Source organism: Labeo rohita, chromosome 4 (genome assembly GCF_022985175.1).
Source record: "Labeo rohita strain BAU-BD-2019 chromosome 4, IGBB_LRoh.1.0, whole genome shotgun sequence".
Classification (NCBI taxonomy): domain Eukaryota; kingdom Metazoa; phylum Chordata; class Actinopteri; order Cypriniformes; family Cyprinidae; genus Labeo; species Labeo rohita.
The window spans coordinates 33,581,168-33,725,346 of record NC_066872.1 but is presented as its reverse complement, the minus strand read 5'-3'; the positions used below and the strand labels follow the sequence as shown (position 1 = coordinate 33,725,346).

The 144,179-nt window shown below is 39.0% G+C and overlaps 1 protein-coding gene across 1 annotated transcript; it reads right to left on the bottom strand.

Moving 5' to 3' along the window:
- Nucleotides 1–27,415: 27,415 nt before the first annotated feature.
- LOC127163878 (plexin-A4) lies at nucleotides 27,416–119,024 on the bottom strand. The gene is made up of 29 exons (XM_051107364.1): nucleotides 118,874–119,024; nucleotides 105,429–105,529; nucleotides 85,690–85,813; nucleotides 80,126–80,279; nucleotides 76,606–76,705; nucleotides 76,405–76,519; nucleotides 70,694–70,894; nucleotides 70,190–70,286; nucleotides 67,951–68,141; nucleotides 64,672–64,823; nucleotides 63,859–63,976; nucleotides 62,362–62,498; nucleotides 61,079–61,246; nucleotides 60,785–60,878; nucleotides 59,135–59,374; nucleotides 58,904–59,050; nucleotides 58,259–58,493; nucleotides 57,914–58,056; nucleotides 56,381–56,649; nucleotides 52,582–52,648; nucleotides 51,101–51,247; nucleotides 49,526–49,685; nucleotides 45,445–45,548; nucleotides 42,462–42,561; nucleotides 40,886–41,076; nucleotides 38,797–38,966; nucleotides 33,779–33,991; nucleotides 28,835–28,985; nucleotides 27,416–28,735 (listed from the first exon to the last, which is right to left on the bottom strand). The coding sequence occupies exons 1-29, from the start codon at nucleotides 118,922–118,924 to the stop codon at nucleotides 28,640–28,642; spliced, it is 4,236 nt and encodes a 1,411-aa protein (XP_050963321.1). The 5' UTR covers nucleotides 118,925–119,024; the 3' UTR covers nucleotides 27,416–28,639.
- Nucleotides 119,025–144,179: the final 25,155 nt, after the last annotated feature.

Here is a 144,179-nt window from a genome sequence, read left to right as displayed (position 1 = left end):
TATATCCTGCAATTCTGACTTTATATCACAATATTTTGACTGTATAAAATTGTGAGTTTATATCTCGTAATTCTGAATTTATTTTGCAATTGCACTTTTATATCCCACAGTTCTGGCTTTATAACTGGCCATTGCGAGTTTATATCATTTTGAGAAAAAAAAGGTCAGAATTGAGTTATCTCGCAATTGAGTTTTTATCCCACAATTCTGACTTTATATTTTGCTATTCAAAGTTTATAACTCAAAATGGTTTATATCTCCCAATTCTGACTTTTTCTCACAACTGCATCCTGCAATTCTGACTTTATATCTCGTTATTCTGACTTTATATCTCAAGATTGTGAGTTTGTATCTCCCAATTCTGAATTTATTTTGCTATTGCACATTTATGTCCTGCAATTCTGACTTTATATTTTGCTATTCAGAGTGTATAACTCAAAATTGTTTATATCTTCCAATTCTGACTTTTTCTTGCAATTGCACGTTTATATCCTGCAATTCTGACTTTATAACTCACTATTCAGACTTTATAACTCAAAATCGTGAGTTTATATCTCCCAATTTTGACTTTTTCTCACAATTGCACATTTATATCTTTCAATTCTGACATTATAACTCACAATTAGGAGTTTATATCTCACAAGTCTGAGAAAAAAGTCAGAATTGTGAGATAAAAAGTCGCAATTACCTTTTAAAAAAAAAAAAAAAAAATCAGTGGTGGAAATACGTTTCCATATTAAACTGATCAAATGCTGTTCTTTTAAGCATTATATTTTTCAAATAATCCTGGAAAAAAAAAATTTGAACAGTTATTGTATTGTATTGTATCTTTTTTTTTTTTTTTTTTTTCCCACAGAGAACCAAATGATTAAGCACTGGCCCAATAAAACAAGTGACAGTTCCATCAACTGTCCCAAAAACTGTCAGCTACTGCCATTGCAATAAATGGGAATACTAACAGATAGCTTTCTCAAAATATTACAGACCTTCTTGGTTGTTCATCAAGAGCAGGTTGTATACTGTAGTTTTTTATTAATTTTTTGTCATCACTATTTATTTTTCATCACCGACTAAACTACTTTAAGGAGATGCTAATTTGTCTAGACAAAATTATTCTCTTGAACCTGTGGAGTAAAGTGACGTGGGGGTTGGCGAGGTTCAGTGCATTAGCTCGATGGCCTGCTCATTGCTCATCCATTGAGAATATCACCACGCTCTGACACTGTCAACACTGTCGATTTAGTATCCTCACACACCCCACACCATCACTTGCTTTTCATATCCCTCTGTTTGCTTCTCTCTTGTCCTCCCCTTTCAGTAGTAATTAGTGTTTCCGTCACATTGCCGCGAGCTGATTGGACCTGATGTCACTGCGCTGGCTGCATGAAATGTGGGGTAGAAATAGAGAAAAGCAATAGGTTGCCTCCCATAGCGATCAATGCTCAATCACCAGAGAGCATTTTTCTTCTGTCACGCCATCTTTTTTTCTCTCTCAATGTCTCTGTCATCTTTTCTTTTTCCATGATTCTACACATGATTAAGGCCTTTGGGCAATTATGATTCATCTCAGAGTAGATGGGAAAAGAAGTATCAAGATCAATCTTCTATAAGCTCCCTCATTCAAAGTGTATTGTCAAACCTTTTGTGTAAAAGCAACATTTTTTTCTTTATTATCTGTTAGACGTTGAGCATTGTAACACCCATATATTATATTTTGGTCTAAAGCTTACAGTCTGTTGTTTGATGCGAGCTTTTATTGATTGCCTGATCTGACATTTGTTTTACTGCGAGATCCTGCTCTTTTTTTTTTTTTTTTTTTTAAGATGTGAAGCTGGAAGATAAATCAAACAGTTTGGATGAAGACCAGATATTCATTCTCTGCAAAAACAGGATATTAAAATGCCCCCTGCATGAATCTCAAGAAAGATTGTCTTGTAGGAAAAAAAAGCATTTTCTCTCTTTGCATCTAGAAAATGATACTGTCGGTTTCAAAAACACATTTAAAGGCTTTTGGATCCTGTATATTTTTAATTAAGTTTACATTTGCCATTCTCTTTTAAATTGGTGAAAGTTTATGAGCAACATTTTAGCTTTGTGTTCCTCTAAAATGGTCTCTGTTCCCAGTGAAGACATTCTCATAACAAGCAATAACCCTGATGTTATAGACGCCTCCAATAATGCCCTCTTGTCCCCCATCTACTCTGAGATTCAATTCAGTTTCAGTATACAGTTTATGGATTGTGCACAGGCCTTTGTGTACATGCCCTACATGTGTGTGATGTGGAATGTGTGTGTATATGGGACAATTTGTCAATGTGGCTGTTGTGGGGCACAATAGCTCAGGTCCAAATCGTTTAAGCGAGGCAGGTTTTTGGATCATTAACCTAGCTGGATAATGCTTTAGCGTTCATTACATTGGAATGGGCCTGCATAGACACAGGGCTCATTAAAAAAAAGATAATTGAGAGAGACGTGACAATAAGAAACCATACCATTGTTGTTGAAAAATGTAGGTAATTTTTTTAAAAATAGAAAAAATACTGTATTTCATCTTGTTTCTATTAATTTTGTATATTAAAATATGTTTATGACTTTAAATATATATTTTAAAGCTTCCTAATATTTTATTGTGATTGTTTTTCTTGCTGTGGGACTTTTCCCATTATATTAAAACAATTACTCATTGTAGACGTTTTAAATTAGTCCTTAGTGTCATGCAATCATGCTTGTTTTTTTTGTTTGTTTTTTTTTCTTGTATCGTTTACAAATTGAAAATCTCAGTGAGTAAATGTTTGTGTGCTTCTGATGATGTTAGGTTCAGTGGTCCATGAATAGTTTGCAAATAAATGGGAAATATGATAGCAAGAAAAATAATATTAGCTACGGGGTGTGAGCAAGGGGGACAAGATAAACGATATAATCCCTTTAAAATTGACAATCATACTATATGTTGCTGCAGCAACACATTTACTTTTTATTATATTAAAGCATTTTTTTGGATTTGTATGAAATGTGAAAAAGTGTGAATTGAAAAATGTTCTTAGGTGTCAGATCAGACTTACCACTTAATCGCAAGTTCATCATAATTTGGTCAGGTTACACTTGATCTTTTTTAATTACTGGATTCGGCCAGTAACTATGGAAGCCCATTTCCGCCACTGAATAAAAAATTTAAAAAGCTAATTGTAACATTTTATCTCACAATTCTGACTTTTACCCGCAATTCAAGTTTACATCTCACAGTTCTGACTTTTTTCTCAGAACTGTGAGTTAAAAACACGCAATTAGGAATTATTATAAAGTCAGAATTTTAACTCTGAATTCTGAGAAATTAAGTCAGTATTGAGTGATATTAACTTGTAATTGCAACTTATAAAGTCAGAATTGCGAGATACAAACTCAAAAAATTATTTTGACTTTTTTTCAGAATTGTGAGATATAAAGTCGCAATTCTGACTTATAAAGTCGCAATATAAAGATATAAAGTCGCAATTCTGAGAAATAAGTCGCTATTCTTAGAAATAAACTCACAATTCTCAGTTTATATCTCAATTCTCAATTGTTATAAAGTCAAAATTGTGAGATATAAACTCATGATTCTGAGTTTATATCTTGCAATTGTGACTTTTTTTCTTAGAATTGCGAGTTAATATCTCAAAATCCTGACTTTATAACACGCAATTGCGAGTTAAGTCAGAATTGTGAGATATAAACTCACATTTCTGGTAACATCCGTCTTTTTCCCCTCAAAACTGGACTTTATAACATGCAGTTGTGAGTTTATCTCACAATTTGGAGTAATAAACGTCAGATTTGCAAGTTTTTGTCTCACAATTCTAACTATTGCTTGCAATTTTTAGTTTATATCACGGAATTCTGAAAAAAAGTAAGAATTGCAAGTTTTTATCTCACAATTCTAACTTTATTTCTTGCAATTTTTAGTTTATGTCACGGAATTCTGTGAAAAAAGTCAGATTTGCACGTTTTTATCTCACAATTCTGACTTTATTTCTCGCAATTGTGAGTCTGTATCACGCAATTCTGAGGAAAAAGTCAGAATTGTGAGTTTTTATCTTGCAATTCTGACTTCATTTTTCGCAATTGTGAGTTTATATCACGCAATTCTGAAAAAAAGTAAGAATTGCAAGTTTTTATCACCCATTTCTGAGATAAAAAGTCGCAATAACTTTTTTTGTTTCATTCAATGGTGGAAACGGACTGTCATAAGTAACACACAATGTTTGGGTGAAATATTTTGGACAAAACTGTAAGTAGAAATGAAATAATGTAGTGTTTTAGAACAAAGAATATCTGAGCTTAAAAGACAGAAGAAGATATAAAATGCAATAAATGACAAATAACAAAAACAGAGCGAATAAAGACAGATAGCTGTTATTGTAACATTGTCTTCTCATGTACCAGTCAAGGTCTCCTCCAGTTTCCTTGTTAATCAATTTAGTAGCATGTGATGTCATTGGCCATCCCACTAATTAGGCCAGTGAGTGGTTCGACACTGATCTCAATTGTCAGAATGTAAATATCTCCCGTTTCCATGACGAGAAGTGCCTCAGTCATACAGCAATGCAATTATGCGATGGGCCGCCGAATGTGCTCTGTTAGGAGACCAATTAGCTTATCTCCATGTCCATTCAGTCTTTGTTTTGATACCACATTACAGCATCTCCATTTGCATTGATGAGGGGCTTGTCAGAGGAATGGGAGTTTAATGCGAGATGGATTTTTTTCTTTCTTGGTTGAGTGGAATAGATGTCATTAATTAGAATAAAGGCTGTGACAAGAGGATTTAATTTTATAATTTATTTCTAAAAATAGCAAATCCTGCTTTTAAGGAATGCAGCTATGGTCATGCAATATCTAGACCAGGGTTTTTTCAAAGACTTAGTGGTCCTACCCTCAGCTATTTGTTCTCTAGTGTTATTTTATCAAAATGTTGTATTTTCACTGCTGAATATTTCACAAATAATGATCAACAGCTTTCAATTCAATCTGACAGGCGCAGTTGGCAATATGTCATACATGGGCGAGGGGGAAACAATCCCATTAGACTGAATTGACTTACTGTTCCCACTGTATGACATCTGTCAGTGGTGGGTGAATTGAGAAAATATACCAGCTATAAATATTTCTTATATATTTGTCTCTATGACAACAGAATTACTTTTCTTTGCAAATTTGTGACAAACAAAAGGTCACTGTGCCACTCAAGATGAGCAGGTGAAACTGCAACTCCCGAACATTTTGAATTATATATGAATTAAAGACTTATTTATTTGTAGTTTTTTTTTTTTTTTTGTGGAAGCCTATTTCTGCCTCAGGGTAAAAAAAAGTGAGTATTTATGAGAAAAAGTAAAAAATAAATAAATAATTCACATAATAAAGTCACATTGTGAGAAATACAGTTTCATTTAGGAGATAGGAAGTCACTATCATGAGAAATAAAGTCAAAAATGTACAACATAAAGGTTGTGTGTGTGTTATTTTATAAATATTAATATTATTTTACTATTTATATACCATTGTAGTATTTATTAAAAATGAATGAGTTTTTTTAGTTTTTATAATATTAGTTTTTATTCTTAATTTTATATATCATTTGTTTTTAGCAATTTTAGTTTTTAATAATTATGATTCTGTCATTTTTACAGTTTAATTCTTTAATTTAATTTTAGTACTTCAATTTGAGAAATGGTAAAAACAAAAAAATAATTTTCTAATTTAATTCGTTTTTTATTTTAAATTTTTGTGTTTAGTAATTTTAGTTTTTAGTAATTATGATTGTCATTTTTATAGTTTTTTTTTTATTTCTAAATAACTTTAATTTGAATTTTTATTTATTTATTTTTTTTCCTGTTTTAGTAATTTTAGTACTTCAACTTTTTAACTTGTTTATTTTAGTTAGCTGCAGGCAACATTTTCAATCATTATTTCTAGCTTTTGTTTGTTTTTTATTTTAAATATTCATTTTCAATATTTTACTACTTATTTTATTTCAGCTTTATTTAAATTAAAAGTTTATAATTTTAATTTTAGTTAACAGTAAGAACACTGTTAAAATCACTTGGAAAAAAATAGTCCAACCACCATAGAACTCAACATATGCATATGCAAATCTTTTTTCTCTTAAACTGCGTCATTTCACTTCAATAGAAGGAACTTCACCAACATGTTGACAATAACAATTTTTGTTCCACTGGTGGATGGTTATTTATTTATTTGTGGTTGTGAATGACAGTGTGTGAAGGGTGAGTTTATTCTGTGTTCACTCAGATTCTGCTGTATTATTAGAGGGCTTTTGAGTTTCTCTCACTTTGCATCAGCTGAATGATGTTTTTCAAGGTTGACTTCAGGCTGCTGTGGTCAAGACATAATTTAAATGTACTATCAGCAAGCCTCTGCCCCCAAGCCCCAGCGGCCACAAATACTCGGCTTTAAACGAATTGGACTCCACCATCTCTGGAGTCTGCTGTTATCAAGTCATTTCACAGGCCATTTCCTAATTGCCATCTGAAGCCCATTCAAGCGTGCAGGTGCTCTGAAGAACACTTTAGCATTCAGGGTTTTCAAGTTCTGCTCTCATTTTTCGAAAGCAAAACGGTGGAATGGATTTCCGCCAAATTGGAACACGTTGAATAAACACGTTGCTCTGCAAAGAGGCTTCAGTACAAGTAAATACAGACAGCTATTTAATGAACAGCACATAATCGTTAATTCAAGCTTGGTTTCTGTGCATTAGGGCTGATGTATGTTGTGAATCTTTTGGTTATAGTAGGTTGACCCTTTGAAATCTTACCTGTTGTACCTTTTGTATTACAAGTTGAATGTGTTTTGCAATAGATCTGATTCTGCTAGACAGCAGTGACCTTTTTTCCTCTCAAAGTCAGCTGTCAACTACCCAGAGGTCACAGTCTGTAATCTGAGTGCTGACCGTCACCTCTCTGGTCCAAGGCTTTGGGTTGCAGACATTTTCGTCTCCCACCTTCTGCTCCAAACCCCTAGAAACAACCATATGGGGTCTTGACTCTCGGCCCATGACTCATGACTCGCCAAGCAACAGATGGACACTTCCTAGAATATACAGCAACAGCTTCAACTCACTCTAGTGAACATAACATGTCTTATTCGCCCTGAACCTAGAGTCAGATATGGTACAGTGCATGTCTAGCAATCACCTACACCACAAAAGATTTTACAGTACAAATATCATGTTTTCTACTAAATGTATTAAAATTATTCATTAAAATTAAAACAAGAAAATGTCTTATATACAGATTCAGTGGCTCAGGAGATAAAGTGTGTTTTAAACATGTCCTAAGTTCATATCTTGCTATTGCGTACATTGAGTTTTCATTATATCGAACAAATTGCCCCAGTGCCATCTTTTAGTGTGAACACCACACTGCAGTGGTTTAAACGCATGTTAGTTGTGGACAAGGCTGTGGTAGAATTATGTGTTTAAATCCCACTCTTGCAAATGGTAAATTGTTGACAGTATATCCAACAAAGTGGCCTAAATGCAATCACTTGTTGTGAAAGCTGTGATGGTACAGTGGCTTAAACATACGTTGGTTGTGGACAAGGTTGCGATGGGATTATGGGTTTAAATCCTATTCTTGCATGTTAAATGGTTGTTATTATATTCAGCATGTGTCTCCAAATGCCATTTCTCAGTATAAAATCCATAATGCTGCAGTGTCTACGCATCTGTTAACCGCAGACAAAGTCTATGATGGAGTTATGGGTTCATATCTCACTCGTGCATATATGTAACAAAACCAGTCTTAAGTAGCACCGGTATATTTGTAACAATAGCCAAAAATACATGGTGTGGGTCAAAAATATCGATTTTTTTTTTTTTCTTTTTTTAATGCCAAAAATCATTGTTATTAAGTACAGATCATGTTCCATGAGCATATTTTGTAAATTTCCTACCATAAAAATATAAAAACTTAATGTTAATATGCATTGCTGATAACTTAATTTGGACGCAGTTTTCTCAGTATTTTTACTTTTTTTGCATCCTTAGATTCCAGATTTTCAAATAGTTGTATTTCGGCCAAATATTATCCTATTATTATTTTTTTTTTAAAGATCTATTTTTTGGAATTTTTTTTGCGATAGGACAGATCAGAGCTGACAGGAATTGAAGTGGGAGAGAGCAAGAGGGGGTGGGATTGGAAAAGGTCCTCAAGTCAGGATTCGAACACAGGACACCCAGAGCGCAACGCCACTGTATGTCGGCGCGCTGTCCACAAGGCTATCGGCGCTGACAAATATCCTATTTTAAAAAATCATACATCGATGCTTATTAATTTAGCTTTCAGAGAATGTACAAATCTCAAAGAATTGAACTTTTTTTTTGTCCAGGGTCACATATTAAGTTGTTGTCATTATATTCAGCATGAAAGCCACAGAGGTACAGTGGCTGAGCACTAGGGGTGTGACGATAAATCGACTGAATCGATTCTGAGCTTAGTTTTTAATAGCAGATGGCACTGCGTGCTTAAGAAACAGCTTTAGAAACATACACGCCACTTGAACATTAAATAATCATTCATAAAATTCAAAAAGGTTGAAGCAAATTTAATGATAAAGCATTAAAACCGAGGTGCAAGTACATTTAACCACTTAAATTATTCAGTTGAATGCACAAGCGTTTATCTGAGTGTGCGGTTAAAAACTAGCCTAGAGCGCCATATCTGCTGTTAAAAACTAAGCTCAGACTCGATTCCAGAGAGAATTGCGATGCATTTGGAAAATCACACCCCTAGTTAGCAAAAGTTAGTTGTGGACGAGGCTTCAACAGGATTATGGGTTCATATCCCATTCTTGCATATGTTAAATTGCTGTCATTACATCCAACAAAGTGCCCCAAATGCCATCATTTGGTGTAAAACCCATGATGGTGCAGTGGCTAAACACCAGCTGTAGACAAAGTTATGAGGAAGTCATGGGTTCAATTCCAGATTACATTACATTTTTTTTGTGGGTGCATTTTTCCAATTTTTTTTTTCTCTCCTTTGACAGGGCAGTGGAGATATGACAAGAAGTGAATAGAACAGAGAGAGGGGGGAAGGATCAGGAAAGGTCCAAGAGGCAGGATTTGATCTTGGGACACCTGAGACACAACTGCATCATATGGCAGCGCACTACCCACAAGGCTACCGATGTCGAAGCATGCATTACATTTTTGTTATTATATCCAACAAAGTTCCCCAAATGCAATAATTGTGTAAGCCATAATGGTGCAGTAGCTTAACGCACATCTTTTGCAGACACAGTTATGACAGAGTAATCCCACTATTGTCATTATATCCAACAAAATGCTCCAAATGCCATCACTCAGTGTGAAGTCCATGATGGTACAGTGGCTAAACACACCCCAGTGGTGAGCAAGATTATGATGGGATCATAGGTTCAAATCCCATTCTTGCATACATTAACTAAATGTCATTATATCTAACAAAGTGCCCCAAATGATATCACTCAGCGTAAAAGCCATGATGGTGCAGTGGCTAAGCACACCCCAGTGACAGACAAAGTTATGATGGAGTAGTGGGTTCAGTTCCACACTTTTGCATATATTAAATTGTCATCATATCCAACAAAGTACCCCAAATGCCGCCACCACTCAGCGTGAAAGCCATGATGGTGCAGTGGCTGAACACACGTTAGTCGTGTACATACTTGTGAAGGAGTTGTGGGTTCAAACCTCAGCTCAGTGTTAACTTGTAAAATGTAATTGATTTATTGTAAAATCTCAAGTTACATACAAGTAAATACAGGTAAAAGTTCCTGCACACATTCAAACAAGAGATCTGTGGCTCAGAGGTAAAAGCACTGCCTTGTGGTTTCAGAGGTTGCTGGTTCAAATCCCAGCACAGTGTGTTCAAAATTTACCTGGTTTATTGTAAGAATGACAGGGTGAATAGTGAAATATAAGTTCCAGCACATGTTCACACAAGAGATCTGTGGCTCAGAGATTAGAGCACTGCCTCACAGTTTCAGAGGTTGCTGGTTCGATTCCAGCCAGATCTCTGCGATATGAACGGTCTGGCATGAGCGACAAGGTACGGTGGATCAGGGCGATGTGAGTGTTGTGGGAGTGAAGGGGCAGGAACCTGAATCGGGTTCCTCCTGAGCTCCCGCACGATGTCCAGCAGGGGTTATGCTTCTTTATAGAAGAAAAAATATTGTATTAATAAAAAAAAAAAAAAAAAAAAAAAAAACAAGAAAAAAAAAAAAAGAAAAAAAAAAAAAATACTTACCTAATACTTACCTCTCTGTGAGCAGATGGCCATCATTACAGTCAAGGTCTGTCCACACGTCTCAGAACTCTGGGATGAAAAAAAACACTTCTATTAAAAGAAAACACAACAAAAAATCACAAGTTGTTAAATCTTACCTGTCCACAAGGTGGTGTCCATCATTACAGTCAAGGTCTGTCCACACGTCCCAGAACTCTGGGATGAAAAAAACAATTGTATTAAAAGAAAACACAACAGAAAATCACAAGTTGTTAAGTCTTACCTGTCCACAAGGAGGTGTCCATCATTACAGTCAAGGTCTGTCCACACATCCCAGAACTTCTGGGACTTCTGCTTCTGGTAAAACACATCCCTTATTCTGTAGGGGAAACACAGAAGCAAAGACATTACGTCGTATAATATATCTACAACATCCGAACTTAAAAGTTAGTCTATATAAGTCAAAGATAGCATATATGGGTCATTCTACAGAACTGGTGCAAATTCAGAGTTGAAAACAACTTGCATACGTGCAAATTTTGTACATATGCAAATTGTATTATATACAGTGTACACATTTCTAGTAATTGTGCAGTTAATTCTTATATTGTATTTTCATAAAGATTTTGAATATTTGTCACTACTGAAACACAGTAATATATAATTTAATAAGAAGGGTTATATTGACCTATTAAGATTTTGCTTACATCTTCCATGTGAATATATTTTGATCTATTTTATTAAACAGTTTTCAGAGGTAAATCAATAACAATTACAATTTCAACAATACTCCAAGTGTGATTTGTGAGATGTTGTATTTTGAATCCAGTCCTTCTTTGTAAATGGCAAAAACTTGATCATACTGATTTCAAAGTTAAGGACTCATTAGTTTGAATATACATTGAACAAAACACTATCATAACATCTTAGCTGACAATTCAGTATACTTTATTTTTGACAAAACTTGTCCATTTATTTTTGTCTTGACCATGTTTCGGTCAAGACAACACATTTTCGGTAGTGACAATAATGTTTTGGTAGCGACCACATAACATTACAGAACTGTAACCCACATACTAAAACATACTAAAAAAATGGCATAATTTTACTAAAAGTTTGTTTATTCCCCAAAATAAAGGACTATGTGTTCCCTTTTGTCACTACCAAAACGATGACGTTTCAGTGTTACAGTAGTGACAATTTCATGGGACAACACCCAAAAACACCCAAAAAAAACAAAGTCACTACTGAAACTTCAGCAAATGTTTCGGTCGGGACTGTTTCAGTAGGGACAACTTTAGGTACTTTTGTTTTGACCCTAGCTCAAAGATGCTAATCAGCACATGGTTACCAAACACAGTTCTGGTCTGCGTTTCCCAAAAGCATCATAAGCTTAAGTACATTGTATACTCATTGAAACCAATGGAGCTGCGATCAGCTTAGGCTTACGATGGTTTTGGGAAGAGTAGCAATGAACAGTTGTAGACATATAAAAACTTAAAGTTATGGGATAACATTTAGTTTTTATAAAACACTTAGTTTTCGAAAAAACAAAAACAAAAAACGTTTAATTATAGAAAAATGGTGTTCGGTAGTTACATTCTTTAAAGTTCCGCACAGATTTTTCATACTTTTTAACATTTACCTCAAATTGAGACCCATCTACTCACACATTGTAGCTATGAGAGAGGGGAACAAAGGAATAGTCCCTGTTCATAAATTTATGCGTTTAAAATCGATACAAAAGACTAAAACATACACTGTTTCGGTAGTGGCATAAAAATGCAGCTTGCAGTTTGCACCAATTCTGTAGAAAAGCCTATTTAAGTGATATATTAGGGGTAAGTTATGCATTCCACAGCCGCGACTGTTCAAACGCGGACGGAATTGCGGAAGCCAATTATAAAAACGTTTACTGTTTAACGCGGAATGTCACGGAATTTGTCGGCGTTTGGAAGAATTAAGCAAACGTACATCATTAAATTAAATCAAATCGCGACACTGGCTAGTATCTGTAAATATTTAGCCGCAAAAAGACTATTTGAATCCTTGTGTTCCACGTGTCTCTTTGTTAACGAATGGTGAAGAGGCGCGATTTTGCTAACAACACATACTAAAGCACGCGTGACGATCGCGGTGATTTCAGCGTCTGCCGTCTCAATAAATGATGACATAAATGCACGAACAACATCTCCAGAACTGCTCCGAGAGTCACTAAATTAGCATTTGACCGTTCCATTTGAAAATTTACTGTTTCTGTTTCCGTTTCCGGCCGCAGCTCAATCCATTCTAGCCACAACAAGCGTCAATTACAGGTATTCACGGCAACCCGTCAAAATAAAAGTTCGGTTTAACTTGACTACATACTATGCCAGAAATATATTACTATTATTTAAAATGTACGTAATAATACTACTAATACTACTATTTACCAAAAAAAAAAAAAAACAAACTCAATTTTTTTTAAAGAAATAATCACACAATATTTCTTTCATGTTTTAATTTGAATAGTTATTCACCTTTACTTGGAATAGCAACAATAACTATGGAGGGCGTGTTTTTGCGAAGGGTCAATTAATTCCTAATCCTAACCACAAGCAATGGTATGTTATTTTTTGATGCTGTAATAAAAAAGCCCTAAAACTGCCTTTAACAATCAGTAACAGCCTAATAATTGGCATAACTGCAATATGTTTACATATGAGTTGTTATTAATAATCTAACATCTGCATTTAATTTTTAATAATAATTTGAACTCATAAAATTTACATCAATTAATTTTTTATCCTCAAATTAGATTGTCTAATGTCACTAATTTTAGTCTGTGCATTAGTGGTGAGGATTTTTTCAGTGACTCTATTTACAGTTACGTTATTATGCCAGCAGGTGGCACCAAGTGACTTTATCAGTCTTTACAAGTGAATCATGGAATCATTCAACTGACTCATTCACGAACACTGAGCCTGCGTCCCAGTGTGCTATGTGATACTAGTACATTTCAATACTATTTAGGGCAGATGGGGTGGATAGTGTGCACACTGGGACGCAGGGTGATTAATTCAGGAATGAAACAAGTGAGTGCCTTAAGAGACTCATTGAATCATCGGGTCAACTGGTTTATTCAAAAACACTGATTAATTTAGCAACAAAAGTGACTGGCTTCAAGACTGACTTATTGAACCATTTACTTAATAGATGAATTCAGGAACATTAACGTTCTATTATTAAACATGCACTGACATTCTCAGAGGCAGTGTGTTTACAGTGACAACAAATTTGCTTTCTGAGCTTTTTAATTAATTGAGAACATATGGATCTCTTCTCAACAACAGCTGCAAGGCTGTGTTTTCCAGCCAGAAAAAACAATACAAAAGACTAACCAGAAAGGGTCACTTTGTATAGAGATTTTTGAACCTGTCAGTAATTAGGTTTGTCTGGGCAGAAGGCCATACTGCCTAAAATAATGTGCTGCTAATTTGATCAATTTGCATTCATGACAAACAGCAACCATCATATATTTTCTGATGCATGTAAACATCGCTGTGGATGAATTTGAAGTGCAGTGCTGATTTTTGCATGTGTAAAGCCTAAAATGTGCCCCTGAAATTATTTGTGCTCACTGAGCAAAAAACAGTTATTGCTAAAGGTGTAGACTTTTCTATTTCAATTTAGAGTCGGCATAATGCAATACATTAATGACTTAATGGTACGTTACCTCAAAGCCTACTCTATCATATTTAAGATGCATATTTTACAGGGCATTGTGACACTTATCTCACGAGACGAGATGAGATGAGATTTTTAAACTTTTCTTAAGAAATCCTCAATGATGAAATATATAGGGAAAATAGTCTTTTATTCAACCGAAAAGACAAAATGCCAAAAAATGTAGGTGCATTTTGAACTTTATGAAAACAAACTTCCATTTTAATGAATTATATGCAGTAAAAAAAACAATATTTGAACAAGAGCTTCACAATTCTGGATAAATTGAGAATCTCAGTTGTTTTTAATAAATTGAAGACCATGATTCTCTCACGATTCTGGAGAAAAAAAGATTAGGAAACTAAACAAAAAAACATAATTTACTTAATAATAAAGTCTTTTAAAAACATATTCATTTAAACATTAAAAATCAAAACAAAGTCAGTGTCTCACTTCATTAACCCTGCATCCCAGTGTGCATACTATCCATCCTAAATTCTATGTAACAGTAGTAATTTTCAATACTATTTAGGGCAGATATGGTGGACAGTATGCACATTGGGACGCAGGGTAAGACTAGACTTCTGAAATCTCCTGAATGAATGATTCAATGACACACTTTTTTTTTAAACGGGCAGTTGTCGCCACCTCCTGGCGGAAGAGGATAAGCGTTTTAAGATACTTTCGTTTTGATCGCTACTGTAGACAATATGTTTATACCCAAACTACAAACTTTTATCCCAGTACTTCTGTTATTTAAATGTCTGTAACACAGAAATGATTATAATGTGGTTGAAAAGACTGTTTGTGTTGCTCTTTCTGCATTCTCTGATACATTAACATGGGCAGCTACAAAACGTGTAAATGCCTTATATTTTCAAAACATTTTTGAGGAAACTAGTACATTTTCCAGGTTTACTTGATGAATAGAAAAATCAAATAAACAGCATTTATTTTAAATATAAATATTTTGTAACATTATGCCTTTACTGCCACATTATAAAAGTATTAATTAAAAAAAACTGACGCAAACTGAGTGTTTTTAACTTCACGTTGTCATATGAGCAATCAGGACTTCAGCTAACACGATTTGCACGTTTAACGTGTGTGTGCTTAGGCTAATTCACTAAAAAGATTCATTTGAATCATTTGTTCGGGAATCGGACTCCGTGCTGTGCATGTTTGGATTCACTAATAAGAATCCTACTAATCCTGCTACTCTGTTTGCTTTGTATTTATGTCAGGCGTCAAGCGACTCACCTGTAAGTACGTTTCCAACTAAACCTTATCCACTTGCATGCATTATTAAGCAGTACGGCTGGTTAAAATGTTTATTTTTAAGATAAAATATCATTAAAACGACTGCGTTTTGTCCGTAGCCACTCTCTCAAAATCTGAAGATCGATAGTTTTGTTCTACGGCTGTGTTTCCTGCGCTACTGTCGTCGAGGGCGCCCCTCGCGGCAGGCACACGCCACAACAACTTTGCAGTTCAAATTGCAAGTGATACGACTAAAATACGGCATATTTTGCTAAATAGTGAAGAAAACACGTCTATCTATTGAGTTGTCATTGTTTGTACCACTCTGATTATCTGTTTGCGCGTTTTTATAGACTCTTTCCGCTGTTTATGTCGTCAAGCCAGTAGGAGGCGACAAGTGACTCATTATAAGCGAGACAGTATATGATTCATTTAACCGACTCGTTCACGACACTGAATCATTTAGGAATGGAACAACACTGTGTTGACAAATATTATTATTATTATTTTATAATTAGAATGCAAAATATGAATTCAATTGGAACTTCAAAAAAAAAAAAAAAAAAAAAAAAAAAAATGCTATGCACTTTGTTGACGTTGTGGTGTCATGGTAGTAATAGTATGTATTTACTGTATTGTATTCATGTTTTGATAATACATTCAGGTGGTGTTGTGGGAAGCTCTGATGCTGCTGCTTCATGGTTTTTGCGCTTTTAGCTATGCCATCATTGCTTTCATGCTGAATGTTGTGTTTTTGGCAGCTTAGTTGGATATGATGTTTATGAGTTTAAAAGTTGTTGGATTTGAGCTAGTACTGTTATGTTGGCAAACAATTGTCCTTTGTGTTGTTGTATTGCTGTCTAGTTAATTGAAGTACGTGTGTATTTGGGGAATTTGAACCCACATTTGTGTTTGAGTTAAGGTTGGCAAAGACCTGCTGTTGACCACCACTCCAACTGGTCTTTGACAAATGTGGTGACATTTTTGGGAAGAAACTTCCAGCCTTTTGCTTTGTTTTACATAAAGAAAACATTTGTTTTGTGATTTTGAACCTAGACATTTGTATTAAAAAAAAATCTTTTGTGCCACTGAATTGCTGAGCACAGTTGCTCATGCTTTTAAAAGTGTATGTGCATGAACTTACTTTAGGTAAAAGAAAGAGAAGCGTGGTATGTGAACCCACACTTGTGCTTGGGGTTGGCTTTGTCAAAGACCTGCTGTTAACCACCACACCAGCTGGTCTTTTATGTAAGATGGTGACATTTTTTTGTGTGAAAGCTCTATGCTGTATATAAAGAAAACTTTGTTGTGGGATTTGAACCAAGACGTTTAGGTTGTTGAATAGCGGCATCCACTTATACGAATATATGTAAGTGAACTTAAGCTAGGTTAAATTGAAAAGCTCATGTCTGTGGGATTTGAACCCACACTTGTGTCGTGGGTTTGGTTTGTTAAACACCTGCTATTAACCACCACACCAACAAGTGTTTCATGAATTTTGTTGAGAGTTTTCGGGGGAATATTCAAGCTTTTATGCTTTGCTTTATAATGAAATTCTGAAATTGATGGGCTTTTACTAATGCAGGATTTGAACCCATGATTGTAGTGAGGGTTTGGTTATCAAAGACCTGTTGTTAACCACTACACCAAGAGGCCTTTTGCAAAGTTTGGAGGCAGTTTTAAGAAGGATATTCAAGTTTTTATGCTTTTCTTTATAAAGGAACTTTAAAATCTGAAAAAAGTTTTTGGGAGAAAATTCAAGCTACTTTATAAAGAAACTTTGCAGGATCTGAACCCACACTTGTGTTATGAGTTTGGTTGGCAAAGGCGTGCTGTTAACCACTACACCAACAGGTCTTTCTCTTGTTTGATGACAGTTTATGGGTGACAATTCAAGCTTCTATGCTTTGCGTTCTAACAAAACTTCAAATTCTATGGGACTTTGCAAACAGGATTTGAACCTACGTTTGGATTGAGAATTTGGTTATCAAAGACCTGCCGTTAACCACTACACCAACAGGCCTTATGTGTAACTTGGTGACAATTTTGGGAGAATATTCAAGCTTTTATGATTTGCTTTATAAAGAAACTTCAGAAATGATGGCCTATTACAAACGCAGGATTTGAACCCACACTTGTGTTGAGGGGTTGGCTATCCAAGACCTGCTATTAACCACTACACCAACAGACCTCACACGAAGTGGTGACAGTTTTTGGGGGAATATTCATGCTTTTATGCTTTGCTTTATAAAGAAATTTTGAAATTGATGGGCTTTTATTAACGCAGGATTTGAACCCATGATTGTATTGAGGGTTTGGTTAACAAAAACCTGTTGTTAACCACTACACCAAGAGGCCTTTTGGGGGCAGTTTTAGGAAGAATATTCAAGTTTTTATGCTTTTCTTTATAAAGGAACTTTAAAGTCTGAAAAAAAAAAGTTTTGGGGAGAAAATTCAAGCTACTTTATAAAAAGAACTTTGCAGGATCTGAACCCACACTTGTGTTGTGAGTTTGGTTGTCAAATGCCTGCTGTTAACCACTACACCAACAGGTCTTTCTCTAGTTTGATGACAGTTTATGGGTGACAATTCAATCTTCTATGCTTTGCTTTCTAACAAAACCTCAAGTTCTATGGGACTTTACAAACAGGATTTGAACCTACACTTGGATTGAGAATTTGGTTATCAAAGACCCGCTGTTAACCACTACATCAACAGGCCTTATGTGAAACTTGGTGACAATTTTGGGGGAATATTCAAGCTTTTATGATTTGCTTTATAAAGAAACTTTGGAATTGATGGCCTTTTACTAATGCAGGATTTGAACCCACACTTGTGTTGAGGGGTAGGCTATCAAAGACCTGCTATTAACCACTACACCAACAGGCCCCACACAAAGTGGTGACAGTTTTTGGGGGAATATTCATGCTTTTATGCTTTGCTTTATAAATGAACTTTAAATTCTGAAAAAAAAAGTTTTGGGAGAAAATTCAAGGTGCTTTATAAAGAAACGTTAAATTCTATAAGATTTTGCAACTGCAGGACTTGAACCCAAACTTGAGCTGTGATGGTCAAAGACCTGTTGTTAACCACTACCCCAACAGATCTTTCGCAAAGTTGCTGACAGTGTTTGGGAGAAAATACAAACTGCTTTATAAAGCAGCTTTGAATTTGATGGGATTTTACAAATGCAGGGTTTGAACCCACACTTGTGTTGTGAGCTTGGTTGTCAAGGACCTGTTGTTAACCACTACACCAACAGGTCTTTCTACTTTGACAAGGAGCTTTGGTGACAATTTATGGGTGAAAAGTCAAGCTTCTATGCTTTGCTTTCTAACAAAGCTTCAAATGCTACGAGATTTTGAGAACACTGGATTTGAACCTATGCTTGGATTAAGGGTTTTGTTATCAAACACATACCGTTAACCACTACACCAACAGGCCTTAAGTGAAACTTGGTGACAATTTTGGGGGGAATATTCAAGCTTTTATGATTTGCTTTATAAAGAAACTTTGAAATTGCTGGCTTTTACAAAAGCAGGATTTGAACCCACACTTGAGTTATAAGGTTGGTTGGCAAAGATGTGCCACGAACCACTACACCAAGATGTCTTTAGCACGATTGATGACAGTTTTTGCATGAAAATTCAAGCTTCATAAAGGAACTTTGAAAGCTTTGGGATTTTACAAATGCAGGATTTGTACCCACATTTGCATTGAGGGTTTGGTTAGTAAAGACCTGCTATTAACCACTACACCAACAGTTCTTTTACAGAGCTTGATGACAGCTTTCAGGAGAAAGTTCAAGGTGCTTTATAAAGAAACTTTAAATTCTACTGGATTTTGCAAAAATAGGACTTGAACTTATGCATGTGTTATGGGTTTGGTTGTCAAAGACCTGCGGCTAACCACTACACCAACAGGTCTTTTATAATGCTTGGTGACAATTTTGGGGGGAAAATTCGAGCTGCTTTATAAAGAAACTTCAAATTTGATACGGTTTTACAAACGCAGGACTTGAACCCACACTTGCATTGTGAGCTTAGTTTTCAAAGACCTGCTGTTAACCACTACACCAACAGATCTCTCATGAAACTTGGTGATAGTTTTTGGAAGAAAATTCAAACTGCATATAAAGAAACTTAAAATATTATGGGCTTTTACAAATGCAGGACTTGAACCCACACTTGCATTGTGAGTGCAGTTATCAAAGGCCTGCTGTTAACCACTACACCAACAGGTGACAGCTATTGGGAGAAAATTCAAACAAATGGAAGTCAAACAATTACCCTTTGCATCAGTGAATCAGAGAGTAAGCACTTGTACCTGGTAAAAAAAATAATAAAAAGCTAACTGGCTAGATCTGAATCTATGCTTGCATAGTTATTGTTTGATGAAAACCTGCAGTTAACCACCACACCAACTGTCTCTCATAAAGTGCTATAGGGCAGTTTTGGGGTGTGATTTTTAATATGATGATTAAAATCTTAATGAAAATATTACTTAAGATGAGCTAATCTAAAATTCCCATTCTAGCTGAGTCTGAAGGTGAGATAAACTAAACTTTTCTGTCTGGTCTAAAGGCCATGTTATTCCACACTATACAAGATACAAGTGACAGAACTCTGAAAACAACATTAGAAATAAATTAAAATAAGTGTATTTAAAATAAATCAGTGTTTATTTCCTGACATGTGTTGGCACCTAAGTTTCTATCACGTCTTACTGCCTCTCACAGCACCATATTTTTAACATACAAACACAAAGATGGTGACACAATAACACATTAATTAATGGTTAACATCATGTGACAACACAAAGGCAACAACAACTCCAGTGCAAATAATGCAGTAAATAGTAAAAACATTGAACAATGAGGTAGTAACTTGCATGGATGCATGATTTATTCATACCATAGTGCATTCTGAGAAACAGAGTCCAACATTAGGAAAATGGTGCTGTAAAAAAATCCAACCTACACCTACATGACATCTATGCAAAACATGATTATTCCAGTTGCCTAACTGCAAAATGGTGCATTACTCGATAAGGGGCAACCAAAAACAACGCCATCATGTGTTTAACCTTTGCATTGCCCACTGGAGGAGCTGAGATGAATTTAGAGAATTTATTGGCCACTGTCTAAACAAGGGGTGCCCTAACTTGTCCTTAGCTTCAACCCCAGTTAGACACACCTTCAAACTTCTAAAATCATTTTCAATTTTCAGACAAGACATTGTCAAATTAATTTCAAAGCTGAATGTCTGGTTCGTCTTCAGGCCTTGCTAAAGTTGATAGCTGTAGTGCTTTTTGTTTCCCTTTTTGTATCTCTATTCATCTAAATGACCAAGAAAGAAAGCCCACCATTTTTCCTCAGTATCACACCCTATTTTCCCACGAAAATCGATTGGTTGTCCAGCTATTAATCATTTAAAGTATCATTCAATGACAACTGGAAGGTCCTTGCCTCCCCTGACAGGATTGATTGATGTGTTTTGAAGCCAATAGGAGCTACAATGTCAAACTTTTAACTTGATAGCAAATGTCAGATCAAACATTAGCCTCACGGAAAGCTAATAGTCAGAGATGTGGCGTTTTGTTGTGACACTCATCCTCTCATGAAGATAAATGGAATTTTTTATCTGAGCAGGCGTTTAAGTTATAAAACTCATTATATCAATGGACAAACATTATGGGCAAATTGCTCTCATGAATTGTAATGTCTAGTCGTGAAAAGGTTTTCCGTGTTTGCGTGCTTAGATCTAATGAGATTTCCAAAGGGTTACTGCTAACATCTTCATTCGCATTCTGTCGTTATAGTTTTTATGGTCCTCGAAGTAGTGGTAGCGTACATAAGTGTATATATTATGTTCAGCACTCTACTATAGTAATATTACTATTTCTGCATTGTAGAAATACCCCCCTTTTTTGAGATTAAATTTTTTGCCCTTATTTAGATAGGACAGGAAGCAAAGTGTGACCTCAAGTCAGGATTTGAACATGTAGTTCCAAACTAGCATGACTTTTAGCTTATTTTATTCCATGGATCACAAAAGTAGAACTTTATTGGGAAAACAGTTCTTTTAACTGTAACATAACAGTTTCTCATCCACTTCCTGAACTTCTTACCGTGCTTTGACCTCTCACCCATCACGGTGTGATGGCACCATCAGCAGAACGGATAACATGCAGACAACTTGCCACAATGATGTACTTTTAACGCAGAGGGATGTGAAGAAAGTGCACTTTGCATGAAGGGCACTGCTGTTGATTCGTTTTCATGCCAGGCTTCGCCACAGAATCTGTGTGAACGATGACTTCTCCGTATGGGCGGATAAATTGAAACGAACACCGACAAAATATGGTGCCGCAAACTTTCCTGGATGCACCTATCTGCTTCACAGCGGCCGTGTGCCGACCATCTCTGCATTTTAATCTCATACCCAGTGGGTGGAAGGAAACTTTACAGTGCGGATGAAATATGAACAGTGCAGCTTGTGCAGGGGTTGTAGGGGGTGCGAAGATGGTATCATATTTTATTTTAGTTAGCGGAGGCGCGACAACCCCGTGCACTTTTAACTGGGTTGCGGTGACTTACGGGCAATTTAATCGTCATCCGTAGAAGTTTATTTGCTGGATTACAGGTCACAATTCATCAGACGCACACTAACCTCTATATGCATATGTGAGACTCATTGGCGATGTATTGATTGAACATATGAAATTTGAATAAATGAGTCATAGCATCTGTATGGAGCTTTTGTAGACACCCAAAGCACTTTACATGCAAATGAGACTCACCTCACCACCACTGCCCACATGTGCGCATCGCAAACACATGAATATGGATGAGCGGGCAATTTGAAGATACACAAATCACAGGTAGATGCAGAAATCCATACAGCTATGGCTAAAGTTGTAATCTTGTAGCAGCATGATAACTTTTTGTTGGCTGCAGGGTGAAATCTCACTAGAGGACGTGAACATTTGCAACCACCTGAAATATGTCTGCATTGATATTCAAATGGACATTGTTGTTGCTTTTCATTATAAATTATTACTTGTTCTTCCCAGTGCACTTGTAATATTCCCAAAGGACCGCAACAAAGACGTGACGTTCACGTCTGTCAGCTTTTCTGATATTAATCAATAGCATGAAAATTAATGCACAGGCAGTCGTTGATGTTTGAGATGGGTTTATTCAGGGTGGCCAGACACAGGTGATGGGCATCTTTCCACTGTTTGACTGAAGCGATGAGGAAGGAATTTAATTACAGCAGTGTTCATATTGGAGAAAAAGCCACCAACATTGGTAAAGTAAAGATTGACACAGATTCAGAGGGATTGAAAGCATATTTTTGACACAAAAGTGCAGCCAGTTGTAAGTGAGCCGTCGTGTTTTTAATGTACAGAAATGCTAGTTCTACACTGTTGATTGTTGACGATTTTGCATTTAAAAAATGCAGAAATCTTGGTAATGTGTGGCATACGGGCTTTAAGCTTGACAAACGGGCTCATATGTTATGGAACGTTTGTGGCTAGGCAATATTTTCCAAAGGACATTTTCAATTTACACCAACATCAGTCAATCCCCATAGCGTTTAGGGTTGTTTTACAGTGCTTGGGCATAATATGCCTAAAGCTCCATAATGAGTCTCATAAAACACAGAATATCAACCGGTTTTGCTGCAGGAGCCAGATTTTACTTTGGATATCAAATAGCAATCAACACTTTACCAGAATTGATTATTGCATCAAAATTTATGCATTATATGCATTGTTATGATAAGCTAAAAAAGGCACAGATGTATTTATGCCTTTTTTATTGTCTTTGACATTAACAACAACAAATAAGCATTTTCTCCTTCACAAAGTTGCAATTAAGCAGAAATAGCGACAGATATTTTTTTTTTCTGTACGAGTTTAATAGATTAGCAAAAAAGCAAAATAAAATAAAATGTCATGTCAATGAATGGTCATTGTGTTCAAAAATGAATGCAAGTTTAAAGTCGATGTTAAGAAACTGGCAGACTAAAGGAGAATTCTAGCATACAGTACATCACCAGAGAGAAGTCTGTCGATTTCATCATAAGATTTTGATTAAACATAATGTAAGTTTTGATTGAACATTACAAGGTCAAAAAAAAAAACTAAAAATGAAACACAAGAATTGTTCACAATAAGATCTAAAACATGCATTTACAAATTATTCATGACTATATAACTAAGCAAACCAACAGTTAAAGGATTAGTTCACTCCTGAATTAAAATTTCCTGATAATATACTCACCCCATGTCATCCAAGATGTTAATGTCTTTCTTCTTCAGTCGAAAAGAAATTAAGGTTTTTGAGGAAAACATTCCAGGATTTTTCTCGATATAGTGGACTTCAATGGGGATCAGTGGGTTGAAGGTCCAAATTGCAGTTTCAATGCAGCTTCAAAGGGCTCTACACAATCCCAGCCGACAAATAAGGGTCTCATCTAGCAAAATGATTGGCCATTTGCTAAAAAAAATGAACATTTTAATATACTTTTTAACCACAAATGCTCATCTTGCACTAGCTCTGTCATGCATGTCCGTAGTTAAATGTAAATACATTTTTTTGGAAAATGACCAATCATATCACTAGATAAGACCCTTATTCCTCGGCTGGGATCATGTAGAGCCCTTTGAAGCTGCATTGAAACTGCAGTTTGGACCTTCAACCTGCTGATCCCCATTGAAGTCCACTTCAAGTCCATTGAAGTCCACGCTCTGCTTTGCATGCTGTTTCAATACACATTTTATACTCATCTAGTGAATCCAATAGTCTATTTTTTTCCACATGATAGATGCACTCTTGGTGAGAATACTTGTGTTAGATCTCACCACACAACAAAACGGTAATTAGATTATTAGACAGCCAATTCCGTCAGAGACATGCAAACATAATAATGCAATCAGAACTTAACCATGGTCTGCGCCACAATCAATTTTCCTCATATGAAACATGCATTTGCCAGAGCATTGCGCATTTATTAGAAAATTAAGCATCGCTGCACACAATGAAATCCATTTCGAAAATGAACCTGGGCTGGGTACTGATTCCAAAGCAGAGAGTCAAACTCATGTTTTGGTATTGAAAAAGAACAGATCAATAGTTTAAGAAGGGTTGTGTTTGGTAGAGACAGAAGCAGTGGAGGGCAGTGGTGCTCTATCACTGATACAGGAATTTACACTGTATGGGTAAAAGCTGTGTGCTTTCCCATTTTTCATCTGCGCCTCACGAAATGGTACTTCAGGAAAATGAGCAGCACCACAAGGGATTCAGCATGACTTTAGACATTCTCAGAAATCTAAGTGTTCTTATTCAGCTGTCTGTTTCTTAGCTCTACCTTTCAGGCCATTTCTAGTGAATTTGATAATGATCCCGTCTCCGTTCCTCCAGATGGGCGCAGACAGCATGTTGATATTTTTATCATATTTATTTCTAAGCTGTTCGGTTTTCTGTGTGGGCCGTAGATGGCAGATCTCATCGCTGTCTGCAGCGTCTCCTTTCAACTGAGCTGTTTGGTTTCACTGTTTACTCGACGGGAGCCTTTGCCGGATCTGTTGTCTTTTCACAGATGTTTACTTAGACAGATAGGACAAAGCACAACCAACTAATAATGCTAATTGCTTCCATCTGCTCCCCCGCAGCTGTCAATAGCCATTTTAGTCAATCCCAGGAATTAGTCCACCATCGTTCACCCTGCATTCTTATTAGCCGGCCCGCACTGCGTCTGCAGCTGGAGAGAATCCGTTCCGGAATTAACAGATTCCGAGGAGTTTTGAAAAGAACCGGTCAACGATGACCTTGCCCTCAAGGCTAAAAGGCAAGAAATCACTCAAAAGGGGCAGATGCTTTTAGCACCTGTTGTGAGGTGGCATTTTTGTGAAGAGGTTTTAAAATCACCATCTTGCTCAAACCTTCCTCCGAGAGAGCCCAGAGACAGACGCTGAAAGGTCAGGGGGAACGCACTGGAGTTGTGGTGGGGAACGGTTTCTCGTTAACCGAGAGAAGCGATACAGTGCAATGAGATGAAATGTAATAAAGATGGCAATTGAGCCCTCTGGCACTGCGAGACAGGACGAGGTTAAAGCCTGAGTCTTTGTTTTTCTGCAAGATGACGGTTGTAAAAATGCTCTAGTGTTATTGAAGCAGGAAGAGAAACAGTAAAGGTCTGGTTTAGAGGGGTGGACGTGAAGGTTGAGGCTATATATCAGATTAGAGTATACAAGTGAGATTATATTTTTTCACAGACAGCCAAATAGTTTATTTGGAATAGTTCTGAAAGTTGTGTGAATGGGCTTTGTGGGAGCTCTGCTCAGCTCTTTTGCCGCAATTTCTGTTTCCATGGAAACGCAACTTCTCCGACTTCCCCATTAGGCTAATTCAAAGCATGCTAGAGAGACACAATAAGAGAAGACATGAAACGCCGTCTTTTTCATAATAAAGTTTATTCTATATTACAAATAGTATTTTGTTCTTGACTGCAAAATAGGAATGCATTATATTTACATACACAGGTATACAATTAATTATAACAAAGTTAGAGAAGCTTGCCTTTCCGCTGGTCTCTCTCTTTCTCTCCTCCCATCAGGATAACTCTATCTTGCATCAAATCTGGAAATATTAAAAAGTCTTTTCGAACAGGACTCTGCGACGCCTGTCGTAACACTGAGCTAAAAGGACTTTTTAGGTCTTACAAAATGTTTAAGGTGGAAACTTTATCAGGTCTTTTGGGCGTAAAAGGAAGGGGGGGTCGTCCTGATAAACGCACATGAGAGATGAAACGTGAAACACAGGATCAGTCATGAGGGAATCCAGGAACATATCAGCTTTTCAATCAAATCAAGCTCATTTAAAGACCTCTATAAATGAGTTCCCCGAAGAAATAATGAAACACTTTCCACTGTCAACTCTGAACTCATTTGCAAGATTCCATATTCATTACCAAAGATCAGTTTTGGAAGATTTACTAAAATAATAATAAAAATACCTAACGTGGTGACCGTGGTATTTTATTAGTTTGTCTCATTAGAATCATTAGTTGGGGGCAGCTGTGTACCTGAAATCCTGAAATACCTCAACGCAATCCTCTGTTACTAAGCTACACCATAGAAAATAACTCAAGGGAGCCCAAAGCAATCACACATACAGAGACAATATCCAAAACAACATTAAAAAATAATTTGGTGTAATGCTAATGGAATCCTGAAAACATTAGGTTGCATCAAAAAAAGCAGCAGTGTAATAAACAGACAGGTATGGAGAACAACAAATGAACACATTCAGGGAATCGACTCACATTAAAGACGCACAGTAAAAAACGCAAACGTAAAGTGTTGTGATCGTATGAACGAGAACTCTCAGATGGACGGCCTCGGAAAAGGCGATCCACCTGACAGGAAGATCTGATGAACGTCTAACAAGAGTTTGGTTCGCTTTAGAAATCCCTAGTAGTATTAGATAAATTGATAGCAAGGCAGTTCATTTCATATCATCCAAATAGGTCAGCATGCAAGGGTATATACTATATCTGCTTAAGGTTTCACCTTAGTCTTATTAGCATCTAACACATTCACAAAACATGGTCATGGCAGTTGAATGGAAGGGCAGGATAAAGGTTCCACCTTAACAGAGGTTGCAATTTTGAAGATGACAGCCACTTTTTTTCCCATCTCGTTCCTCCAAGCAAAAGAAAGAAAAGAACACATCCACATCATCAATTGCAAGGCTTATTTTTTTCTGTTTTCCTTTTTTCTTTTTTTTGAAGTTTAAATTGAAATACATGCGCTGAAAAAGCCAATAAAGCACCCAAGGTGGACCTGGGCTGATTCTCCACACATTCACATCACCACATAGGGTACGCTGTCAAGGGGAAAGAGGGGGTCAGAGGACAGAGGAAAGGTGGGCAGCTAAATTGTCTCTTTCCCTTTGTCAAAGTTACATCCAATACTAGTTTGCTTTTGGAGTTGTTAAGCCCAGGCAAGATTCTTCTCTCAAGGCCGCCAGCAACGCTTAAACTACAGCAAGCCCTTAAACTTCAGATCTTCGGGATTCAGAATCCGCCTTCCCACTTGTGCAATAAGCAAACTCGGACACGCAAGGGTAAGTACGGTCTCTGTAATGGACAGAAACAAATATGAGGCTGCAGAAGAAGCGGTAGCTTCGTTCCACAAGTCTGCATGTTCGCTTTCTCAGGGGTAATGTATTCGCTTTGCTCTTTTTTTAAATTGGGTGGGCTCCTTTGGTTTTCTGCTGACCAACTTTGTCCACGTGTGGGTTTTTCTAGAGGCTTCCAGAGTGTTCGTTTCGGGTGGGACCCTGTGGCAGTGAACAGCGCAGGCTGTTCAACTTCACGCCATTTCCCCCCCTTTAATCGTAATTAAAGTCCCCCTACTGGATGTGTGAACTGAGACACCTATCAAATGTGCTTTTTTTTTCGTTGTTAAGATTACTTCGTCCTCTTGCAGCACAGCGTAGGTCCTGGCAACCTCGCCGGAGTACAGAGAGAAGGCGTCGCTCTCTGGAAGAGGTGTGCGTGTGTGCTTGCTTCTAAGGGGATCGAACCTTGGCATCTCCTCCGCTAGACAAGAGAGGATAAATTCAGATGTGCACAAGCCGGATAAATGCCGAAATGAAGGCCGGGGGTAAAGTGACAATAGATCTTGTCTTTCAGTTTCACTGTCAAGTAAGGTCCCGGAAGAGACAAAAGAATTGAAGCACTAACTTGCTGCGTCCCGTTGCTTCAAAGTGAGAATAAGCAGTCGGGATTCTCAAGGCTTGATTGTTCTCTCATCAAAGCGTATAAATGTTCTTGCGTGTCCCATAAATCCAGTGTCCTCGAGGTGTCTTTTGAAATGGCCCGAATGGACTGCATTCTTCAGATGCATGCAGTACCATTTTTTTCGTCTTGCGTTTCAGTGTTTAATAAAGGTACTACAATGAACTGGACTCTATATTAGTGTTGTACACTACCCTAGTCATAAAAGTCAGAACAAATTGACACCAAACATCGTGGTTTCTGCTTATCAGCTAAACTTTGAAGGCAACAGAAATGTTTTTTTTTTAGTTCTTTTCCAGTCAGGGAGAAGGATGGAGGATGCAGTGACGTGGAACTCGTAGGCAGCCACCCCTTCTCTACACAGCAGAGCCGGATGGCCGCCCACTCTACTGCATCATGGGTAATGTAGTCCTTGGCTCCTCCGCCCACCCTCCAGTTCCCATCTCTACTCTTCTAGGAAGCAGAGCTAAAATGATGCAAACGCTTGTTTTTGTGGGAAGATTGCAAACAGAAGAGATGAGATAGATGGACAGGTCTTCACTCAGGCACGGCTCGGTTTCTGATGGATCTCCCAGTGCACTCTGGGAAATGTGGTCCTCAGCTCTCCAGGCTCATGAAGGCGACCACCTGCTCCAGCTTATGGGCCAGTCTCTGTTTCCTGGCACCGTCATCTTGCTCCAGCGCAGACACAATCTGCCAGAATGAGATGACACATCAGTTACACATGCCTCCTTTTCACATTTATTTTGGGTAGAAAATATCTTGGACAAATTAGGGAGTGTTTCTCTATACCTCTTCTGTATATTTGCCCACATAAGAGTAGATCTCGCTGAGGGAGCTCATGGTGTTGAACTCGCTCATGTGCATACGGGACTGTTCTGCCAGATATGCGTTCATATCCTGATCACTGATCGCAGGCATCTTACTAATGTCGGAGTAATATCTGGAAGAAACGGAGAAACAGAAATAGCACCAATTATTTAATGAACATTTAGAAGTTGGACAGGTGACAGGGCTTCATGTAGAATAGGAATAGCAGGTTTCAGGGTCATTTCTGGCTCTGAGTGAGAGCTGTCACGCCCCTTCCAATCAGTTCGGCATTTACTTTCTGTGGCAGTACAGCTGCGGCTTACATCAGCGAGTGACTGTGAGTCTTAATGAGCCGCTGTCCTTGAAAGTTTTCCAGAGATCAGCAGAATCTATAGGATGCTGGAAATATTCAATAAATGTGCCCCCCACGCATACGCTGACACTAAACACACTCTAGCACATCGAAAAACAAAATGTGCACACAAGAGCACAGTTATTATGGATATAGATACAAGCACTCTTCCAAAACCACTGCCTAGGAAGACATTGTGTGATTTGAAAACTTTTTGTGTTTTTGTGAAAACAATTGTGTACACGGTACACACAAACACAAACATTTTTGCCCTTAATTTTGAAGGGATAGTTCACCCCAAAAAATGACAATTACCCCATGATTTACTCACCCTCAAGCTATCCTAGGTGTATATGACTTTCTTCTTTTAGATGAATACAATGAGAGTTATATTAAAAAATGTCCTGGCCCTTCCAAGCTTTATAATGGCAGTGAATGGCTGCTGAGATTTTGAAGTCCAATTAAGTGCATCCGTCCATCATAATAAGTACAACATGGCTTTGGGGGGTTAACCATAAACTCTAGAGAGACTGGTTTTCCATTGCTGCAAAACAAAACTTGGTTCTTGTGAGACTAAAATATTCCCACCGGAGCATATGTTACACCTACGTCATCCGTTGGAACATCACTCTCTTGCAACCATGCGTACGACAGTTAGCAGATGCTAGAGATTACTGTTTGTAAAGTTTTAATTATGGATATTTTTCTTAAATGCATCGATTGACTTCAGAAGTCCCTTGTTAACCTTTGTGGAGTACTTTATATGATGGATAGACACACTTTATTGGACTTCAAAATCACAACAGCCATTCACTACCATTATAAAGCTTGGAAGGACAAGGACATTTTTTAATATAACTCTGATTGAATTTGTCTGAAAGAAAAGTCATAATATATATATCGACGAATGGCTTGAGGGTGAGTAAATCATGGGGTAATTCTAATCCATATTTCTCTCACTTCATTCACCACCTTGGATTTTTCCACTTAACTCATCAATGCATTCTGGGAATGCCTTTTCATGGAGGATACATGTGACGCTACAGGGTATCTCTTATGAGGCAGTATAATTAACATGCCTATCTTTTGGAACAGCCTTCGTGCCTGGTGAGCGCCCACGACGCCTTAAAATGCTGTCTCTGTAGGCAGCTCACTAGATTTTGGAATGGAGCAACACTATCTGTTGTCTTTGGGTGGCTGGTGCGTGTGAGTGAGTGAAAGAGTGTTGGTGGAGGAAAAGCAATCAGTCACTGTCACCTGCAGCTGCAGAGGCTCTGTCGACTCTTTAATTAAGGCAGGTCATTTACATTTTTAATTCCTGCACCATGCCAACTCCTGGACTCCTGACTAACCGGTGGCGTGCGTGTCTGTTTCTGGCTCCCGTGAGCACCTTGAGTGGCAAGTACGTGCTGCAATGCACCATGGGGCATCGGTGGGGGAGAATGGCACGGTGTTGAACGAGAAAGATAGCGAGGGTTTGTAATCTCCAGGTATGGCCTTCCCAAAGGAATCTATTCTCTAGTGACAGGCACGGTTCACACATTTGAGTTTAGCTTCTCTCTTTGCGTCCTCTGCTTCCCAAGGCTAATGACTGGCAGCTCGTCTGGCACTAATTAATACCATGTTTAAATGTCAGCTGTACGTCAGCCAGAACGAGTCCGTGCTTTTTATTCCCTCATATCGTGCATGTATTGCAAATGGCTAAATATGGAGTTGCTACACTTTCCAATAAATGACCATGACTTTTAGAGGAATAATAATGAAGAACTGGAAATGGCATAGAGATTATAATTATAACAGAGACCTGAAATCAAATAATATAACATTATCTGGTATTTTTAGGTTTGGATCTGTATAAACAGTTTCTCAAGGGCATGGTAGGGGCCTCTGACTGTAAATTTAGCTTTCCCCCTGACCAAATGCTGCCTCATTTACCTCTTTCCCCTAAAACAGATCAACCCCTGCATTTATGAAGACATGAAAGGATCAAAGGCAGCACTTCAGCACCTGTCCTTGACTCACTCACTTTTCTTGCCGGGTAATTTTAAGCCTGGTCTTCTTCATGTGCCCTGCAGTCTTGTACGTGTGCGTGAGAGAGTCTCAGCATGGTGCACGTCTCTAATCTGTAACTCTCTCCTCTCAAATCATCTGACAAAAAGATTGTCTCAATTCGCACAGATTTGTCACCTATCAGGATATTACCGAAAACAACCAATTAAGGAGCAACGTGAGAGCTGTGGCTCAGAACAAAGAATGTTGCTTGAGAACATACTTTACCTGGTTTAAACACATACATGTCAGCACCTATAATTAAAGCAGGCTTTTCTCACCTCGGTAGGCACGTTTTAGCATGATCTCGGTTCTTAAAGATGTGTAACACATTAGCTAATGCATGAAAATGAGCTTTCTCCTCATTTCAGCTCTTTCGTAGTGAATGTGAGCTGGCAGCATGATTACGGTCTTATCATTTTCCCCATCACGCTCGTCTGCCAGCTTCCCATCTCCTCCTGCAGCCTCTAATACCTCACGGCAAATAAACACGTTAGTCAGAGGCTGAGGGTCAGTGTGCGTGAGCAGAGACACACGGCGCTGATCAGTTTTATCAGAGCTGTTTACTGTAGGGTGCTGGGCTTGAGTAGACCAGCACTTTGTGCTGAAGCAAGCTGTCGTTGTCTTCAGAAAACAATGGAATCAAGGGTTAGTTCACCCAGAAATGAAAATCCTGTCATTAATTACTCACCCTCATGTTGTTTTAAACCCATAAGACGTTCATCTTTGGAACACAAACACTTTCTGATCCTGCATAGACAGCAATGCAACTACCAGGTTCAAGGTCGTTGCACTTGAGTAATGAAGAGCTCCCGTGAAACTATGCTTGACAAAACAGCTCAAATCCGCACAAGGAGGTTAAAATATCACAGCTGCCTCAACAAATGTTTTTATATATCACTTTTGCATTTGTTAACACTATTGGTTAGGTTTAGGGTTGGGTTTGGTGTAGCGGATATTTCGAACACAATAGAGCATTAACCTTTAGCGACACTACCTGGATATTTGAATTCTGAACAGCCACAATACACACCTCAAGCAGCGTAATAATAATAATAATAATAATACAGCAGTACGTGCCTGTACCAACGTAATATAAATGTGCCATGGTCACATATTGAACGTGTGTTTTAGCTCTACTCTCTGGACATTTCTCATTGAAACTGCCATGAAACGTGCAGGAGGGTACATAACTACAGTGTTGCCAATATAATGATAACACAATATAATAATGAGTCTGGATTGTCCAGAAAGGTAGTAAGGACATCACTAAAATAGTCCATGTGACACCAGTGGTTCAACCCTAATGTTATGAAGCCACAAGAATACTTTTTGTGTGCAAAGAAAACAAAAATAACGACTTTATTCAACAACAACTTCTCTTCTGTGTCAGTCTTCGACGCACATTCACGAGTGTACCACGAGAGTGTCACATGGACTATTTTGACAATTACTAACTTTCAGGGCCTTGAACGTGTCAGTTGTGTTGCTGTCTATGAGGTGTCAGAAAGCTCTTGGATTTAATCAAAAATATCTTAATTTGTGTTCTGAAGATAAATGAATGACTTACAGGTATGGGACAACATGAGGGTGAGTAATTAAATACAGACTTTTCATTTTTAAGTGAACTGTCCCTTTAAGGCTCTTGTTTCATTGTTTCCGAACATGCCAAATTCCATACTACATAGTAGTAAAAAACGCTAGTATGCCAACAGAGTAGTATGTTTGAACTCATAGCTTTAGGTGTGAAGTACCATGAAGCAATGCAACTGATGCTGGTAGGTCACATGACAGTGGTAACATGCCTAAATTTCATACATATTATCTATATTACGGACACAAAGTACAGAAGCTTCCAAATGCAGTATGCAATTTCAAACACAGCACTTGACAGTCATTGATGGAGTTCTTTAGCTCTGTTTACCCATAATTCTCTTTTCTTGGCATTGTTGAACATAGAGTTTCTGACCCAGAGGATTGTGGGAAAAGCAGAAAAGTTTGTCTCTCTCACCAAACAGTGACTAATTGCTCTGGTGCGGTGTTGGGTAGACCCAGAAGATCTACTGAGCTACAATAGAGCTGCAATTCATCATCCTGGAGCCCTACAACACACTTCAGTCTGATTACCAGCAGCTACACACACGCACACACACATACGCGCACACATGCACGCACAATACCTGCAGGACATAATACAATTCTGGGCTTTTATTCACACTAGCACTCACACAAACACTGTATCTTTGCATCTTTTCTGATGAAAAACTTTCACAGGTGCCCATTACATATAGCATCTCATTCTCCCTCACACACATACACATTAAAACAATTTTTTCTACCCGACCACTTCACACAAAGATCTTAGAATCATGCAAACCACAGGAAGTCTATTCTTTCTGATATAGGTTTGTCAGGCTGTGGTGGTCCACCAGATGCTGTGATTGACAGTCTTTGGGTTTGCCTGTTCAATCACTTTGAAAGATCTAAAAAGGGAATCTTATAAACATAGAAATGTTCTTGCTTACCTCTCCACCCAGCTCTTGTAGCTGGGAATGTCCTTGGCATACAGCAGCTTGTTAGAGGGGGAGTCTTTACCCAGGCGGTGCTCTGACGTCGAGCACGAATCCATGAAGGTTTGCGCCACCACAGACAGACAGGCGTCCGTGATGCTGCTCTTATGGATGTCGAACACAAACTGTGGGTTCTTGATCACATTCACCCAGAACCGGAGAGGTAGACTGCGGAGAGCAGAGAATGTTTTAATGGCATGATTGTATTTTGAAAAGCTCTTTTAATGCACAAGAAAGCAGTTTTGGAACAGGAAGCAGTGGCTTTATGAAACCTCAGATTGCTTTTAATGCTTATAAGGTATTTAAATATATTCTGAATAGATACGGGAATGATACTGATAAATTAAATTAGTTTAATTCAGCCAATTTTTCCAGTCTGAAATGGCAGCATGAGTATTTGCGCCATACTCAGAGTGCTTTACTAATACATCTCATATTAGTTTGTTTGTATCCGAGCGCTGGCCTGCAATTGTGCACCTGTCCAAAACAATAAACGTATACAAGGCTACTTTATACCCCAGCCCATTTGTGCTAAAGTGAAATCAACTTAGCCTAGGCCCTAGGAGTGTGTGCGTGCACGTCTCGAGGGTCACAGATGTTGTTTGGTCTGGGACTTTGCGCGCTTGTGTCTGAGTCTGCAGAGTTCTCATTAGTTTTCAAGACAGCTTTGGTTTTGTCTTAGATAACAAAAACTGAAGAGAGGAGACGAGGGAATAAGAAAGGACACTGCAGTGAAATGGATGCAGAGTTACGCATCAAAGAAAAAGAGAGAGAGAGAAAACAGTCAACAAAAGCTTTTTCCATAGCAGCCCCCTCTCTGTTGCCCTCTGAATTCATTCAACAATAACAACTGCACCAAAGAGGATTTAGAGAGCAAACCATGTATTATGACTCCCAAATTAATCAGAGAGAATCAACTGGGATTATCTGCGCTCTATCAAAAGGATATCAATGCTTTAACAACGAGTCGACACCCTTGTAAACCTGCCACAGCTGGCCTCTGTGAAGATCATATTCTCTGTACAGAACAAAAAGCGGGACGTGTCTAAAGCGCCATACTTTAGAGAGCTCTCAGCGGAGAGAGTGAGTGGATCAGGAGATGGGAATGATGTCTGGATGGACTAGATCCCAGCTAAATATAGCACTCAGCTCAGCGCAGCCCTCTCTGGGAAAAGCCTCACATTCTTTTGTCAGTCTTTTGGGTTCCTTCTGCCTGTTTTTTGTGGAAAGGTAGAAATATTCGTAATGTGCAAAATGGTTCCAATGCACTAGGGAACCAGAGTTTTATGTCCAAAAAAGTGCCTAAAATAATGTATTGTGTATCTCAGTGTTCAGACTTATTATATATAAATGCATTTGAACAAGCTCTGGTGAACTTGAAACCAGCCTAATTCTACAGGACTTGGGGTAGTTCACCCAAAAGTGAAAATTCTGTCAATAATTACTCACATTCAAGTCGCTCCAAATCCGTAAGACCTTCGTTCATCTTTGGAACGCAAATTAAGATATGTTTGATGAAATTTGAGTTTTCTGACCCTACATAGCCAGCAACAGTACTACCACATTCAAGGTTCAAAAATCAATAAAATAGTCCATGTGACACCAGTGGTTCGACCATAATGGTATGAGGGTGAGTAATTAATGACAAATGTCTGCTGTGTTGACCAACTTGAACCCGTCGTGAAATCTGCATAGAAAAATCTCCCAGATTGTTTGGAATCCTAATGAAATAACCCACAGAAATTTGCTGAACAATGGTGAATGTCAAATATATACTTTTGCATATTGAAGTTGACCTTAGTCCACAAAACCAGTCATATGGGTCGATTTGTCAAAACTGAGATTTATACATCATCTGAAAGCTGCATAAATGATAATATTTGACTGAGAGACAACCATTTGAAAATCTGGTATCTGAGGGTGCAAAAAATTCAAAATATTAAGAAATCACAAAGTTGTCCAAACGAACTTCTTAGTAATACATGTTACAAATCAGAAATTAAGTTTATAATTTATAATTTTGACCCATACAATGTATTGCTGGTTATTGCTACAAATATACTTGCGCGACTTTTGACTGTTTTTTTTGGTCCAGGGTCATGTTTTACATTTACGTGTTTATTAATGTGTCTGTATGTGTAACAGCATAGCGTATAATGCATTCCTGCTTGACTACAACACATAGTCATCAGGTGAATAGCACATTGCTAGTCACTGTATTGTTTAACTTTGTTGCAACGGCATTGTTTCAAATTTCCAAATCATTGAAAACAAGTGGTTCTGTTGCTACAAATCACTGTCAGAGTGAACGCCCCTTCAAAACTAAAGCAATAGCATTCATTTTGGTCATCTGCATTTTGAGTAGCTCAACTAAGAGAGTTAATTTAACCACGGCAAACAAACTGCTTTGATTATCTGTATCTGCATTGAGAGCTTCTAGTTTGATTGACAGACTGTACCGCCCAGTCACAAGTAAGACAATGGTATGATGGATGATTCACAAGAGCATTGTCCATCAGCAATCCATCTCTGCCTGGCTTTGGTTAAAGATCTGAAGCTTAAGGCTTCCTTTGATGCATTTGAAGAAGAGATTTGTAACAAAACTGGTGAATCCATCATTTAGGTTGTGATTTGTTTGGATGAATCCTTTTGGGATTTGTGTTTATTTGCATTTGCTTAATGCACTATTTTAGCACCAGATTCACCTAATCTATGTGAAACATAACTATACAAATGGGTGGTTAGTGTTAAGTTTTTTTGCTGAAATATTTGATTTGGGTGGTCTAGACTGTTATTCTCGAACCTAATATTAAAGAAGTGTTCAAATAAGAGGATAAGGAAGAGACTTGGACATCTTAAATCACCATCTGGATTGTCTGGAAGTCTCTCATTCGCAAAATCAATCAGAACGAGAAACCCCTCAGAGCATCCTGCACAAATAATTTCTCTTCCCCATCAAGAACACTAATAATTGGTGAAGAGAATTGATGAGCAAACACTACCAGGCTGTAAACAAAATAGTGATTATGCCTGTGCTTTCATGGCCAAAAGCATTTAGCTTTAGAGTGTTAAAATCCCTCTACAGACAGCAAATACGCCCCACCCACGGCTCTGGTCCAATTAACGGCTTGTGTGGTGGCAGCAGCACATCTAGACGCGCAGATAAAGCTGAGGCTGTTGTTTTGTGCACAATATCTGAAAATGGAGCTATTTCATTCTCTGTGAGAGACATTAGTTGTCAGCAAAAAGCTGGGTAGCGGTGCATTAGTCCTGTAGAAGACCCCTCTCACGCGCATTAAAAAATATCACAGACGCCGCAGTGGCATCGGGGCTGTAATGCCCGGCGATGAGTGTGAGATGATTAACGCTATTTAACGTTCCACTCTTTGTGAGAACGATTCCATTAATGTGCAATGCAAGAGTGACCCTCTGTGCTCTCCAAAAACACTTAACGCTCTCAAATGGCCCCGAAACACACCGCGGGGGGAGACGGGGAGAAATTAGGTCTATAAAAAAGAGTAAATAGGGACTGTACCCACCGCCCCCCTACCGTGCCCTCACATCAATATCATCGCTTCATCCCCCATAGCCCTTCGGGGTGGTGCGTGATGGGACGTTGGCAGAGGCTAATGATAGATTACCACTCATTAAATGTAATGCCAAGCTTTCCTTTCCCCTCTCATCCACTCCACCCCCTCTTCCTTTCTCACTCGATCTGCTAGTTGTTTATTTAACCCCCACAACCCCCTTCCACCATGGGGACGTGCCTCTAAATTGGTTGGGTGAAATTAATTTGGAAACGAGCGTTATTAATTTCTCTCAAACTCATTGCCATGGTGATGGCCATGGTTACAGCTGCATTAGTGGCTGTGTCAAGGTATCTGCTTTTATGAGTCTCTTATTGTAGATTTCAATTTAATTTTAATTTTGTATTATATTTGGACCTAATTTTCATATATATGGTTGTGTTATATATGGACCTATTTTTCATATATATGGCCCATTCAACAGAAATGGTGCAGAGTCAGAGTCGGAAACATTGAAAATAATGTGTCTTTTTCCACAAATTTAGTATGTTTGCAAATTGTATAATATCCAAAGTACACATTTCTAGTAATTGTGCAGATAATTCTTATATTGCGTTTTCAGAAAGTTTTGGAATTTTCCACAAATTTGTCACTACCGAAATACTGTAATATATAATTTAATAAGAAGGGTTATACTGACCTATATAAGATTTTGTTTATATTTACCTTGTAAATGTATATTTTATTAAAAAGTTTTCAGAGGTTAATCAATAATAATTACAATTTTAACAATATTTCAAGTGTGATTTATGAGATTTGTATTTTAAATCTAAATTTTCTGTGTAAAAGGCAAAAAGTTGATCATACTGATTTCAAACTTAAGGATTCATTAGTTTGAATATACACTGAACCAAACACTATCATAACATCTTAATTGATTCAATATTCAATATACTTTATTTTTGACAAATCATCCCATGTTTTGGTTGTGACTGCACATTTTTGGTAACGACCACATCACATTACAGAATTTTAACTCACACACTAAAACACTCTTAAAACACAAAAAATTTGCATAAATGTACTCAAATTTTGTTTATTTCCCCCAAATTAAGGTTGTGACTGTTACAAGGTGCCAATTTTAGAACAAAATCAAAAAATATTTTTAAAAACAACAATGGAATAAAATGCAAAAATATTTCATTATTTTCATAAGTTGAAATTTAGGGGTTAGGGTTCGGCACAGCCACCTCCCAATTGAAAGTACCAAATAAATGATGATTTTATATATATTAAGCTTACTGATATAGTAAATATTATTGTGGGTTTCAATAGATAATAGAAGGATCTCAGGTTGTGGGACAGCAGCACCAATTCTGTAGAATGGCCCATATGTATTATTCAAAATTCTATACTAAATATGTTTATGTGTGCGAGGCCTCTTACCAGTTGCTCTTCCATGTGTGTCTGACGTGCGGGTCGTGAATGTTGTGCTTGTCGGCCTGCTCATCCAGGAAGTCAAACATGTACTTGATAGCGAGAGGAAGGGCACTTCCTCTATGTGCTGTGCTGAAGATGGTCTCAAACAGGTCATCCACAAACTTCTGTAGAGTGCCCTGAGGAACCACAAAGACATGGAGTACAGAGTTCATTTTCATCCATTCCATCTCATTCACTAGTGCCATCAGCATTACAAAGGCAGGCCATATTTGAGTCTCCCATGGATCTGATATTTAGCAATGACATGAGCTGCTGTGTTCCTCAGAACAGTTATCTGTGTTTATGAAAGTATTTGTGGGCTACCTGTCAGTAATCCCACCGAAGAAACCAACGTTCCTTTGATAGTGAAAGTGTTACTTTGAAGTTCACCTTTAATATCACGTAACGGAAGCGATTCTGCCTAAGCTGCTTTGTGCGGATGGATTAACGTCCACCCCGCACCATTGACCCTAATTTGATTTAATGGCGGCGAGTCTAAGAAGGAGAGAAGACGACAGAATCTAATCCACTTGTAATGAAAGAACTGATAGGATGCACGGAAGAGAGAGAGAGAGAGAGAGGAAAGTATCAAAAAGCGCCGCCCGTATCTCGCAGCCAGCACCGGCTTCGCATCCGGATGAGGTGTGCACAAGGCACAGCGCACAAAATCCTATTTCCGTTTGAGCAGACGGCAAGAGTCGACAGGGAAGAAGAAAAAAATCCCGTTAGCTGACAATCACGACAATAATTCTACTGTGTCCCAGATCCCTGACAGCTTATCTTTTCCCTATGAAGATGAAAATACATATTTCTCACTCACGCCCCTGTATCAACGCAGCGACAGCTGCAGGAGGCTGGCGACGGTGATGACTGCGAGGGTTCTGACAGGTGTCATCCTGTGTGACGACTGACATCATCATTAGTCGCCCAGAAACCAAAGTGGCTATTTGCAGCCGTTTGAAATGTACCTGGTCATTATAGCGCACTTAAAATCATGCTATCAGACACAGGCAGGCAGTCGGAGAAGCATTAAACTTCAAGTGATCTCGTTCCGGACAGGTGAGGAAGGAACATTTGTGTAATTGCAAAAAAGAAAACAGAAAAGTGCAAGACAGAACGGTGGAGGAAGAAAGATTAAATAAAGCCTGGCATAATGGAGGGAGATGGAAAAAGGTAAAGCTCACCCATCCTCAGAGACACTGATGGACCGAATGCGGGAAGCGTCAGCACCCCAGGCAGATCACTGGTATTTATTGCAGGGGTGAAAGCCAAACAGTCAATTACTGTGCTGTCACACCAATCATTTTTCACCAAGAGAGATGGTGTCTGCGATAAACTGGTTATTCCACAGAAATAATCCATCTAAAAATATGACACACAGTCTGCAAACGGAGTAGGGTAATCACCAGGGCATTTGTGCATGTGTGTGTGTGTGTTCGGAAAAAGTCTTGTGACACTCTCACTTGGTTACGTCAGGAATGTTTCTCCATGATCAGAATCACAGATTTCTGTGCCAGTAAGAAAACGTGAACAGGAATCTTCCCTTTGTGAATCATCCAGTCAATTATAAAAGTAATAGAACAACCGTCATTAAAAAAAAACGCTATGTTTTGAGGTCTACGGTACGTGACGCATTAAGTGCCAAAGTAAAATACTAAGTGTTTTGGATTTTAGCATCACAGTGTGTTGATGCCTAGCTAATCAAACAAGACTTTCGATTTCATTTCTTCAACTTCTGATGTCCTTGAAGCACTGTGCTTTTCTGGTAGTGAGGGATCTGTATTCAAACCAAAACAAGTGTCTGTTTACCAGCTCTGCTGATGCTGACGTCAAGTCAGTCAGCGTGAAACTAATGGAGAACTGCAGTTTGAAGGAAACAGCCTATACTTGAATGACACTGTGGCCAATCACTAACTCCACAATCTTGCCATTTGATCTCATTCTAGAATGTTTGCATGTTTCTGGAATGATTAGTACTGTTGACAACTTCAGTCCTTTTCACGGCCGTTCAATACATTCTAACGGCTGGAATATTAAACATGGCGGCAGAGCTTACCTTGGTGGCCAACAGCCTGGTCAAGTAGATCTCCGAGACCATCTTGCTGCCACGGTCTCCTTCCTTCTGGTCTCCATGCTCGTGGTTCTTCACCAGATGCCACACCTTGACGCCGCTCTCCAGGTCAGGTGTGATCATCGGTGTGCGGGAACGCAGGCTGTCTGGACTGCCTGTGTACTTGATCATGTTTTCTGTTGGAGTGAAAAGACAAAGACCCATCAGATTGGCGGTTCCTCCTCAATCTTCCTCTGCTGACAAATGTCCCATGCAGCTGTTCAAATCTGTTCCTATCTGTACAAACCACATTGCCTTTTGTTGTGGAGTACTCGAGATTGGATATGAATCATTTAGAACGTATGGATGCTTAATTTTTCATCCCTCGCTCTCCTGCGCGCCTTCACTCTGGCGAACGTGCGCGTTCGCTCACTTCAGCGGACACAAAATCGAACAGGTGTCAGGCCAGATGAAATATTCATGCTTCAGCCAATAGGGAGAGATCAGCCATGACATTTAAAAAAACACAGAGCTCAATGAATGTTTACACAGTGTGAAAAAAAATTGATTGGCAAAGGCCTGATTTGGTAAGATAAAAAAACGCTTCACAGTGGCAGATGCAACAGAAATCAATCTCTCCAGGGGAAAGAGGCAGAGAGAGAGAAGAGGAGGAGGAACCTGATATAGAAAGACAAAAACACCTTCAGGAAAAGCAGAACGGACGATGACAAACAAAAAGGGAATGATATTGAGCATGTGTATTTGCATTTCTTTGCATGTTCAAATATTCAAGACTTGACTAAATTTTGAGTTGATATGAAGCAAACTAGGCATCTGTTGCACAAGTTGTTCATCATTACAAGCGCCAACTGTGAGCAAAGGCTGTATTTGGTAGAGATCTGATTAGTAAAATCACTGCAGCCTCACAAAGGTCTCACAAAACGTCTTTCCAGGTGTTTCAAAAGGTGTCTCTTGCTGAACCTGTTAGAAGAACCTCAATGTCGTTTGAAGCTAATTCTGAAAGAGTGAAGTGATGTATGGCATTTTCTTTCGATCTTTCCCATCTGTCACACTCGCTCTCTCTCTTCTTTAAGGCTCATTTAGAGTGCAGAAAAGTATATGGAGATGAGATGATTTTAATGGTCTATTTGATGTGTAGGGGGAGTGCTCGGACGGCCCTGAGCTTTGATCTTGCGCTTTATCAGACCCAATCGTACAGGGGACTGATGGCGGGCGAATGACAGGGACGGATTCAGAGTCTCAGGAGGGAAGTCAAGTGCAAAGAGACTCATTTTCCCTGCTTTTACCTTTGTATGCTTCCAGACTATCTCGGCTCTCTCCACGTAATTCCGTTTGAGCTTCGTTCCTGTTCCCTTTTGTGAGTGGCTGAGATGCTACACATTTAACTTCTCTTACCTCCCTGTGAGATGACAAGACTATTTTTTAAACTTCTTTTCTGTTCTTAGTTCAGCTCAGGTGGAATTTTAAAACTTTAGTCAGTTGATTATAGAGTGTGGTGTGTGTTTTGATGTAGAGATATGGATGCATTTTAGAATTACAAAAGGAGTTGACAAGCACAAACCATATTTGCTAGCAGAGGTTCTGGAGACAGTAGAGTTGTTCACAGAGTTGTATGCGGTGACCTGCTTTGGTACAAGAGCTACCACAGCATTATCAGGCACCTGCGGACAAAGAAACAAAGATTATTGTACACAACATTTAGGACTTCTTTAAGGTAAGGGAACCCTTGGTATTAAGACTCTTATGACTTTATGTAACGTGAATGATGTCTCCTTTAGTGGCTGCGGCGTTTTGACAAGTGTCAGCATGTTTACATCCTGCCAGGATGGCATCTAGCGTTTCTTGTCTCTGCCATTTGTGAGCTCTTTTAGTAGCTATGGTCTACTAAAAGCCTCAAAGGCATAAGGGCTAAAGTGGAGAGACCAAAGACGCGGGTCTTTAGGAAATTTTATTCATTCACAGGAATCTTCCCGTTCTTTTCTCCTCTTTTTATCGCTAGGAAAGCAGTGAAGACTTACATCGCTTGTCTTGTTGCCCTTCAACTGAAAATTACAACCAAATGGCGCACAATGTGGCATCGTATCAGTGTTTTGTGTATTCTGAGTTGTGTTGCGGTATACATAGCAACAGGTAGAACCAGTAGCTCACAGAGTGCAACCATTCTCAGAATCAAAAAAAATGGCACCTATAGTATAAATGTTGTGGATTTTTAAAATAATGTGAGTCTTTCATATGTTTTCTATTACATATTTTAGTAAGAGACATCATTTATGTTATATTAAGCCATACAACTCCCTTTAAAAACAGCTGTTACAATGTTTTCAACACCTTAGTGGTTGCACAGAGTTAGAGTTATTGATCCAGAAAATCTTTTATTTCTCACCCAGGTAAATGTTAAACTGCATGAGTGAGGGACAGGATGGGATAATCTGCTTCCATTTCAATAAGTCTCCTCCGGTGGGATGGGTCAGGCTATTTAACTATATGCCTCAGCAACTGCTAACCACAGTAAGCCATAGCAAGCCAAATTCAATTAACACGTGGGGGCCTCTACTCCCCAACCACACATCCCTCCATCTACATAATTTGCTATTGGATGCCTGCGGCACTTCTAGGGTTAATTGAGGTGGCGGTGTAGATCTAGACGATGTGGGCTCAGAACTGCACGGGGACCCAAACCACAGCAGGAGGGAAAATATGTGCTTCACAGACCATTAGGACATTATTCTTACACCCTTAACCTTTTTTCTCTCTGGACAAACTCGACGTGAATCCGCCCTCCTTTACTGCCGCGGCCCATGAGGACAGCTGTCCAAACTTCAGCAGAATCATACGAATATTTTTTACACCTCAGTCTAGTGTGAAAGGAAACTTCAGACAAGGGCTTTATTTCTCTGAAAAGGGGCTTTTTGGAAAACAGAAGAGATTTTCTCTTTTATCTTTCCTCTGCGGGCAAGTTTACGCTTTAAGAGAGTCTCTGTGCTCCTGATAGCATTCAGACACGTCAGATATCCGAGATGGGGCTTATACAACCCCAACGTGAAGCTTCCTAAGAAGACATCAAAGAATTAACGTCAGAGCCAGATGCATTTGTAGCACCTCAATTTGGAGGAAAGTATCAAAGATGACTTGCGATATACATTAGAAATGCACAGAGGATGCTTTGTGACAGGCATATCAGACTTTAGTGCGACACCATATGACTTTTTTGTCATATACTAGACTAAACAAGGGAATTCGGTGCTATTAGAGAGGAAGGAATGAAAGACGTCTAAGGTGCAAGGACAGAAACGGGGTGCACGGCGGGTCTCTTCCCCCTCTTCAGCAACTCTAACAGGCTTAGGGTGTCTGATAGCTTTTTTGTCAAGGATAGCATGCCCTCCCCGACTGAAAATGAATTAACTTCTGTCTTCATTATCTCATCTCCGATTCCAATCAACGGCTAATCCATCCTGCCGCTTGCAGCCCTGCACCCATGCGCCGCCCCGTGACATTTAATTTAAGTACTGTGCAGACTCCTCTCTCTCAAAAAGCTCATTTGGAGGGCGGCTTACGGAGGAAATTATTTACACCGTAATGAAGCGCCGCCTGTCTCCTCTCCACCCTAAACTGCCCCTCCCAGCCAGACTGATATGTCTGGGGTTCTCACACTTTGAGTGTTTAGGTAATTGCAGATTGACAGATTTTATCAGTCCCCTGCTGAGACAGCGTTGCCATACCTGACCCCTGAAACTCGATGGTCCCTGTCCACCACGTTGTTGGAGATCCGTCAGTCAGAGTAGGTTTTCTAAATGACCTGGAAGTGCCTTGACTGCACCCTATTATAGAGGTCAACGGGGTGTAAGAGTGTTCGATAAGGCTGAGGCTGTGTATGTTTTCCTAAACTGGATCAACTAAGACGCCTGAACCAAAAGCAATTATCATCACAGAGTATGTTTCTCCACTCATCCTTTTTTGTGCTAATCACCTCATAGAGGTTCCTTGTTACATCTGAGATAAACATAAATAGAGCTGAGCTTCATTCATCTCGCATTCAAATCTCTTTGTTCCAGTATTAGTTACTCTGTCAGAATCTGCGCTATTATTGAAAGCCCACGCCAAAACTCGCATCACACAGAGAGCTGTTTATCAAAAGTCATTAGCTAGATCATCTAACCCGGGTGTCAAGCTACAGCTCCACCTGCACCTGCATCCCACTGCTGTCAGATTAAATGTACTGGGACATCTGGAGATGCTGCTTTAAATAGAAACCAGCAGGTACAATGCTCGTTCTCCTTCTGATTTAAGATAGATTTCAAAGACTCAAAACAATCTTTTGTGACAGCAGATATCTTTCTGTACACTAACTGAAGAAGACTTCAGTCTAAGACAGCAAACAATCTCGATTGTTCTCACAAGAAGCCTTGAAATAGATTCACCCCTTCTGAAGAATTCATGTCTTGGACCTCTGACTGTATAAAAAACTAAAACCGAACACCTCATTACAGGAATAAGTTTGCCTGGAAATGTGTCTGGTTGTGAATAGTGCAAACGCAGGATCTTACCTGGTAGTGAGACAGCATGTTGAGTCGTTTCCAGTCACCCTCAATCTTTGTCGTAACATCCTCATCCTGAAGGATGACTCGTACTACTCTCCCTTGACGCCACTCTGCAACAAGAACACAATGACAACATCCAGTAACTAATTAAATTCCATTCACATATATTTGTATATTGTTCTTTACAATAGAGATTGTTTCAAAGCAGCTTAACAGAATATGCATGTTTCAATGATAGAATACCATCTGGCCCTAATAAACAGGGAATCTCACATTAAATCACAACATTTCCTTTAATCTCCAATTAAAGATATTAATTGTTTACAGAGTGAAATAACTTGTATAGTTGTCTCTGAATATTAATTGGGGATAGAAAGTATTCAAATACAAAAACTTCATCATCTTTAGCAATCCACAGCAATTATTTTTCTTTCATTTTTGTATGTTTTTGAATATTTGCAATGCATTAAAGGGTTACTTCACCCAAAAATGAAAATTCTGTCATGTATTACTCACCCTCATGTCATTCCAAACTCACAAGACCTTCGTTCATCTTCAGAATACAAATTAAGATATTTTTTCTTTCTACAATAGGTTTCATGCACCAAGAAAACAGAAACACAGATATTATTCACCAATTTCTTCTCTTCCGTGTTAGTCTCGTGAACGTGCATCAAAGACTGACATGGAAGAGAAGAAATTCTTGAATAAGTTGTTATTTTTGTTTTCTTTGAAAAAGATAAAACAAAATCATTAAGCTGTCATTTATGTGTATTCATAAAGTCTAAAGGTAATCTAATAATGTTGTCTGAGTTTAAATGTTAGAAAAAGAAATACATTTTAAGACATACCAAAAGTAGACATTTCTGTAGAATGACCCAAAAATAAGGTTGAACCACTGATGTCACGGGGGCTGTTATAAAAATGTCCTTTCTGGGCCTTGAACATGTCAGTTGTGTTGCTGTCTATGCAGGATCAGAAAGCTCTCAGATTTCATCAAAAATATCTTAATTTGTGTTCTGAAGATGAATGAAGGTCTTATGGGTTTGGAACGACATGAGGGTGAGTAATTAATGACAGAATTTTCTTTTTTGCTTGAATTATCCCTTTAAGCCACTTTTAAGCTTTCACACTCAAGCAAACACAAAAAGACTTAGTGTTGTACAAAAACCTGTTGTGGTGATAAATTTGCTGTTTTTTATAGTATATAGTAATCTTAAAAAAGAATTCTCTTTCTTTAGCTCTGAAAGAAAAAGTGGAGACTTTTTAAAACTTAAAAAATGAAGACAGGAACAATAGAAGAAAAGAGGCAAGGGACAAAGTCTATACTGAGAGAGAGCATGAGAAAGAAACGAAAACGAGAGAGAAAATAAGGGTACGTGAAGGAGCATTTGAGAAAGGGAGGAAAGGAAAGGAAAGGTAAATTAATCTCTTCTGCCCTTTGTTAAAGAGCCGGGCCTTCGTGGCCAGTGGATCGATGGGCGTGATTACAGCCACTGCTGAAAGCCACTTCCTTTTTCATCTGTAGTGGGTCGAGCATCCTGAGCCCAAACGGCCCTGATCGACCGCGTTAAGCCTCCCGCTGAGCTTGCTCTTATTGTAGTTACTGAGCTCACTAGAGATGCACAACAAAATGCGAAGATATTCTCCCACCCTCCCCTCGGCGCCCACCAGCCGCGGCCTGCAGCCTCAGCAAAAACAGCAACGTGAAACGGCGATGAGATGGGAATCAGTGCTGAATGAAATAAACATATCCCTTTGCAGTGTGATGTACGGATAACATGGCCAGGAACAAGAGAGACGTCTCTCTCATTCTTTTTTTTGGACTCCCCTCTGCTGCAAATGAATGTATGATTGGAACGCTAGAGGAGTGAGGCCTCTTCACGCCGCCTGCTGCTATCTTTCGCTCTGATCCCAACCAGAAAAGCAAAACAGCAATCACAGGCAAGATGATGAAACATGTCTCTGGGTGATGAGAATAACTTCAAATCTCCAGGAGAGGCCCGACCATTGTTTTATATCTCGCTACAGTACTGTCTATAAACATGCAAATGAGCCTCGACTCGAAGTGCAAACAGAAAAGTAAACAGAGAGAAGAATGGAAACTAAAAGAAAACTAAAGAAAGCCTAAAAGAAAGAACATGAGAAAACCTAAAACACAAAAAGAAAAAAAGTAACTAAAAACAACAAAAATAAGATAATAATCTTAAAAGACTGGAAGTGAAATGAAAATAAAATAGGGCCGGAGCAATCTCTGCTGAAAACAGCAGCAGGAAGTAGCTGTGTAGAGAATAAAGCCGAAGAGATTGTTAAAATAGAGACTGAGATGGGCTGAATTGCATTGATTTGTCTGCATCACTCTCTCATTCTTTCCCTCTACCTTCGCTCCCTCCATTCTTGGCCTCAGGGGACTGTGACAGAGAGAATTAAAAACAAAGGCAAGGGACAGAAACACTTCGGTCCAATCTGTCTCAGAGGGATCGAGGAGATGGAGGCTACCTCATTCCTATTACCCATTATCTTTATCTGGCCCTCGGATTGGGGCCAGAGAGTGTGCTGGGGCTCAGGAGACCCTGAGATCCGTTTACGGAATGCCAGGATGCCTCCTCTCATACGGGGACGCCCGTTGCTTCATCTTACAACACACTCCCATACACTCCCACCGACATCGTCCAATTCTTCCCCCCTAATAAAACAATAATAAAACAACACGCTCGCCCTCTGGGGCCCATAAAAGCATTTTACACAGGAGAGCCTGTCAAAAAGGGTGAAATTATTTCTTCACTTATCATGGTTCTAATCCCCTATGAATAGACTAGCGTTAGGCTACGACTTGAGAAATGTGCTATATTTGCCACCAAAAAAAGTCCAGTCAGTGTGGAAGGAGTAGTGTACAGAATAAACAATCATATTCTTATTAGAAATTGGTGGAAAAATAGATATGCGTGGATCAGCCTGGCTATTTTTTTTCCAGTAAATGTAAGATGCTCCCACCTGTCAATTAGGTGTGTATAAATAAACTCCCATAGTGCCACAGCTGATATTTGTTTATCAGCATGTGTGTTAAACACACGCGTGGAGGCGGGAAGAGCTTAGTGGTTATAGTGCTGGGGTTATAATAAGTAGGTTGCCAGTTCAAACTCCAGAAACTAGGATTGATAAACTTTAAAGTTACTGGCATCTCCAATGAACCTTATGCACTTTAAGTGATAGCTTGCCTAAAAATGAGAATTGTGTCATCACTTACTAACCCTCATGTCATTGCAAACCTGTATGATGTTTTTCTAACAAACACAAAAGAGTTGGGGGTATGAAAAAAATGAAATTTTCAAAACATGAACTTTTAATGACAGAATTTTCAATTTTAGATGATTCTTTGTTCAAACTGTTGTCTGTTGGAATTTGGTTGAAGGATGTAAAACCTGGCTTACAATCCGTAAATTACTGGTTCAGAAAATTAATGAAATCAATAGTTACGGACATGTTCTATCACCTCTAAGTAAGACTAAACCCAGAGAAGACAAATAAGACACTTAAGGGTATTTAAGGTGGACTGTCTTTGACATTAATTTATTGTAAGTGGCTCAGGATAAAAAGGTGTCTAGCAAGTAACAAAATGTACAGTTTGGAGTTGGAAGGTGTGTGTAAACCATAATTGTAGTTTCAGAGCAGACACAGATTCTCAGCGGCATCATGTGATTGTGTAAGCCACTTAGCTCTAGGTGCACTGACCCTGCTTTGTCCCAAATGTCTCTTTGGATAAAAAGCGTATACCAACTGTCTTTGCTAGTGGAGTGTTTTTTAAAGAATTGGGCTAATAATCCCATGGTCAGTGGTTTGAATCCCATAAGGGGCAATTTATGGACTTTATTATTGGAACCTCTATCATGATTATGCCCTAGAACCCTTTCTCTCAAATGACAAACCACAGATTTTGAGATAGGCCGATATTGATGTAATGAGTACCAATTACCTTCATTTGACCCATCAATCTGCAAAAGTCAGTGTCATTGATTTACACATTGAATCTCCTGTCCAGAGCAAATGAAGGGCTGATGAGGAAAACAGCATCTAATGTTAGTCATACCTAGGTCCATGTCAGAGGCTTTTGGTCGATGCGAGTACGGGACGTTCTTGTAGATGGCGTCCAAGATCTTCTCCTTGACCTGGCTGATGGTGTCACAGTTCAGCACTTTCACCTGAACCTCAGGGCTCTTCTCGTTGTCTGGATGCATGCAGTTTACCACCTACACAACACAGAACAAAATTACACCAATTAGCACTAGTGTGGGAGACGCATGAATATTTATGCGGCTGCAAAATGATCTATCTTTCTAGTATTGAGAGATGAAAAATGCTAAAATGCATTTGTGTATGTGAGCCGAAGAATCAAGAGAACAAATTTCTTTATGTGCTTAATTGTATTCTGATGGGTGAAAGTCATCTAGTCAAACCTGTAAGGTCTGCTTCTAAATGAGTAAACGTAGTCAGTAGGGGTAACGGCGCAAATGTAAAAGCCCATTGGCCACCCTGAGGGAGCCGTCACCTCACTCACCTCAGCTTGCACCAGTCTGCAATTAACACGCTAATTTTCCTCATCTTAGTTCCTGTTAGATTCTCCGTCTCCCATGATAGCCATCATTAACGCCACCAATGGTAGCGTCATCATCATCAGACGTAATTACATAGCTCGTAGTTGGTATAAAAAAGCTGTGAAGGCCCTTGCTGACGACTGTTATGATAAAAAACCCACACACTGCAAAAGAGCTCATTTACTTACAGTCCAGCAGTATAATGGACTCTCCTGAAGGACCAAAACCAGAATCAATACAATTAAATGCACTGTGTGTGGGCTGTAAGAAAAGGCTTTGTCAGACCTTTAAGGGATGGAGCGTGTTTCCCCACAGAATAACCTCTAATAAAGGCCAGCGCTAAGCCCTATCTTGGACTAAAAAACAGTGTCAGAAAACCATTCCTACTGAAAACAAAACCAAACTTTAATCCAGATCTGAGATCTATATAGTATAAATAGTATGAAGGATTTCAGTACAGCCGGAAAATGCCCTCCATATCTTTCTAGGGAAGGCAGAATGTGCTTTTGGTAGTAGCTTGTATTGTGGTGAGTCTGCAGCCGTTTAAGTGTTTTGGAAGTGAGGACAGAATGATGAAGCTGAAATGGCTCCTACAGTCATCAAATCAGTGCATCAGTGCAGCGTTCAAAGGAACGGGTCGGATGCCAAGAGATGACACTAGTCGCCACATTCCTCCTCTTTCGTTTCTTAGTCGCACACAGAATACAAATTACCCTTCTTACGTGGTGTCCCAGTAAACAGGCCGTCCTGACAACACGGGCTTAGCTCATGCCTGTCACAGTGGCCAGCCAAACACAACACTGCCAATCACCACAGGACAGCAGACAGGTCAAAGGTCACAACAAGCCTGCGTGTTCCCTGTCAGGCGTGAAGCCTGTGGGCATTGCATGCTGCGTCAACCCCAACAAATTACCTTACCCTTCTCTCTACCTCCACACCTGAATGCTTTCACGCTTCTTAGCCTCTTTCTCACCCATTTATCCTAGTCTTTTTCTTCATTCCTATTTTAGTATACTCCTCTCTTTCTCTATCCTTCCAAAACTGTTCCTCGCTGTGGTTCAGAGCCTTACCAGAGTCTTGTAATCAATTTGCTGTCTGATGAGCTTGTCTTCACTGAGTGAGTAGCGGGCTTCTCCGGTGATGGAGTCGATGGGGCCTTTTTCCATTTGTTGCTTTATGGCACAGAAAAGAGAGAAGAGGGGCTCCCCGGCACACTCCTACACAAGGAAAAAAGACACTGTCACTTTCACTCTCTTAAATTTCACACCAACCACCTACAGAGAATGTGGGCTGTCATTCCCTCATTCAGTAACAGTTATAGACATTTTGAAAGGAGCTGTACAGTCGTGGAACTAGTGTGTCAATTTCAAGTGACGCAACAATTTCAATAGTTAAACTCGATCCTTGGTGGACAGACAGAGCAGGGACTCACTATTAAATATTGTATAAAGTGTTGCGTTTTCAGCCTGGTGTCAAATTTTGTACCATATTAATGTATTTACATACTTTGTTATGATTATAAAGAATTGCGGCATGCAATTAATTGACACATCTGTACATATACATCTCAAAGCCATTAAAATAATCTTTATTTTACGTGAAAAAATTTTCAATTTAGCTAAACATTATCTGTTAACCATTTTTTAAGATCAAGCAACAATTGGTAGACCCCCTGCTGAAGATCCCTGAGCTGTGTCTGTAGTTGAATTTGGAAAAAAATATGCTTGTTGAAATGAGAAATGGCCAGTAAAACTGACTAGTGGTCTGGGCAGCTGGTCAAGCACTGTTCAATAATACTCAAACCAATGTGCTGTGACTGCAATAATAATGTTATGGTTTCGCATGGATGAGGTCACAATAAAGTCCTTCTCTTACAGTACAGTCCAATTTGAGCTTAAATGAATCCTGAAGCTCTCAAGTGATGTTTCAGCTTCATTCACTCAGGTCTAATCCGTTAAACCAGACTGGACAAAACAGCCCTGACTTCCAGAATTTATTGCCTGCTTTGTACATTCCAGAATTTCAGGACATTTCTGTACACTTGCGAAATTGCACATGCCATGTTTTGATTGCAGCAGATGTGTTTATTAAGAGATTAATGACAAGTGCTAGAGAGAACCACGGTGGTGCTGACGGCCACAGTGCTATATGTAGAATTGAGCAGCACCTGCTAAGCCGACTGTCTCATTATAGGAACAGAAAAGCTGAAGTCAGCAAGAGTTTGCCAAGTTTAAACCCTCTTTGATTAAAAGTGCATGCAGGCATACTTATGTACAGATGTACATACACACCTACACGTATTCATACGCATATGCAAGACACACACACACTTTCTCTGTCAAACACCTGCAGTGCATCACTGCCAACACTCCCGCAGGACTTCACTTGACTCCTCTGTGCTCAACAGTGCATGTGCCAAATGACCTTGAAGGTGACTGATCTCCTTTCTTTGCATATCGGTCAACCACTAATCTGAATATTCTTACATTTCAGCTGCCCAGACCTGAATATGTAGTAGGACAACATATCCATATGCACAACACAGACTTACCTTGAGGAATTTGTATAGCAGAAAAGTGAACCAATTTGTGAGCATTTTCTCAGCCACAGACTCCGTTCTGGAAAACAAACAAATACAAACAGAGTAAATAAATAAATAAATAAAAGCAGCACAAAGCCACGATTATCACTGTGAGTGTCACGCACAAATGCGATTACCACGACCATGAAAAATTCACTTCACAAAGGACGGTGTCTCCTAATGAATAGGACTTTGTTAAACAAGCATAATTGCTGGAACATGAATTGCGCTCTGGAATCTATAGCCCCAATCTGCGGGCTGTCTTTATTACCACAATAATCCACGAGACCCTAATACAAGAAACCCAATTAAAAGCCTTTATATGATCCGGCTGGATTGATGCCAAGTGAACCTGCTCTGGCCTGGAATAAGACCGGACTCATTTCCTTCCCCCCCACAGTCTGGCTATTGAGCTCGAAATGGATCACGTTACAATAGGTGGCTGAATGGAGGGCCGGGGTGCATTGGGGTACATCACGATTGGCTAACACCTTCTCTTGGACCACAGGCTCTGATCCGGCATGAGAGATGTACATACATAATAACTATAACAAAGTGAAACTCAATATACGTGGATCCGGTGTCTCCAGCCTGTGTGTGCCGCAGGGAGCTGGTGAATTGCCAAGGCGCCCTGCAATGAGCCATGGCACAGAGCATCAATATTTCAGGATTACAGCATTGTGGTGTGTGTGCTGTGTCTACGCCTCCTCTGCCGCCCTGTATCCCAGCTGCCACCTGCATTCCCTATGTCCCGCTGCCGTATTGAGACCCGCCGCTGCGCAGTACCGTGTGTACATGTGCACGTATGTGTGCCTGCGTGTGCCCGCTAAGCTGGCGCAACACCTGGAAAGGATTAGTGTCCCCTTGTTTTGTAGCCACTGCCTTGAGTGGGCCAAAGAAGGACAGGTCCAGAGGTCAACGGGGTCACGTTTCATCTTTCCTTTCATCTCCATCCTAACACTGCCCTGTAATCATCCTCACTCCCGACTGTTCTCAATTCCTGGACCAATTACAAGAGAAACGGCAGGCGGGGGAAAACCCGGAGATGGACTGCAGTACAAAAAACAGATAAAGGAAGAAAGCACCACCTTTTCGCCTCGGTGTACTGTTATTCCCATTAGCTTTCTCTTTCTTGTGCTATCGGCTGGTTTGATGGTAATTATTGTTGGCAAGACCCCATAAACTCACTTACCCATATCCTGTGTTACCTCTCGGCTCACCGGAGGGAGAATAAGTAGCCTCGTTGCCAGACAATCCTGGCACAACCTCTCCATAACTCTACCACAGCGCCAAGAGCAACCAACTATCACTGTCCCCCAAATCCTTATGTCACATATCACTGGCACAGAGAGCGAGAGCTTGTTTGGCTTTGGTTTAGGGAGGCAGGAAAAGCGATGCCCATCCAGCGGTGAGGAATGGGATGTGGGCAGCACCTGGTGCTTAGTTCCCCCTGATTAAACAGCCATTTCGAAGTGGAACCGAGTAAAATCTGCTGGAGGATTCCTCCATGCCGAATGTGCAAAGAGGCACATTGGAGCTATGCTCCATAAACAAGAGAAAGAGGTACAGGAAAGAGCGCCATATATCTTCCTCATCATCTCTCGCATCCAGCAAAGGCCATTTACATTTGATGCTGCTTTCTGCCACCGCAAATGGATGTGAACAGCCAGCTCTGCCAACGTCGAGGACCTGAGAGTGGTTTATGATTCCAGACCCTGCAAAAATTAGAACTGTCACTCTATGACAGATACTGCACTGCAAATATGTGTTATATGCAGAAAATGCATCTCGTAAACAAGTTGCTAAGCGTGTGACGTTGACTGAGTAAAGAGAGTTGGTCTCAGTCTGCTATAAAACACCTGGCTAATAGGCTGACGTTATTTACCTTGCAGCATCAGGCTTTATTTTCTTAACCAAACAATCGTCCATTGAAACAAACCCCTGGTAATGCACATGTGTTAAAGAACGCAGCTTGAAGCCAGGAATAATTTCAATTTCGCACTCCGCCTCACGTGGAGAAGATTGTCCGCTCGGCGCACTGTCGGGTCCCGCTGCGTAACCATGGTCCCCCTTCACTAAGGATTATCCCCAGAGAATAATCACAGGACTTCTATTCAGCTCTGCCTGACTCTGTGTGTGTGTGTGTGTGTGTGTGAAGGAACTGGATTCGAAGGAGTTGGTCAGTAAATGTCTGAGTGAAAATATGTGTTTGAGCATATGCAGGACAGGAGACCCACTGATGCCATACATAAAATGGGCTACATGATCTAAGAGGTTATTTTTATTCGTAGACGAGGAGAGTAGGCTGCAGGGAGCGAGGAAGAAGAAGAAACACGACAGATGGTTCTAGAAGCCGCCCGTTAGTTAGTTAGCCTGTGTGTGCTTGTGAACTCAGGTTGAGGCTGGACAGATGGGGCGGCCGTCGCGAGCGCTTTCTTGGAAATGGGGAAACGAAAGCTGGTTGGAGGCTTCTGCCAAAGATGTCCTGCTTCTCTGCATTTTAAACACAGATTTGGAAATCATGCAGTGAAAGAGAGACAGGGATGAGAAAATTATTCTCAGACAACAGCTTAAGCTTCTCTGTTCTGGCCCACTGCTCCGTATCGCTCTTTGCTAAGCAGGTGCTGGAGGTTAGACAGGTTCCATGTGGTGAAGATCGCTCTATATACCCGTGAGGGTCTAATCCATTGAAATATATGGACTGAAACAGCGCTTCTCATCTGGAGGATAACAACCCAAAAATGAGCAGAAAAATCCAACATTAACAAATACTGTTTTTGCATAGTGTTAAGTCTTAAGCAAAACCTGCTGAGAGCCACTGGACTATAATGGGACACTGTAGCTAAACAATCTCCAAGTGCAAATGCACTTGGTACTTCAGGTACATACAAAAAGGTGACAGTTTTTTGTCTCTAACAGAAGCCTGACTGAAACGACGAAAAATCTCTTTTATTTTCCACCGCTAATATGTACAGCAGCTCTTTGTGCAATTAATCTTCCCTTGGCTTGTTTCAATTAATCACGCCTGCCATCAAGGGTGTTGAATCAGTTATGATTCAGTAAGGGAGCTCCTCTTGTAGCTGTCACATGATCAGCCTCTCGCTATTAGCGAGCTTGTTTTGACCAATACATTATTTTGCATTCCATGTCATTATTTTGCTCTGAAAGCACTCATCCCAGTAGTTTCAATTAGCAAAAATATCAGAAGTGTCAGTCAACTGACTTTACAAATCGATCGCTAGAACATTAAGAAAAATTAAAGAAACATTAGAAGTGTTCAAATGAGCGGAGAGGGGAAAAATCAATATGGTATCGTAATAATTTTGCCCTCTATGCTGTTAGATTACAGGGATACAAAGGAGTTGATTGCATGGGGAATTGAGGTTCACATATCTCCCTACATTCAGTAGGTTTTTAGCGCACTGTTAATTGGATCTCAAACTAATTATTTCCAATTACAATTTAATGATGAGCATGTCAGTGCATTAAATGTTTGGGAAAGAAAGTGTGCATTTTGATGTCCCCCAAAGCAATTATTCCCATTCAGCGTACTGTAGAGTCCAGATATAAAAGACGATTTGCAAAGGTCATCTGCTCTCTTCTATGAAGTTGACTATAATTAGAATCAGGCAGATTGAAATGATCCCAAAATTTAGAACATGCGCTCTGTTGATTACACTCACTTGAGGGGCATTTATAATCAGTAAAACCCACTGAACTGCAGGACTAGATTTTTGAGATGACTCTTCATGTGTAATGTGTCTAGTACCTTCTGAGTAAGAGTTTGGGATGGTTCTTGCTTTCCAGGTTCTTGTCAATGAGGTCAGACAGCAGGTGTTTGAGCACGTCCGTCGCATACTCCAGTTTGCTTTGCAAAACGGTCATGATTAAGGAGGCGACATTGCCGCGGTCTCGCATGGAGAAGCCTCTCTGAGACTCTAGGGTTCGGATGAAGGACAGCAGGAAAACCTTGTTGTTAATAAGCTGTCCAAATAGTTTTAGGCCCTTCTCCACCTGTTCCTGTCTGTAACCTGGCACCTGCAGCAAAATGGTTACAAACAGATGACATTTCACAGCCTGAATGTGATATTTACACAGCATCAACATATTTATGACACCATTTGCTTTATAAATACACATCCTTGGTCTTACTCTGCACAATTTATTAGTGAACGTCATTCATAAGTAAAAAGGAGAATATTTTATTTCAATTGTTGTATTTATTTATGTACTATTAAGTCCCGCTTTACATTTTCTACATTTTAAATCGGAAATGCATTCAATGATGGCATTATTTAATGTCGATTTTAAGTAGCCTATTCAATTAGAGCTAACCAACTTATCACAAATTTAAGATTGCTCACTTAAACTTCAGGCTTATTTGAATGAAAAACTTTTTCCAGCTCTTTCATTTGGCCTCCAGCATTTGTTAGACCCACAGGCAGAGAACCAAATACATTAAACAAATAAAAAACAAGGACATATATGAACAGCGTACATCTAATAGCAGCTCCTCACTGGGTTAAGATGCATTTATTGTGCACTTAGAATATCTAATACCAAAAACACTTCGATGTCATTTTCCTCATCAATAATCATTAAACACCTGTCAGAATCTCGAGACGGCTCCTGTCATTAGCTGTGATTTTACAATAAACTTTTCCAGAGAGAGGGGACGTTTATTCCAATTAAGTCTTAATTGATATAGCTGATTAGAACCAGAGCTCAGCTGGCATAAGCAGGTAAGGTATGGCTCATATGTTGGCTTTATGTGTGTGCGATTCAATTAAAACTGTCCATCACTGTCATAGTGGGGTGTAAATAACCCGTAGCTCGGTGTATCCTGTGTTAGATTTTAATTCTGTTCCACACACACAGGAAAAAAAAAAAAAAAAAAACAGTCGCATGTCATTACTGTTATTAACGAAAGACTGATTGTGAATCAGAGAGCAGCTCATTACTTTAAGAAAAAAAATGAGCGAGAGAGAGAGAAAGAGCACGCATGTAGATTATAATGAGAGCTGCTGCCTTTTGTTTACTGAGGGTGAACACAAACAGCGCAGTGACAGCTTTAATTCCCAACTACCCCACTGTGCTGTTAGTCCTTCAGATGCGAAAAACAGAAAGGAAAAAAATATACTTAGCAGACATTATTGTGACTGTTCCTCACACAGGTACAATGTGCAGTAATTACATGCATACATGAATATGCAAATATATGCATGTACATCTCTGAAACTGGAGTTAAAGGATGCAAATTTGTTATTTCACAAAACATTTTTGCATCAGTAAAATTGATTACCTCCAGGTCTCTAAGTACAGGGTGCTCCTCGATGCCAGGGAACAGGACTCGCATTGTGTACGTGCGGTAGTCCAGGAATGGAATACCAGCTCCGTCCAGATCACTGGTCAACTCATGAATGTCTGTTTGTAGCTCTGCAAATGCTGTGGAAATGCAAAATGTGAAAAACAAATAGTCTGAGATCAGTAAATACTTCCCAGCCTGTGCAAACATTGCAGAGGCTTTTTTTTTGAAGTTCTTTGATCACTGTTTACTGGATTGTTCAAATCCGAGCAAATTCTGACTCATGATCTGGATTAAAATCAATTTTCAAATTCAGAGTCAAACCACTTCCTGACCACTTACCCTCCTTACACTCCAAGGCTACTCTGGACTCCAGGTTGTCCATTTGCATCTGCAGGCGTTTGAGAGTGAGGTCGCTCTCACGAGATTTACGCTTGTAGGCAATGAGGACAATGACGATGAAGAAGATGAGAAGGCCTCCTGCCCCAGCAATGCTAATGACGGCGGTGCTGCTGAGAGGGCTGTCTGAGGTGATGTGGACCACACCTGGAGAAAACTCGATGCCACCTACGCGAGCCTAAAATGGAGCAAAATTTTTGAAGATTTGAATGAATCCAACACTTTATAGTAGATAAAATCGTTAGACTGCTACCTGAGCTACCATTCGAAGCAGATATACATCTAAAGATGGAGAATACTATTTTATTTGATGTTACTGGGTCATCATAAGGCCAGTTCATGACTGTAAAGGTCTGTGGCACTTTCTTTTGTACAACTGTCAACTAGCAGGCAGTGAATTAGGCAGCCACCCACAGTACCCGTTGAGAAGCATAAAAAGTTTTATTAGGTTTTTCAGCTCTAATAAGCCTTATTGGGAAGGTATTTTCTATTTCTGTCTGCCTCTCAAAAAGTACAATAACCACAAAGTCCCCAAAGCATTAGTTAACTGCGAAAAGTGGATATGAGCCCCAGTATTCTGCAGCTTACCAGAACCTTGTGGCGTCCAGTCAGATTGGGCGATTCGCAGAGCAGTTGAGTATCTGATACAGTTAATGTGCAAGGTTTGTCTCCAATCAGAACAGTGTAGTTCAGCTTCCCATTGCCACCCGGGGCTGGAGGGAGGAAGTTTCTACCCTGCAAATCACATTTACAATTTGTATCAACTGCAATTGACAATCGAAAGACAGACAATGCTGAAATTTACAATGCTTGATTAACCTTGAGTATGATGGGAGACCCTGGCTTGAGCTCCTGGACCCCAGACACACTGAGCGGTTCAAACACTGGATTTGGATAGTAGATGAAGTTGGTGTTGTTGAGGGACAGCACAGACTGAACGTTGTCCAGGATGAAGCCGAACTCATCAGGTCTCTCTGGCACTTCCTTCTGCCTGCTTAGACTGTAGGGAAGCTCTGGGGCCATGCACTGCATAGTGGTGGGACTCAAAACCTGGCATATCTGGTTAGAGGAAATAGATGATATTGAACATTCAGTCAGTCATTTGCAGTCCATGTGCAATTTAGAATAAAACAAACATTTAGATTTACAACTATTCTCCATTGCATGAATAAAAATACCTGGATTTAACCTCAACTTCCTACAAAGGGGGTTTTGTCTCAACAAAGCAGCACTAAATTATTAGCACTTTTAAAATGGCCACACTCTGATTGCGCCTGCAGTGCTGGTGACTCACCGACGGGTAACTAACCGCACTTACCTTTGGTTCCCTGAAAGAGATTTGACATTGTCATCTCTCCTTGACTTTCAGTCTGTCTTCATCTTTCTCTCACATAGGTCACATATACATACTGCAGCTAAATGCGCTTGTCAGACCATTGAGTACTTAATTTGATTCTCTATACATTGGTATTTACAGAAAGTCAGTGTTTCTCAGCCCACTTCTTTACTTTTCCCCCTTCAGGTCAAGTTTATTAAATGTAAAGTCATGGCGTAGGTTTATTCAAACCTATACACGCATTTCCTTTGAAGCGTATAAATAAAAAGCCAGACAAGACCCTTGAGTTTTGTGAACCCACACTGCTTTGCAATTGGTTGTTAAAGTACCCAGACAGCAGACTTGCCATCAAAAACATCCCTACAGATATCTCCAGTCATTTTAATTGGATTCCTCACAAAGCCGTAGCAGCCAGGCAGTCGAACCTTCACTTCTTCTAACACAAAGATTTCTATGGAAGGTCGTAACGGGTGGAAGTGTTCAAGATAAAACAGATTTCAGGTCAACTTTTTTTTTTTTTTCAACGCAAGTCTGGTCAAACTCTTTTCAGACTAGTTATGAGCGATCGCATTACAAACAAGGATATGAGACGTCTTGTGCCCCACAAACAACTTCTTTCAGAGACTACAAGGTAGGGTATGACTTTTTTCTGCCGTGCTTTGAGGAGCAGTGTGCCAAAGCCTAATCATATCGCAGCCCAGATGCTAAACGCGGCCATGTGTGAGATACGTGCACGAGATAACATTACGCTCTTTTGTCTCTGCTGCCTTTCAATCAGATCTCACTGAGTGCAGCCTCCCATGGCTCTTTGGGTCCATTCTGAAGACGGGCAACATGATAGCCTTGTCTATGCATCCACCCTGTGTTACGGCATTCTCCTCTTTCCTGCACAATGGGAACATTGCTGCTACTGCTGCTGAGACCTGGCAGTTTTCCTGTTCTCTGTCTGTTTCTTTGTCTCTCTCTCTCTCATTTCCCTCTTTTATGCAGCTACTGTCCTGGATCCAATGGTGCGCGGCCGACACAGGTGATTGGAGCAGGGGGAATAGCCTGCTAATGGTCATTCCAGTTCACTAGCCTCAGGTTAGGTGAAGGCCGAGTGATCGTTTACTGTGGAAAACGTTTGCACTTACGTTGACCGTCTCCAAGTTCTTATACTTGGCTCTGATGAGAGGAGTCTGGATGATGTCCAGGTTTGTTCCAGTCACAGTCAATGGTGTGTTGCCACTGTGAAAACAACACCATGTTTGTTAAACTTTCACTTAGGTTCTTTAGATAATTTCTTTTAGATTAAAATCAACAATGCATACATTTTCAACCATAAAATGTTCATAATGATAACCAATTTGAAAAATTGCTCAGTCTGGGGCAACATAATGGGTTGTTTCCCCAACGACCTTGTTTTAAATGGCTTGTAGTACACACACCTGAAAATGCTCCACTCAGGTTCAAGTTTGGTGATGGTGGGGTCCTCCACATACTCAAACTTGAGATCTTTGTGAATATGGGCTTTATCCACAAAGACAGATACTGACACATTTCCGTAGCCTTGCATGGAGGCATGAGAACGACACGTTATCCACTGTCCTCCTCTCCTGTTTTGTCAAACAGAAAAAAACAGTGTATGAGACTGAAAAAAAGAGATGTTCTTTATTTAAGTTTTAAACTAAAACTTTCAATCCAAAAAATGGAAATTCTATCAGGTGACAGAAAATGACAGTTTTCAGGTATCAGTCTACGGAAGCCATGGAATTGAAAAAAAGGTCAATTTTAGTTTATATATCAAAATTCTGACTTTATTCTCACAATTCTGATGAGAAAAATCAACTCATCATTTTCTTTTTTCCCCTCAGCTCAGAATCATGAGTTTATATCCCCCACTTCTGGCTTTTTTCCTCAGAATTGACGAACTCACTATTGTTAAATCGTTTATAAAGTCCAAACTAGGAGATAAAAACTTGCATTTGTGAGAAAAATAGTCAAAATATAAAATAGATCAAAAGATAAAATCGGTAAATGTTATGTAAAATGTCATAGGTTTAAACAGTATTTCAAGCTGTAACTGTAGGGCTAATACACCACGTCCCCTATGAACTGCATATGTGAATATTATGTAGACCTATTGCTTAAATCAAATTTATGCTTTAAAAGTGAGGTAATCATAGCAGGTTTCATAATGGTGTCTTTGATGACAGAATTCTATAAAAATGATCTGCACTCCGGTTCTGACATCCAAAGACACATTATATACACTTATTTCATGGATTTTACCCATTTTAGTCCATTTGTTAACAGTGTTTTTCTGCTATCACAATGCGCGCAGGCTGCAAGCTGCAAGCTGCAACTTAATGGTGCCATCTATTCCAAATTGGTCTACAATTGTATTGATACCTGCTTTTGGTATTGGTTTAGTATTATTAAAGAGTTGGTTTAATTGGATTTATGTGGCTGTAAAGAGTATTCCCATTAAAGCAAAGCATACTAGACCTAATTTAATCTTCTGCTCATATGATCAGACACTGTGGCTCTACCTGATGCAAGAAGAGAGTGATGACTATTGATGTTATTGATTACAGATCAGAAACTCTCAAGCTCTTAAGATCAGTATTGACTTTCTTTGGTGGTTTGGATTTGCCAGAGGCTCTGAATGACCAAAAAGGATGATGACATCTTAAAGGGTAATATGCTGTAGTTTTCCATTCAACCCTACCTTTGGTAGGTGCACTTCTGGTCTTTGAACATGATTGACACATTGCTGCCCGCGTCCAGGTTGCTGCCGGTGATGTTGACTATGGTGCCCCCAGATACCGGCCCTCGATTCGGCTTTAAACTCAACAGTCTGGGTATCTGTAGAAAGCAATGTCAAAACAACCACTGGGAATTATTTACAAGCGCACACATCACACGACAGAGGTGAGGGAGCAATCCCTCATGTTTTTCATTCCTCTGTATCTTTCTCCCAATCTGATTATCACCTCCTTTTTCTCAGAACACCAATTGCCCTGCTCACCCAAGAAACACATAATCCAATTACTACATATGAATGAGACATAAAAGCCATTAATGTTTGCATAAAACTGATAAAAGCTATAAAATGGCTCTATAACGGGAAAAATTACACTGCAGCACAATTCATTTGGATGGCTGGATCACAATCTGATTATGGGTGTTATATCAGCATGTGCAGCACTACTGGGAGTACTAGAAATAGGAGAAAAGTGTATGATGGATATAAAAATGAGTGTCAACCATGAAATCCTACTGGCTGAAAGATCTTTTAATTGATCTGAAAAACCTACAAAATCACTTTATGTATGTGATCTCGACCATATATGCAGATGAATTGTATAACTGACAATTCTTCTTAGATTTTCTCAGTTAGAATACCACTAGCCTGCTAGCTTATCAGCTCATCATAATGCTAAATGATTCACCTGCAAGCCTTGCTTATGGGTTTACATATCCACCTTTTTCTTCCCATACAAGATGGCATGGGCATTTGTAAATTTTATCAGTCTGGCTTCTGGTCTCATCCACATCCAGCTGTTTTTAGCTGTACAAAACAGCTTGTTTTGCTGCTTGACATTGCAAATTGGTGTGTCTTACCATACTATTTTACAGCAGAATTATAAGCACATTGGTTTGTAGTGCAAACAGTTTTAGCATTTACTGCACATTGTTTTTCTTCTCATTATTTCCCTATAGCGGCTAATGAACTGGAAGTCTCAGCCTTAAAAGTTGATACACAACTTTCTTCAAATGTCTAAAACAAATAAACTTCAAGCTTACATTTGTCTTATTCACCAATTGTTTTAGCAAGTCAAGATCGCTATCAAGGGAAATGTTAAGTAAACTACATTATGTAAAAGAACCAAAATAATGCCTGTGCAAAGGAGGGAAAGGATTCTGTAGGAGGAAACGATCTTGCACAACAGCAGCTGTAAAACGCAAGTTTTATGGTTAGCCTCTCTGGGTGCTGACCGAACACTTGGTGGGGTCAAGTGCCCGTTGATATGACTAAGTACATCAGCAGAGCTACATGGCCAACGTGTTCACTCTTTATTAGAGACAAAACAGTAAATCCAAGCACTTTAAACCCTGAAGTGGCACACACTTGTAATTATACAGACATGATTAAGAACATAGTAGACGGAGCAGCAGTTCATTGGGGGTTATTTTATAGCTAGTGATTTGCTGAGGTACTCACCACAAAGTAGTAGTACTTAGATGACTTGGCCATGAACTCGGGGCGACACTCTCCAACGCACACTTGGACATTTCCAGCAAACTGGCTTCGTTCTGCTTTTCCCATTTCGCACACAATCCTGCAAAAGGCACACATATGCAATCAGCCGACCAGAACCGTTCCACAATAACAAGCAAACCGTTTATGAAACTTTAGACGAGAGACTTTAATGCCTGTCCCTGCCATAATAATATATGCATGAGATAGGTTAATATGGACGAGTTAATCTGCCTCCTCGTTCCATGACAGGTGTCAAACTCTCTCATGCACCACAGTAAGAAGCTTATCACGGCGTCCAAATAATAATAATAATAACAATAACAATAATAAACTTGCGCTGCTGCAATGTGCAGTAGAGAAACTCAGAATAAAAGAGAGGGGTTTTCAGGTCAGGACAATAATACTGGAGAATTTTTCATGCTGTCAGCAGGACTTTCTCAAATGCTTGCCAAATAACGCATAATTATCTTTTGCTGTCCTGACCTCGGATTAAAAGTTTCTTTAATGCTTTCTCTGTGTTTACTGCCAATCCATATCAAGCACTTTTAAAAGACGCAGTGTTCTTGGCAACATCAATTAGGCCTGCATTATGCTAACTCAGGCTGTGTCTGTAAAAAACATCTGTTTAGAGACTAAAAACAAATCTATTAAGGCCATTCAAGGGAGGTGACATCATTTAGCACAGATAGTTATTACATCAGTGTTAAAAATGACAAAGAATTGCCAAATCTGGCCTGGTACTATAGTAAAGTGTTTCTGAATTTAGAAACTTACTGTTCTGCTGGGATATATCCCTCGGGTACCGGTGTACATTCCACATCTGCAACCTTCACATGGTCCTTAATCTCACTGAACTCCAACCCCAGGTTCTCGCCACGAATAGTCACCAGCGTTCCTCCTTCACGCGGCCCTCGAAGCGGGGTGATCTGTAGACACAGTGAAGTATTACGTGCAATCACTCTCATTAAATAACGAACAACATGGAGAGCTCCCACACCCCCCCAGCATCTCCATCGTTGGTTCGAACCAACAGGAAGTGGAGAATGACTCAGCAACGATTCCTTCATGCACCTGCAGGACTCAGTGATTGTGAGACGGTGTGAGGGGCGGGCGACAGCGAGAGAAGCTGTGAGTGATTTGGTTCAGTGGGATAATTGGGCCGCTCTCTGTCAGAGCAGCAAAGCCTGCGTGCTTATAGTGAATAATGATCAGCCGCACAGCCAGCTGAGCCAGCCGAGTCCTGCCTATAGCAAAAACAAAGCCATGCTAATTTATGAACACAGAGTCGGCGTCTGGGAAAAAATATGCCGACACCAGCATGTAAAATCATATGCTGCTAAGATTGGAATATAAACACAGGCGTGCACGAGGATGCTTATTTTCATCTGTGCATGTCAGGTGATCAAACACCTTTTAGTCTTTGCTCCTAGGGATGTTAAGCAGTACCAAATCTGGCTGATTAGAGTTAACGTACCTAATGCAATCGCACGGTGCTATCTCTCGCATCTTCATGCTTTCGGTGGTGTTATACCATTAACACGAGAAACACTTGGCTGCCGATTCATTAAACACCGTTAAAGGAAGGCATTTATGGTGCATTAAAATGTAGCGACTAAAAAGAAATCGCACTCAATAATTTAATTGGCAATTTTTGTGCCATAAAACACATCTTGTGATGTGAAGATAGAGTTATGCCTACTTGGTAAGGTTATTAATAAATGCCATAATCAAGATCCATACAGAACCTAGTCTTCCAACTATTGTAAAAAGAAAAGAAAGGGGAGTAAAACTAGCATGCAATTCATTCAATCGTGAATAATACAGGTCAGTGTTTAGCTGAAACCACACAAGATGAACAGCTCTTTTATCGAGTGACTATCCATCAACACTATAAAAAGAGCCTATCAAACATATTCTGGCAGTCTTGACCCACGTGTCTGAGGTCAGGCCTCATAAGTGTATTGACAGCTGGGCTATTAGGCCAAATGTAGGACACCCATTCCTCATCTTGGCAAAACGAGGGACCGTCGGATCCCAAAGGGGAATATAGACATGTTAACATCTCAGCTCTGTCATTATTTCCTGCCCGATAATGATCCAACTTTAGGTCAGAGATCTCATTAGCAGCCTGGTGAGAGGTAATTTCCCTTTAACCCATCACATGTACTGATCGTAGCGGAGAGCTTCAAGTTTTTCACAGGTTCTCACAGGCTTCGGTGCACTGTGGGAATATTGATATCCCAAAGGCTCTGACTGTGTGTTTAAATTTTAAACATGCCAGTTTACTACGAACAAGCATTTTACGGAACTTTATAGTACTGTCGTAATTTATTTCTCTAGTAATCCAGTTTAAACTGAGTCTTCCTCTTCTATGATACTATCAATGCCCTTAGGGCATTATAGCTTTTTGGGACGTCTTTAAGTGATACAATATGCCAAATGATTATTTAAAATGAAATAACAGACCCACTTTCATACTTTACTGGAAAGGCATTGTAAAATTGCAACCTCCCGCTAAGAGAATGAAGCAGGAGTGTAAATGAGCATGAGCTGGAGAGAGAAACAAAGTAGTCTCTTTTCATTAGGAGATGGGGAGTTGATTAGATTTGTGACTTTGACAAGCTAATTGACGGTTGTTGGAGGAAAAACACTTAATCACCATCCACTTCAATGTCAGCGAAAGATTCCTCATCTACAATGTCACAGTAATAGTGCATTAGAATACATTACGACCTGTGAGGCGATCAATTGAAAGAAAGACGCCGAGAGTGATAATCAGAGAGAGTGAGAGTATTTATGAGGCACGAGGAGAGCTCGGATCTGGAGATGGAATAAAAATAGAGAAGCTCAGTCCAGGACTTCCCTTCACAATACCCACAGCTCGGCTTGGCTTACTTCCATTTCAGTCTTTCAATGTGTTAATTGGCAATTAGAACCTCAGCTATGATTAAACAAAGCACTGAAGTGATTGTTTGAAGTGTCCAACTTTAAACAGATTGTAAGTTTGTAAAAATCTAGGTGCATTTGCAGAATGAAATGCCAAGATCTGTCATGAATTCAGCAATTCAACAGCGTAACAGATCTGTTTCTCCAAGACTAAATACATTAACTTTGTCATATCTATTACCAAGCTAAAATCTTCTGAGAGTTGTCATGATAGAACTGGATTTATGATATAATTACTGCTCCAAGTGTTAAACTTTAGTGCATAAATCACTGCACTACACGTTAATAATTGTGCAGCTTGTTGAGGATAGGCATACTTTACTTTTCTAATTGATTGGACACAAGATTTTAACCTGGCGGATGGTAAAACTAGGCAAAAAACTACTTTATTCCATACTTTTGTTCCAGTACTTTCTATAATTTTTGTTCTGTGCATTCCAAGTTTTGATTAACAAGCTTCAGACACAACTGCTGTTCGTCATTCAGAGCCTGTGGCACTCAAACAGGTAGCGTTCCCTTTCCGCTCTGTGTTCATCAATCATTTTGATGGGCCGCTAGAGATGGAGTTGGTGGTGCAGAGGCTTCAATGTTCCTCCTCGCTCCATCCTTCCACTCTTTCTCACCATTCTTTCACCCTCGGTATTCGCCCAAGGTCACACTTCCATCATAACTCTTTCAGCAATGCACCCATCTGTTCCTCCTTTGCCTTTTCGTTCTGTTTATATCAACTGTTCATCTTCACAATGATGGTTAACCATAAAACTTGCATATGCCAGTGAGTACAACTGAGCATTACTGTCACATCTATTTATGCTATCAGAGTTTTATTGTACCTGCGGAACATAATACTACACTAAGAATGACAAAAACCCAGACATAAAAGATTTAACAGATAGTTTAAGCTTGACTCTAAATAAAGTATTTAGAATTCACCTTGAAAATCTTCTAAACCAGTTTTAGCCCTGGGAAAGACCCCCAGTGTCATGGGAAGTGACCTATATGTACTGTATAGAGTGGGGTCCAAATGTCTGAGACCACATTGAAGATCTTCTATACAATATCTGTGTTCTGGTCTATTTTTGTGTGTGGTTTGGTGCACAGTTTTACCTTTGTGATTTTGGGGTGCGTGCACTTGCTATTGATGCCATTGTGCTCGAGCCACATGCTCTGCGGGTGAGGACAGTGCTGTTTCAGAGAACAACGGTTCTCTCCCTTACACCACACACAGCCAAACAGAGGGTCCGCCTTCAGACACAGTCCACAGCTTTCCCGTCGGGCGTCACACTTGTACAGGTGCACTGGAGATACACGGAAGGCAAAGGGCAAGTCAGGTGGGGAGACCCATGGGACATCGATCAAAGCAAAATGGAAAGTGATGTAATTTGCAGCAATGGCTTGAAGTACATCTAAAAAAATATAGGATCGAAATCACATAGCTCCCTATTCGCTTGTTTCCTCTTAGATCTGAAGATAACTGCTCATCTTCTTCTCTCCCTGGTACAGCGATATTATGTTTCATCTCCATGGCAACCAAAAAGGCATTTTTAATTGCTATTAGATGCTTGTATGATCCGTCCATCAACTGCTGCCCCCTGAGTGGCTCCCCCTCAGTGGGAAGCGAGGGAGAAATCGCACATACTTTACTTCCCCTCCTAAATTAGCCTAACCTTCACACAGCGCTTTAATAACACTGAGACACATTCGCGCTATGTTCATTGATTTGGATTAAAGCAGGGGCACGTTTAACTTGAATCCAAATCCCATTTCATATCAATGAAAAGGTTTTCAGAACTTCTAGTCTTGACATTGGGCATACATGTTTAAAAATCTCTGAGGGCTCAGACTGCCTCTACAATTAGGCTGAATTTTCTTTTAATGGTCGGAGCATCTTTTTAAGTACAAAAAAATGTTTTCTTAATCAGTATTTTTATCTTGTTTTCCAGTAAAATTATCTAAACACCCACTTGATGAAAACCACTTGAGAAGCAAAACTGCATAACATATTAAGATATGTTCATGTCTTTTTTCTTCAGTTGCAAAGAAATTAAGGTTTATTGCAAAAACATTCCAGGATTTTCTTCATTTTACTTCATTGGGAGCCAACTGGTTGAAGGACCAAAGTTAAGTTTCATAGAAGCTTTAAAGGGCTCTACATGATCCCAGACAAGGAATAAGGGTCTTATCTGGCGATCTAACTAAATCTAACTTCTATACTTTTTAACCAGAAATGCTTGTTGACTTCACGTATTACGTAATCACGTTGGAAAGGTCACGCGCAGTTAGTTTTTCATCTGTGTATTCTGGTTCATCTCATTTACTCCTCCACCTTTAAAATCATCTGACATGTTTTACCTTTTTTTGTAAAGGCCATTTGTTGTTCACTTTGTAAACATGATACTTCCGCCTATGTCACGTGTGGCCTTTCCAACATGATTATGTAAAGTGTGAAGTCAAACTAGTGCAAGACAAGCATTTGTGGTTAAAAAGTATAAACGTTTTTATTGTTTTGCTAGATAAGACCCTTGTTCAAATTGATTGTGTAGAGCCATTTGAAGCTACATTGAAACTGCAACTTGGACCCTCATCCCGTTGGCTCCCACTGAAGTCCACTATATGGAAAAATTCCTGACCCAAGAGGCCATTTGACAGACATGTAAGGCAACCAATCACACTTAGTTTTGTTCAACAGGACAACAAACTGGTGTGCAACCAATAAATCATTTATTCAAGAACATTGTATTAAGTTGTCAAGAGTCTATGCTGTACTGTGAAATTTACATACTTTTGAAAATCTAGCATTTGATTCAGCCAATCAGATGAAGACTCTGAAACTCCATTTTGTGTGCTTTATGCAGCAGGCATTCAAGCCAGTGGTCCTGACGACTAAGGCTGAGACTCGAGTGAAAATGATTCAAGGTTTCAATATTGGATTTCAGCTTGTATTGGATTGAGTTTAACTTTATTATATTTAGTTGTCATTATGGCCAAAGAACAGCTGTCTCAGACTACAAGTCTCTAACTGGCTGTCTAACAGGTGGGTTCACGCACAGGTTAATTTAACAAACGCTTAAAGACTAAGATAGATCTAATTGTCACAACATGTCTGTGACCTTCCATGTGGTGCAAAGATACACACAGGGAGAAGATGAGAGGTGTGAACATGAGATATTAAGTTAAACGGAAGGTCAAAAAAGATAGAAATAAAGAGATGAGGAAGAAGTTAAGCAGAAGCAGAGGCTATCCGCAGTCGACTCCACCAGGATGTCAGGGGATGGATGCTGCAAGCCTGTTGCTATGGAGACTGAATCATGGGGTACTAGCAGGGCTGCCGGATCAGAGGCCTCACCTTTGTTTTGGGCCGGGTTGTCAATGCTGAAGTCTCCGTTCCAGATGACCATCAGATCCACAGGGAGGCTACTCATCTCCATCCCATCATACGAGTACTGTAGCCATGGGAACAGAGTCAGAAAGAAAGCGAGAGAGAGAGCGAGAGAGAGAGACACACACATTTACTAGTTGTGTTCTGCCGGAAGAGCGCTTTTATCATTCCTGGCAGGTTCATCCTCGGGTAACTCATCACAGCACACAGTGGAGAGGACTCCAAAATCCCTACACTGCTGATGCTGGGAGAACAAGCAAACATGCACTAAATATTCAGGACAGAACGCACTCGCGACTAAAATAAGCCGCTCTCACACAATCTCCAAACAACCGCTTGCTTTTATCACGTCTGCGACTTTTGTGTTGCTTAAAATTCTGCGCCTTGTTTCTATGAGTACCCTTGTGTCCACAGACAAATGCGCTGAAACGTTTACTGAACACACTCATATAAGCACACACACAGTCTTACCGATGTGTTCTGGCACTGCACACTGGAGCTGTTGAAGCGAAGGGCGGGAACTCTCTGCTCCACACCCTGTATGGTGAGCACACACTCGTACCCACGTTGGCCTGACTGTGGCTGGGGTAGGTTCTTGGCCCGAAGGGTGATGGGTTTCACTACGTTCACGGGAACCAAGATACGATCTGCTGGAAGCAGCTGAGGACATTCCTGCAGGAGAACAACAAACTGCAAGGTCAAAAATAAGACAAACCAAAAACTCTCTCTTAACACAGTGTTTCTCAACCCTGGGCCCCCCCAACATTTTTTTTTTTTATCTCTCTCTGGATCTCTCTCCTAATGAGCTGATGATCTCAATCAGGTGTGTTAAATAAGGGAGACATGCAAAATGTGCAGAGTAGAGGTCGCCCAGGACTAGGATTGAGAACCACTGCTCTACGTGACTGTGGTTCTCTAGGACAAAACTTGCCTATCCATGGGTTAGGTCCAACAAATCCTCAAAATGGGCATTGCCTGTTCTTAGCATCAAAATCCGTCTTGACTGCTCCTTAGGTTGAAAGGACGGGCCAATAACGATGGTCTGAAGCTCATTAACATGGCTGAATTGCTCTGGGGCAGAGTTTTAAAAAGCCATTATAGATAATTTGAGAGGCTATCTACAAAAAGAATAAAAGTGGGTGCCGTTAATTCAAGCAGACAAAAAGATGTAATTTTAAAAGGGAGAATGAGGATAAAGAACTCTTTAGTGTGTGTATGTCCCTGTCTACAATCTATAAGACTGATGTAACGCTGTCTTTCGGATACTACGAAAGAAACCAACGAGCTGGCGCAGAGTGGTATTTATGCAGTGCAGGGCGTTCAAAGTGCTCAGGTGGCTTTTGTAAGATGAATACAAACTGAGGTGCTATCTGGACCAAAGCGCTACGGAATGCAGATTGAATACTGAGTGTGAATTTAAAAATGCGCCGCAGTCCAACTGCAGTGTGGTAGTATTTTGTATGGGCGTGAACCCATAAACCCTGTTTTCGGATATTTACAGTACAGGAGACACTTAGCATTTCACTTTACCACACATGAACGCACACCCTCGCAAGCACACCAATGCTGGTAAGCATAAACACTTATCTTAACATGCCAAATAAACAAATACACCACCCACATGCTTAATTGCAGTCTTAAATAAAACAGAATAGACACTACAACACGCCCCACTCGCACTCCGACCCTCGTATCTCCACCCACACAGGCTCCGGATATTAAAGTAATCAGTAAATGCCGGGCGTAAAACGCACACCCATTCCGCTGAGGGCAGCCCTACAGTGACCTGACTTTCAGCCAACATTCAGGTCTCTAAATCCCCATTTAGATCCCCCCTCACCTTCATAATAGCTACCCAGCCCCGTAGCCTACAAGGGCCTCTCTAAGTCCTTCCCCAGACCACCCTCCAAGGATTTATCTCCCTATTACCCTGATATAATGTGAGCATGTTTATTGGCAGTAGTCTTAGTCATAAATAAGGCACGACAAGGGAAAACCGCCCACTAAAACACCAATATCTCCGTATGTCCACGCCCAAGTCTCTCCGGCATGAGCTTTCTTCTTTGAGAAAGGTGTCTGGCCGGTCCCCCCCTCTCTCCATGCCTCTTATTGACGGATGAGCAGGGCTCCGCTGGCAGCTTTATGTGGAAGAGATTGACTCCAAGCATAACAACACTATAATTGAAGGCTGGGAGGCTCTAATATGGAGTCTTCAGAGACACTGAAGACTAGGGCCAGGTTATTAAGTCTTTACAAGGAGGCAGAGAAGAAAGGACAGAGATAGACACAATGAGAGAGAAAGCGGGACGGGAACAGATGAAACGCTGTATTGCTGATTCCGAAACCTAAGGCTGTTTCCATTTCGGCCTCAATATACAATTTTGTCACCAAAAACTTTGAAGGACAATGACGAACATCAAACTAGATCTTGTGGTCTTGCTGCTTTGAACATAATTGAAGCAGATCAAAAAGTGGCCACACTTCCTGTCTTGAGGCTCAGAAAGAGAGCCAGTGTCCGTTGAGTCCAGGAAGAGAATGATTCCTGTAGCCTCAAGCCAGATACAGCTGAAGAGTCTTACTGGAAGAGACGTTAATAAAAAATGCAGAGATGGTAATTCAACATGCATTCATGAGACAAATGACTCGACGCTGCGGTTTCCGTCCTTGTCCGTGACGAGTGTCAAATCTGACAAGAGGTGCCTGAGGCGGTTCATTTGAGGTGGGAAAACAAAGCAGGGTTTGATTAAAAAAAAGGGAAATTATTATTAAGAATAGCCATTTTACAGATAAAAGAGGCTCTTGAGAGTGTGTTTACAGTCTTGGTCTGAGCAAGAGAGGCCTGAGGGTGAGCTGAAGCATAATGATGTGTTTGTCAAAAGGGACGTAGAGTGAGGCAGACAGCAATTGGTCTCCCAACTGTTTGTTGGGAGGGAGACTGCATTCAACTCACTGCAGCTGAATCTCCAACGTCTCAGAACAGGACTGATATAATTAGACGCTGAAGAAAGAGATACTGTAGGTGGGGGAAAAGATTGATAGAAGTTCAGTGCGTGCGTTTCTGTTAGAGATGCGCCGAGACAAAGATAGTCATTGAGTGCGAGCAGGGAAGAAGACGCCCTGGCACAGAGAACAGAGGGTAGCGAGCTGGCACGGAGTGATAGATCCATAATTAGAGCTGTTTGAGTATGTATGCATAATGGCAGCGTTCAGTTGGGTAGAAGATGAAACGCCTAATTCTCTCCACAGCTCTCGCGGTGTTAGCTGGATGATTACCGAGGCTTCCCTGCACTCCCTACCGCCACGGGCAAAAACCCTCCCTTCCAATTCCTCGCCACATTTCACTTCCTGCGGCATCACACGTGCTCTTATCTTTTCTCACCTCTGACACTTCCCTCCATTTCTACTGTTTGTTTTCACTCTCGCTCCCCTCCCAAGCTGGTCTTTTCTTCTTCAAGTCTTGTCCTCCACCTTGATCCAAATGATTTTTACCTCAGAGTTTCTCCCTGAGGGCTGCAGGCGAAGCAGAGAGGCCATCTCATGGTTCTGAACTCAGACCCAAATCCTCCTACTCACAATCTGCAGCTCAATTGCACAAAGCTGCCAATTTTGCCTGTCAATTAACATCTTAATAAGATGGTAGAGAGTTCACTGGATCGATCAGTTCCTGTTTCCCACACCTCTCTCCTTTCGTCCTCTCATCTACCTTCATCCTGTTCCAAAATTGAGTGTGGTACCTTGCGTCCTATTGTCTACATAGGCAGCTGCTTTCTAAGGCAGCTTGTAACAGCCATGGTGACTGATCTGGGGCGCTTTACATCGAAGGCAAGTAATTTGTGTCACACAAATAGTTCTCCTCATGTCAAGCGCATTGAAGACTCCACTCACAATTGATTTAAAATCAAACAAAACAATTCAGTCTATTCAAGCAAAAGCATTCATACAGAAAGTTTATAAGCTCATGTGAATTGGTCTAGCGTCAAGCTTTTTACTGTTAGTGTATCTATTATTCAAAATCACACCAAATTTCAAATGACCTGTCAAGTAAGGCATGCTGTAAACATGCACTTTGCAATTCCTGAAAGGATGTAAAAAGCCAAGCCATAACAGAAGTTGTTTGCTAAAGTGCAGTGGACGTCTGGGTCAGACAGTTGTGCATGTAGTCATGCAGCATTACGCCAACAACCAAGAGTGAGACATAGGAGACCACCACAGTCAGCGACTGACAGAATTCAACACTGTCCTTACTATACACACTCTAGCTAGAGAGGAAATCAAAACCTGTATAGGAGAGTTAGATTAGTTGTGCTATGATGGAAAAACATTGTTTTATAATTCCATAATTCTGAAACAATTTCAGGGAAAAATGACAAGACTTTCTAGGCTTGCTATCAACCATTAGTTAATCCACTGACAGACAGAGCTTACCTCAAAGAATCTGACACACTTTACCCCACAGCTACTATTTTGGAAACTGCTTTAATAATTCTGACTAATCTATAGCCAAATCAATTGCGCATGGTTTTATACAATGGCAATTTATCAAAATACACGACATATTTTTAGACCTGGAAAAGTTTGCCATCACAACACTTTTTACTTGCCATACAGAAATCCATTAAAAATGCTAATCATTCTCTCACATCTCTCTGAATATATACACATCTTATGCCAAGTTCCCCTACTTTATATAGCACTAATACAGTACATCTTTTTCACTAGACATTTTATAACTGGAAAATCTGCTCAAAATTAGTTAAACTTTCAGAGAAGTGAAGGATGTGAGAATTTTGCCATCGAACATAATTTCTTTTGCTGTTGTTGTTAAACAAAAAAAGTGTCACACAAATTCAAATATGATAATGAAACAAAAAGCAGACAGCTTAAGAAGACCCGTCAGATATTTAAATGTGAGAGACTGTGAATGGCACACACACTGTTGTTAAATCTTGCCAGAGACGACATTCTGATGCCGTGGCACGTTTTGTTTGTGAATGTGGACTGTTCTCCTGTGCTCATGGGTGCATATTGAAACAAGCTCTGACTGCAGGGGGGCTTCTCGCTTCCAAAAACCATTAAAAGACAAGTCCGGATTATTCAGATCACTCTCAACAATCCCTTAATTGGTATAAAACACAGAAATTCATCTGCGGAAGGTCAACGCAAAAGGTCATCTCATTTCTCCCTGCAAAGTTGACTCGTCGGCGTCTGCTCGGAGGATTTGCACGGTAAACATTGGTGGTCATTAATTCTAAGCCACCCGGAGTTTGGAAGCGGATCTGAGACCTCCAGTACGAGGGGTTAATGAAATCCAAATTAAACTCATTAACCGGACAAAACACCTGCCTTAAAACAAAAATCAAACAAAAACATCCAGTGGAAATGTTATTAACGTGCTAATATTCATTTGCGGCTTTGTGTGCAAGTCGCTCGACACACAATAGGGAATCCTAATATTAAACTGGTCAATATTGACAGCGTGTCCATTTGATAATTGGAACGCCAAATGCTGGCAGCCTGAGAAACACTCTGTTAAGAGATGTTAATGAATGCTAAATGATGAGGCTACACATTTGTGTGGCTAAAACACATAGCCTCGGGGGGCAGGTGTCCTCATAATTCATTACGCATTTCAAAGCTAAGCACACGAGCGCGATGTACATAATCGTATCTTCACGGTAGCTGCCGATTTCTCTTCAGTTGCATGACGCAAATCAAATAAACACATTGTGATCCGCGCCATGTAGACCCTCGGGGAGGGATTAAAGGGCGTTTCAGTGATACAAACTCGACGGCTCGACCCTCCTTGGCATCTCAGAGAGTGAGCTAGGAAAGGTTTGGCTCTGGCATTGAGAGCAGAGCCCCAACAGCAGCTTTTAATTTATCTGATGGGCCTGCGGTGGCCTTGAGGCATGCAAGTAGTGCCAATATTATTGATAATTTACATGGAATAAGATGTTGGTGGGAATCCAGATGGAAATATTAGAGATTTAAGGAGAATTAAGTTAAATTCAAACCCATCAGATGTGTACGAATCAGCTCAACGTGACAGGGTGATGCTGGGTTCTCACAATCAAGATGTGACCTGAACCGTACCCCTGCACCAATCAAACCAATTAAGTTCAATTGAGAATGATGAGGGCCAATTGCAAACCCCGATGTGTGACCAATCGCAAGTAACTCACCTCTGGCTGCTTGACACGACCCTCCTGGAAAGAGCAGCTGCTCGGATCATGGGTGCACGTGTGACGATATTTGCACCAGTGGCACTGGTATGGGCTTCCAACACAGGACAGACACCTGGGACAGGAAACAGGTGTGGATTAATGCAGTTAGAGTGTTTCTGAATGTTACACGAGGTCATTGTAAATACAAAAGATACTCACGACTTGTGAACGCTGCAGTTGTAGAAGACAAAGCTAGTGTTGGCGAAAGCTAGTCCCGTCTCCTTTGATTTGAGGTAGAGCTGGACAATCTGATGGTCACCTAAGAGGTGAGGGGAAACATTAAAAGTGCTAAAATAGTTGCTAGTGTGCTGCTTACAGAATTACCCCATGATTTACTCACCCTCAAGCCATCCTAGATGCATATGACTTTCTTCTTTCAGACAAATACAATTGCAGTTATATATATATATTATATATATATATGTCCTAGCTCTTTTAAGCTTTATAATGGCAGTGAATTAGCGTTATTTTTCAACAGTCCAAAAGTCCAATCCATCATAAAAAGTGTCCCACACAGCTCCGGGGGTGAATAAAGGCCTTCTGAAGCGAATCAATTAATTTTTGTAAGAAAAATATTCATATTTAAAACAATATAGACCACTGGTCTCAAACTCAATTCCTGGCCACAGCTCTGCACAGTTTAGCTCCAACCCTAATCAAACACACCTGATCCAGCTAATCAAGGTCTTCAGGATCACTAGAAACATCCAAGCAGGTGTGAGTTGGAGCTGGTTGGAGCTAAACTTTGCAGAGCTGCAGCCCTCCAGGAATTTTGAGAACTCTATTATAGACCATAATCTCTAGGTTCCGCTAACTGTCGTACACTCGTACGACATAGGACATGGGTGTAGCATAAGCTATGGTGAGAAGTGATGAACGCTGAAGCTCGAAAGATGCATGTATGACAGTTAGCGGAAACTAGAGTTTACTGTTCATAAATTTTTAAATACCTATATTTTTCTTAAATAAACACATTGATTCACTTCAGGAGACCTTTATTCACCCCTGGAGCCGTATGGGACAATTTTTATGATGAATGGATGTGCTTTATTGGACTTGTATTGGACTTTTTTTGGACTACTGAAAAATAACGCCCATTTACTGCCATTGTAAGTGTCTAAGAATTTATTTTTTAATATAACTCTGATTGTATTTGTCTGAAAGAAGAAAGTCATATACACCTAGGATGCCTTGAGGGTGAGTAAATCATGAGGTAATTTTCATTTTTGAAAAACTGCTGTTTGTTCCAAAAGTTGGGTGAAAATAAACTGCAACAAGGTTACAAGGTTTATCCAATATTTGTCTCAAAGGCTATTTACACTAAGGCGGCTAACTTGTATTATGATGAATGGGAGAAAGTGCACAGAGCAATATAGGAGAATATGTCCTGTCTTGCAGATAAAATAGCCAATTACCAATTGGTAAAGTAAGTTGTTGGAACACTCCAGCAGCTTAGAAGCTATATGTATATCTATATATATATATATATATATATATATATACACATTATTTTTTGAGGGGGGCACCAGATTTCATTGCTGATTTGAAATATGTTAAGTTTGGCAAGCAGTTTTTGAGATTTCCCTATTCAGTGACTTTTGCTGCTTGACATCGCATATTGGTGTGTCTTACCATATTATTTCAATGTATTATCTTAATTATGAACACACTGGTTTGTAGTGCAAACAGTTTTACTGTTTACTGCACATTGTTAGTCTTTTCGTTATTTCCCTATAGTGGCTAATGAACCGGAAATCTACTTCCTCATTAAAGAACAAGGTATATATATAACAAACTGGCAGTAAACTAGCTTAATAGCAAGTAGGTTATATAATGTGTGGAAATCAGGTGCCAAAGTGAGCCAAAACCCTTCCCATAAAAACATTCTTGAGAGAGACAGAATGCAAGAGAAAGAAACCTGTATGAGTTAATGGAAATGTGGCACAAAAGTGCCCATCTTCAGCATGTTTTTGTCTGAGCTAATGAAGAAGCTCATGTTTAATTCAACATGCCGGACACGACATCTCCCCTCTCAAAGGAAGATCATACTTTTTCACCCTCTCTATCTATTCCTGTCTCCCATTTTCTCACACACTTTTCTTCAACCTCTTTCTTGTTCTCCTAACGCAGTCCTCCCCTTCCCTGTCATGCGGTGTTTCTTCAACAAAGACCAAATCATTCATCAATCACTGTAAAGTGTGCCTGACAATGAATCTGTCCTAATTAGTTCACCTAAATGTTACCTTGATGGCTGGTATCTCCGGAGTGTGTGTGCATGTGCATGTGTCTGTGTCTGTGTGTGCGCAAGCCCCTTGCCACCCGCTGCAGAGAGTGTCTGGCTTTAATGAGTCACTCAGGACACACACTGTTACCATGACACTAAGAAACGGAAGGAAAGTGAGGAATATGGGAGAGAAAGCAAATAAATGACCTATAACTGTAGGGGTATGTGTATGTGTGCACACAGAATTCATCTTGATCCACAGCTTTAACATTTTTTATAATATATCCCACTATCCCAGTGTATGACAGTGTTGGTGTATGTATTCAGTAGTGTGTGAGTGCATAAGTGTGCACCCTCAGGTGTGTAATAGTGTACTTATCCAGTGGCGTGAGAGTGTGTGTTTGCACTGCGGCATTTTAGAGCTCCAGGCCTTTGCAGATTGGGCCGACCTGTAATTTCATGGTGGCCTGACTAGCCTCACATCTCCAATGAGACTTGCATGCATCATTATTCACACACCTCACACCCCTGCGCTCGGCTCTTTCTACCTCACATCCAGTCTGCTGTGCCACTTACTAAAGTAATTTGCGAGTGTTTCTATACAAGGTGCTCTGAAAGAACATTGTTGCTTCCATTCCACCTTGTATTTTGTTGTGTTTTACATTTTTTCCCCCTCTTTTTGCCCTGGAAACACGTGCAGAGGAGAATTCCCCCGTTTCAGCTGTAGCGCGCATCTTCATTATCTTTACGTTGAGACGTTTTCATATTATGAAAAATTACCAGCCTCTAGACAGCTGCCCAGATGTGCGCTCATTTCAATTACGTCGGGGTAACCAAGCACGTCGTCGAGAAAACAGAGGCGTAAGAATGACATCAATGAGAGTACGGCGAAATGTTCTCTCTTGAAAAATCTTTTCTCTCTCTTATCTGCTGGAGTGAATGCTGTCAAAACCATTTTCAGCCGAGCAGATGGAGTGAAGAGTGTCATCAGTTCAGGAGATCCAATCCAATCACTTTACTTGAAAAATCTCTCAAACCTCAGTGCCAATGGAGCCTCCGAACGAAAGACTGAAATGGAGAGAGACAGACGAGCGTGCAGGAGACAGAATGCCAAAACTGCCTCCCTCTTGACGACCTTTATTCACTCAATTACAAAACACGTCCTGCGGCAAAAGTCAACAGCTGCAGGCAAGATAATGAGCATGTAAACTTCCATCTCTGCTCAGGTGTTTATGCCTATCATACTCTCTCTCTCTCTTTCTTAGTCTTTCCTCCTTCTCTCTGATATAAATCCAGCTTCTCTAGAGTCTGGAGCGGATCTCTCGATCCAGCATCTCCAATTATAAAGCTGTCTCACTTTTAGTTTCAGTCTGGTTCAGACTGCCTTAACAAATGCCAACATTCAGTCATTTCACCCATTGTATTGATTGGTGAATTGAAGGAAGACCTTCGCACCTTGGTCTACGACGATGCGCGGGACTTCCTTCTCCGCAGGTGAGCTGCAGGTAATGCGGTTCCCCTCGACCAGACCGTCCATCTCCGCCAGGTCCTCAAAGGTGCAGTTGACCCCTGCAGAAAGTTCTGGCACGTTATGTGCCTCCAGCACTAGCTGTCAAGAAAAAGAAAAGACAAGTCAGGAGAGAAAAAAAGAAGGCAATAACGGACAGGACAAACTTTGACACACTATCTTTGTGCACAGAATAAACTCATTTTTGCTGCCGCTGTCTTTAAAACTGCTGCAACGGAGATATTTTCTCACATCTGTGATTTGAAATGCTCTTGAGAGAGAAGGAAGTCTGCAGACTCCACACATGGGAAATCTCAATCCAGCGGCAGACATCAAGACATCCCAGAAAACACACGCAAGCGTTCCATAAATATCCCAGCTGACACGTGGCCAACCGCACGGCGAAATCAGGCCATTGAACCGGTGGCCACATATCTCCTAAATTTCCTGGAGGAAAATGTCCAGAGACATCAAGAGACTTCAGTCAGCCATCAGTCAGCCTGTACTGACTCTAATGTGTTTCACTGAACACAAGTGGGTGGGAAATTGAGAGAGAGAAGGAGAGAATGAGAAAGAGAGAGGGCTATGGGGTGAGAGTTTTCATTCTCTTTTTTCTTTACGACTCTCATCTGGAGAGCCGCTGCTCTCGCTCTCTCTCCATGTTTCCTCTCCATCTCTGTTACCCACAATGCCCTCTGGCTCCCAGCCTTAGAATGAATTTCAAGCCCTGCTCTGAAGCACATGTGTTGCCTGACACCAAAGTCAGATGAAGTGAGAAACAGAAGGGGACGATGGCAAAGAGAAGAATGAAAGAGCAACTGTCATGAGACTGAAAGACATACTGGCTTTGTTTGTTATCCACATACAACTACATCATCTTCCAGTTTCATAATTTCTTACACCCTTAACTATACTATACTATATAAAACGTATGTTAATTTCTAATAAAGCTCAAAAATAAGGAGAGAGACTAATGAAGTTGTATATCCTACTATAGGCATCCCGTTTAAAATGTCCACAGCGGTTGTCAGTTTGACTCTGTTGGGGGTCCTTTTGGGAAAGCGCGCAGTAATGCTCTGAGGGCATCATGGGAGGTGAAGTGGATGAAATCGGAATATCCACACTAATAGGAAGCCGCAGCCTTGCATAGAGTGGCCCTGCACCCGGCATTACATTGGTGATACGGCCTGAAACACCCTTTACTCAACAGAACGGCTGACCGGGGCTGTTTTTAGATTGCTGTTTAATGAAAAGGCAGGGACATGTAGCAGACACTCTTTTCCCATCTCACCCCCTCTCTTGCTGTTTTCTGCTTTCCCATTAAAGTTCAGGATGCACCGGTGGATGGCGGCGCCACTCTGGGATTTAATTTATTTTTCCTTTTAGAGAGGGATGCAGAGAGAATTTCTTCAATTACATTTCAAGCAGCGGCGAACAAACCCTCGCCGGCCACGATAAATATGAAAATCATCCTGCTCGGAGTGGGACCCGACAAACAAACAAAAAAAGGCCTCTCGCTGCAGAGGGTACGACATGAGGAATATGGTGTCTTTGATTACCTCCTGCCTCAACAGAAGAATGCATCGAGACGGCAGACTCTCACGGACTTCAGATGCTGATGCGGGTTTCTAATTACGCTTCAGGATTTGTGAGTGGAGGGAAACAGAGATGTCGAACGTACCCCCAGAGACCCCGAGAGCTATGGAGACTCTACCTATTGTACCCCTTGTTGTACTTTAAAATCGCATGGATAAAATCAATCTACATTTAAATGAATTCTGAGAGCACCTATAGTGTCAAATCCACTTGTGATTGATGTTTTCCGTAAACAACTAGTTTAGGAACGTAATCCTTCCTCAGAATAATGCTAAAGCTGTGCTACGCTCTGCTTATCAGAGCCTCTGTATTATCTAAAAGAAACTTCTTTGGTAAATGCACTCTGTAATTCCAACAATAGCAGTTTAAAAGAGGCAAACTCCTCTTAAGAGGGGTTTACAGTGGTTTGCTGCTGGGTGGAGGTCTGGGAAGGCTTATGGATAACATTTGAAAACATAAAAATATGAAATAGTCAAAAAAGTGTTCTTTTTGATGGGAAACTCACTTCAATCCCTAAATTCTTCCTGCAGACCGAACAAAGAAGCTTTGTGCTTATCTCCTCAAACAAATATTTAATAATGAAAAAGGTCAAGAAACAGCATGAATGCCTATAGTGCATTTCTGTGCACAGTTTGCAATTTATTGCATTGCAGATGTGTTGTTTTCCTCTCAGTAATTCCAGTTTGAAGGAAAAGGTCAATCTCTCTTTGACGCTGTCTGTGTAAATTGCTCACCATTCTTTTCATAACAAACATACACATAGATTTATAAAAATACTGTTAAAGCAGTAACACTATGCACAGTTTTAAATCACTTTGCTGTCAGTGTAAAGCTGAATTTTCAGCAGCCATTACTTTAGTCTAGTTGACATGATGCTTCAGAAATCATTCTATGCTGATTTGCTCAAGAAACATATCTTATTATTATCATCAATGTTATCAAACACATTGATTTTTTAAGGATTCTTTGATAAATGCAGGAATGGAACCAGGGCTGTCACTAATGATTATTTTGGTAATCGAGTAGTTTGACAATTAATTGAGTAATTGGATAATTATTCAAAAAAAAAAAAAATCTTGAACTATAGCCTTTCACATTTTCAGGATTCTTTAATAAATCGAAAGATGGAACTAGGGCTGTCACAAACGATTATTTTGGTAATCGAGTAATCGGTCGATTATTCTGACGATTAATCGAATAATTTGATAATTCTAATTTTTTTAGCAATAAAAAAACACCTAAGTGAACAATAGGCTTTGAAATTGTCAAGATTCTTACAGTAAATGGAACGATGGAATTGGGCTGTCACTAACGATTGTTTTGGTCATCAAATAACTGGTCGATTAATCTGATGATTAATTGAGTAATAGGATAATTATAATAAAAAATGTTGTAGTAATAATAATAGACCTAAGTGAACAACAGCCTTTAAAATTTCCAGGATTCTTTGATAAATGGAACGGTGGAACAAGGGCTATTACTAACAGTTATTCTGGTAATCAAGTAATTGGTTGATTATTCTGATGATTAATCGAGTAATCTGATAATTATAATTAATTTTTTTTGGTAGTAATAAAAGTAAACCTAGGTGAACAATAACCTTTAGAATTACTTAAAATACATATATAATAGCAATGAGGCAATAATAAATGGTTTAAATCATATGGTTTCATTGAACAAAACTGTTAAATTATAAACAATAGAATTAACGTGCATTATACGTTACAACAAATAACTGCAGAGGGCGCCAACAGCCTGACGACTGTTTTTACAGTGCGTGATCTAATCCTTGTTTAATATTGATCAAACAACATTTAAGTAAAATGTCCACTTAATCTTTAATATTTGGCCATTTCTTTACAACAGAAATGCAATTAACAGTTAGCATATTGAGAAAGATATAGATGTATTGTTTTGTGTTTGCATAGGTTTCTAAATATTTTACTTTACAAATCTGATGAAATGCCGTTCCCAGATGAACGTTATAATAAACACACTTATAACAAGATTTGCAGCATTTGTGAATTCACAATATGAGTATGCTTTATTATGATTTTAAAATGGGTTTAATGTATCATGCGGCCTTGGAAACACATCTAATAATGCATTTCATGGATTCTCATCCTTGGAATGCACCACTTCCAGTATTTTGCTAATTGCTCAACATGGCAAAATGCAAATCAAGGATTTTTTTTTTAAAGTACGCAAATTGAATCAAGGAATCATGACAGCCCTAGACGGAATGTTCAAAAGCATTTTTTTTGTAACAAATGTACATCAAACCAACTCAAGTCTACTGTTCTAAGCTGGTCTTTTCAGCAGGGATATATTCATATTAAGATTCATAGGATTGAGAAAATTGAGAGGATTGAGCTCATTATTTAAAGCTTATAGCCTTAGCACTCTCGGAACACACCTGGAGAGTTTATACAAGGGCTTCTTGTGAAATGGGAATCTGGCGATATGATCACATCAACTCTTCAATGACTGAACAGCTACTACTGAATCTCCTGACATCTGCTTTTACTGGTTGCCTAGATACGGTCCACACGAATGCTCAGATTGAAAGAAATACAGTACTTACATATGGAGAACCACTGCTGTGTAAATGACTTAGTGTTATCTAAACATATCTAGGTCCTGTTTAAGCATCATTCCGTGGAGCACAGATTTTGTGTTGTATGGTGATGTAATGGAAGTTTATTAGCTCTTATACAGCTTAGTAGTCAAGGTTTTGATTTTGGGCCCAGAATACAGATCCTGAATCAGCTGAAAGGCCAGCTTCTCTAGTGGAGACATTAATCTGATATAAAGGCTCAGAGGAGGTGCTGGATTACATGAGGATAAGGTCTGAAACCATGGCCTGCTTTGATGGATTTTACACACACACACACACACACACACACGCACAATCAACAAGCGAGTGGTAGAGTCAGCACTTAGCTGGGATCAGTCAACAAAAAAACACCAATAGAAAAAGTGTCCTGACAAGAGATATGACACCCTGTGTTTACATGCACAACATTATTCTGATATTAATCAGAATTTGGTCATATTTAGGTTATCATGTTAAGGCATTAATCTAATTACATTACCAAATTAAGCCAATATTCTGGTTTCTAGAAATCTGAATATGATAGATTCTTATATTAATCTGAATTTGGGATTATGTAAGAACCTAATTCACAAACCGATAATTCTGGGTGATATTTAGTACGGATAGTTGTAAAAAGCTGAGCTTCGAAGAAAAATTATGGAGCGAGGAGGAGATTCACGTTAAACGAAACATCATGGCCTACATTTATAGGGCTCTTGTCCTACATTTTGCAATTAATCAAGCTCATGTGTGTTATTGTTAAGGACATGCCTGAAAATTGATGAATTTGTTACATTACTGTCCAAAATTACCAAAAATATAGCATAATAAATGGCGGGAGCTAGCATCTCTAGTATTTAATGAGAATAGCAGTTTATTCAGATCATATGGAAATATTCCAACAGCAGTGGAGAATGTACTTTTTTTTTTTTCAGAATAACGGCAATCAGAAAATTACATGCTAGATTTCACCCAGAAACACGGTTAACCAGCTTTGTGTCATGTTTGTGACTCAATCCAAACATCACTGAAATAAGACGGCACGTGTGGTACGGTAAGGCTGCATGACGTGTCTCCATCAGTGTAAAAGGCAGATCCATAAAGGCTGAACTTAAGACCATGATCACATTAATGATGGAGCCAGAAGAGTAATGGGCTCCATAACTGAATTAGTGAAGGCTAATGTCAATATGTCCAGTGTTTGGCTTTATCCTCAGAAACACTTAAAGGGCTTCTGTAATTCCTCAGTGTTCCTTAAGGGTATTTTATGGAATGATTACACAAATGGAACTGAGGTGAGAATTGAAAATTAGTGCTCACCATGACACTGTATTGAGACACGGAGATGTTGTTGGGGTGAACGCTGAGTCTCACACACTGCTTTATGTCTGAAGCAAAACGACGAGGCTCGGATGACCGCTCGCACTTCTCCTTTCTGGTGCACCTGGAAAACAAAGACGAAAAGAAACATGTGAGCACCTGAGAAGGGAGGAAAGACAGCGTGTAAAAAGAAGACAAAGCGTTTGATAGAATGGGGGGAAAATAAAAACAGCTGCACAAATGCGTTCAACCATCTCCCATCTGTGACCAGCACAGCATGAAGGAAATAGAACACAAGCTTGGTTACTAGTCCAAATCCATGCATTATATTTCTGTTTCATATTTCAGGAAAGAGGGAGGTGGGACCGACAGAGAGAGAGAGAAAGACCAGTTGGTTGTGGTGACTTTATTCTGTTTCTGTTCTCTCGGCGGTGCTAAAACAACAGCGACTCTATTTGTGGAAGCAGAGCAGGCCCAAAGGGCCAAGGGACAAGCCAGCTTTGTGTTCTACCCTTAATGAAGTGTATTCATGGCTCCCGGGTTCTGCAGGTGGGGAGAATCAGAGCTCAGAGACCCTCCCTTTAGATCCAAGCACCCTCCGCTCTTATCCGTTCACAACGCTGGGTCACAGAGCTGATGTGGAGACCACCCTAACACTGCGACATCTAATCCAGACACATCAGATTACAGGTCGAAGGTTAAACACGTTTAAGACTATTTTACACTAGTGACATTTAGTTCTGAACTCTTGACTTGCAGAGTTGCAAACTAGTGCTAAAGAACCCAGACACCAATACAGTGTGCTGTTTTTCTGGACCTTGTGGCAGTTAATTAGTATAATATTTAATAAAAAAATAGCATTAAAAAGATTATTTATTAATAATTTTATTTAGACATTACTTCTAGTCCTTTAATAAGATATATAACGACATACAACAAATATTGAGTCTTAAATGTAAACATTTCTAGTAGGGCTGCAAAACGATTAGTCGATTCAAAATAAAAGTGAATCGATAAATGAAATCAATCGATTCAAAATAAAAGTTTATGTTTAAATACTATATGTGTGTGTGTACTGTGTATATTTATTATGTATTACACACATGTATGTGTGTTTATTTATATATACATAATAAATATACACAGTACACACACATATAGTATGTAAACAAACTTTGATTTTGAATCGATTAATTGCGACTAATTGTTTTTGCAGCCCTAATTTCTAGGATTTCACATGACCACACTACCAAAATTACATACTGTAGAAAAGTAAACACATGTCCTTAAAATTATTAAAATAAAGTTAGTATTAATATAAATCTAATGTCTAAAAACATTATTTTATATATTTATATATTATTATTATAATTTTTTTTTTTTAAATTGACATTTTAAAGATTTAAAAAAATGCAGAGCTGTTAAATTGATTATTTGCATCCAAAATAAAAGTTTGTGTTTACGTGTGTGTGTACTGTGTATATTTATATGTATATATAATACACACAAATACAAGGATATATTTAAGATATTTAAGTACAAGTATATATATATATATATATATATATATATATATATGTATTTATATATACATAATATACAAACATATAAATGTAAACATGAACTTGGATGCAATTAATTGTGATTAATCGATTTGACAGCCCTAAAAAAAATTACAAATACATATATAGCTAGTATTTTTAAGAACCAAGATCTAATCTAATCTAATCTAATCTAAACCAATAATATAATATAATATAATATAATATAATATAACATTTTTGGGTAAAATTAACTTGTAAAAGTCTTGTAATCATTTATAAAATACACAAATGTCCTTATAATTATTACAATAAAGTTAATATTTAAAGTTAAATATAATGTCTAAATAATTTTTTATATATTTATATTATTATTATTATTATTTATGGTTTTATTTGAAATCTTAAAGAATTAAAAAACGCAGTGCTGTCAAATCAATTAATCGCATCCAAAATAAAATATATAAACGCAAACACACATAGTATACACACATATATTATGTAAACATAATAAGTTTTATTTTGGATGCAATTAACCGTGATTAATCGATCTGACATCCCTAAAAATGTATTAAAAATACATACATAAAGCATTGTAAAAGTCTTGTAATCATCTATAAAATACACCAGTGTCCTTTTTATCGTTTATAAAATATACCTGCATATGAAAGCATGCAATTGAGTCTTACACTTAAACATTTCAAAGTTTTACTTGCTTGGATTTTACAAAACTGGCTAAAACAGTCTGCTCTGACTGGGTTTTTTTAGCCTGTCACTCCCCTGACTAATCCATATTGGCTTTATTCAAATCTGTGAAGCAATTAACTACGAATCAGCGCAGAGTCCTTACGAGAGAGAGAGAAGTTTATAACGGATGACAGTTGTGACAGGGTTTTCTTCCACTGCAGAAAAGAAGGGGGGAGCGAGAGGCAGGACAGTGAATGAATTGAAAAGTTAAGAAGCCTAACGTGGAGAACTCCGAGAACAGAATGGGAATAATCTGCTGCTGAATGAAAGAGGAAACGAAAGAGATTTAAATGGCAACAATCATCCTCTTTCTCTGTGCTTCTGTGCTAAGCAGGTCTAAGATGCGTTTAATCAGAATGGCCTCCTTTGTAGTTCCAATCACACTGCCTGAATCCCCTTTCTGCAGCTGATTTAATAAGCATGCCGTGTACTACGTGTTCAAACACACACTTATGCTACTTGGAAGCTATGGGTGGTGAAACATTGAACTGTAAAACGAGAGAGAGTGTGCAGCATTCTCAGAGCGCTGTGGGAGAGACAAACTGTCTTGTGCGAGTCTCTGGATGATTTGTCGGGGCCGTGCATCCCACAGTTAGACGCACTTGTCAAAGGCCTTTAATGAAACATCACACCTAACAAGTCCCTCTCCGTCCGCACCCATTACGTAAGACTACAGGAAAGTATGTGGGCAGTGAAGCCTGTTTAAACACAGACAGTATTCTTTCTCACCAATAGGTGGCGTATGAGGGTTGTCTGTTTATAATTTCGAGATTACAGGGGCTTTGACATGTTGTGGCTGAAACAAGTCAGTGCTGCTTGTGAGAACGGGAATATTTCTTATTTAAAAGGGTTATAAAGGAGATGCCTGCTTATGGCCTGAGAGCACTGTAAAAACATTTATGAGTCTTCATTTACGAGCTTGTGTAAAAGGCCCGGAGACAAATATCAGCAGGATGAATAGCAGTATGTTTGTGTATCTCATTCCTTTAATAAATTAAACATTTATTGGATAAATAAAATGAGTATGAAACTGAGCCTATTTACTTTCTTTAGTCACATTTCCAGTTATATTGTGAACAATATTTATTTATTTCAATATATTTATTTATTTATTTATAAAATACCTTTCAAATGTTTGGGATCAGTAAGATTGTGTTTTTAAAGAAGTTAATCAAGGTTGCATTTGTTTGATTAAAAATACAGAAAAACAGTAATATTGTGAAATATTATTGCTATTTAAAATAGTGGTTTTCCTTTTTAATATACTTTAAAATAGAATTTATTCTTGTGATGCAAAACTGAATTTTCAGCATCAGTACTCAAGTTTTCAGTGTCACATGATCCTTCAAAAATCATTCTAATATGCTGATTTATTATCAGTGTTGGAAACAGTTGTGCTGCTTAATATTTGATGAATAAAACATTAAAAAGAACAACATATATTGAAAATAAAAGTTCTTGTAACAATATACACTAACGTTCAAAATTTGGGGTCCGAAATTTTTTTCTTTCTTTCTTTCTTTGAAATAAATTAATATATTTTAAAAAAAGTGATAGTGATAGTGATCAGCTCTGCCAATTCCTTTTCCATCTAATGAATTGGTGATCTCCTTGATAAGTCATCCAGCGTGCACCTGTCAACACGCGGGAGGTTTGTTTTAATGCCTTATCATTAGTAAAGTAAACTGCTCTATTAGAAGACTAAGGAGTAATTTGTTTCCCTCGTTATGTATATGCTGCCCGAACATGGCGAAATGCGGTACTTTGATGAATAATGAACAGGAAATGAAATCGCATCAAAGCGATCAAGCAGACGGGAGTGCAGGAGTGGGCACACGCAAAACACCAAGGACGGCCTCCTTGGCATCTGGGCTGCCCTCTCTCTTCCTGTTCCCCTCGTGACCCTCCGTTCACTCTGCTCTCTGACACACTGACCTAAATACCATTACATCTTCCATGCTAGCAGAGCAGCAAATAAACAAACGAACATCAATAAATGAATAAAAACCTGCAATTACTGCACTCAAATTAATTTCACTTGCAATGCCACCCTTCACATCAAACCCAGAGATAGACAGAGAGAGAGAGACAGACTACAGATGTCTTTTGAAGAAAGCAGCTAACAGAGTCAGCCAGAAGCAGCTAAATTAATAAGTTCTGTAAAATAATAAATCCCTCAAGGAGTTTTATTCAACAGAGTTGCACTTGCTGTGCAACTAAAACTGTTAATTTACCGTAAGAATGAGTTCGGGCTCATACTGGAAAATAGCGCCAACCTCACTTTGCCAAGACTAATTTATAATAAACATGAGGAAGTACATTTCTCATGTGTGACTGATGACAGTGGCCTAGTGGAGTTTAAAGTGTGTGAACTCCCAAGGTCTGACCAGCTGCGTGAAGCAAAGACAGCTCCAATGGGACAAATACTGGAGAAGCAGGTTTCATAAGAATGAGACTGTCTGTGCTTAAAAAAGCAAACTAAATCTTCGGAAGCAGCATAATTAAGATCCTACCTTTTACAATAACCTTGGAAATGGAAGTGTTTTAAAATGCTACCACAGTAGTCATAGTTTTGATAGCAGAAGAAAAACCTTTTACGGTGAAACGCCTAGCGTTCCTAAGCCAATTCTACTCCAAACAACTCATTGAAATTCCATTATCCTTAAAATATAAAAAGCAAAGCCACAGTACTGTATTACTACTGCTGGAAGACAGACTTTTGAACTGTAGCCAGTGCACGCTCTACATATCATAGTACAGTAACATATTAAAATTACTTATGGATAACTCAATGCATATTTGAATATGCACTTAAATACGCATTCATCCCAATGGTTATCAGGGACGGTTTCCCAAAGGATAAGAGTGTCAAAACAGAGCGAGAAGAGAAAACTGAGCTGAACTTTTGCCTAGTGGCCTGACAGACAAACCCCATCCAAGTTGCACCTATAGAAAATGAGCAGCTTTTAAAATGCAGTGATACCCAGAGAGAAAGGAAGACAAAAGAAGGTGCAGGCACACTGACAAATGGCAGGTTTAAATTTAGAGGCAGCGCTGTGAGCCAGACCCTCAGAGCCCCCTGCGAGAGAGAAGCCGGTCGGTCACCATCATTATGGAGTGAGCAAAGAAGAGGGATGGATGGAAAGTGGGAGACATGAAGCAGAGAGAAGGAAGGAAGGAGGGGAGAAGAGAGACAGAGGAAGAGACTCGTGGAGAGTCATTACGCAGCCCAGTGGCTCTGACCCGATTATTCCCAGCAGAGACCTCGGGGCCACTGCCCCCCACTGGGCCACAAACCTCAGCTGAGTGGAAAATTAGTGTGGAGCACCCCGGGAACGACCCCAACACACTGGGGCATACTGAGACACACAAACAAACGCTTGTACATAAAACATCCAGGCTGCAACATTCACTTTACACTGTGTCCAAAAAATAAAATCCAATATCATACAGCATGGTCGGTTTATAATCACAAACAAGTTCAAGCAAGCTAACATTTTATAAAACTATGATTATTGGATTACAGTTTACTTTTTGTTTATGGAGCACAAAAGATATTTTGAAGAATGTTGGTAACCAAACAGCTTTGGTTACAACTGGGTTCCAGTGTGAGGTCAAAAAATATGGAAATGGATAGAAAAACAAAAAATGTTGTAAGTAAATGATGACATACACTACTTTTCAAAAGTTTGGGATTGGCAAGATTTTTTATGCTTTTTTAAAGAAATCCCTCATGCTCATAATGGCTGCATTTATTTGATAAAACATACAGAAAATAAAACAGTAATATTGTGAAATATTATTGGAATTTAATATAATGGTTTTCTATTTAATACACTTATAATTTATTCCATTCTTCATTGTCACATGATTCTTAATATACTGATTTATTATCAATGTTGGAAACAGTTGCTTTTTTTTTTTTTTGGGAAACTATGAATTTTTCAGGATTTTTTGATGAATAAAAAGTTTAAAAGAACAGTGTTTATTTAAAATAGAAGGCTTTTCTAACAATATACACTGCCGTTCAAAGTTTGGAGTCAAATGTTTTCTTTCTTTCTTTCTTTCTTTGATACTTTTATTTAGCAAGGATGTTAAATTGATACTTATTTGATATTTAAAATATTATATTGGATATTTAAAATAGAAAGCTTTTCTAACAATACACACTACTGTTCAAAATTTTGGGTTCAGTAAAATTTCTTTCTTTTGTTTATATATATATATATATATATATATATATATTTTTTTTTTTTTTTTGAAGTAATTAATACTTTTAATTAGCAAGGATGTTTTAAATTGATACATTGTTCTTTTTAACTTTTCATTCATCAATAAATATCCTGAAAAAAGTATCACAGGTAAAAAACCAAACAAACAAAAAAAAAAACATCACAAATGATAATAAATCAGCATATTAGAATGATTTCTGAAGGATCATGTGACACTGAAGACTGGAGTAATGATGCAGAAAATTTAGCTTTGCATCACAGGAATAAATTATATTTCAAAGTACAAGAAAATAGAAAACCGGTATTTTAAATTGCAGTAATATTACTGTTTTTTTCTGCATTTCAGATCAAACAAATGCATCCTTGATGAGCATAAGAGACTTCTTTAAAAACTTTACAAATTTTACTGATCCCAAACTTGGTAGTGTAATTTTTAATTTTTTTAACTTTTTAATTTTAATGGTTATTTGGAAGTACAGTACAAATATTGCCATTGATTTTTGTAGTTTTTCACAACCCTGTTTACTTCAACACCAAACTTGCCTAAAAGCAGCATGACCTCAGAATCTGAGCTGCATTTCTAAACACTTTCATGTGACTTGAATCCATCCGACTCCAGACTACGGCGCAGCTGGAGAGACACATTACCTATCAAAGTCGCACACACCCACACAAATACCCACAATTCATCTCAATGCCATAAAAGCGTCAAGTTTTCCGTGACGCAGCAGCGCTCGCCTCCAAACTCGCATGCAATTTCAGGAGCTGTCAAAAACACCTCAGACCGGCTCCTTCATCTCATCTCCCTGCTGTCCCTGTTCCTCCTGGGCCAGGGGACCCATCTTACCCTACTAATATTAAACAGATTATCTGTCTTCTCCAACACCACATCCCCTACAGATCTGATCAAACATTGCACATATTAACACCCGATCTATCTCCTGTGACTGCCTTCCGGCTGTCAGGATACAGCTCTGAGGAACGTTTACAACTCTTTTTTTTTATCTCTTGCTGTTTAGATCGAGCAGGCAGATCTTTTTCCTTTCAGCTACAGGGTTAACCAAGTTTTCAGCAGAAAGAAATACAGAACACCTCTAAGAATGACCAAAAAGACAAAGGCAGACTGGATGTGAGGACATTTACATAGACTCTTTGTCTTCAAAGTTAGACAAAGCATTTTAAAGAGGTCACACTCAATAAGACTCCACCTAAGAAAGGAGAGTAACTTGAGAGTGTGTGTGCTATAGATAGAGCGTCTGTCCTCTATCACAAAGGGCAAACAAGCGGGTCTTCAGCCACCTGAGAGAATGATCCAACAGGTCCCGCGTGCCCAGAGGAAAAATCAATGTGCCGCTCAAATTAGGGAGAACAATCTGATCTGGTCGAACATTTATGAAAACATTTTGCTTCTGTGCCAACGCAAGGTGAATGGCAATTACAAAGAGTTTGCGAACTGGCATATCACGTTTCTGGAGCTGTTTGGAAAAGAGAAACACGCATGACATTTGAAACCTGTGTAAAATTAGGCTACGATGAACACAGGACCGTGTCTCTTTCCGTATCCTACCTGCGCTAGTTCAAAAACCTACACCCGCTGTGATGAACGCAATGTTCTTTCCATAATTCACTGCGGTGTTTATTCCCACAGCTTTATAGACCATTCAAAGACTTGGAAAATCATGAAAAGGAAATTTTTCACAAGATAAATTTAGAATCACATTCTAACAGCATGACTTTTGTTGCTATATCACACTGTGACAAGAGGTTTTTGTTGTTAAAGGAGCTCAGAAAGGTTATAGCAAACCTCAAATATACTTCATGTAGCATGAAACTGCTGAGAAGTTCAATTTACTTTAGCGATTTGGTTTTTGAATCACTGATTTAAATCAATGGATTCTGAAAAAAGGTTCCATTTAACTACATGAGCTCCAACTACACTGCCATTCAAATGTTTTTTAAAGAATCTTTTACGCTTATCAAAGTTCCAGATTTCTTTCATGAATAAAAAGTTACACGGCAACAGCATTTATTTAAAATAGAAATCTTTTCTAGTCTTTACTATCAGTTTTTATCACTTTAACACACCCTTGCTAAATAAAAGCATTCATTTCTTTGAACAGTAGTGTATATTGTTACAAAAGACTTCTATTTTAAATAAAAGCTGTTCTTTTTAATGTTTTATTCATCAAAAAAATTCCAAAAAAATATTAAGCAGCACAGCCGTTTTCAACATTGATAATAAATCAGCATATTAAAATGATCATGTGAAGGATCATGTGACATTTAAGACTGGAGTAACGATGCTGAACATTCAGCTTTGCATCACACAAATATATTCTATTTTAAAGTATATTCAAATAGAAAAGAACTATTCTAAATTAAATATTATTAATTAAATTAAATATTATTTTTTCTGTTTTTCAATCAAAACAGCCTTAATAAGCAGAAAAGACTTTAAAACATAAAAAATCTTACTGATCCCAAACTGTTGATGAGCTAACAATGAAAAATACTTCTAAAGCATTTATTAATCATTGTTAATTTGAACATTTACTAATGCATTAATAAAATCAAAAGTTGCATCTGATAATATCATGTAACATATCTAAACTTACATGTTATGTTTTTGCTAACTAACAAAGATTAACGTATACCGTAAAACAGACTCATTGTTAGTGTAATAAGAAAATAATGAATTATAAACTAAATTAAAATTAGGTAATTCCTATCTTGGTGTCACTCCAAAATGTATGACTGACTAACTTCTGTTAAACGGCAAAAGATGAAATTTGAATTTCAAAATTTCTTTTCGCTTCTGGAAGACGGACAGTAATGTTGTTTGGATACGACATGCCGATGAATACATAAAGACAGAATTTTCATTTTTGCTTGAACTACTCCTTTAACTTCCTCCACATCTATTTCCTGTCTTTTCAATCAATGCCTGCACACTCTCTCTCTTCCTCTCTCAGGTGTGTCTGTCTCCATGTCTAGTTCACGCTCTGTCACACCAGGACAGGCCACCCCGCTTGCTGTCTTCTACCCCCTCTCCCCTTTGCCTTCTCTCTCTCCGTGTCTCCTGCTCTTTCTCTGGTGACAGCATGGTGACAGTGAGGGATAGGTTGAGTCGTGTAGGACTGCCTGCTCTCTGAGAGATCTCGCTGACAGTCGTGAGTGTGGCTGTAGTTCTGTCCTGATGCCTCCGTCACTTTTGGAGCATGTTCCTTTCTCTCAGCCAGCCGCAAACTCCTCCTCCCATGCTCTTTAGGAGTTCAGCACCAGGGGCGACTGAGCCGGTCCCGCTTCCCCGGGGAGACGCCACTCTCTGCTGGGCACAGAGGGTGGCGTGCGTGTTTTGGGTCTAAAACAACTCAGGGCTGACTTGACAGGCCCAAGTGGAATGCACTAAGAATAAATTGCGCCTGCTGATAGTACCGTGGACGTGCATGTGCGTCACCATTATGATGTCAATTTGATTTCATGGTTAAAGACAGACGCACAGAAGTGTATGCCGCACTGAAGCCGTACATATGGGAGAGGATCTTTTAGTGGCATAAACAAAGCCTTAGCTTTCAATAAACGCACACACATATACAGCACAGTGGATCAAAGAGAATTGCTTTAAAACCTCTCCCAGTCTAGCCACACAAACACAAGTTCTGGACGACAAGGTAAAGCATTTCAGAATAGACACAGACTTGCTAGTGGACAAGGTTATATGCATGTAAATTAAGAAGTTATTAAAGGAGTAATTCCTGATAATTTACTCACCCCACGTCATCCAAGATGTTAATTTCTTTCATTCTTCAGTCGAAAAGAAATTAATTTTTTTGAGGGAAACATTCTATGATGTTTCTCCATATGATGGACAAGGGTTGAAGGTCCAAGTTGCAGTTTCAATGTAGCTTAAAAGGGCTCTACACAATCCCAGACGAGGAATAAGTGTCTTATCAAGCGTAACGATCAGTCATTTTCTAAAAAAATTGAAAATTTCTAAGCTTTTTAACCACAAATGCTCATTTTGCACTAGCTCGACCACACATTACGTAGTCATGTTAAAAAGGTCACACGTGACGTAGGTGGACGTACCGACCCAGTGTTTACAAAGTGAACATGCAAAGAAAGTCAAACGCCCTTTACAAAAAAGGTAAAACAACAATGCTAGATGTGTTTCAAGTGGAGAAAAAAATTAGATGTAGTTTTTCACCCTACCCTACCTTTTTAAACTGGAGTACATATATGAAGGTGTGGTTAAAAGTATATTATTATTATTATTATTATTATTTTTTAGAAAATGACTGATTGTTTTGATAGATAAGACTCTTACTTTGTAAGAGTCAATTTGTGACCCTGGACCACAAAACCAGTCTTAAGTCGCTGGGGTATATTTGTAGCAATAGCCAAAGATACACTGTATGGGTCAAAATTATTGATTTTCCTTTAAGGGCAAAAATCACTAGGAAATTAAGTAAGATCATGTTCCATGAAGATATTTTGTAAAATTCCTACTGTAAATATATATAAAAACTTAATTTTTGATTAGTAATATACATTGTTAAGAACTTTTTTGGACAACTTTAAAGGCAGTTTTCTCAATATTTTGATTTTTTTGCACCCTCAGATTCCAGATTTTCAAATAGTTGTATCTCGAACAAATATTGTCCTATCCTAACAAACCATACATCATTAGAAAGCTTATTTCATTCAGCTTTCAGGTGATGTATAAATCTCAATTTTGAAAAATTGACCCTTATGACTGGTTTTGTGTTCCAGGGTCGCATTTGGACCTTCAACCCATTGGCCACCTCTGAAGTACACTATATGGAGAAAAATCATGGAATGTTTTCTTCAAGACCTTAATATCTTTTTGACTGAAAAAAGAAAAACATGAACATCTTGGATGACATGAGGGTTAGTAAATTATCAGGAATTTTTTTATTCTGGAAGTGAACTAATCCTTTAATGCTAACCATAACTGAGGTCATAGCAGCAGCATTTTCAGAATAAAGACAAACTAAAATAAAATAAAATAAACCCTAGTCACTTGGGGATGCAATCTGTAAAGTTTGTTCCTGAAGGACATGACCATTACAGTTTTAAACTATGATCTCATCTCTCATAAAGCCTCGGTAACAAGCTGTCAAAGCTCCTCATGGATAGAGACATATTGATATTCTTGATATGCCCCAAAATAATATCCATCTCATCCCTATCCTAATAAAGATACATAAAGATATTATAATGGAGTGTGAATTTGCATCTCTGTCAATCTGCTCCAGTCTCAGCCTGTCAGCCTTCTTCGAAAAGAGAGACGGAAATCTGACAGCCTTATTTTCCCTGTCTTAATTATGATTTACAGCCTATCCGTCTCCACGCCATTCCAAAGCATCACAATCGCTGCTCATTTACACCCTATGCAAAACGACTGCCTGCGAAACATTCTGGCAATGTTTCCACGACATTTGTAAAGCAGTCAGGGGAGTTATTCATCGCAGCCCTCGGGAACGAGTGCGATCGTCAGGGATGGATGTAATGTCGTTAAACTGTGGTGAATACGTTTTCCACTCAATCTGGGATTATAAAATTAAATGAATACTATAGAATCCACAGATTGACAAAATGCAAACATCCTTCATTCACATAATACTATGCTGATTACAATGGTATTTTTGAAATAAATAGTCTAAAAATGTGCTAATTTTGTGAAGGTTTATATATATACACAACAATATTAAATGTCTTATCACACATAAAAAACTCAATCTCTTCTCTAACAAACAAGAACAAATCATCCTCTTCAAGTCAAAGGGCCAGAGAGGGTTCAGACGGAAAATGAAAGCCTTAACAAGTAAACAAACCGCTTCATAAATTACACATCTGAACATTTAAACTTGGGCAGCGCCCTCCCCTTCTCCTAGAGTTATTGATTTTTGCCTCTCTGGTCCTGTTTTCCAAGACTAACAGACTCTTCTGGAGATCTTCTGGGTAAACACAAGTCTGAAGCAGGCGGCTTTGCTCCTGTGTTGACAGCGAGAGGGAAGGTTATCTGAAGGTTGATTGGAAACAACAAACTTGCAGAGAGCCTCTTAACTAAGCAGCAACTCACAGATATTTGTCTTTTCTCCCTTGCTATGCAATCAGACGGTCTTATAGCTGTAAAGCATATTTTAAAGGTGTTGTTGTTGCCTCACATTTTGATGAAAAGTGGCCATTTTGCATTCAAGGCTTCAGATTTCTTTCTTTCTCATCATTTCGACACAGCTGAATCCAGTCAATTAGATTTTCATGGAATCAAGATGTAGGATTCGTTTACACTGTTCACCAGTGGTAAAAGAAAAAAAAACTGAGGTTCTAAGGATCTGAGTGGCGATCCAGTCTACAAACTGAAGGTCAGAGCCAAGCATCCTGAGAGTTAATGCATTGTTAATTTAGTGACACACAATCTTCCCAAGTGGATTACACACTCACACACACACTAAAATGGACCCCCTGACCCTTCACCCCTCTGCTCCATTTTCCCCATGATCAATAGTAGTGCAAGTTGAGCAAATAAGCCCAGCCATCCATCCATCCCTACAGCGTGTTGTTTTCTTTCTCTCTCTGGTGACTGTGTGGAAGTCTGTTGACTTTTGCATCCCTCTTGAGGACTGGAGTAATCTGTCTCATCACAGAGTTCTGCTCTCTAACAGTCTAGATTACTATATTTATGCTCTGCTGGCCAACATATTGACCTCACTTAACACAAAGCAGCCCTCTGAAACTCTGTTGCTTTGTGCTATTAGTCTGTTTCATGCTATTTGATGTGTCAGAAGAGTCATGAGAGAGACAGAGAAGGGAAAAAGAGCTAACGACTTCCTTGAGTGATCTGAAAAAACCTCTAACCCTGGTGTTAAACTAGTGCCTTGTGGAACAGGCATGAATCATACCTAAAAGCTGCTGTTTCTAAGCCAACATGCTTGAATTTGGTACTGATCTCTAATAATGTTGAATTTTCAGGGTTTTTTTCCCCCAAAACGCACAAAAACTTATTTCTTGCCATAAATAGCAGATATTCCTCTTCGTTTTTCTTCTCTATAGAAATCCACGGGTAGCTATGGTAACTGGGGTTTTCTTCACAGAGGAAGAGTAATTGTATGAGTTAGCAGAGGCAGTGCTACGGTCTACTAAGATGAGCAAAAATTAACCAATTATTATTAATTTCAGTTCTCGTTAAAAAGATTTCTAAATGAATTATTTTTAGCTTTTACTTAGCTAATTTATTATTGGCTCCTGTGCCTTTCCTAATATGCTTTGTACACCGAGTTACACCGACAAAAGTGGATTAAAGATCAGAGCAGCTAGACATGGTTCCTTAAGGTGATAACGGCACTGTTTCCCTCTTGACACTGTGTTTTGTGTGATTTCTGACATGTTGAAAAATAAACACAAATTACAGAGTTTTTCACTTTTTTGAATCGAGTTTCTTATATGAACTTAAAGCATCAAACAGCTCACAAAAGTGCTTTATTGGAGTGTTATTTTAGTATTTTATACACTAATAGTAATTCATATTTTGAATCAGCCTTTTTATACTTCCATTTTAATTTTAGTTTAAGTACTTGCATGTGCCTTTGTCATTTTTATTCTTTTTATTTTATTTTTTTTGTGTGTCATTTACTTTAGACTTTTTTCAGTTAAGGCAACATTTCTAATTTGTTATTTTTATATTTTAAATGAATTGTTTCATTTTATTCAAGGGTCATTCCATGTCAGATCTTCCCCATTTTGTTCATGTTTTTCTGCAGAAAGACAAATATAAATAGTGATGAAAGCCAAAATATGAAATGTCACATATGTATATTTACTGAGTAACCCACTATTTTGTACAGGGGTGTCAAAATGACAATTTTCACATGAGATTTAGAGCTAATTTACAGGACTTTAAAAAGCATCATTATTTTATTTTTACACACAGATTGCTAGGTCTGTTAGTAAAATTGGATGATTTTGATGATTCATTATATGCCAATGGTGTTAAAAAAAAAATGGCAAAAAGCACTTTTTTGCCTCTAGTTTGCATGCCTGTAACTCAATAAGTAATAAAGATATCTTAATATCTATTTAGATGCTAGTTCTTAACAAACTTTCCTTGTAGTATCTTATCATTTTATAGGCCCTCGATGGTTCAGTCCTACAGATATGGAGATCTTAATGTGGCTCCATGAATTGGCTAACTGCGGTCAAAAAACAAATGTGGGTCACTTTGCATACAGCTAATACTTTTTTCTTTTTAAAAAGGAATATCTAAAGAACAAATAATGTTGAAACTAGAAATGTACCTCATGATTTTCTATGAACACAACTGCATAGAACATACCCGAGTGATCTTCTTCATCCAAAGTTCGCATGCCTGTAACTCTAAAAGTATTCAAGGTATTTTAATATTCATCTAGATTCTTAATAAGCTTTACTTTTGAAATCTTAATTTTCAAGGCCCCATATACTTCATTCCCATAGAAATGGGGAATTCAAAGCAGCTCCATGTTCAAATTTGTTGAATTTTACCCATTTTATCCATTTGAAATGTAATATTTAGGTTTTCATCACTACATCTGTTTGTCTTTCTACAAAACAAAATTTGAATTGACTTCTGGCTGAGTTGACACAGAATGATCCTTTAGCTTTATTTCAATTAACGATAATATGATACATAAAATGATAGCTAGAACAATAGACAGAATGACTACAGAACAGAATGAACCTTAGAACTACATCTCTCAGACAGACAGAAACAGATAGATCTCTCAAACTCTCTGAAATGATCGGGGTGAGAAGTCTAGTCCATCTGATCTCTGCACTTCTCTATTGATCTGTTTACGGTGTCTTTCATCTCTCATTAAAAAGACAACCATACAGTTGCAGCATGACAGAGAATCTCTTTGTGGCATATCAGTGTAAAGATATGCTGTTTTAAGCATCATTACCCATGAAAAAAGATAGATTACAGCGGACAAATAGCGGGAGCACTGGCAGGAGTCATGCCTGGCGTGAGAGAGCCCTCTCTGGGCAGGACTCGAGTTACAGGGACCCTGGTTAAGTATGCAGGGGAGGAGAGGATGGGAAAGGTAAACTCCAGGGCAATCAATCAGCCGGGGACCCAGGGAGGCCAGGTCGGATTGCCTGACTCCATCAGAGAGCGGTGCTGTTCACTTTCTCTGGGCATGAGGCCATGGGAGAGGAGAGAGTGCTATGAGAAAGTAATGAAAAACACAGAAGGGACGAATAGAATGGCGATATGAAAAATGCAGAGACAAAAGAGTCCAAAATAAGAAGCGACACAGGGCCTGAATGGAAGCGAGGTTTGGCCTCTGCAGATGCAGCCGTACTGCTTGTGTTGCCAACCAACATGAAGACCTCCTGCTAGTGCTGGCCCTTCTACCACCTGAGGCTAAACAACAAACTGCTGCTGTTTTTATTAGCATTGTGTCCCGTGTACACTTGACACTGTTTCTGCTGCCAGAGGACAGAGAGAAATGACAGAGTGAAGGAGAGAAAGAGGCAGCTCACTCTAGCTGCACAGTTTTCAGTCACAAATGACCTCCTTCCTTCATGGACAATCATGGCAAGCTGATCAGCCTATTCCCACAGTGCGAATACAGGACTCGATCCAAAACTAATAACGTCATGCTCTAAAATAAAATAAAACTCAGAATGTATAACAACACAATCTACTTTGCAACAACACTGACTGCACACCTGCCGTCAACTGCACCTGAATCAATAGGTCAATCTGTGATGTTTATAAACTCTATTGATCTCACATCTTCACGAGTCATGAGAATTCCCAAGTCAAATGTGTGTTTTTATGTGATTTGTATTTAGCATTTAAATATTTACTTGTGAGATATTAAAATAAAAAAACTGCGACTACATGAATAAATATCTAAATAAATGTTTAAATGGCTAATAAATTACACATAAAATACATATGTTATTTAAATATGGTTAAAATAAATACTCCTAAATAAATTACTAAATGGGTAAAATGCTAAATGACTAATAAATAAAATCATTAATACAAATACAAATTATGTGATTTAAATGCAGACATCATAAATGACTAAAAAAAGCCACAATTGCTAATAGTGAAATAAACAGCTAAATGGCTAAAGGAATGAATGAATAAATATACGATTTAAATATAATGATCAGAGCAAATAATTTGTAAAACAGCTAAATAAAATAAAAATAAATAACTGAGTATACTAATGTCAGCTACAAGAAGTACAAAGTGGCTCAATTCAACTGTTCTTTGAACATCGGCTGTATCAGGAAGTGCTGATGTTAAGCAACAAAGCTCAAGACCAAAACTATCAAACATCTCAGGAGGAAACGATACATGCACAGGCCATTTGAGCACCTGTCTCACTGTCCAGCACTAATGCAGCTCTCACTTTTACAAAAGCAAGGGGGAGCGAGACAGAACAGGAGGGTGAGAGACAGACGAGTGTGAGATTTTAAGCATGCCTGACCTTGGGCAGCCATGTGGCAAACGCCATGCCCATGGCCCCTGTCGCGTCTAGAGCACTCAAAAGCCCTGAGAGAGACAGAGAGAGATAGGCCTTGAATCTCTACACATCTCTTTACTTCTCCTCACTCTACCGCTCTTTCTCCTGCACTTAAGAGCATAACGTTGCTTTAGGCCTGAAACACTGCCAATGTCTGCTAGACCTGCTCTGGCCCTGTCGCTCCTTGGTGGCACGGGTGATGTGTGCATAGAGTGTTTTAAAACCTAGGCTTCATTGAACATGGAGCTGTGGAGATGTGAGAAAGCTTGAGATCACCATGGCGCACAACGACACACACACCCCTCTAGGGTTCTCAAAGGAGGACAAGAATCCAATTTTCAATTTACAGTGAAGTGGGAAATGTGGCTATCCCTTGAGGGCTTGAAGCATCCATCACCCTGGCTTTCTACACAGTGGGTGGAAAGGTGGCCGTGTACGAGTATTTGTGTTTACGTCTTTCCATGTGTGTGCACGTGTCTGAGATCCATTAGTTGGAAAAATGTGAGGTGGTAAAGAGAGCTGTTCCCCAACTCTAAGGCCACACACTTACTTAAATGTGACTTACTTGAATTACTCTAAATGAGAACATATCATGCCACACGCCTCTTAAATGGATAATCTACTCAAAAGTGAAAATTGTATTATTTACTCAATGCCATTCCAAATCTCTATACATCTGCAGAACACACAAACAAAAAAAGATATTTCGAAAGATGTTGGTGACCAGTTTTAGCTGCCATTGACTTCCACTGTATAATGGAAGTCAATGAGAATGGAAACGGTTTGGTAACCAACATTTTTTAAAACCTTACGATCCACATTCCAAAGAAAGTCATACAGCTGAAGTCAAAAGTTTACATACACCTTGCAGAATCTGCAAAAAATAAGAGGGCTCTTACAAAATGCATGTTACTGGCCTGAATAAGATATTTCACATAAAAGACATTAACATATAATCCACAAGAGACAATAATAGTTGAATTTATAAAAACGGCCCTGTTTAAAATTTTACATACACTTGATTCTTAATACTGTGTTGTTACCTGAATGATTTTTTGTTTAGTGATAGTTGTTCATGACTGTATGATTTTTAGATCCATCTTTTTACACTGAGGACAACTGAGGGACTCACATGCAACTATTACAGATGGTTCAAATGTTCACTGATGCAGTAAGAGCCGGGGGGTGAAAACTTTTGGAATTTGAAGATAAGGGCAAACTTAAATTATTTTGTCTTCTGGGAAACATGCAAGTAGTTTCTGAAGGGCAGTACTAAATAATATATATATATATATATATATATATATATAATATTTAAGCAAAATAAGAAAATGTACACATCTTCCATCGGTTCAAAAGTTTTCACCCTCTGGCTCTTAATGCATCGTGTTTCCATCTAAAGCATCAGTGAGCATTTGATATACACAAAATACATAAAAACTGATGAAAAACAAAGAATTTGTGGGACCTGAAGGATTTTTTTGAAGAACAGTAGGCAGTTTAACTGTTTAGGACAAACAGAGACTCATGAACTCAAATATTCTTTATGAATTCAACTATTATTTTCTCTTGTGGACTAAAAACGTCTGTTATGTAAAATATCTTATTCAATTCAGTACGAAATAAAAAATAACATGCATTTGTATGATCCCTCTTATTTTGGTAAAATAATTACCATTTTGCAGATTCTGCCAGGTGTATGTAAACTTTTGACTTCAACTGTACATGTTTGGAACAACATCAGGGTGAGTAAATAATGACAGAATTTTCATTACTGGTTGGACTATCCCTGTAACCAACATCTAGTACAAATCTTGTACTTCCTTTATATGATTTTCAGGAGTTTGTCTACATAATAATATACAATTTTTAGGAGCCTTTCAAGACATTCAAGGACACTGTACATCATAATAGGAAGGCAATAAAAAACAAAACAATCTAAAATACAAAGCTATACAAATCACACAGACAAACAAATCAAACATTCAAACCACTAACAGCTATTCTGAACAGATAAATTTTAATCTGAGCTTTAAAGCAGGAAACAGAATCCAGCTGGCAAATGTTTAGTGGCAAGGAATTCCAAAATGTTGGCGCTGCACAACTAAAAGCCCTACCAACAAAGGAACTCAACTTGAAATTTGGAACTCTCAATAAGTCTGCAAAAGATGATTTCAAGGAACATGAAGAAATGTACAACAGATTTGAAAGATAAAAGGAGCCAGATTAATAGGTAAGAGCTTAACAGGTGAGCAGCAAAATGTTGTATTGTATGCAATAATGAACAGGAAGCCAATATAGTTGGAAAAGAATGGGAGTTATGTGATTAGAGGTATGTGAGTAAGTAACAATCCGAGCAGCTGTGTTCTGAATTAACTGTAATATGTAAAGTTGTTTTGCAGGAAGACCGAATAATAGAGAATTACAATAATCAATCCATGATTTAACTAAAGCATGAATAAGAACTTTTGTGTACATTTAATGAGTTCAGAAGGGGGATGAATAGTGACACATTTTGTGGATATATACAAGTGTGACCAAGAGGTAGCATATAAATAATAAATAAGAGTGGACCCAACACTGAACCCTGTGGAACACCTTGAGTAAATATAACAGGCTCTGGTATACAGGATGAAGCAAAGCCACGCAAAGTGCAGGAAGGTTGTACTCACATGCTGTGAAGCACACACCAGCCGCAGTGGGGATCTCCAGATCCCAGACACTCTTTACAGGACGAATACTGCTCGCAGGCCTCCACTGGGACACGGGTCAGCTGCAGACAGAGAAACAGAGAGAAGTTACGTTATGAAGGGTGACTCTGATTCATTTATGTCTCTTAAGGGGTCTTCACACTGACTGCAACATTGGAGGTGGACAAGTTGACCTCAAATCCTACTGAAAATGAACACTTTCATGAAATCAATGAAATCTGTGCATAAAAATCTGTAATAAAAATATATAATATGCTGAGATTTAAATTGAAGACTGTTTTTGTCTCGCTTTAAAATCATGATGAAACTGATAATAGCTTGTACTCAAACAAAGCAAAGAGACTTCCAGAGAGGCAAAGAACACACGGTTCATGAAAACACATGTGCACATCTGCTAAATGTGGTGTTTCATCACACACAGCGGGATAAGGATCTGCCAAGAGAGCTCATCCTGGGACACCAACTCTAGCTAGTGCATCTTACCGTTTACAGCCAATTAACACTTGAGAGAAGGAGAGGCGCTGTGGAGCTGAGGGGAAGCATATCGAACAGAGCCAAACCGAAGAAGAGATCTGCACTGAAATACACATGTAAGAGCTGGGGAGGCGAGGACCCTTTGCCATTCCTGTCTCCATGGATACGGCCCAGAGCCCTCAGTTTTCTTTTGCTTTGATTGATGACTTGTCACTGGTGGATGACTACTGTCAATCACAGCTTAGATGACAGCCGATAGGTCCAGAGCGGTCAGGCAGGACGAATGACAGATGACATCATTACTAACCTCACCACAGTGGCGTTTTTATTTTTTAAGAAAGAAACAGGTCCTTTTTTCCATTTCAGTCAGGCTTGGCGTTTTAAGATTGAGAAGATTTGACTATAACATTTATATAAGAGCACGGTGACCGGTCGCCGTGAATCACGGCTCATATTTAAACACCTCGCTCTTGTTCTGTTGTCAGTGCTCATCCATCAAAGTGTTTACTGCTTGCTTTGTCTTGAAGTTCTGTCAAACTATTTCTCTTTCGGGAACATTCCTACAGATATCTCAGTGACATTTATGTGAAATAATTTGGACATATGACACAAACTATACAGAGTTCGAAACAATGCAGAAAAACTAAATCAACAATGTCATGACGCCTATTCGGCTGGTAAATGTTTTTGTGAGGGGATGTGAGGACATTTCAGCTTTTGTGGAGTGCTTTTATTGTCAAGTGTTTTCTTTATGCTACTACTAGATTGAATTATCTACTGCTTTTTTACAGAGGCACCTCATATGTGACCCTGGACTACAAAACCAGTCATAAGGGTCCATTTTTTTGTATTTGAGATTTATACATCATGTATATCTTGTATGGTTTGTTAGGTTAGGACGGTGTTTGGTTGAGATACAACTATTTGAAAATCTGGAATCTGAGGGTGCAAAAAACTTTACCTTTAAAGTTGTCCATGCATACTACTAATCAAAAATTAAGTTTTGATATACTTATGTTAGGAAATTTACAAAATATCTTCATGGAACATAATCTTTACTTAATATCCAAATGATTTTTGGCATAAAGGAAAAATACAATGTATTTTGGCTATTGCTACAAATATACCCATGCTGCTTATGACTGGTTTTGTGGTCCAGGGTCACATATGATTAAATACTCTAACTCAAATTGACATTTTAGGAGAACAAATCATTCTGAAAATCTCTTTTGACCACTGCTAAATGCCTTAGGGCTACTATTGGCAACTAATGAGAATTTAGGTATTTGGCAGAATTGAAAGGAATTACATGAATAAAATTACATGCCCAGTCCATCACAGAGACTGGGAGCGTATAATAAGAAGGAGAAAAAAATTTAAACCCTATTGGGTTCTTAGCCAAAATTAGCAATTTTGGAACAGTGTCATATGACTGCAAGTACAGGGCAAACTTTTGGGTTTGACCTGAGGTCAAATTTGAGTTGAATGTAAATGTTTCATCCTGAGAAACATTGACTGAATTACGTCACATTGTGTTTTTGTACGACAACATGAGTTTGAACACATTAAGAGAGATCATAGCTCTGCAAATAAAGTCTTAAACTGGCCTTTGGACACATTTTGTGAAAGACAAGATGAGAAATATCTTTCACTAGGCTCTGCTGTCTAAAAGCACATCAGTTTACACTGAATCTAATATTGCCCTCTGATTTCTTCATCCCACAGTTTTGCAATAACATTTTGACCAGGATTTACAGCAAATATCTGAGACTTTTTTTTATAAAATGAAAGAAAGGAAGCAAAAACAGTCCTCTGAATGGCTTTAAAAGGATAGCTACATTAGAAAAAGCTAAAGAGCAGGAGAGAAAAAGAAAGAGTTCAAAAAGAGAGACCAGGAGGTTGCGACTGAAAGAGGGCATCCTTTGGAAGAGCGCTCCAGATGGCACAATCTCACCGCCGTGTGCGAGTCTGAGGTTCTAAATCCAGAAGAAAAGTCATTTCTCTCTTGTCACGCACACATGATGCCTGTCAGCTGGTCTTGGTGCCGCCACAAAGCCCTCCGTTTCTCCCCGGCTGCACACCTGAATTCTCTTCCTCCATTTCACAGCTATGAAGAGGTAAATTATCAGGCATTGTGATAGAGCGCCTGCCTTAGCATAGGGGGCCTGAGAGACTGCAGGTTAGGCCTTGGTGAGCAGAGAGGGAGATTGACTCTCATTACCTTTAGAAAATGATAAGGGTTTAGGAGCCGCCCGTGAAATTCTCCCCTCTGATACGACGGGGTTTCTTCCTATTTATGAAAAAGCTTGTTGCACTTGTGGAAAGGTCTGTGTCTTGCTCTCTCTCTCTGTGTGTGTGTGTGTGTGTGTGTGTGTGTGTGAGAGAGAAATCACAGACTGTGAAGCCAAGAGCTTTCACAAAGCATCAGGCTGCAACAGGCTCACATGACTGATAAAAAAATATATATTTGAAATTAATAAGAGCAACTGACAGATTAAATATATATTCTCATGTGCGTGTTCATACTTCCTCCATTCAGCTAGGCATAAACCCTATCATCACATGATGTGAAAAGCAAGCTATTTTTAGCCCAAAAGCAGAGCCATCTGTCTACACACCTCTCTTTTAATAATAATACTGATAATATGAGATTTTCACATTTTCAGAAAAATATGAGAGTGGTGCCTGCCCGTGCAAAACCCACTGCTACAATACTAGCATGTTTGATAGGGTTTGATATTGCAATGCTGTTGGCCAGATGTTTCGACTTGTTTGCACACTCCTAAAAATAAAGGTTATTTATTTTGGTTCCATGAACCTTAAACATCCGTGGAAACTTTCAAATAGAGAAAAGGATCTTTATAGTGGAAAAATGTTTTTCAAAATGGTTAATTTAGAAATTGTTCACTGAAAGGTTCTTTGGGGCACCAAAAATTGTTTTTCACCCCAAAAACACCCCGTTGGAGATATTATTTTTAAGAGTGTAGGATGTTGTTTGAGTAGTCTGGATTGTTATTGGCCCAAATCGAGACTCGACTGTCAAGTCTCTATTATATTCACATATCTAGATAGTACGCTCAAAGGTCAAGTGTGTAATTTCTGTGCTAATAGAGTCAACAAAAAGAAATACAAAAATAATGACTGCTTTCAAATAGGTTTTCCAAACACCTAACAATCTTGATTCATTTGAGCCAGTCATGTGTTAAACAGCAACTGTAAAATTTGGGCCCTGCTGTTCATTAATATTTCATAAAAATATTATTTGTAACGTTTTGCAAAAGTAAAATGTTCAATGTACAATTTAATAACTGAGACTGTAACAAGAAAAGACAAAATGTGACCTTGAACCACAAAACCAGTCATAAGGGTTGATTGATTTATACATCTGAAAGCTGAATAAATGAGCGTTCCATTGATATATGGTTTGTTAGGACAATATTTGGCCAATATACAACTATTTTAAAATTTGGAATCTAAGGGCGCAAAAAAATTTGCCTTTAAAGTTGTCCAAATATTGCATGCATATGCATATTATTAATCAAAAATTAAGTTTTTATATATTTACGGTAGGAAATTTACAAAATATCTTCACGGAACATGATCTTTACTTAATATCCAAATGATTAATGAAAAATTGATTATTTTGACCCATACAATGTATTTTTGGCTATTGCTACAAATACACATGTGCTACTTAAGACTGGTTTTGTGGTCCAGGGTCACATAACTATAGCAGATATACAAATGATTCAAATCAAATTGAATCAATACTGACACTCAAATAAAACATCCAAACAGATAAAAAACCCCCCAAAAATCAAGAATTGCAGCAACCACTGTAATATGCCATGCACTTCCTGTTAGATGCAGCGAGCGAGGCTATGAACAGCGCACTCCGCTGGTGTAGCAAGGATGTGCACTCTCTGTCGTCGCTAACACACGACTGTGAATTCTGCACCCTGTCTCAGCAGCCCAGAACAGAGCGTGCTTTAACACACTCCCCACGGTGATAGAGAGACGGAGACAACAGGAGAAGGAAGAAGACAAATGTGTCCAGAAAGAGGACTTCCCGCTGCCCTCCCGAGCTGGAAAAGGAGCGGCACCAACTCAGGAATCTCATTATGTCGTAAATCCGTTAGATTATTAGTCATTTATCTGAGAGCTCTGTAAGAGGATTGAGACCAGCAGATAATGAGGCAAACTGACAAATGACACTGCCCAACAGATTAATGCAGCCGTTAACTCAGAGAGGGGCATCTCTGGTTCTCTTTTTAAAAAACTAGCAGCCTATGAAGACAGCATTTTAAGACATCATAGGCTCATTCTTAATGGTAGAAACAGAGAGTGTGAGTGTGCATGTAAATAAAACTATATATATGACCCTGAACCACAAAACCAGTCAAAAGTAGCACAGGTATATTTGTAGCAATAGCCAACAATACATTTTATGGGTCAAAATTATCAACTTTTCTTTTATGCCCAAAATTAGGATTTTAAGTAAAGATCATGTTCCATGAAGATATTTTGTAAATTTCCTACTGTAAATATATCAAACCTTAATTTTTGATTAGTAATTTGCATTGCTAAAAACTTCATTTGGACAACTTTAAAGGCGATTTTCTCAATATTTCGATTTTTTTTTTTGCACCCTCACATTCCAGATTATTGTCCTATCCTAACAAACCATACATCAACAAAAAGCTTATTTATTCAGCTTTCAGATGATGTATAAATCTAAATTTCAAAAAATTGAGCTTTATTACTGGTTTTGTGGTCCAGGGTCACATATGAGCTTCCGCAATGATGGCTATACTGTAGGATGATACACTGCGGGTCAAATTAAAAGTGGGCTTCTCATCACCTGCTTTGTAATACCTGGTCATTAAAGTCCGCTTTAATCGCCCCACTAACCTAATCAAACATAAAGTCCTCTTCCATTTCTCTCTCCTCATGAAATCCGTCAGTAAATCCCACAGACCTGACTGGCTGGCAGAGTTTCTCAGTCGTCTCGGAGTTGAGCTGTGGTTTATTATGGAGTCTAATCCACTGGGCTCATCTGTAGCTCAGCGCTCCTCTGCTGGCATTAACAAACTTCCTCTGACTCACTGAGAGCCATTTCTTCCAGTTCTTTCAGAGATCTACAAAAGTTCAAGACATACTGATGCTGAACTAGCACGAAAGGTGACAATACATGGCTGCGTTTTAAAACCTTATAAGAACAGCATTTTTGGGCATCATCTGCATGCTTAATCAACGTTTGAAGTCACCAAAGATGGCCAAGTTGGACACTCAGATTTAAGAAACAGCCTGACTTAGTCAGATTTTATTAATGTATAAATAAAGCATTTCTGGAAAGGTTTTTAATATGTTAGGGTTATGGGTAGGGGATTAAAAAATTCTCTCAGTATAAAAACAATAGAAGTCTCCACCATGACTAATTTTGAAAAAAATGTGTGTGCATGAGACAGTTGCCCTTAACAGTGGCATAATGTTGTGTTTGCAGCGATGAGTCACAGAATCAACAGGCTTCGGGGAAGAAGCGACATTGTTGTCTTGTGACAGAACAATATCTGCCATACAACACACTAACATCAGCCCAGCCAATCACCTGCTGAACAAACATTAGCTGAGCTTCAGCCAATCACAGAGAAGTTCTATTATTGCTAGGGATAAGACAGCATAAAATAAAATAAAATAAAATAACAAAGGCACAAAAACTGTAGCTAACACCATTAAAAGCACGCACTCATATTTAAATGAACTTCTGGCAGACACACACACACACACACACACAGACGTATCCCTTCCTTTCTGCATTTGCCCAATTTTGGATGTTTAACCACCAGTGAAGCAGAAGACAGATGACAACATCCCATCATAACTGATTTATGAAATGAATCCATCAATGTCCATCTTAAATGAATCTCACTGCTAACGCACACACACGAGTCTGGCTGACGAGAAATATCGTTGTCATTTGGGCACCAGAGGGGGTCATGAAAAGTACATTTATACATGTATAGGGAGCTTGTCAGTGAAAGATGAACGCTGGTAATATGAGCTGTGATTTCCTTGTCTCTAATGGAAACAAACACAGCAGCACTGAGCTGTTGCCACCTTAACAATCACAACGTCTCATTAACGCACATAACATGCGATATATTTACACACAATTTTCAGATAAAAATAATCCCTCATTAACGCATCTACAGTTTACATACAGTACATTCGCACGTTTATACCTACCACTGTGACAAGCTCCTATTGACATCTATTGCTCAAAACAATGCAGCTGATGTTGGGCTTATAGTCATCTCTTTTGAAACTGAAATATAAAGTAAATTCAAATGTTTTTTTTTTAAATTAAGCCAGAATGACTACTCTACAACACCCAGTCCTGACAGGCGAGTCCCTGCATAGCTGGGTTTCTTTCTGGAAACTTTTGGTCAAAATCTGACACACATCTTTCCCTGAAACCACAGCGGGTGCTCAGGTCTGGTAGCTGGTCATAGTCATGGTTAAACAGGCTGTGCCCTGCGAGGCCCTGGGGGCTTCACAGACGGAAAATGCAATTACGTGTGCTGTGAACCCAGCCACTCTGTGTGCTAACTGGATTTACATTCAGGCCTTGATACTCCACTCCCGGCCGTCACAAACATATCAGAGCTGATTCTATCCAGACGACATCATTAGGCCTACAGGCACAAAACCAAGGAACCACATGACCAAACACACTATAGAAAACAGATATGGGCAGCAACAGACACATACACATTAAACAAACATTTTAAAGACTTTTGTTTTTAAAGGTGATTTTTGTACATTTTTTTACACTCCTTGTCTTCTATTGGTCATTGGTTGAGTCAATCTTGCTGTGTCAGGCCACTCAAACGAGTTATGAGAGCAACACAGCTTTGTTTACATGCTTTGGGAAAATCAACCAAGCAAAAGTCTTACTACTGCTGCGTGTGTGTCGGAATTACTATAATTACAAGATAGTAACTTGGAGATTCTACTTGAAGCCATTCAAGCCATCGGACTCAGAAGTGTTTAGTTTCTATGGTAACTCTAATAATGGGTCCACATGCAGCTTCGCTGTTGATGACAGCAATACTTTTCACATTAATCCTACTATGCACTCCTGAAGTTTTTAACAATGAACAAAACGCGTCAGGTAGCATCAGCTAATAAAACAGCATATCAAATGTGTAGAGTTAAACTACCTTTTAGACATACAGCAGTTAAAGTAAAATCTTTTTACACAATATTACAACTTTTCAGTCAGATTCACAGTCAAACTGAATTTTAAGTTGAACTAAGATGTGAAAGGGGGGTTACTAGTTGGAAGCTCATTATTATGATAATTTACATTATATATTACAATTATAGTATGGTAATTGGATGATAATTGAGAATGAATGGGGGAAAGTAACGTAAGAGGAGACAATATGATTGAATATGACTGGTTATTTTTGGCTGTGATTGGTTGATGCGTTAAATCCCGCCTTTTTTGTTAATGCATGTTCCATGTTGGCGAATCGGTCTGAATGAACAATACAATGGCATTAATGAGAAGACTAATTTTTAAATAAGTATGTAAACAGTTCACATACTTGTATAGCACCAATTTGTCAAGTCAAAATCTAGCTTCAAATGGCCTGAAAACATGATCTGTGGGAGGTTTTAGTGAGTAATCAGCTTGGTGAAATTTAAAGTACCGAGCCTTGATGACTAATGATCTTTTTAATACTTAAAAGTTAACTATTAAAACGAATAGCTGAAAATAAGCCCACAAATAAAATATATTGTTTAAACTGTTACGATCTTGAGTTATCATTTTGGAATAAATGTAAAATGCTTAAAAACACTAACTTGATGAGATTCATAAATAGAATATTGATTATATTGTTAAAGTAAAAGTAAAAATATAAAATAGATTTTTTTCCCTTTTTCTGATGTGCAAGTGCAAGTAATGTTTATTTAATCAAGAAAATGTGACTAGGACATGAATATACATTTGATAAAATTAAATAAATAAAAACTGTGAGGGCTTTGCCACCTCATTTCAGAATACTAAAGCTATCTTCAGTTGACTAACTCAAACCCTGCTTCTTAAAATTAAAAATCAGCATTTCAGGAGAAATTCCCCCCAAAAGTGTGCCAACTGCATCCAGACATCCTGAGTACTTCTATTCACTCAAACACAATGGGCTGCGGTCTAAGTAGGCCACTGCAATATCACAACGAAATGTTCTCAAGATCCCAATGTCACTCTGGGGGATTGGCGACGAATGCTTCATATGGGACCACCGTTAAACGGCAGCTCGTAATTGAAAGTAAAGGTCGTCTTTATTAAACCTGTTCTGATGAGGTGGCAGATGCCTTATCCCACCTATGAATGCCCAGAGCTGGTCTGCAACGAAGCAGTTTGACTTTGAGCTGTTTGGCTGGTGTGAGACACACTTTAAATTATTAACACTTATACTACCTGCAGTTTCAACTTGCCCTACATGAATTATGTATACGCTGCAAGCATGAGAGTGTGGCGAAGCCACCGTCACCAGCCTGCTTTGTGACATAGCTGTTATGAGAAATACACAGACACCGAAAAATCAATTTAATTTCCCTGAAAATAAGGAAAACGAGCATTGATTCTTTAGATTCAAATGAAGCCATTGAAGCAGCACTTGTCTTAAATTGCTGACAGAACGTTCCCGGGGCAGGACAAAGCCTAGGCGTACGCGTTCACCTCGGCGCGTTTCACACAAAAGGTTGATCCGAAAATCCGGTGTAAAATGACAGTAAACTGCGGGAGAGAAGAACACAACTTCCATTTGGATGGCACTGACAGAACAAAAGGCTTTAATGTGCCAAGACCCGGCAATTTGTGTAACTCCATTGAGCTCTGAACCTCCCTGTCATTCATTTAATGCAGGAGGAACTATAGCTGAGGCCTCTGTCATTAGCGCTCACAGCTGTCCCTCTGACCACACACACGCGCCTGACGCTGACATTGTCTAAAGTTACAATAAAAAACACTTAGCCCTAGAAGAAAGGATGACAAACGTGGACAAAAAGCCAAGCGCAATAATTAGCCGCAAGCTCTGATAACTGTAATCTGCATCACTCTCAACAGACAGTCTGGCCCCTTTCCTTAAAAAGACGCATTTATCTTGCTGTTTAAAATGATACAGGGAAGTAGCCAGATTTAATTAGAGGGATAATCAGGGGATTAATTAGAAAGAGAGAGTAAGAGAGAGAGAGAGAAAGAGACAGAGACTTGGAAGAAAAAAAGTGATCAGTAAAGGTAAAAGTGAAAAAATAACTGATTAAGTCAATTAAGTCACCTTATAATTTAGAATACAAAGTAAAAGAATGTCCCCAACTATTCTAATCAATTAGAAACACTGGTAACACTTTAGTATAGGGGCCTAACTAGTTGTTTATTAGCATGCCTGTTTTTTTTTTTTAACATACTGGCTGTTTGTTACACTTGAAAACCACATATTCTGGATGACCATAATCTACATGCCTAATCCTACCCAATACCTAAACTTAACAACTACCTTACTAACTTTTAATAAGCAGCAAATTAGGAGTTGATTGAAGCAAAAGTCATAGTTTAATGTCTGTTAATGGTGAGAATTTGACCTTAAAATAAAGTGTACCCAAAATATTTAAAATATTGATATTATTACTATTAAAAATATTACTTATCCAAATGTGCCACGTTTATAATGCATGAACTATTATACAAAAACAAACTAAAATGTGCCATATTTGATGTCAGTTATTTGGAATTTTCATTAGCAGTGTCAGTGTCTGCCCACCTTTTCAACATTCTTGGTTCTGGAAGTATTTTTCCAATTATATTTATATTTTATTTTTTCTTAGTTCAGAAGTTAAAAGCCATTAACCCTATCCAACCTAAACCCAATATAACCCCTAACCCAAAATAAATCAAAAAACAAATAAACTATACTGCATACTTTTGGTTTAAAGATGCTAACTGTGTATATAGATTAGCTTGTTTTGATTCTCTGATTTGGGGAGATTTTTAAAATATTTATTTATTTGAAAAATCTCTAAGAATTCCACTGTTCAACAATTATATATATATTATATATAATAATATTATAATATAATAATTATATATAATTATATATAAATTATTGTACCATCATCATAGCTCACAGTGGATCTTTAAAGGTTTATAAGTTATCTTTAGATATCAGTTCTTCTATGGAGAAAATGAATGGGATTTTTACACCCCATCTGTTATGCAATGTAAAGACCACAGCCATGTGGAATTATGGGTAAGGGTCAAAAGGGACACTTGGTAATTAAAAATGATTTAACCTAAGATCAGTCCACTGTAGTGGACATCATGTATCAGATGGCTCATACAGTATAACCTGGATATCAACAGGCCTGGTTTCATGGGAAGCATGATCACTGCTGTACTTACAGCTGACCTCAGCACTAACTCGGTGGGGGGTGACTATGGGCTCTCGAACCCCAGCACAACCTGCGCTCTGTTCAACCAATCAGCCATAATCACACACATAACCCAGACCTCCTCCGCTTCCAAACACTATCATTCTCTACCTCCAAGCCCCTCTGATTCCCTCCCTCCATCTCTTTTACTCTGTGTCTTTAAGGCTGGACCAGCAGGAGATTATCGACCTACTGTTCTTGTTTTTCTGCTCCTCTCTCCCGCAGGGAATTTGTATGACAGAGTGTGCTCTTGATTGTCCTAGCATACACTAAACTTGGGATGTTGCAAGTTAAATCCAAAAAAAAAAAATTTTTTTACTAAACCTATAATTTTCCTTGTACCGTGTTGAATTTCCAAACTATATCATAATAGAGACCACAGGAACACTTACAAAAGGTGACACAAACAAAAAAAGATAATTGTGTGAGAGAGGGTATTTTGAGGTACATGAAAGAGAAAGCGGTAAATGTTTTAAGTGGTACAGATTTTGTGTGTGTGCACGCAAGCATGGAGCAGATGCACCAGGCCCAACCACAAAAACAGTCATGAGAATTTCTGCATTTTGTTAGCAGTCATAAATATTAATGCGGAAATCTCAACCACAGAGCTAGAGACAAACTGTGAGAGTGGGAGAGACTGAGACTGAAAGAAACAAGCCAAAAAAATGGCATGTCTCTCTGTTATTCATAGCAAAACAAACAAAAGTGTAAACACAGAGATGAAAACCAAGTCTGAATTTGTGCAAATATATTAAAACTATCAAATCGTTAAAAAAATCGTCACTGAGTTTATTCAATGGAAGATTTATCAGAATTATTTAAACAAATCTTTTTGTGGTTAATTAAAACATTTTTCCATTATTTTACAATTCATGTAAAATATAATTTGGTTTACTGAGGTGCTGTAGATACAGCATTGGTGCTAGTGATGCAAGAAGCGCTGTTACATCACAAATCATTAAATTTTAAAGCAAACTGGAATAAATCTTTCAGAGTGCACGTGTGTGCTGTAGGGGGGGCAGAATTACAGGTGGGACATGAGAATGCATGTTCACTAAATAGCTTCTAAATATATGCATGGTTCCCCAGTAGATGTGATCCCTTGATGTTTGGGACTAAACAGAAACCAGACGACAACTCTCTAACTGGGCTAATAGGCTAATTGCAACAGGGTGAGATTATTCACTGGCAGAGCACCACAGGTCTAGCTCTGGTATTTATTCACGTCAAAAGAAAACATCTTTCCTTTCCCATTAGATTTGAGAAGATGAGCATGGCCTAGTTTTAAACCACACTTTCAGTTGGTCTTAAATTATGTTTACAGCATAGCTAAAGTTGGTAAGAATGACCTAAACATCCTAGATTCTAGTATTGATGTCAGCACAGTGAATTGTGAAATCTGTATTGTAGATTTTGCCTGCAAAAAAAAATACACCTAACAACTGCAAATGTGAACCAGCCTTTAGTTATTAACAGACACTGTGTCCAAACACAACTATCTACTAGTAACTTTTGCAGACTGTGCAATTTACAAGGTGTGCTTCAAATCCCAGGATGCAAGAATTTTGAATGAAGAGAATTTTACTGAATGAGATTTCAGATTTATAGCCATTGCTATAAATCTTGACATTGGCTGAGTGTGTGCTTTCAGGTCTGAGTGTGGCATTACAGCAGCTTTGTATTGAAGTAAAAGGATTTGTGAGAAAAATGTCATTTTGAATTTGCCACAATATTCAAACAAAATTCAAACATACTGCTTGAGAGAGAGACAGAGCTGGAAACCTTAAATCTTGGCTAAATGCAATCAGGAGTGTTCAAGGTTATATAAAAGAGTGGAGAACATCATCTAGGGGTCAGAGGTCAAAGGTTAAAACACCTAATAGTCACATAAACAATCGTTTAAGTGTTACTTTGATTGATGCAGCAGACAAAAAGTGTATACCATAACACAGGCGGCATAAAACACTGTGTTGGGTAATATGAAAAGCATTATTTATGTCAAAAGAAATAAAAGCCTTAGCGGCAACCCTGATGACAGGTTATCTGAGTAAGGGTGTTTTTACAGCACTAAGTGCATGCGGTGTTTTTCTGATTTTGAGATTTACAAGCTTCAGCAGTGCTAAAGATATCCGGGACGGAGCCAAATCTACTCCATTACACCGATTGGGCCATTTTGATCCGGCGTATCCTGATGTGTAAATTGTGTGTGTATTTTGGACACACACAGTGTGTAAAAAATCTAATCCACCAATCCATCACATGTCACTTTTTATAATGTAAAATGTCCCTTCCTCTCTTTGGCTGTCCAAGCACACCTCTCAGGCTGTAATTACAGTAAGTGAAACCCCTAAATTCTGGTGTAATTTTATCTCTCCTTCTTTCCCAGCTTCCACATGCAGCGTAAATTGTGATGCATTCGGGTAGCAGTGACTCACCTGCGACTCTGACATCACATACAAAAAGTGCTGATCTGAAGAAAACGCCATGTCTCGCAGGATCGGCCCGTTGTCGACCACCTGGATGGTTTCGTACTGCAAAGCCCCATAGGTAGGTCCATCTACCCTAATCTGAAATAGAAAGAATGAATTGTGTTACTCGAGCATTAATAAGCTACTAAAGCGTGAAAGTAAAGCAGAAGGAAAGGGGAAAGAGTTGTTAAGCTGTTAGACAGCTGTAGGGGACGTTACGTGCCATAAATTGCCGGTTCAGCAGAGAGCTGTAACATCCTCACACAGTTGGACCGCAGTGATGCAGGTCTCATGACTATATTTGAACATCTGTTGTTGCTGACGCAAAAGTGCACACTCACACTCCGTTCCAGTCTTCTTGATATAACCCTAGCCTCCCTCCAGACGACGTCTTCCAACCAAACACTCACTAAAGGGCCCTGTGAGAACTTAAGTCTTTATACCTGCCATTAAACATTACAATGCACCTGATAACCCATTACGACAGAATGAATCAGCAATTTCCTTTCCCTTTTTGACACTAAACTGTTTAGGGGGTATCAAGTCCTTTCCCATCGGAATCAACCACTTTATCTGAGCGTTTATGGCCTGGAGTCCCATCAGGCCATGAGTCCTGTCAACCTAAGATCATCTTACCACAAGAGACGTCTAAAATAATTTTGCACCACCACTTCAAAAATTCCCTCTCTGACTCTTTGGCTTTATGCTCACTTTCTCTGGGGCTTTTTGCTTTGTATGCTAAGGGTCACAAACAAAAACCATAAAAGAGGTAGAACAAAAGAAGAGAACAGGGCGGAAGAAAGCAAAAACCCTTCACACGAGCCAAAGCCTTATTCAGCGAGAGGGTTATCTAATCTCCCCAATCGAGGGCTGGTTAATTTGGCTGGGGTTGGGTTTCGGCCAGGAAGAGCGGTAGTGTTTAGGATGGCAGCGTGTGGACAGTGGAAGAATGAACTGCAGGAGGTTTCGCGAAGCCCCAGTCGAGCCCCCAGAGAGATACATGGAGTGGTCCGACAGATCACTGGAGGGACCGAGCGAAGCGGATGGTAGCTAAACAAATTAGCCACAGGGGATAACTATTAGCATTAGCATGGATATGCTATAGAGCTAAGGGAGGAATAAAAGGAGAGTATCTGATCACAGATAAAGGAGGAAAATAAAAACATGGCTAAATCAATATTGTAATACACATTACAAAATAGGCTATTAGATGACAGATTTTATTAATGTATGAACATGTGAATTCCTAAGCCTTAAACAAAACAATATAATGTTCTCTTTCATTTCACTATCAATAAAGTGGATTATATTCTTTAAAACCTGATTGGATTACACTGCTAATCTGTGTATCATACAATCATTTGGATTTAATTCCATTTCAAAGCCTGATAGTGTTTCAACAGTTATCTCATATGCAATGTCACACTTTCTGTTTGTTTGCAATGTTTCTGATTTTAAATTATTATAACAGTTTTGCTTTGCATTACAATAATGCTTGCAGACTGTGTACTCTTAGAAAAGAAGAACTCACACATTTTTGCTCTGTGTTTTGCATTGTGTGCTGTGGGGCCTCAGGTGTACAGCCAAGACTCAAAACATCCCCCTAGTGGTTATGGATTGTTACAACAGTGACTGTTCGTGTGAGACACACTATGTGAGGTTACACCATAAATGACTAGTGATTAACCATGGTCAAGGCTAAATTACAAAACAGTATTGACGTTTAACAGCTCTTATTCATCATTTACACCAAGGTCAGTGTATTATGCATACTAAAAGTGCTTTTAGCTTTATTGCGTTTTTTAAAAATTCATTCTGAAAGGATGATTAAGTTAATGTCACAGCATTGCTCATTTGTGTTATAGAACAGAGGTTAAAGGATCACACTGTCAAGGGAAAGTATAGAAGAGAACATCCGGCAAAATCTAGTTAAGATCAGCTAAGCGAAGAGCAAACAGAAGGAGAGGTGATGAGAGAAGCCGTAACCACAGGAGCTGTGCAGCTTCATAATGTGGGCAGGACTTTAACCAGCATCCATGGAAACTGCAATTTCCTCGGGCTCAAAACAACTTGATCTTAAGCCCTGCTATCAGGGCCAGTGGTATGACTATAGATTAAGACGATGCTTTCTCAAAAACTGTGGGATGAGTTCACTAAACAGTTGGAAACCATTATGTATAGTATCTCAAACTTTTATCTTTTTCTCAAACCACCTGCAGTTTAGTTAAACCAGGCTTTGAAGAGTTGATTTAGGTGCCTGATTCACCATCAAAACAGAAAATGTCATTATGTGGAATTGAAATCCAAAAAAGCATTAAATACTGTTAATCATTTTTCCTTTTAATCCTTTTCTTAATCCTTTCTTCTCACTGTCTTTGGTTATCTTAAAAAGTCCTCTTTAAAATCAATGCAGTTCTCACTGGAATGCTGTATGAAATGCTAGATTACTTATGTTATATATTCTTTTCATATCTATACAAATGTCTGCCTACGAACATTCAGGTGCATTTATTTATTGATTTTAACATATAACAGCCGTCAAGAAAAATCTACTGTGGTACATTTCACAGCAAAGCGCAAATAACTCAAGAAAATATTCAGCCGTTTTGTAATCCCCACTCAATAAAACCCTCCATACTGCAATTCAGTTGCATTCAACTAGCGATGGCTGGCCTTTCAAACTCAGCTTTTTTTATTCTCTATCTATTGCCGCTGACTTCAGAACAATCTGCATAAGCACGTAAGCACTCGTCTCAGGAGGACGCTTTACTTTTGGCACAAGGCAGCTCTTGCTAAAGCCTGCTGTTAACTAAAGCATTTTGCTAAGGAAAGAGAGCGATAGAACTTTTTACAAACCCTAAATTTAACCTTGGCAAAAGCAGTCTTGTGATCTTTCAGCGAGCTTTTCTTCCACAAGCTGCAGTCACTTGGGAGGTGTTCCTTCTGTTACCTTCAATATGAGCGAGAGATAGCCCACACTCTCCAATCGCGAGGGCAACAGCGGTGCCACGAACACATCGTTCACACAGAGCGCAAGTCTGTTCGCGGCGGCACACGGGATGCTTCTGGTTACGTTGCGGCTCAGAACGAGCCGACACTGATATAGAACAAAGCTGAGAAGAGGCACTGAGTCACTGAAGAGCTGTGACAAAAGAAAACTACAAATAACTTGAACAGAGCTGCTCTTGAAGCAGCATTGGCTGCAGAGGTGCACATCTGACAGTACAAACACTTCCCGTCTCAAAGCTCGTGGGACACCAGACACTAGGCAGCGTTTGGGTGAAGGCCACTACGAATAAAGTGGTGTGCTGACGCTCCCTCGAGAGTTCCTTTAGAAGCAAGAGCTACTCTGATGCACAGATATTGATCTATGACATTTAAACCCCGACTATAACAAAAATAGAGCCGCACGTGTCAACAACTGTAAGCAGATCGGCCTCGCTACCGTGAGCGACTTTGTGTCAAGGCGTTGAGCGATTGTTTTTTGTTTTTTTGAGCCAAATCCCCTGGGAGAGTTTGAGATAGAACCTGCGCATCAGCACTCTTAACGCGCCGGGAGATCTTGACGTGTTCCAGCCTGCTATAGTCAAGGAAAGTGGAACGAAAGGTTTGCTTTGTTTTCGACGCCTCCATTGGCTGAGCCGGAGTGTGCTGTAGTAAACAGCGAGAGTGGGTGGACTGGGAAGTCTCTTAATGTCAATCAATGCTGAAAGAAAACTGCAAATTCCCATTTTGCAACATCGATACTTAGCTGAAGGCGACTGGTTTTGCTAAAGAACTTGAATGGGCTGACGCTAAGCTGGGGAATTAAAGACGATCATGTCCTGAAAGCCATTGTCTGCCGTCACGGTGAGCACTAAGTATTTGGCAATACAAAAAATAAATAAGATGATTTCAGTGGGGAATAGAGACTTTGGTGGTCAGTGTCTCTAGACTGCAGATAACAAATTCAAGGCTGAATTCACTACATATCTGAAACGCTCCAGGGTCTAGGGCAACATTTAAAGGAGAAGTCCCTTGTCATCCAAGATGTTCATGTCTTTCTTTCTTGAGTCATAAAGAAAGGATCTTCAAACAATCCCAAATGTGGTTGTAAACGATCCCAGCTGAGGAAGAAGGGTCTTATCTAGCGGAACGATTTATTTACATTACAAAAAATACCATTTAAATACTTTTTTAATCTCAAACGCTCGTCTTGTCTAGCTCTGCCTGAACTCTGTGTTTTCTGGTTAAAGACAGTTAGGGTATGTCGAAAAACTCTGATCGTATATACAATCTCTCTCAACTTCAAAAATCATCCTACAACGCTGCAGAAGTACCGACCCAGTCTTTGCAAAGTAAACATGCGAAGATGATCAAACACTCTTAACAAAAAAAGGTAAAACAGCGACGTAGGGCGATTTTGAAGTTAAATGAGAACATGAGATGGAAGTTTTTGGACATACCCATTCATTTTTGGGCAAACTATTCTTTTAATTTGTTCTATAGCCTTTACAGTAACCTTGGTTTAGCTGCATCAAAAGACCATAAAATGTAACTTTATTGACAGGCGAAGTCTAAAATTTTTCTTGTATGACTCACAATTATTACTACATGACACTACAGGAGGAAAAAAAAAAAAGTTTATGGTCAGTGTTTTGCATTTCAGTGCCACCTGCTAATTTTGAGGGTCTGTTTGCATCATTGCCTTATTTGCATAGTTCCTTTAGTGCACAGAGTCCTAAAATGACATAGACTGAGCATGCAAATTATTCCAGAGGTGCCAGGGATGAACAATCACAACTTTTTAAGCAAGCACAAATGCCAAGACTAAAAATATTATTGTGGCCAGAAATCAAACCAGACAGCTTCATAATCAGTCAGCACTGCAGCCAGGCAACTGGCCCTTCTAATACGGCATTTCCGTCACTAACGAGTGAACGAGACATGGACCTGTTCCGCTCTAAACATGTCGCGCCCAGCAAGCCGCCATGTTCACAAGAGAGAAAGGCTTTGTTTTGGTTGCCGGGTTATGAGATTGAGGTTGTTGAAAAGCTCTGATCCGCAAAACACGTGTGCGTGCATGCGTGTACAAAGCCAGGCCCCGGTGTCTCAGGGAGCTCACAGGCAGAACCCTGCGGAGGAGAGACCTAATCAGATTTCCTGATCCGTTCGTCCCTCCGGTTTCTTCTTTGCAATCAGCGGATCGGTACCGCGGCAGGATTTTAATTACCAGGGCTCTAACAGCGCGGCACAAACCTGCTCTGACACACTGATTGCGGCAATGTCATCGCCAGCCAAATTAACTTTACTCTTCAACAACAGGCCTCCAAATAAGCTTAAAGCCTTTAAATACACCAGCTCAAGACCAACATAGGCTGAACTTAAATTGGCTTAAAAACTTTTACATTCATTTTCTCATTTAACGCTCTGTATCACACTGTAGTACATGAATACACAATTTGGGGACACAATTTAAGCCATTGTTTCCCTGCTCGTAATGTAGTTAACCTTTATGTAATTGCGTTGAACTCTCAGTCGCTCTGCGTGAACTTCGAAATCTAGGCAGGTTTTCTCCTCCCTCAGTCGAAAATGTAAAAACGCCCCAGTTCTGCTTGAGAAAGGTATGTTTTATATGCAGAGCTTGCGCTGGCTGCAGGGAGGACGGAAGCGATATTAGCAGGCCGAAAGTTTCTCTGTCACCTCTCTTACCCTGCAGTCCCGCAGAGAGCAGAGCTGGGATCACACTGCTCTAACTGTTAAAAACCTCTCACCGAGGGAGAGGAGGAGAGAGAGAAAGAGGGAGATATTACCCAAGAGAGTCTGGTTGGGGAATGTTGCAACCATGTCAATCAAATTTCTCCTCTCTGCAGTCTTTCCAAAAGCTCTATAAGATGAGACATTGCCATGCATACTCAAAGGGTTAGTTCACCCTCATGTCGTTCCAAACCCATAAGACCTTCGTTCATCTTCGAAACACAAATTAAGATATTTTTGATGAAATCCGAGAGCTTTCTGACTCTGCATCTCCCTGTACCATTATACTTCTTGTGCACAAAAAAACACTTCCCTGCAGATCGGAGGTTATTTTGGTCGTGTGTTTGTGGCGGCCTGTGTCCGCAGGGCGGCCTGTCTCTCCTCCTGTGTGACAGACAGGACTCCCCTCTCACTGTCTCTCCAGGGTGTCTGTGAGTCTGACCTTTCATCCGTCTATCTTTCTCCTCTTCCTTTCTACTTCTATCACCCATGTTTTCTCCTCTCACCCGCTCTCCATTCCATTTCCATCTCTCGCTTGGCTCATGTCACTCATGATTTCGCCATCTCTTTGCTCATTCCCATCAAGTCCTTAAAACCTGCCTTGTGCATCAATTTCCACCGTATTCCTCTGTCTCTCTATACTCATCTCTCTCATCCTCTCCCACTGGGTGTTCCTGGTTTAATCTGAGGTTAGATGTGACCTCTGAGCCACATGCTGTTTCTTCTCCATTTTCTACTCTATCCCACTGTCGGTCTCTCTCTCTCTCTCTCTCTCTCTCTCTCTCTCTCTCTCTCTCTCTCTTTTCAGAGAGGCTTCATTCTCTGTGTATTCAGTCTGAGAGGAGGCCTCATGGCCTGTGGCTGCTCTGAGTAGCACTAGATCTTTTTTTCTCCTCACCCTTATTTTGAGAGGCAGACATCTCACTGTGGCTCTTCAGTCATGAGCGGCGAGGGCTCAGGGCTGATGCTTGACCAGCAGACGCTCACAGACTCCTCCACATCCATCAAAGAGAAAAACACCACAGAAACGTTGTTTTTTCAGAAATGCTTTGTTTATATTGCACTGACCAAAATGTACTGCGGTAACTTTATCCGAAATCTGCTTTCATCTAGCACTAAATGGTCATCTTTTACTCAGCCTCAAGTCAGTCCAAACTTTTCGTGCTACACAAACGATGACTTTTAAAGATGATTTCAAATGCTCAAAATGTGACAATTTTCAAAATATCTTCTTTTGTGTTCAGCTGAAGACAAAGTCGTAGTATTGGAACAACATGATGGTGAGTAAATAGCAGAATTTCCAATTACAACTGAACTTTTTCTTTAAGATTCAACCAACAGGTGTGTTTTAGCAGTGTTTTTAAAGGTGAACAGTTGGATTATACAACAGTTTTCACAATTCAATTAATTCCTAATGAGGAAAAAAATATTAAGTGTCACTCTGACATTTTCTTATTCACAATTAAAATGTGTGAATGTGTCACACTGCAGAATTAAAAAGGGTTATGAATGTCATTTCATGTTGATTTTAATCCGTTTGGTTAAGTGAAAAACTCTGCAGTCCCTAACATGAAAAACTCAGTTTTTCAATCTACATACACCTTTAAAAACCCTCCACTATTATCGCTTTCACCGTGTATTATTTTCAGCCGTCAATACGGCCATTCATTATTTAATACAGCTCTTTCTCTCGCTCCAGCTCCTCATTAAAGTCACTGCAGGGTGGAGAGACAGACGGGCGTCGCTGGAATTTTCAAATGAAGTAATTTATCTGAGACAAATACCTGCAGAAGGGAGACAAACCTATTTTCAATCAGCCCTACTTTTTCCAGCTGGGAAATAAAAACTATTATTTTGCACTCTTCCTATTTTATCTTCTTCACACACATGCCCAGTGGCCACAAACACACACTTTAAAACATAAGGCTCCGTGTGTGGTAAGAGTCAAGGCCATTCACACTGACGGTGACCCTTTTTGAAGAGGTTTTCACACTGGAGAAACCTTTTCATAGCTCCTAGAACTATTGGCAGAAGTTCACGTTTTTTGGCACGTTCATGCTGCAGGAACTAGGAAGGTACTGTATTTAGTTCTAAGAACTCAGTTTGGAGGAACTAAATTAGCTCCTACTTCAGAGTAAAACAGTTCTATAGGAACTACCAGTGACGTAAGTGCACGCTGGTTGGCCAAACACACGTAAAACACCGGCTACCTGACAATTTTTAAAAAGCTGAGTAAAAATTTACTTTGCAGGAATATAACCGCAACATATATATAATCTACAAGTGGTCATATAAGATTTAGCCAGATTTTCGTTCTCTTTCAAATCGTGTAAACTGAGTGTTCACATTCCATCTTCGTTATCACGAAACCTACGACAGACAACAAAAACAGCTTGGATCACGGCATCCTCCATTATTCGGTCGTTGACGTTTGTAAAGTCACTGTTGGCCGCTCCAGAGTTCTTCCAACCAGGAAAACGGCCCGAGGCGGAAACTGGTTCTCTAGGAACCACCATGCAGGCTAGCTCTCTGAACTGAGTTCTTACACTACGTGGTGCGAAAGTGCCTAAAAAGTTGAACTTTATGCAAATGAGATGCAACGATGCAGTGACTTTCCAAAGAGAGCTTATGTGATCCATCTCCTTGAGATAATTCATTAGTAATCTCTCTGCACACGTTCGCCCATCTTTGTCAGTGTGAATGGCTGCATATGGTGAATTAGCCGACATTAACTGTGTTTATTTTACACAAATGGTTTTTATGTTCCGTATATAAGCTACATTCACCATGAATGATGAGCCCTGTAAGATGATGCACATTAAAACAGAAAGCAAGTGTGAGGAAAAGAGGGGAAGGTGTGTGCTCAAGCACCTGTGAGAGTTTTTGGAACAGGCTGTGAGACATATGGTGGATGAGAATTTTGATAGCTTTGAAGTGAGAGAAAAACAGGGAGAGGAAAGGAGAAAGAGCAGATCATCGCTCAAAGTGAAACTGTAGATCTGACCAAAACAACAACAACAACAAAACAATATGTACCTTTCAAAAGTTTGGGGTCAGTAAGTGCTCATCAAAGCTGCATTTGTTTGATTAAAAATACAGTAAAAACAGTAAGATTGTGAAATATTATTACTATTCAAGTCAAAAGTTTACATACACCTTGCAGAATTTGCAAATAGTTAATTATTTTACTAAAATAAGAGGGATCATACAAAATGCATGTTATTTTTTATTTAGTACTGACCTTAATGAATTTCACATAAAAGAAATAATAGTTAAACTTTTAAAAATGACCCTGTTCAAAAGTTTACATACACTTGATTCTTAATACTGTGTTGTTACCTGAATGATCCACAGCTGTGTTTTGTTTTTTTGTTTTTTTTCAGACTCATAGTTGTTCATGAGTCCTTTGTTTATCCTGAACAGTTAAATTGCCCACTGTTCTTTAGAAAAATCCTTCAGGTCCCACAAATTCTTTGGTTGTTCAGTATTTTTTTGTATTTGAACCCTTTCCCACAATGACTATATGATTTTGAGATCCATCTTTTCACACTGAGGACAACTGAGGGACTCATATGCAAGTATTACATGAGGTTCAAACACTCACTGATGCTTCAGAAGGAAACACGATGCATTAAGAGCTGGGGGTGAAAACTTTTGAACAGAATGAAGATGTGTACATTTTTCTTATTTTGCCTAAATATTTTTTTTTCATTTAGTACTGCCCTTCAGAAGCTACAGAAGATCCTAAAATGTTTCCCAGAAGACAAAATAAGTTACATTTACCCTGATCTTCAAATTCAAAAAAAGTTTCTTAATGAATCATGCTTCCTTATGAAGCATCAGTGAGCATCTGAACCTTCTTAGTGTGAAAAGATGGATCTCAAAATCATACAGTCATTGTTGGAAAGGGTTCAAATAGATAAAAATGCTGAAAAACCAAAGAATTTGTGGGACCTAAAGGATTTTTAACTGTTTAGGACAAACAAGGGACTCATGAACATGTGTATGTAAACTTTTGACTTCAGCTGTATTTTAAAGCATATTGATTCCTGTGATGGTAAAGCTGAATTTTCAGCAGCTATTAATGTAGTCTGTCACATGATCCTTCAAAAATCATTCTAATATGCTGATTTGCTGCTCAAGCAGAACAGTTGTGCTGCTTATAATAAATAAAAAGAAAAACAAAAAAAAACAGCAGGTCCCCTTTGATAAATTTAATACACCTTCGCTGAATAAAAGTATTAATTTCAGTCCAAAAAACCTTGAACAGTATGCTTTTGAGCACATTTTCCATAACAGATGACTTGCATGAGCAAATGCTCACAAAATTTAATCTGAAATGCACCCAAACGATAGAGTGACAAACAAAGATATCCTGTAACAATAATTCCCTTTCTCTTGGTCTGTAGTGTCTGGCAGACTGAGGCTGTGGTAGACCAGATGCTGATAGAGTTACATAGAGACATTTCTTTCTCAGGGATCTATGGTCTTTGGCAGTAAAAAGAGGTCATTGTTTGAGCTGCTACGGTTTTGGGGCTGTTCAGATTGCTGCTATGCAGCAGGTAAACAGCATTCAAATCTGTCTGTATGACTGGGGAACAGTTTATAATAAGAAGATTCAGAATTTCTGTCCCTCCAATAGTAACACGCACTTAATTCTCAGAAGTCATTCCGAAAACAAAGCTTGAGGGTATCTATTTAACTTGCAACCAAGTTGTACTCTGCACATATGGAAGTTTGTAATGTATTACCAGTGCCATTTAAAGCGAAATGATATTCTCGCAGGTTATTCGGAACTGTTTTGAAAAGCTCAGGAATGATTTAAGGATGCATTCGCACGCAGTTGATACCTGTGGGCTGATTAACTGAAATAGCGATGCTGATAGACTCCTGCAGAGTGTGTCAGTCTCTCTGCCGGCACCGCATACACACACCTGACACTTTCCCCTGTCTGAGCTTCATGCGGCACTTCAGCAAATGATAGATGCTCCGACAGCTAAAACAACAGGTCTGATTCCCTACTCACACGCACACCCCTCAATTAGCTTCACGACGGCAGACCTGAAACAGACATAATGTCACTCCATTCACAGCAGCTAACATGCCAACGGGACAGAAGAGCGGAGAGACGCGACAGGTAAAGAGTGCATGTCTCTTCATGTGAAAGTCGGATAAATGCAGGCACCAGTAATAGCGTCTCTTCAAACAGTCAGGCTCGTCTAATACGAGAGGATCTAGACTAAACAAAAAGTTTGCAGGTTCACACAGGGGTCAGCCAGAAGTTGGACAGGATGTGACATCACAGTATTTGTGCACTGAACTCGTTCCCCCAAGACTTGTTTCAGCGATAAACAAGTCTCTATTCAAGCAAATCAATTCAGTGAGTGATTTAATGAAAAATATTCACTGGCCATCATCTAATGTAACCTAAAAGATTCACTGAACAAATCAGAATGAATCTCTTTAAGTGAACTGAATCAAAAAAATTACAAACGGCACGACTTGTATTGGAAAAGCGGCTGCTTATCAGTAAGAATGAAACAGATTTCCAAATAGAAAATGTCAGGCGAAGTCAGGAGTGTGACAGCACTCTTTATCCTTTCAGGGAGCAGAGAGAGGGGTGAAAGGGAGGATGAAAGAGGGATGAGTGAAAACAGTCCTTAAAGGTGTGAATAATGCATGAAGAGCCGAGGCCAGACGAGAAACAGTCATCAGACCAGAACCCGATCGCTGATCCAGTTACCACTGAGCCGTCCCTAAAGCCCTGAAGTCTGCCTCTCTCTCCCATTTCTGTCTTGATAAAACACACACACATTACACAGAGAAAGTGAGGTGAATTGATTCTATATTGGTATGTAACTGCCCACAAAAATGAGAATTATTTAAAATGACTGTAGGTTGATTGGTCCGCACCATCCAATCATATTCTCAGTAGTGCTCAGAGAAAATTCTCTAGTAGGAGCAGTTCACTCAGGGTTTGTTACACAGCTATACACAGTACAAAAGAATAAAACATAATGCAAACACATTGTTTTAAACGTGAGCTTCTTTTAACTTCAGATGGTTTCAAAAAAACTGACATAATGTTGGTAAAAGATGTTCTTCTGAAGCATGTTTATTTAGAAGTAGCTCACCTAATAAGGATGTATTGACACTAAATGTGTTCTTGCATCCATTTGCATTTTTTTACCTTTTCACTTTTTTTTTAAGGGAAAGTAAAAGGCTGAAACTCTGAGAAAATAAGCAATAAGCCTCATTTCACACCTTAACACATTTTCACATCTCAAAATGTGTTTGTCGCCTTACAACAAAGACTGTCGACCACACATAAAACCAGTCTGACATACCAGCACTCGTGCAATAAATCAAATTACCATAATTCATATTTTACACACTGCATTTTGTGAGAACGCTCTCTGGTGAATAATAGATGATAGAAAGGCTTGTTTCTTTAAATAATATTCACTTATCATCAATCGGTTGCTATAAAAACTAATTTAAGGTTAACATGTTTTATTCAAATCTAAGCATTAATTACATAATGATTAACAGTCAACATGTTTCACATATATTATTATATTTTTACATTTGAGGTCAAAAGTTTACATACACCTTGCAGAATCTGCAAAATGTTAATTATTTTACAAAATAGGAGGGATTATACAAAACGCTTGTTATTTTTTATGTAGTAATAACCTGGATAAGACGTTTACATAACCCTGTTCAAAAGTTTACATACACTTGATTATTAACACTGCGTTGCTACCTGAATGATCCACAACTGTGTTTTTTAGTTTACTGATAGTTGTTCATGAGTCCCTTGTTTGTCCCGAACAGTTAAACTGCCTGCTGTTCTTTAGAAAGATCCTTCAGGTCTCACAAATTCTTTGGTTTTTCAGCATTTTTGTGTATTTGAACTCTTTACAACGACTATGTGGTTTTGTGATCCATTTTTTTTATACTAAGGACAACTGAGGAACTCATATACAACTATTACATTAGGTTCAAACGCTCACTGATGCTTCAGAAGGAAACACGACGCATTAAGGGGGTGAAAACTTTTGGAATTTGAAGAACTGGGTAAATTTAACTGATTTTGTCTTCTGGGAAACATGTAAGTATCTTCTGTAGCATCTGAAGAGTAGTACTAAATGAAAAAAAATACGATATTTCAGCAAAATAAGAAAAATGTACACATCTTCACTCTGTTCAAAAGTTTACACCCCTGCTCTTTGACCTCAACTGTATACTGTACAGCTTAATGTTTCTCAAATGAAAATTAAAAAAAAATGCTGAAAATTGAATATTCAAGCTTTATGAAAAGCACAAGTTTTTGCTTTAAACTGAACGTGAAAGCATTCACTGAACATCTGTGTATTTATCTAAAGCTAATTTTGTCCATCCACTGCACAAAGCCTAAGATGGCTGCATAGATGGTCATGTGATCACTTTGTCTACAGCTCAGGCTATATGTACCCTTTATTAACTTCATTCTAAAACTATCAATTCCTAGAAATCCACGTCTGCTGAGAGGTGTGAGGCCATCCCTCTTTCTCTCTGTCTGTAGGTGTGAAGGTTGTATTACGCCTTGTTAGCTCTGAAACACGGATTCTCAGTTGCCTGAGAGAAGTGTTGGCACTTAACAGCAGTGCTCTGTCACTAGCTATCTGCACTCTCTATGAGCCCGGGGAGAGATCTATCTCTCTCTCAATCACACACACACCCAATGTAAACCACACATCACAAGAAGCTACTAAAACACTAGCATGTGTATAAAAACTATAGAGAAGCTATAGAGAACATGCATTCTGGTTGTATTCATGCTTGTAACATCACACTAGTGGCATTAACCTCTGTTTTTCAAGTTGTGACAGTGACAATAGGTGGGTGAGTGAGTTTATCTGTGAGTTTACGTTTGTGTGTGTGCTCATCATTTTCTGCATGGTGACATATCAAAGAGCAAAGAGCGAGACGTGGCAGGCGTTGTCTTTGTATACAGTAAGTCTGAGTGACAAGGCAAACTATGCTGCAATAAATACAGAGAGAAAAAGGTGTGTGTGTGTGTGTGTGTATAATCTGAAAGACAGCTCTTATAAGCGTAAAGCTTTAATTCGGGAGAGACGGGAATGGGTTGTTTCCCACAGAGACAGAAGTCTAAAGAGGATCAGAGATTGTGTCTGTCAACAGCCATAAGAAATCCTTTCATGCGGTTTCAATTAGAAAACGGAACAGGAACTGTAGGGAGTCCATTTCCTGTCCTTCTCCCCCTGTTTCTTTTTTTTTCTCAATCTATCTTTTTATATAATGCTGTGTCTGCTGTACTCTCATGAAAAACTAATGTCACATGGACTGTTTTAATGACATCCTTACTACTTTTTGGGCCTTGAACGTGGTAGTTGCGTTGCTGTCTATGCAGGGTCAGAAAGCTCTCAGATTTCATCAAAAATACGGGTTTGGAACGACATGAGGGTGAGTAATTATTGACAGAATTTTAAAATATTTTATATGTAAAAATTTTAATGCATAATATAATAAATGACAAAAACATATCAAATACTTGTTACTTTGTAAACAAACAATATATGTATTAAGTGTACGTAAAATTCTGAAACTACTTGCATCTAAACAACTGTAATTTTTTTTCTAAGTAAAATACTTTGAATTAAATTAAATCAGTGTCCTACATTAATCCTACATTAATCCTACTGTTGTGAGCACTCTGAACATGTGGGGCCCTAAAATCATTCCCATCATACACCGGCATTAGCTACAGCTCTGGATCCAGAAGAGAATGTTGCAAAGGTTCATCTGTAATAATTTGAGTTCTGCATGTCTTTTTACTCCACTCATGTCATCACAGGTATTTGAGTGAGTGTACATGTGTGTGTGTGAGAGAGAGAGAGACGCTGCTTTCTGGCTCTGCGCTTCCCTGCAGGCTTTCATCTTTCTCAGGTTAGATTACTGTAAAGCACTCCTGTCTGCCAGCATTCCTGGAAGCTTTTTATCCGTGCACTTGTTTGTTTAAAAAAAAAAAAAAAAAAAAAGGAAAAAAAAGTGAAGTGGAAAAAACGACAGATATAAAGGGAGCTGGGAATAAGAGGAGCTAACGGTCCTTCCCTCAACTGTGTCTAAACATATTTCAAAGCACTGTTAGCAAACTGACTTAACTCTAGACCTGCTGGCACATTCTCACGCTTTCACTCAGGGTCATTTACATCAGTACATGAAAACTAATAAAGCATAAGATTAAGCATAACAACAGCCATAATGATAGACAGTACTCTGTGCTGGAGATTCATTGTACATACTATTCTGGGGTAAAATAAAGTAAAATAAAATAATATAAAATAAAATATTGAGAAAATTACCTCTAAAGTTGTCTTAGCAATGCAAATTACTAATCAAAAATGAAGTTTTAATATATTTATGGTAGGAAATTTACAAAATATCTTCATGGAGCATGATCTTAACTTAATATCCTAATGATTTTTGGCATAAAAGAAAAATCAATAATTTTGGCCCATACAATGTATTTTTGACAATTGCTACAAATATACCCGTGCTACTTATGAGTGGTTTTGTGGCCCAGGGTCACATATAAGCTTATACACACTCTCTCTTCTTTCCGTATGCTCACACAAGTCCATGAAGTGTTAAATGCAGGTTTTACCTATCAAATGGTGCATTTTTACAAAGACATGCATTTAAGAAATCGAAAACATTATCGAAATCGAAACAACAACACAGAGCAATTCACACTGCATGTGCTGACAACTTACAAACAGCAGCACAAATTTAATTAGAGCTGCCCTGAAGCTGTTTGTAACTATTAGTGCTGGCAGTTGGACAACTGGAGGGCCATGTGTGTTTGCATGTGCGTTCGATGCCACTGTGTGTTTAATAAAGGGCAGTATTACCATCCCACCTTGGAATGCCAGAAGGCAGCATCAATAATCACGGAACTCATCCCACACTCACTTACACATCTCTTATGTTTATGTATAGAGGCGTGTGTGTGCATGCTTGTATGTGTGGGACAGAGACTTGACTCTCTGCATCGGCTGGTATAGGGCCTAAAGCCGGAATAGAGTTCTTGCACAAAGCTGTTTAAGCATGACAAGCCTAGGCAGTGTCAACCCTGCAGGGCTTGGGCCGGCCGGGCCGCCCCTGTACCCACAGACAGAAGCTGCGGAGAGAGCGCAGAACTTGTGAGTCGGGTGGGCAGGTGTTGCCAAAGCCTGCCAAAGCTTGTGTGTCCTCTAGGACCTCTGTGTACACACACCCACCCACACATGCTCAAGAACACACACGCTCTCCAGTCAATTCATTACATGGGTTTGCAACATGGGAAGATATACGAAAATGTTGGGAATACTGGACTATCCGCTGGTGAGATATAGCTCATTTTTGAAAACATTTTCGCCCACAAACTATAGCCAAGTAAACGTGAACTTACTGGAGCATTGGATTATGACAAAAACGTACCTGTGGGAATGTTTTCGCAATATGCGAAATACATACCATGACATATTCGATGTGAAATGTCCACTGAGTGGTGCTAAAAAAAAGTGTTCTTTTATTTTTCCTCAGAACAGCTGAACGTACATATGGCACATTTTTTGTGCCGTTAATTTTGTGCGCGTCAACGCAGTTCTGACCTGTTGAGTGGCGCTATAACTCTAATGCTCTTTGACGTTTTAAAATAGTGTACCATCTGCACTACACATAAACCTACATAAAATGATGGTATGAACAAAAAACGAATGTGACGTAAATACGCAACTGTAAGCATGTTGTTTTAGCTTGTTTTTTGATCTCTCATCTTTCAGCTCTTTCATCGCAAATCATGCTTTTCACAGGATTCATACCCAAGGATTCTGCACCCCAAGTCCAATTCCTTGCCAGCTGAGCTACCAAGCAAGCTTGTTTTGTCCTGAAAACTGTAATCATAACTGTGTACAAAAATGATTACAAGTGCTCGCTGTTTTACTGCCTCTAGTGTTCACTGTGATATGTGTGATATGCACTTCGTGTCTTGCGAAAAAGTTTCCACAGGTACAGGTAGGAAAACACAGTTTCAGTCTTCCTACTTCAAAATGTAATATTTGATTAATTGAGAAAGTTTCAGAGGCAGTCTGTAAAGGTGATTGACACGTGAGGTCGTATTTACTTTTTAACATGCGAAAGTTTACCCATAATGCAGTGCTGGTTTGAACAATGCTGACATTTTTTGACAGGTTAGAATTTAGGTCTCAACCTCTTTAATCTCAATGAAGAGAAAAAAACAAACAAATTCAAGCACAACGCTTTTAAACCAAATGCATTAGCACTTGCTGAAATGATTTTAAACTATTATTTAATTATTTCCTGTTATTTTTCTATAAACTTAGCGGAGTAGGGCTCAAATGATAGTTTAATGAATAAATTAACATGTGGCGTCATTATTAACAGCATCAGAGCAAGCATAGCTTAGTGTTTAATTATCTCATGAATTTACAAAAAGGCTAATTGGAAAGATTTTGACTTTCACTGTTTGTACAGAATAATCATTTACGTAAGAACAACAACAATGAAAAAAAGAAATCTGCATCAGCGCACTGGGGAGAAAACAGTGATGAACAAAACATTTTAATTTTACTGGACATATTTACTGAAACAAACACAAGCTGTGCCAATAGGCACACAACGTACATTTAGCTTCGGCCCCATGCAGATGCCAGTACACACTGCTGAGCCAATGACAGCAATAGATGAAACCTGTTAGACAAAAACCTCAAAAAAAGACTACAAATACCTAATAAAATCCACATTTAGATTTACAGGCACCTACAGCATTTGAGCTGTAATGCTAACTCACATTAAATCTGTTAGACATGGAGCTCAGAAAGAAGAAGCCAGCAGATATTCAGCTGAGAGCTGGGCTCTGAATGAGCGGCTATATGATTGTTATAGATAAACAGATGGTCGGCTCTCACTCATGTCTCCTCTTGGCCGTGTCAGCACGACCTTAGTCCCTGCCCAACTGCTCTACACACAGGTCACCTGTGCTCAAAACACCTGGACCGGACCTATGCCACGTCATCTGCGCTCAGGCTGTTTACGCACACTCTGTTTATGCTTTTGTAGTTTTAAAGACACCGTAGAATCAAAATGAGAGTTATAACCCAGCTTTAAGGTCATCTACATGCTAACAGAGCCCTAAGCGTTGACAATATTCACTTGTACGAGTTAAAAATTTACAGTCTTTCTCTTCAGGGAAAAGAGAACATAAAAATTGATGACTCATGGGATGAGTCCTTCAACATGCCCCAACCCAAATTTCCTGTTTCAAGACAAAATACATCAGCACATGACAGAAAACAGAGCTTGTTGAGCAATTTCATGCAGTCTTTAGCATCATAAGCGTATGTTCCCGGTACTGACATGTGAGCAACTCATGCTGTTTTACCTTCAGGGGAATCAACTCCACACACACACTCAAATTAGTGACTCATATGAGAAGATCTATGTTTATAGACAGCATTATACTGTAATCGCCAGTCAAGGCTTTAAACCTAATCTCTCTCCATATAAACCAATATAGAGAATCCAAAACTGATTTCAGACTAGCAAACAATCCCCAACCTGCTATTTTCATTTCAAGCATCATACGCGTAAGGCCCGCTCCATGACAAACCCCTGAAACTCTTTAGCATTTTAATGAGGCGCTTTATCCCGCGTCAGTCGAGTGTGTAACTGTGGGTAAGGAGAGGAATGGCGGGGTAAATTATTAAGCAGAGCTGCCCTGTGCCTTCCAGCTGATATGTTCTGATCCAGAAGACACCAGAAGTGGAGGGGACGCACGGCCCTGGAGTACAATTTATGACCTTTGATGAAAAACACCTTCTGAAACTATTATGAGCTGTGTGATATATGCAGATAGAGCAGCGCATTTAAATATTATTAATAATTATTACAGTAGGAAGGTGATTACAGGAACATTTACTCAATTTAAAATACCATATGTGCATAAATCAGTCATAAGTAGCACGGGTATATTTGTAGCAATAGCCAGCAATACATTGTATGGGTCAAAATGATCAATTTTATGCCAAAAATCATTAGGACATTATGTAAAGATCATGTTACATGAAGATATTTAGTAAATTTCCTACCATAAATATATCAAAACTTAATTTTTTATTAGTAATATGCATTGCTAAGAACTTCATTTGGACAACTTTTACGTTTTTTTTTTTTTTTTTTAATATTTTGATTTTTTTGCACCCTCAGATTCTAGATCTCGGCCAAATATCTCGGCCAAATATTTATTCCGCTTTCAGATGATGATTAAACTGATAAAATTGTGTAATATAATGTATACATATTGCATTTTTCATTTGAGTATTAGTCATATCAGATAATGACAAAAATAATATTCATATAAAACCATGAGAAACACCCACTACTCATTTACATACATTACTCCCTACAACAAAGGCTGTTCATGTGAATACCAATTAACCACAGTCACAGTCTGAACAGTGTGATCTAATATTTGAGTCACTCTGAAAGAGAGCAGTGAAATCAAAGGTGACTGTACGCTTTACCCTAAACGTAACTAATATTGACACACAGATGTCCACATACTTTTATTCTGAGACAAGGCTGTAAAAATGCAACTTCCACTAGAACAAAAACGAACAAAGGAGGACTAGATGAGGGGTGGAGAGATTTTTTGACATTGCGCGTCCATCTAAGGACGTCTCCCAAAGAAACATCTTGAAAAGCCAGAATACAACAGACAGACAAATCCCATCCTCAAATAAGGGCCGGAAAGAGGCTTTTCTATTGCATATTCAGAGGTACCACTCATCAGAGGCGTTTGAGAGGCTTGTTTAGTGTTCTGCAAATAATGGAGAATCAAAATTCCAAAGATTCCATCTTGTCTTGGAGGCTTTGATTGCTGATGAAAGAATGCATGGATAATCTCATTCAAAAGGCGCTAATAACCTTGACTGACCTCAACTGCCACGCATCAGAATGGAACTGAAATGAGACTTTTTTTTGTGATAAAAACACGTCCTTCACAAAGAGTGGCCTTTTCTTTGTGGTGCGAAAGCTATATGAATGCACAGGGGGCTTTGACAGGCAGAAGTCAGTGTTCACGGTCAGTGATGAAGACTGGCTGGGAGACGGCCCCAAACCCTGAGGCGTAGAGAACACCAGTGTGACTGGTTCTCCGCGGCATTCACCACAGAGCCCCAGGGCTGAGGCCTGATTTCTGATAATGAATGGGTCAGTGATTATTGAACTCGAGAACTCATGAATGAATGAATAAACAGACACATTTACACCTCTATAAATTTGCATCTTGCGTGTCTGAGCACGGATGATGAGTCAAAGATTCTCTACGGTTGAGTCAGCTCAAAACTAGAGCAGACTAGAACGACCACTGAGCAGATGCACCAACTCCAACACCTTCCAGTCGGATACTATCATTATGGATTTAATTATTGCACGCACCGTCCCAGATAAGAGATGAGGCAAGTTTGTGTTTGAAAAACAAAAGACTTGGGCTGTGGGAGAGCTCAGCGCTGATTTATACACTTTAATAAAATCCAAAGACAATTGGTTGGCTATAGATAACAAGCGAATGAATGAAAAAATCAGGAGAAAAGCGCAAGCCACTGATTTAGGGTTTAATTAATTCATGAGATAACGGCAAACTGTCCCGCCAGAGAGACAGACAGACAGACGAACAGGCAGCATGGCTGAGACAGGATAAAGCAGAGAGAGAAAGACACAGACAGACATAAAGACCAAGTCAATTCGGAAAGAGGAGAGGAAGAAAGCTTTTTCTTTGTGCACAAAAAGTATTCTCGCAGCTTCGTTTTTTTTTAACCCAAACGCTGGGTTCAGCCCATTGGATCATTTTATTGGGTCATTTTTAATATTTTACCAAGGTGCTGGGTTATTTTTTTAATCTAAATGCTAGGTTCAACTTGTTGGGTCATTTTATTGGGTTATTTTTAATATTTTTTACCCAGGTGCTGGGTAGTTTTTCTGTAGTTTTGCTGGGTCATTTTTAATGCTGTGCTGAGCCTGTCTCTGATGAAACAACCCAGCTGCTGAGTTACAGTCAGTCAGAGCGTGGGCTTTACAGGAGAAAGCGGTTCTCCCCGCACTGATATGCACTTGGTTAGTGAAGTAAAGGTTGGTATACATTTTATTTTATTTATAAAGTCTTTACTGTGCTATAAATTGTTTTAAGCAACACAACATAAGGACGAGATGTCAGTCAACTGCGTCAGCAGCGTTTGTTTTACATGATGGAAACCCCTTTTGCCTTACATAAAATAAATGGATTTTATTTGTTATTGTACTGAGTTTAATCTTAAAATATGTTCTCTAATGTCCTCTAATACACTAAAATTAAAATTCTACTTTTAAATGTTAATCTAAAATGGTTGTTAAATGAGTTTTAATGTATGGAATATTGTAAACAATGTTGTATTCACCCTAATAAATTCATTTTGTCTTATATTTTGTCCATGTGTTCTTGCTAAGTAGTAAATGTTTATCTTTTGAATATAGCTGTTGCCTCTAGTAATTCTTTGTGTGTTTTCATAAGTTCCAGTCCATTTTAAACCAGCAATACAATAATTTATAAACAACAGTTGACTTAAAATAACCCAGCATGTTTGGTAAAAACATTTAACCCCAAATCACCCAGCATGTGTTCTGTCCAATATTTACCCAGCGCTGGGTTGCCAAATAACCCAAGTTGGATTGTTTTTAACCCAGTATTTTTTTTTTTAGAGTGTACAGTTTTGGAACGACATGAGGAATTTTCATTTTTGGGTTAACTATCCCTTTAATTATGGTTTGAACACCACCATATGTAGTCAAACAGAAAAAAGGCGTCTTAAAACTATGCAATTCTAAATATAATTGGATGGCATTTTCAAAAAAGTTTTATTATCCATCTAAAGCCATAATGCTTATTTTTACCCTGTTGAACAGCCTGAGGTGGTAACCATGCCAACAGCATCCTATTAGGACCCTTTCTATTTGGATCAGTATTGGACAGAACATTGAGAAAAGAATACTATCATTATTTATCACTTTATTGCAGGTTCACATATCATGCAATTTAAAAAACAAAAGACTTTGGCTGGTTGGCTGCAGCTAACTGGGCTAGGGGGCAGCAGAAGACATCAACCATAATTTACAGAAATTAAAAGGTATTCTTAAAAAAAAAGGTTGATAAAAGAGCGCACATGAATCAGAGTGAGAAAGGAAAAAGGAAGAGTGCTGGGCGAGTGGAGTCTCAGCGATGCAGGGGTATTTGTTACATAATTCCTGCTAGCGGTGTAACATCACGGCTGAGTGCTCGTTCTGGGTGAGTTTACGCAGTGCTGGGCCTGTTGGAGCGGTTCGGCACACATGGCACATATGCGGATAAAGCTCTTAATGCAGTTCCCGCATGACCCCGGCAGGCCATGTCCCAGCCAGCTGCAGCATGAGGCGGATGGGCAGCTCCCACTGGGACGGACAGCCACTGGGGTGCAAGGGTCTCTGGAGGGTATTATCCACACAGGACATCATGTTTAATTTACTCAAAGATGTGGTAATTATCATAGATGCATGAGGGAATTAGAGACATAGTGGAGAATAATTACGGTACGGTTCAGGTGCAGAGAAACGCGGGTGTTATAGATTTTTTTGGTCTTGTTGATACTTTCACATACTGATTTAATAAAAAAGAGGACAAGAAATCATGGAAGTTAGCAGGTTTGAGAAATAAGCAAAGTTCAAACTCAAATTTCCCATGGAAGCACCAAGGCACAATATTAACCTACTAAGCCACAACTCCGTTTGATCTAATCCTATTTTTGAAAGCACCATGAAGGTGTGGTGCAGTCTATGTGTACATGTATGTATTTCAGTGTGTGTTCAGCAGGAGGGAGGACCGCAACGCAGCAGGTACTAGGCGAACATCTAAAGTACATGAGTGATCTGTCACAGTGTGTGTTGCACGCCTGTATTTCCGTGAGACCCAGCAGAGATCTGTGGGCTTGTGAACGCCACCCACATCAAACATACATGCATGTGCTTTTAATCAAGACATATCTGTTTATTTGTGTTTATCAGCACCATAACAGAAGGACTGGTTGTCTTCCTGTCTGTCTGTACATGTGCCTATCCCTCTGTCTGTCTATTCTGATGAGAGAGAGTGTTTGTGTGTAATTAATTGGATATGTTTGTAATTAGGAGTGAGTGAGCAACACATTTGGCTTTGTTTGGCTGCCTCAGCACAGCAAAAAGGAGTGCAGAAATAAATTGATTACACAGAATTGTAATTACACTGAAATTATCTCTTTCACTCAGGGGGTTAATTACTGTCCACACAGTAAACATGCACTGTTATTACTCAGGGGCCTACATGCAGGGTCTCCCTATTAGTTCTGACGACAACACTGCAAAAGTGGGCAATAAATATAGCAGAAATTTGGTCCGGTGGTGACCGATCAACATCATGATGGCAGGTCATCTCACCTCCTATTGTTACTAAAGGTCAGTATGTGATTTTCTCTGAAAATACAATGTTGTACATGTATACAGGTTGCTTTCTTTAACTCATCTGTTCTTTCAGCTCCTAAATTTTCATGGGCATAAATGGTTGGGAGGCCATTTATATTCCACTTATATTGCCAATTATCAGATTATCAAAGACTCAGAAAATTGATCATGATTTCCTAAATAAATAAATAAATTACATCATATGTATGCTGTTTTTACTAACATATGTTTATTTATGTAGTATAATGTGCAGGGCCCTATGAAATGCATTTAAATTTTTCCCAAATTCCGTAATTTTTTTCCGAATTCTGGTTTAATTATGAAATATTAATTAAAAAGCATGTGTAATTAATAGAAATCATGAAATGTACACAATTTAACAGCAATTTATTAAAAATGTAACAAAAATGAAATTTTTAAGGGCCCTATGAATTTTTTTCTCAAGTTCAGTTTTATTTTGACCAAATTCTGTGTTTTCCATACTTTTTTTGGATTCTGTTTCAATGGTTTCATCAAATTTTAATAATTAAAAGCATTTCTAATTAACTGATTTTATTTTAAAAATGAATTATTATCAATTTATTTATTTTTTCAGAAATACTGTGTTGTTACATTTTTCTGGTAGATAAATTCTGGTAAATATTTTTTCTGGTAAATAATCCTCAAAAAATAATGTTTTAATAATTTAATTAGCTGCATTAGTATTGTCATTACATTTAGTAATATATTTCTGTCACAATTTCTTCAAGTTAAACCAAACTTTTCTTTGACGGGTTGCTGTGAAGACCTTTAAGTTTCTGTTTGTATATGATATGGTGATAGTTTTTCTCACAAGAAATGGTAAAATGCTCATAAAGTGACTCTAAAGGTTATTTTTCTAAAGGTTATGTTTGTGTGTTCATATACTCGTATATTGAGGTGACAATCAGTATTTGTCAAGTAAACGAAACCATGTGTCTGTGCCATTCATTCACACAGAGACACGCAAAACATGCAAGATTCATATTTAAAGTTTTTATTTATCTCAAATTTGGCAAATTCAATGACATTCCGCGTTATACAGTAAATTAAATTTTTATAACTGGATTTTGCGATTCCATCCGCATTATCCACATCTCAGACATCATAGGGCCCCAAAACTGTGCGTTTAATCTTTAAATTTTTTCCATTTACAAATCTAAAAGATCAAACCACAGCTGAGTCAACCAATCAGTGCTTCAGTAACTCCGCCTAACGACATCTCCGTTTTACATCTCCCTTCTCTATTCCCCTCAATCTCCTTTATTTCCTTTGGATAGTGATCTTTTTTGTTCCTAGCAGGCTGTTGGAGGCAGGCAGTAATGAACCGTCTCCATATAAAGAGGAGAGAGGGCAGTAGAGAGATGAACGCTCACACTGAGCTATGTTATCTTTTATAACTGTGACTAAAACACTGTTTAATGGGTGACTACTCACTCATCAGGGCTCTTGGCTTGACTCTGTTAATAAGCTCTTCTCCCAGCTACTTACAAAGACCCGTCAAAAGCTCACGACACAGACGCACCAGAGTTACTCATAGGCATAATTATAGGATCTAAACATATGAACTGACATTACACTTCACTACAGTGGCACTCCGTGGCCATCATCAAAGTGATTGTCGATTGGATTTTAAGGTAGGGCGATCTTGCTACTGTTATGGTATTGTCTATTCTTTTCTTCTACTCTTTATACAGTGTCTGTTGAGATTCAACTCCAGCAAACACGCACACTTGTGTGCCCATCAAAAGAATGTGAGTACAAACTGACTATCAGAGAGATGGAGAGCACCCTGAGAGTTTGAACGTTCACAGCAACAGAGAGAAAGAAGGAAACATCTAGCTTTTAAAGCAGACGGCGCACACCTTCAGCTCCTCCGCCGTAAACTCGGAGACAGAAGGTGAAAGATGGACAGAGCGAGAGAGATAGAGAGAGAGTTTGGCGTGCTTGATGT

Coding starts and splice junctions, on each gene's coding strand:
- LOC127163878 (XM_051107364.1), bottom strand. CDS start 118,924: ATGGCGTTTTCTTCAGATCAGCACTTTTTGTATGTGATGTCAGAGTCG. Junction 60,879..61,078: donor CCTGAGTGGAGCATTTTCAG/GTGTGTGTACTA, acceptor TTGTTTTCACAG/TGGCAACACACCATTGACTG. Junction 28,736..28,834: donor TGGGCAAATATACAGAAGAG/GTATAGAGAAAC, acceptor TCATTCTGGCAG/ATTGTGTCTGCGCTGGAGCA.